General features: G+C 37.7%; 5 protein-coding genes, 2 long non-coding RNA genes and 1 pseudogene across 9 annotated transcripts; 5 read left to right on the forward strand and 3 right to left on the reverse strand.

Moving 5' to 3' along the window:
• The first annotated feature begins 19,981 nt into the window (after positions 1–19,981).
• LOC130986349 (ethylene-responsive transcription factor ERF118-like) lies at positions 19,982–22,581 on the forward strand. Its single transcript, XM_057909741.1, has 3 exons — positions 19,982–20,136; positions 20,658–20,883; positions 21,046–22,581. The coding sequence occupies exon 3, from the start codon at positions 21,276–21,278 to the stop codon at positions 22,293–22,295; it is 1,020 nt and encodes a 339-aa protein (XP_057765724.1). The 5' UTR covers positions 19,982–20,136; positions 20,658–20,883; positions 21,046–21,275; the 3' UTR covers positions 22,296–22,581.
• Positions 22,582–30,352: 7,771 nt separating this feature from the next.
• Positions 30,353–32,028, reverse strand: LOC130986355 (tetraketide alpha-pyrone reductase 2). Its single transcript, XM_057909748.1, has 6 exons — positions 31,819–32,028; positions 31,546–31,718; positions 31,249–31,437; positions 31,006–31,168; positions 30,694–30,883; positions 30,353–30,615 (listed from the first exon to the last, which is right to left on the reverse strand). Exons 1-6 carry the CDS (start codon positions 31,922–31,924, stop codon positions 30,474–30,476), a joined length of 963 nt encoding a protein of 320 aa, XP_057765731.1. The 5' UTR covers positions 31,925–32,028; the 3' UTR covers positions 30,353–30,473.
• Positions 32,029–34,050: 2,022 nt separating this feature from the next.
• LOC130986332 (uncharacterized) lies at positions 34,051–38,440 on the forward strand. 2 transcript variants are annotated; one of them, XM_057909722.1, is made up of 6 exons: positions 34,051–34,453; positions 35,160–37,019; positions 37,108–37,404; positions 37,477–37,584; positions 37,655–37,843; positions 37,927–38,440. In XM_057909722.1, the coding sequence occupies exons 2-6, from the start codon at positions 36,099–36,101 to the stop codon at positions 38,359–38,361; spliced, it is 1,950 nt and encodes a 649-aa protein (XP_057765705.1). In that variant the 5' UTR covers positions 34,051–34,453; positions 35,160–36,098; the 3' UTR covers positions 38,362–38,440. The 2 variants fall into 2 exon arrangements, with proteins under 2 accessions (XP_057765705.1, XP_057765706.1); XM_057909723.1 differs by having other exon boundaries at positions 37,120–37,404.
• Positions 38,441–39,266: 826 nt separating this feature from the next.
• On the reverse strand, positions 39,267–40,412 carry LOC131025571 (uncharacterized). The gene is made up of 3 exons (XM_057955369.1): positions 40,167–40,412; positions 39,529–40,040; positions 39,267–39,429 (listed from the first exon to the last, which is right to left on the reverse strand). Exons 1-3 carry the CDS (start codon positions 40,410–40,412, stop codon positions 39,267–39,269), a joined length of 921 nt encoding a protein of 306 aa, XP_057811352.1.
• A 4,641-nt stretch (positions 40,413–45,053) lies between these two features.
• LOC130986384 (uncharacterized) lies at positions 45,054–48,022 on the reverse strand. 2 transcript variants are annotated; one of them, XR_009089241.1, is made up of 6 exons: positions 47,557–48,022; positions 46,982–47,089; positions 46,587–46,686; positions 45,985–46,507; positions 45,463–45,751; positions 45,054–45,220 (listed from the first exon to the last, which is right to left on the reverse strand). It is a non-coding gene; the product is annotated as an uncharacterized LOC130986384 (long non-coding RNA). The 2 variants fall into 2 exon arrangements; XR_009089240.1 differs by having other exon boundaries at positions 46,587–46,697.
• A 7,146-nt stretch (positions 48,023–55,168) lies between these two features.
• Positions 55,169–56,945, forward strand: LOC130986392 (uncharacterized). Its single transcript, XR_009089255.1, has 3 exons — positions 55,169–55,274; positions 56,245–56,422; positions 56,527–56,945. It is a non-coding gene; the product is annotated as an uncharacterized LOC130986392 (long non-coding RNA).
• A 39,894-nt stretch (positions 56,946–96,839) lies between these two features.
• LOC130986338 (3-ketoacyl-CoA synthase 5-like) lies at positions 96,840–98,716 on the forward strand. The gene has a single exon (XM_057909731.1). The coding sequence runs from the start codon at positions 96,990–96,992 to the stop codon at positions 98,547–98,549; it is 1,560 nt and encodes a 519-aa protein (XP_057765714.1). The 5' UTR covers positions 96,840–96,989; the 3' UTR covers positions 98,550–98,716.
• Positions 98,717–104,437: 5,721 nt separating this feature from the next.
• Positions 104,438–106,021, forward strand: LOC130986343 (3-ketoacyl-CoA synthase 6-like; annotated as a pseudogene).
• The last annotated feature ends 3,923 nt before the right edge of the window (positions 106,022–109,944 follow it).

Raw genomic sequence — 109,944 nt, forward strand, 5'->3', positions numbered from 1 at the left:
GAGTATATATAGAAGAGAAAGAAAAAAAAAACAACAAAAACAACAACTGTCGAATGACGGAAAAGAAACCATTTTTTTTTAAGTCAGCTAAGAGCCGTTGCAACCTTGAATTCGAATTTTATTTATTATTTTTAATAGCGCATATTGTGCGTGTGCTCGGAAACAAGGAGATCATGCCTTACCCGAAAAATCGGAAAGGCCTCGCCACAGTGGGCTTACTCGATGAGTGGGTGACTCGAGTAACCCCATCGAGTCACCCACTGTGAATGCTCTCACTATTCTTGTTTGCTAGTATTTTATTTGAATAATAAGTTCGCTATTATATTTTAATCAATTTTATTTGGATAATAAGTTCGCTATTTTAATCATAGTTTCTTCCATTGCGTGTCCTTTTCCTTTCTAAAATATTTTTTATGTGTGATTAATTTTCTAAATAGATGATAGTTCTAGATTCAATTCAGATTAATCGCAGGTTAAAAAAAATGAGATCTAAGTTTAGATTTGTAGTGTGTAACAGCAAACAAAAGGAAATCAAATTTACTTGTATTAAAGAATTCAATTGAAATAATAACATTAAAAAATTTATGTGGTTCGATCGTAAGTATCCACGTCTACGACATGTCACCACAAAAGATTCAAAATCAATGACAAGAAATTACAATTACAAGATTGAGCGAGAAAATGCTCTCAGTCGCATAGATATGCAATTCCCTATCTCTCTATATCTAATTCTACTTTTTCCTCTCAAAGATATGTGCTCTGTGTATATTTTATATTTTTATGTTGTGTTGTGTGTCACTACTATCACTATTTATAGAACTTAAAATAATTACTAGTAACTGCTTCAGTATCAACAAACTCGTCAGTCAACAGATTTAGCACTGTTGAATATTCACCACACCAGCTGACACATTCGTCCATGCTAATTACTTTATTAATTCAGTTGAACATTTTAACTGATCTCCTTCATCTATACAGAAACTAACTTCAGCTTAAATTGATTTTCTTTGAGTTTGCTGTTACACACCACAAATCTAAACTTAGATCTCATTTTTTTGAATATGTGATTAATCTGAATTGAATCCAAAACCTTATTAAAGCAATTTGAATTTGAATCTAACAAAATCTGATCCAAATTGGAGTCAGTGTCATCTTTACCCCACATCACGCTCACCACAAATTCTCGGCAAAATTGCTCCCAAAAGTTGCTTTGACGATTTACTGCATTCACCAAGTTTTCGTATTTCACGATTTCCTACAACTTATTTGTCGGCACGCTCCCAAAACTCTTTGATATTCTGAACGTACTATATGAGATTTAAATTTTGTAAATTGGGATACAAACTAACGAGTTAGTATAAGATCATTCACATTGGGGTTACATGATAGCTTACTTGATGAGGGGGGACCACATTGTGTAAGGAGGCCGCATTGGGGTTATATGATAGACTACTTGATTTTTTTAATTTTGATTTTATGCTTTTCATTTAAATTTAATTGCTCAAATTTAAATAACACATTTTACTAATAATTAAATTTTTATTAAAATAAAAAGCCTAAAAATTACATAAAAAAAAACTTAAAAACATAATTAAAATTACATAAATTAAAATCCTACTCTAGATAAGTCCACAACGCTTGAGCATTTCTTGGACCATGTACTCGTGTCCCCTCCTTTGTGCATCGCTCATATGCGTCGTATCCAAGCTGAGGAGCTGCATATCGAGCTCCTTCTCCTTGAGCTTGTTCTCCTTCTCCTTGAGCAGGAGATCCTTCTCCTTGATCTCGTTCTTCTTGGCGTACTCGACGGTGATTTTTTTCAAGTTCTGGTCGGACCGTTCCAATGCCTCTTTGTATTCCGATGATTGCTCGGAGTTTGCCGCTTTCCCCTTCACCGCTCTCGTCGCCGCCTTCGTCGCCTTGTTCCCCCAATCGGCTGGGAAGACGAGATCTCCTCGCCCAACGCCAAGGTGGTGAAGTCGCCCTCCTCTGTAGTCTTTGTCCTCTTGGAGGAATGCACGTTTCCCTCGAGGTACATCAACTTAAACTTGTGGTTGTGCCGGAGAATTTTCCACGCGTTCCAATAGTTGAAGGAGGCCTTATTTGTGCTCCGACTTTTGAAGAGGATTTGGGCCTTGTCCCGGAGCATATCGTCAGAATGGCCGGAAGGTACCCAAATACTCTCCCAGAGCCGCACATCTTGGGCCACTCGGGTCCAGTGCCCTTGAATTTGGCGGTGTTTGAGGTTGGCACCGATAAGTGGGTTGACGTGGGCGACAACCATCTTCCAGTACGCCTTCCCCTTTTGATTGGTCCTATGGATGGCGTCGTTGGTCTCCTCCGTCCAAATTTGGACGAGGAGGTCCGTCTCCTCAGGGGTGTAGGTATAACGAATAGTCTTTTCTTCTTCCTCCTCCTTCTCCGCCGCCGGTGCCTACTTGTCATGCTTGATCTTGTGGGCGATTTCCTTCCTCCGGCTGCCTTTCTTCGATTTGGCGGCACTATGGGCTGCAGGTGGCGTCTCCTCGCCGGTTGGAGGATCATCCCCCAAGTTACATCCCTCCATATCGGGATGATAGTCGCTGGATAGACCGGGGAACCAATTTAGATCATAGTAATTTGGGTTGTGTGGGTCCATGGAAATTGTAGAAAGAGGAAGAAGATAGAGAGTTGAAGGAAGAAAGTGAGGAAGATGAAGGAGTTGAAGGAAGAAGAAGAAGGAAAAGAATAGATAAAGAGGAGAAAAAAGAAAAAAAAAATTCAAACGATCAAATGGACCGCATTTCAAGCCAGTCAAACTTGCCAAATTTTTAAAATTCGATTTTCTTTTTTAATATGGCGCGTGTATAACACGCGCCGAAATTCAAAGGCTATCGGGCATACACGATAGAACGTGTAGCCCTCGTGTAAGGTGACTCTGCAACGCCTTACACGATCTCACCCTTACTCGAGTAGGGTGGATCGTGTAAGGGCGTTGCGGATGCTCTAAAGTTTTCCTTCTTAGAAAATAAATCTAAGGATTTGAAAAGCTTGTATTCTAATATTCTTTTTCTTATTTAAGAAATTGCGAATTCAGTTATTATAATTAATTTGGACTAGATCACACTAGAATCAGAGCACGGTGGTCCCCAATCCCCACCTTAGAGCCACCCTTGTCCAGTGCATTGGGGCTATAAGTGAAACTATAATCTTCATTTTTATCTAATCTCATTTTTACTCTTTTATTTTAAAATTCAATATTTTATTAAAAATAAAAATTCAACATTACATTAATTAAAATAAAAAAAATTACTACTTTAATTAAAATCGTGATCCATTTATTGAACTAATTTGAAGAGAATAATTTGAAAAAATTGAGAGAATAGATCGAGATGTGAAGAGAGAATTGTGTTGAATGTGAAAATATTTGTGGGAAAACATGTAGTATGTATAGAGAAATGAAAGGGAAAAAAAAATTGCTCATCAATTTTTTTAAAATTAATTGATTTTTTTTTAATTATGAGCATGTATGCAGTGGCGGATCCAGGATTTTTAAATTGGGGGTACAAAAATATAATCTCATAAACATAAATATAAAAGATACTTTAATGTTAAAAATACTATATCTTACCTCCAAAGTCCTCCAAAACTCCTAATATTTCTTTTAGAACAGTTTGTTGTGTAGTCAATAATGCGTGGAATATGCCAATATTTCGTCTCTCTCTGATTTTAACTCTTTTTTATTCCTTCAGAATCGTCTCTCACTTCGTGGCTTTCAAAAAAAATTGTATTTGTGTGTATGTGTTTCTCACATACAGATACAGCGCCGCTTCTTTCTAATTTTTTTTTGCAATCTGTTGCTCTCAATTCACATACAGCGCCGCCCTTTTTGACTTCCAATGGGCCCAAGCCCATTAATATTAGTAACAGATGTATGTGTTTCTCGGTGGGATTGTTTGGATTGGGGGGACAAAATACTTAAAACAATTCTAATACATAATACTACTAGTAAATTTTTTTTTTTTTTTGGGGTACAGCTGTACCCCCATCGCCCCATATAGATCCGCCTCTGCATGTATGACACGCGCATAACACTTTTGCCACCCATGCCCGACACCAATGTTAGTGCCAAGCTCGTGCCAAGGAGGCGCTCCAACGCTCGCCTCCAACGCTCACTCCATTAGCGCCGACTCGATCCGGCACCATCTTCTAGCGGTGGAGATGATCTCATATGCACATTTTTGTAGAAATATAGTTTCCGTGCATTTGTGGGAATTAAACCTATAACATAGGCATAGGACCAAAACAATACTATCATTCTTTTATTTTTATTTTTTTTGTGGGAGGCAAAACAATTCTAATAATTGAGTTGCAACATTTGAGATTGAACTCCATGACATATCAATTACTCCCTCTATCTATTATATCATTTCCATTTTTATCATTTTGTATGTCCACGATATCGTTTTCACTTTCATTTATAGAAATAGAGTCTATAAATTTATACTCATAACAATAGTGAGATTCAAACTCCACTCACAACTATATCACTATTATCAACTATTATCCATCATTTTCCTAAAATACGTATCGTCCACAAAGTAGAAACGATATCGTGGACGGAATGAGTATAATCTTACAAGTTCTTGTTTTCGTAGAAATTGCTTACGTATGAGGGGAAAAAAAACTTGTTATTTCTAACGTTTTCACCTAGTATAAAAACAATCCACATAAATTTTGGAATGAACCTTCTGCTATTGTGGACTGTGAAAAATATTTTTCATAGTTCATGCGTTTTGCACTTAATTGTTTGTTTTTGTTGGAAAAACTTTCTCTAAATTCAAAACTAATACACAATCACAAAGTGCTAAACCTCACCAAAAAAATATAAACCAAAAAATATGAGTTTTATTGATTTGGAATCCAAAAAATAAGTCGACGATAATCCAATACATGATCAATGAAAAAACTATCTGACTATCACACACGTTTCAAATTTTATCTTTTTATTCTAATTTTTTATTTTAGATTTTTTTTGTCATTATATCTAATAAATAATTTACTAAACTATTAAAATTAACAATTTCAATCGATCAAATTAGAAAATTGACAAAATGAAAATGTAGTGTTTGTGAGACTGAAATAAAATATTTTTCTTACGTTCTATTAAAAGTGATATGTATTTTATTTTGGATCGTTCCATTATAAATGATTTATTTAAAAAAAATAATTAATCCTTAAAAAAATATAAAGCCTACTACATTTAATAAATTTATACATTTTTCTTAATTTTCATCGTGAAAAAATTTGATTTACTTATAATGGAGAAGGGGATGGCGTATAAAATATTCGAAGGGCGAATGCATCCTAGATCACGTGTCTCGGAACTTGCTGAGGTGTCAGCTAATATTTTTCTTTGGCGGGAAGAAAGGGTGGGCCCAGGCGGCGGCGTATTTGGCGGGAAGACGAAGCAACCTCCCTTTTTCGGCCCACTCTCTCCTCCACTTCCGTAGCCTACTTGTCCTCCTTTTTCTATTTTTCATTTTCTTATGACCCAAACTTGCTCGTGCTCACTAGTCACTATGCATGCCACCAATAAATCAAATAATGTAATGTATGTATGTACATGCATGCACATGTTAATTATCATTATTCAGTTTTTTTGGGGGTACATAGCTGCTATACGTGGATGTACCGTCGATAAATTATGCTATACTGACTCTGAATTATAATTTTATTATTATTTTCCTTCATTCAAAAAAATTATACTCCTTTCCTTTCAACGAAAGTGGTGCACTTCTGTTCGATATGAGATTTAAAGAGAATAAAATTTGTAGTATAAAAGTGTGTAAAAGTGTGTGGGCCCATATTATTTATAATGTAAAATTATTACAAAAAAAAAGAAATGCACCACTTTTATTGAAACGGCTCAAAAAGAAATACGTACCGCTTTCGTTGGGACGGAGGGAATATTATTTTATTTTTTAAAAACTATTCTTTATACTCCTTTCGTCTCATAAAAGTGTGCATGATTGTTGGTGACACGAATTTTAATAATTATTAGATGAGCGTATTATTAGTGAAAAATGAGACCCACTTTTATCAGTAAAAAGGTGTCCAAAAAAGAAAAAGGCACACTTTTGTTTGACATTCCAAAACAGCACAAAGTGCACACTCTCATGAGACCGAAGAAGTATTTTAAATCCCATATTTAAGATTTACAAAAAATTAATCTCTTACTTTCTCATTTCAATGGACCAAACATCACTAAAAAACATAAATAACTGTCTTATGTGGGACTCATTTTATATTAAAAAAAATACATATTTCAACTATTTTATTAATTTGTGTCTTCCATTCTAATATACTTATAAATTTTGTGGATGGGAAAGGGAAGTATCCAATAATACTACTCCAATAAAGTGTTAAGAGAGTGGGAATGCTCTAAGGAGGTTGTCCTTACCTTAGAGCATCCATTCTCCAATGGATTGGCTCTAAAAGAGACTCTAATTTTTTAATTTTCTTTTTGTTTTATTTTAATTTTTTAATTTTTAAATTCAATATTTCATTAAAATTAAATTTCAGCATTATATTAATTAAAATAATTAAAATCTAGACTAAATCAATAATTACAATAATTAAAACTAATACTCTCTTCGTCCCACTAAGCATGAACACTTATTTTTGGACATGATTTCTAAGAAGAATAGTGATTAAATGGCAAAGTGACAGAGAGTGGTGTTGCCCACAACTTTTTATGAGATAAATGAGTTTTTTGTGTTGAAAGTGGCCATTTGTAATAAGACAACCCAAAATGGAAAAATTGTATATATAATGAGACAGAGGAAGTACATCTAAAATTAAAATAATAAAAAGAATAATTAAAATTCATCGATTTTTAATTTTTGATTTTTAATATTTTAGTGGAAGCATGTATAACACGCACCTCAATTTTCGGCCATTGCACCCAGCTCTTCCTCTCAGCCCTGCTTCCAACCCAGCCGCCCTGCTAGCGCCTGACTGAATTTAGCCACACAGCTCGATCCAACGTTAGAACCCGCCATTGGAGATGTTTTTAGAGATTATCGATTGATTTTTCTTGTACTCTTAAATAGGACCCAAATTTCAAACATTATATAGAGATCATCTTATATTCTTAGAGCATCCGGATGGGCTTACTTGATAGTGGGGGGTCACATTGAGTAAGTAGTGCTGCATTGGGGTTACTTGATAGCCTACTTGATTTTTTTAGTTTTGATTTTTATGCTTTTCATTTAAATTTAATTGCTTAAATTTAAATAACACAATTTATTTCAAATTTAAATTGCATTAAATTAAAAATCCTAAAAATAACAAAAAAAAATTACAAACGGTAAAAAGGGACCGAAAATCGAGATAGTCAAACTTAAAAATAAATTTCAATTTTTTTTTTAAATACGGCACATGTACAACACGCGCCAATTTCAAAGGAGCATCGGGTCATCGGGTATACACAATGCATCGTGTAACCCACGAGTAAAGGAGACCTGCAACGCCTTACATGATCTCCCCTCTACTCGAGTAGAGGGGATCGTGTAAGCCGTTATTGATGCTCTTATATATGTATCTATATATGTATCAGGGCATCTCAAAGAAGAAAATGACAGTTGATCTCATGGGATTTGGTTATTTTGTCAAATAAAGGAAAAAATGTTTTAACTCGAAGCATGTGAAATGTGACCACTTCAACTGCGTTACAGCTTATTTACCTGTTCTCTTACTTGTGAAGTTTGAATATATTTCTTTTTGTTTTTGCGATATTCACTTTAATTTGTAAATAATCTTGCCTTTTAGCTCAATTATGATGAAAGCAAACCACCTACACGGATAGAAACAATTTGAAAAACAATGCTTCAAAATTTTGTACAGAAGAATATATATTGAGATAAGAAGAATAAATGGAAAAGATGGTCTTTTATTATTACCTGAGTTATAAGTGGCTCAAAAATATTTTGACGCGAGAATTAAAGAAAAGATGTAAATTGGTTGAAAATAATAGGGCCTCCTATACTTTTCTAGAGATTAAAATTAAAATGTTACATTTATTAAAACATGTCATTTATCATGCGACAACCCAAAATGAAATACATATCACTTTTAGTTGAAAATATTTTTTTTTTGCTCTTTTTTTCTTCTTCTGAGAATTCTCAGGTGAAATTAGAACCCTCCATTTCACACGGGGTAATACGTACAATGCTCTAATGTCATAGGAAGAACAAAAATGTAATGAGCAAGTCATTTTCTTTTGTAGACGATAGTTGCAAGGAATTGAAGATGGTAGATGCATTTTTTAGCTCAAAATTAGACTTTTCGCACCAAAAACTGGCTAAATATTACTTTCTCCCTTCCACTTCAAATGACCCTAAATTTTTGGGCACAAAAATTAATGAATGTGTGATAAAGGTGTAAAGTGGTGGTGGGACCATCCAAAAAGTAGTGTTAAATATTTCTAAATTTGGGTTGGGTCATTTGAAGTGGGACAACCCAAAATAGAAATATGGTCATTTGAAACGGGACGGAGGGAGTAAGTTTTTTATATGTATGAGCAAATTTTAATTTTAGTATAAGAATTTGGATATTTTTATACATTAACTATATTTTGTATTCTTTGTATCGCATGGAGTATAATACTAATAATAATAAAATCACATTTTCATAGACCATGTATATTCAATTGAGACGCTATGACCATCTCTAATGGGGTGCATTGGCCCGTTCGAGCCGACGCGCAAGAACCGGTGTTGCGCTGGCGCACCCCTTTGGTTCGAAGCAGGCATGAGCAATCGCGTCGGGTGCGATGGCCGAAGTGTGAGGCGCGTGTATAACACGCGCCCCATTAAAAGGAAAAAAAATTAAAATTCGGCTAAAATGATTGAAAATTCAATTTTTATTTTTATTTTTAAATTTGACCATTGCATCCAACGACTTTTTTCTTTAATTTTTTTTATTCACTTCTATAAATACCACTTTTTCATATTCATTCTCTACATCTAACACTACATTCTTTTTCCATTTTTTCATCATCTTCTTTTATCTTTTCATCTTGTTCTCTCTTTTCACTTCCAAATTACTACAAAAATTGGAAGGCCAATTCAACGAGTATATGAAAAATATAGCTCAATGCTCGGGGGTTTCTACTCTTTCCTCAATAATGGGTTTCACGCCTTTCTCTCAAAGCTCGAATATCTTCTCCTCGGATCATCTTTCCACCAACTTAAACACAATACATTTCGTTCAAGACAATATAGTTGAAGTTCCCAATCCGAAGACGTCGAATACCCGCATCGGGTACACCACGGTGGATACAGAGTTTGTTTGTATGTTGTGGGTGAAGGCTACCCACAACTCAATCCAAGGTACAGACCAAAAGGCACTCCATTATTGGGTAGATATCACCCGAATATACAACGACGCTTGGCCTTTCGACACTTCTGTTGACAACGAGCAGATCAAATCCTACTTTCAACTCGTCCAAAAGGACGTCAAGCTGTGGGTGGCATTCTACGAAAAATGTAGAGTCAACTGGGTGAGTGGAACTGATAACACTCACTTTTTCATGATTTTTAATGTTCTTATGGTGTTAATTTTATAGGAAATTGAGTGTTTGGTAGTTATTTTGTGCGTATATTGTTTTATCGTGTGAACTGTGATACTTGCTCGAACCTTGATGGATTTTACAGAAATATGAGCACTGAATTTGGAATTATGGTCTCATGAAAGTTGTAAAGCATCTCGATATGAGTTCGTGGGCGCAAACAGATTGCAAATCAGAGTTCAGACGAGAAAAATATGACTAAAATAAGAAAGACACGCGCAACAGCGGAGTCGCGGCGACCCATCCGGCGACCACCGCCTCAAGAAGACATTTTGGCCTGAGAGCAGCAACCCTGGAAGTGAGCGCCGGTCAGGTCGCCGAACTCGCTATTTTCTCTGCGTTTTTATGGATTATTGGGATTATATCAATATGTTTGAGTTATGTATTGTATTTTTCCCATGTGCCTATATATATGTCATTTTCTTGACCTATTAGACACCTCTTTTCACCCTTTTAATATTTTCTTTAGTTTTTTTACTTAGAACTTCATAGCTTTTATAAATTAAGATTCTAGCTGTTTCTTCAGAATTCATTTTGGATTTTATAAATTTTGTTTATTTCAATTGCTTTTTTTTTTTTTTTTTTTTGATCAGAAAAGGGATTAGATTGAAAAAAGAATCCAAGGTACCAGAGGTACCAAACCAATTACAGCAAAAAAGGAGAAATAGTGCAAGAGAACCAGCTCCTAAAATTGATCTCCACATCAATTGCTCTCTTTTATATTGTGACTTTTGTTTATTTATTTATATATGACTAGTTTTGTTTCTAATTCTAGGGTTTGTACATAGTTGATTGAATATGTGTATTTAATTTATTGAGATCAATTTTCCCTCCAGCTTGTGATTCGTGATTCCTGATGATTGATTTCTTGTGAATTACCTGATCAATAATTTGCATGTCTAACTATTCAGTTTGAGACTTGCATGTGATAATTGTTCAGCTGATTCAGAAATGCATGATATAGTTTTACCTTGAGATTTGAATATGATAGGTGAACTATAGGAAGCTATTTTTTGTGTGCTATTGAGGGTAAATATATTTTCCTTGAGACTTGAATATAATAGGGAAGTTATTAATCTACTTTCATGGTTGTTCGTTAGAGAAGATTATAACTAGGACTGTGATCTTTCATCGGGGCTAAATTAAAATTGGTAATTGGATCAATAGGTTGAATGCATATGTACGTTTCATTAATGATAGTACATTCCCTAGGGCGAGTGTCTGATCACTAATTTCTCAGCAACAAAATACCGCAACTAACACGGTGCAATTGTAGCAAATAATTAGTACCGAGTATCGTATCCACATGGACTGATAACAGAAATAACCCTAACTACTCCCTAAAAAAACTATCACAGTAGATAGGCAAACAGAATATGAAGAAGATTTAACTAAAACTAAATTCAAATAGCAGCAAATAAAATTCAAGAGGAAAATTCAAATAATGAAAACGACTGATCCTAGGGTAGTATATTCATTATCTAAATCCACATAATCAATCTATTAATCCTATTAATCAGTTTAATCCAGTTATGATGAGAGATCACTTAATTAATCAATTACTATCGCTAGAGTAGCAACGATCGTAGATTAGTATATTCTCTATCTCCGCTAAGTCTTAAGAAAATCTACTAACTCCCAAAAGCACATAAGAATAGCTCTCTATGATCCACCTAGCTATCTGCGCTAGGTCTCAAGGTTAAGATCATATCATAAATTTCTGAATCCGCTAAACAGTTATCTCCGCTAGGTCTCAAACCGAATAGCTACACATGCAAATTATTGGCCACATAATCCACAAGAAATCAAACACTAGGAATTATGAATCATAAACTGGAAGATAAATAGATATTAACAAATTAATCACATGAATTCAATTAACTATTTTCAAGCCCTAGAATCAGATGAAGAACTTAGCCAAACATACTAAAATAAAACAAAAACATAATTAAAAAGAACGCAATTGTAAAAGCTGAATTATATAAAATCGGAAATAAAACGATTGTAACAACTTGAATCTTCAATCTTGCAAAAATTTAATCCAAGCCTTCAAAACTGGAAAGCAATAATAATCTAAAGCTATGAAACTGAAAATAATAAAGTTGGGAACCCTAAATAGGTCAAAAGAAGACCTATATATAGTGCCAGGGTAAAAAAATAGAGTTTGAAACACAGAAGAACTCTAAAAATTGGAAAAACTCGAAAATTGGCCCGACTCGGCAACCAACTCAGCGATCCTCCGAGTGGGTAGCCGTTTTCAGCCTCAAAACGTCGATTTCGGAGGTCGCCTCCAGTAGGTCGCCGTTTTTCACCTTCAAAACGTCAATTTCGGTGACCTACACTAGTGGGTCGCCGAAATCGGATTACTGCGCGCGACATTTTTATTTTGATCATATCTTCCTCGTCCGAACTCCAATTTGCAATCTGTTTGCGCTCACGAACTCCTCTCGAGATGAAATACAACTTCTATTTCATACCATATTTCCATATTCGATCTCAAGATTCTTGTAAAATCCATAAAAGTTCGAGCAAGTATTATATTTCACAAGATAAAACAATATACGTACAAAACAACTATCAAACACTCAATTTCTTATAAAAATAACATCATATGAACATTAAACACCATGGAAACATGAGTGTTATTAGTGTCTTTATTATTGATTTTATTTCTTGGATTTATTTGTTCTGTTTTGAGTCTAGTTATTTTCTGTGTCATACTTTTTTGTTGTTTGGATTTTGTAGTAGTATTTATTAGGATTATTTGGAGTGTTTCGATTATCAGTACCTGTGAATACGATACTCATTTGCTATTTATACTACGATTATACCGTGTTAGTTGCAGTATTTTTGTTGCTATTAAATTAGTGATCCAGAATGAATGATGAACAAATCACTATACAACTGCCAACCATGGAGTTAGATTCAAACATTTTAGAGCTTGGCAGATTCTGCGCAAATCTCAGCCCTTCGCGTCTACCGGCGAGGATGTGCACTAGTCGAAGAAGTCCAAGGGATCGAAAGGGCAACCACGACTACATCTTCTGAGCTAAGTATTACTACGGGGTCCCAATGCTAGAAAATGGCCAAGCGTGATAAAGGCAAAAAGAAGAAAATTAATGGAGTCCTCAACAGACAAGGCTCAATGCTACGACGCATTGGAACACATTGCTAAAGGAATCGAGATATTTAACACCTCTCATAAGGAAGTCATTAATGCTAAAATAAAAGCCGTCGATGCTAAAAATAAAGTTGTCGCTATGAAAATGAATGCTCTTAATTTCAAAAGTTTCAATGCGGATACTTCGAAAATGTCGTAAGCACAATTTCTATAGCACAATAACATGATCGAAAAAAATCATTAAATGTAGAGGATTGATGTAGCCTAAATTTTAATTAATATAATTTCAAATTTAATTATTTTAATTTTAATTATTGTAATTTTTATTTTAATGAATGTATAGTTGAAGTTAAATTTAAATAAAATATTAAATTTGAAAATAAAAAAATTAAAATAAAATAAAATAAAAATTGAAGATGTTCTAATAGTATTAAATTGTACGCCGAAAGCCGAAACGCGATGACTTGCCTATAAAATCGCATATAGTCATGTGTGTGTTGGTTGTCTAATGGTAAGTAATGCCCAAAATTTAAGATCTTGGATTCGAATCGTCCGTCGAACGATCTTTGAATTTATTTATTTATTTATTTAATTTATAAAAAAAATCGTATATAGTCAAATGTCAAAATTTCACGAAAAAAGTATATGCATAATTTAATTAGATACATAAGTATACACGTACATTACACTGTCACGTGACTTACTGCACCCAGCTTTTAAAATTAAGTGGATTTATGGATGCACGATCACGTGACATAAAAATATCTAACCCGTTATCTTTTTTTTTTTTTTTCACTTTTATTTTAATTTTTATAAATTTGGTATAAATGAGTTTATAAAAATTAACTGTAGGAGTAGATGTGTACCTACGGTAGTGGAAAGGGTACGAATGTTTCGGGGTGACGTGGTGGATTCTCATACGGTCTTTTTCGCAGGAAGCAGGGTCACGTGCTGTGTGCGTGCCAGTGTCATTTATTTTTTATTTAAATTTTGAGATGGAGAAAATGTAGTATTTAGTAGTATTAATTTTAGGGACATTTGCAAAAATGCCCACATCTTTATAAAAACTTGTAAAATTGCCCACTTTCATAAACAAAAGTGGGCAATTTTACAAGTTTTTATAAGAAGGGGGCATTTTTCCCTATTAACACTTAATTTTATGGGGATTTTATTTTATTTTTTTGGTGTCGAAAATCCGACTGAAGAGTCGATCGATGGTTTAAATACTTAAATTCATGAGGGTGTCGTTTTGTTTGGTGGTCTTTGAATAATGAAACGTACCCACTAAAATATGGACTTTTATCTTATCAATGTTGTAGACATGCAATGTAGTACTACATAAATAATTACAAATTTCTTATATAAATAATATTAACTTATAAAACAATTATCAATATAAAAAAATAATATTAAGAGAAAAATTATAAATTATACTAAACATTACATTAAAAGTATTGTATGATAAATGGAATAATAAACCACAATTTAATCAAAATAAATACGAACAAACATGAAAAGATAGCGTAAAAATTCTGAAACTTTGATCAAATACGGTAATGCACAGTTGCACACCACCAAAAAGATCATATATATGTAAATTACTATACTTTTATCAAATTCAAATTTGCGTGTTACGCCAATTGGGGTCTTAGACTTCATAATTTAAGGATTTTTATGAATAATTTTTCTTTCATGATATGAGTATATTTTTAATACAAATCACATCATCAAATAATAATAATAATAATAATAATAATAATAATAATAATAATACATGTACTCTCTCCGTCCCCACGAATCGTGACACGCTTTCCTTTTTGGACCGTCCCACAAATCTTGATGCATTTTCAAATAAGGTAATAATTATTACCTTCTCTATCCTACTTTATCACTTTTATTACATTCTCTCTCCTACTTTATCACTTTTATACTTTATTAACTACACACTTAAAATACTAATCTACAACTCCTTAATTCTCGTACCGAAACCAAACGTGTCAAGATTCGTAGGACGGAGGGAGTATATTTTATGATTTTAGTATCAAGTATATAAAATATCAATATTTAAAAATTTGAAATAATCTTCAAAACAATAATAATATAATTATATTGTATAAAAATTGCCAAGTATAAAATATAAATATTTAATAATTAAAATTAAACTTCCATAGATTTGGAAGAGTAAAATCCATCTAAACTATCAAAACACAAATTGTAAAGGTAAACAATTAAGACAAAACAATAAAATTCAAATTCTTCAGTTTTGTTTATATATTTTAGAATTAGTAGGAAGTATAAATTTAAGATATCAAACTCAATTGATGTGTACCGTCTCAATAATTTTTTGCATTCAAAATTATTCTCCACGTACTCAAAAAGTAGTCATAATTTTTTTTTTGGGACGTGACGTTCACAAAAAATAGTCTCATTTCATTTATGAATACTAGTATACAATATATTACCCTCAATATATCAACTTATTTATCTATTTAACACATAGTAGACCCTTTTTATTTGGGTTAATTGCACCAAAATACATGAACTTTAGTCACTTTTCATTATGCACATAAACTTTGAAATTTACATTTTCAATCATGAACTTTGCAAGTATTTCAATTTAAAAATGTCACCCTCTTCATCAAGCGGCGATGAGCGACGTGCTCAAGAATTCTCCAATCTCGTGCAACAATTTTATCAAATTATTGCAGATATTGGTGATCCGGAGATGGAAACCCGTCGTCCTTGAAGAAGGTTGGCAGAGAAGGCGTACATTCATCGGGACCGTAAAGTCGAAGCACAGCGTTTGCACGCGGATTATTTTGTAGAAAATCCGATCTACCCTGACAACATTTTCGATGCCAATTTTGTATGCGTCGTGCATTGTTTTTGCGCATCGTCGACATCGTGCAGTCCGATACATGCTTCCAACAACGCACGAATGTACTTGGCAAACCCAGCTTCACACCGTTGCAGAAATGCACGGTTGCTAGTCGTATGCTAGCTAATAGTTGGGCAGCTGACCATTACGACGAGTATCTACGGATTGCCGAGTTCACCTCGTTGGAGTGCTTGCGCTGATTCTGTCGAGTCATTGTCCAACTCTTCGGCGCGGAATACATAAGGAGATCGACTTCCGCCGACTGCCAAAGGCTTCTAGCACTGCACGAGGCGAGGCACGACTTCTCGGGAATGCTAGGGAGCCTCGATTGCATGCATTGGGCGTGGAAGAATTGTCCAACGGCATGGCAAGGCGCATACACTCGAGGCGATCAGGGGAAACCAACCATCATCCTCGAAGCTGTCGCAGCTTAAGATCTATGGATTTGGCATTCTTTTTTGGGGACTCCTAGTTCGAACAACGACATCAACGTGCTCAACTCTTTGACTTTGTTCAACGATCGCCTACAAGGAAGGGTTGTGCCGATCACATATCAAGTCAACAACTCCTACTACACGAGTGAGTACTACTTGATTGACGACATCTTCCCCAATTGGCCTATTTTCGTGAAGAGTCCTACACATCCGACGGACGCGAAGAATAAGAGGTTCAAAGTGATGCAGGAAGCGGCTCGCAAGGATATCGAACAAGCATTCGGCATGCTTCAAGCTTGTTGGGCAATCATCAAAGGGCCAGCGCGTCTTTGGAGCAATGAGGAGATGAGCGACATCATGTTCACGTGCATCATTTTGCACAATATGATGATCGAAAATGAAGGTGAGCATGCAACGCAATGGGAATAAGAGGTCGTCGACGAAGCTTCGAGTAGCGCCGCCGCATCTCATCCTCGCGTCGGTGCTCCGCCGAAATTTCGCGCATTTGTGGCACGACAAGCATCCTTGAAAGACGCGGAGATGCATGCTCGCCTCACTTTGGATTTGAAGGAGCACAGTTGGTCTTGTTTTGGTCCGATTGAGCCCTAGGAAATTATTGTAATTTTCATTTTATTATCGTATTTTAATTAAGTCTTTAATTTTATTTTAATTATTGTAAATTTGTAATGTCGTATTTTAATTAAGTCTGTAATTTTAATTTTAATGAAAATTTAGAATTTTAAAATTAAAATGTAGAATTGAGGATTTTATGAAAATGAAGATCTAAGACACAGCCTAAGACACAAGGGCTGTGTCTTAGGTGGGGACCACCACCTAAGACATAGCCTAAGACACTTGTATTGGAGATGCTCTTAGAATATTATAACAACGAATTGTAACTTAGTTGATAAGACGTTTTCTCTCCAACGAAGAGGTCGGGGGTTCGAGTCACTAAGAGGGAAAATGGGGAAACATTGTGGATCCTGATTAAAAAAAAAAAAACTATTAGAACATTATAAAAAGTTTATTTAAGTGTGTGTGCCTTGATCTAGTGGTAGCGTGGTTAGCTTTTAAAGGCCTTAAGCTCTAATTCACTATTACGTGATCTTTAAAATTATTTGTTTAACAATAAAAAGCTAATTCAAGTAAGAAAAAAAAAACTAAAATAAAACAAAAAATATTATAGTGGTAAAGTTTACATATTAAAAACTTTCTGAAGCTAACTACATTTTAAGAAACTTCATTGTAAACCACATTGTGGGCAGAACTACAATCTTCACTATCATCACCACATATCAAAATTTTCAAATTTCGACAATTTGTGACTTTCGATATAGCATATACAATTGATCATGACTGAAGACGGAATTTTTTATATATCGATCCACGTGCGAAAGACCGAGCTTGACTTTTATTCATAGTCATTGCAAAAGAAACAACTAATAGAAATTATTGATGTTGGAATTTGAAAGGCATCTTTGTGTCTAAAGGCATTGTATTAAACCGATATTAGTCTATACAAAAAATGTGACTTCTATACCTTAGGTAACCTACACCCTTCATTGTCGCCATCGAGCCCTAGCTTTCCCATCATAATCGCCATTGCTGCACCCCACATGGGTGGAAATCGTCCCAGACTCATCGTCGTATTGCCATGTTGTCGATCTTGAACTCTAGTTGTTGTGCCTTTCCTGGCCAAGGATCGCCGCGCCCGTCGTTGCTGGGGCAATTTGGGGAGGGGGGAGGGGGGAGGACGAAGGCGACGCTAGGGATTTGGGAGAAGGGGTGAGGGGAAGAAGACCGCAAAATTATTTTAAAATATTAATTATATATATAACTATTCATCTACTAAATAAAAAATACACATATATACACTAAACGCGAACCCCTTAAATCTGGTGCCAAAAGAAACGCCTCACTTATGGTGGGACGGAGGGAGTATTTATTTTTTTTGATAAAATAAAAATATAAATCATAATATTATTAGAACATTTGAATATAAATTATCGGCGACAACTTATACATAAAACGAGCATGGAAAACCAGTAAGTGGTATTTAACTTCGATATTGCATGCATATAAGTTCATAAATAGTTGACCACGAGTGGTGTACATGTAGTGTGACTGAGGCTGAGCATGAGTCGTGTGCAGCAATAAAGAACGATAAAAAACGTGACTTATACTAAAAAGGCTTCCAACTTTTAAATGAATAAGCTACCTTATTCGTATGATACTCAAGGGGTGCTATACATTTGAGGAAGACTAAGAAAAAAATGGGTCTTATATATAGAGGCATGAATAGTGAATGAAGCAGATCTATTCAAAGTGACTCCAAATGAATGATTCTCGTTTTTAAATTTTAAGAGTACAAACATATTGAACTAGTGTTTGACCTTTTCTATTTCCAGTAGAAGTACATTTAACCGAAATAGTAATAATGATTTTTATAAGTTGTGGAATTACACACACATAGTATACAATATATCAAATGGTATCTTGTCTCAGTTAATCTTTTTGCAGGAAACATGACTCATTTATTTATAATTTCCGAGATTGGCAGGAGGCCAAGATCCAAGACACTCAGTATAAATTAAATAAAATCTAGCGTTGTTAAAGACCAACGACTATTGACGGACATGATACACAGAGGTGGCCGACTACTTCAGATGAAATAATTAATTTACTAAGATATGAAGTGAAGTGAAATTAATTAATTAACATAATTAATTAATGTAGCGGGATTTTGGTGTCTATTCTTCACCCTTAGACCAAAATAAGATTTTGACAAAAGAATTGAAAAAAAAGAGAAAGAAATAGAAGACGACACTGAATAAGACGGGTGAACCAACCTTCTATTATAATTAATTAAACAAAAACACTTGATCGTCAAACTATAGTGCATGTGCAATTTGGATCTAATTTCACAAAGTTTATAATTGTTTTGAATAAATTTATTATTGAATACATAAACACTTTGATTTTATCTTGTAGACAATATCAATGTTTTTTTTATTTATAATATATACAAAATTATTGATACTTTATTTAAGTTATTAACCACTCTATCGGTAGAGTAACACGGACAATCTATATCTCTTAAACATGAAAAGATTATACATCCCATAATCTAAAATAACATTAATAGTTAATTAATATTGATCAAACATTTATTTATAAAAATAAATGTTAACAGTCTCTCGATATTGTTGTTATTAGGGATACCGTATCCCGTAAAATGTAGTAATTCCGAAACAATAACATTTTATATTTCTTATTATTTCCATCGCCTACAAATACAATTTGTTTTATTAATGCTTTACAGTTACTGAGATTTTATTTCATGAAGATTTTAAACATGAATTGTTTTTTTAGAGGAAATATTAATTTATTACTTGCCGTAATTTTATTGAAAACGTATAAATCAAGAGGCTGAATTTGGGAATAAGATACGTAAATCCTTAATAACAATAATATTTTCCGGGCAAATATTATACATTTATATAGAAGATTTAATTTTCCAAATGGACTAACTTGATTGCCAAGTATGAGAGTGGCGCAACCGTAATTTCTCCCAATCAACGGCCCTAAAAAACAAGCAAAATGGAAATGAGCTGTCATTCACCGGTAGAAGTCAGAAACGCTTACGTTGCCGAATCGCTGCATTGCTAGTGACTCACTCAACCCACTCTCCTGTAACTGCGCGTGCGAAGAAATAGTCAATTCATTGGGCCGTGAGATCCACGCGGGAAGAGAGAGAGTGCGGTCAATTGACCGATGGAATAGGAAATCTCTTACCAACCATGGCATGGTGAGTATGATCATGGTATGTGGATACACATGCCAACGCATCATGTATACCCAATTAAATACCCATATACGAAAATCTCTACTTACATCTATATATACATATACACACACCCACTCCATTTTGACCGCATAGAAAACAGTGAATTTTTGACAGACACCCCCACTCGTAACAGCAGAGGAAAAGTGAAAAAGTTTTTCACACAGCGAGAGGGGAGAAAAGGACCCCAGACGACAGAGGGTGAAAAGCGACATAATTTGAGATACAAGAAATAAAACAAAGCAGGTAGGCAAATACGTATGCCTGTAATGTTATTTTATTTCATTTTATTTTTGATTGTTTCGATTTGTTTTAGATTTTCGATGTAAACACACGATGTTTTTTTCCGGTCTTTGTTTTCATATTTCTTGTTCTTTTTCATTTTCCCTTGAGATTTGCGTTCTCTGGGTCGGTCAGTCAATTGATGGTTGGTGTTGCTGTGAAATAAAAGCGATTATAATAACCAAATTAAAAAATTCCATTTCTCTCCTCATGGTCCACTCTTTGCACTCTATATTTACAGACACTGGCATCCCTCACAGAGGAGGTTCCTCTTCAAATTGTTGTTTCTGCAAAACCTTTCGATAAATACCATAAAAATTTCATCCTTGTCCCGTTCTAACCTGTACGAGTAATCTTAACCATTGATTCTTAATCCCTTTTCCTCACTCATCACTGTTTTCCAGTGTTATCTTCACTTACTCTATTTATAGGTGTGTACCTGATAGAATTTTTTCCTCTCGTTTTTGGTGCTCCTTTTTCTGAAGCGTTGAGAAGAAAAGGCGAGAGCTTTTGAGATACGGCGGCTCGGACAAGAGATTTTATGTCGGCAAGTTTTGATTTGGGTGTTGTGTCTGGGGCTCCGTTGAAGCTCTGTTTCTCATCACTTCCTTCGATTTCTGCTCGTTGCATGCGCAAAGCCCTCTGCTGTTCTATTCAGCAGAGCGACCTCTCTTTCTTCCCGACTGTTTCGATGCGTTTGAGGCCCAAACGGTAACAAAATCAAACCCTTTTTTATTTTAATTTCTTAAACCCTCGTTTGATTTAGAGTTTTTCTAATTCGTGGATTAATTATTTTTATGGTCTGATCTGTAACGATTTTGTTCGAAGTTCATAACGTTGTTTATGGCTCTTGGGGTTGTTTTTGTGTTGCAGGACTTGTACCGGAGTTGTGTGTTTTGGGGGTTTTCACATAAATCGGTTAATAAATCGATTTACGTGAGGAGTCCAACGCAGCGGCTCCTTTTGCTCAAGTGATTCGATCTTGAATTAGAGATTTCTTTGCGGGATTTTTGTTTGATTGGTTTATTATTTTGGGAGGATTCATTTTTGTGGGTTAATTCTTTTTTTGAGGGGTTTTTGATTTGTTTTGACTGAGAGAGAAGATGATAGCGGAGCCTCGGAAACCAGTTTTGTTCAACAGGGAAGCTTGCTTGAACAGAAAAGGGAAAGTTCGGCCCGAACCCGTTAAGCCAATGAGAAAAATCCGGATAATTTATAATGACCCGGATGCTACCGACTCCTCCGACGATGAGAGAGAGGAGGAGAGAGAGAGGAGAGTGAAACGCCTCGTTCATGAGGTTCATTTTCCTCTCGTGAAGCCTGCTGCAGCGGCGGCGGCTTCCAAGGTTCTGGAATCCGAGAGCTCGGACAACAGCGAGGGAAGCTCCAAGAAGAAGAGGGCTTTTTCGGCGACGGAGAGCAGCCGGCAGAATCCCGTTAACGGTAAATACAGAGGCGTGCGGCAGCGCAAGTGGGGGAAATGGGCTGCTGAGATACGGGATCCGTTTCAGCACAAACGGGTTTGGTTGGGAACCTTTGATTCGGCGGAGGAAGCTTCCAGAGCTTACGAGATAAAGCGGCTGGAATTCGAGGCTTTGAGCAACGGTGCTGACTTGTCGTCGGAGAGGAGCTCGGGCTGTGAGAATGGCAAGACTGTGAGTTCGGCGGTCGTTTTCGAGTATGACGAGAAGAAGATTCGGAAGGACGATGTTGTGGTTTGTGCGTCCGAGGACTCCAGTGGCAGCAGCAATACGTCAGCGGTGGAGCTCGATTCCACCACTTCTTGGGTTCTTGATTGCAAGTGTGAGGATGCTGTTGTGGAGGAGAGACAAGATAAATGTGGGTTGATGGGTTTGGATCAAATTGATTTGGACATGGAGCTCCAATCCCTTGTCGCCGGCGATGGATTCGTCCCTTCTTTCGACGATCTCATCGACGAGGATTTGGATGAATTCCCCATATTTGGGTTTGATGTGGGTGATGAGGGCACTGCGTTGCCGGACTTCGATTTTGATTTCGACTTTGAAGAGGCTTGCGGCGGCGCCCTGACGTGGATGGATGAGCCGTCGCCGATGAACGGAATTAATGGAGGGTCGGCTTCTTTCAATATAGCATGCCTATAAGTTTTGCAGTTGATAGGATTTTATTTAGTATTAGTAGTATGACTATGTTTACTTTTGTGAAATGGCGTTTCTAGAACTGGATAATTCAGTTCGGAAATGTTGTTGTCATAAGTTTGCTGGTGAGAGATTTTGTTTTGAGAGTTTTTTTGTGTAGAGAGTTGGGAGTTTCCTTTGGTTTTTTCTTGTGCTTTTTGAGCCGTCCAAAGGGCTTCGGACTCGAGAGTAAAATCATGTTATTGCAGTTTCATTACTTAGTAGATGAAGATCACCATCCTTGTCTCTCTTACTTGACTCTCTCTTTATGATTTTATGAAGATTTGAAAACATCAAATATCGTTTTCCATGCGATTACATTTATTGCTCTAGTCCAAATTGCACCACGGATTCAAATCATGTGTCTCTGTTTCATCAATATATTGTAGTTGAGTTTGAAAGTTACATTTTCCTAATGCTATGATTCCATTGCTTATCCCTCCTCATCTCCGCTTTGTCCTCTTGCTGCTTATTAGATAATTGCATTTTATTTTAAAGTTTCTTATTTCTATTGCTACACTCGGACTTAATTTAGTTGATACAATTCGTTTCCGCTCCTATCATTCAACCAAATATTATAACCTAAAGTTGTTAGAATGATTTTAGAGTACACAATTATTATTGGGTTGACGACATATAATGATTTATTTAGGTGAAAATTATTTTGATTGTTTGCTAAGCGATTGTACGTGTTTGCGTGGGCCATTTTTGTGTTGATAGTGTAGGCTTTTTCAATTTTACCAACGCCAAGCAAATGATATCTGTAATTTGAGGCCTTTAAGAGATGTAACCATGTCTCTCATTGCTAGCTGTATGCCGCCTGTGCCCTATTGTTGCTACAAAATTCCTATTTTTCGTCGAAAAATAGTCATCACACTATTTATTAGTACTATATATTACCATTTTATTAATAATGTAAGTTTTATCTGATAAAAAAATAAAAAAAAATAATGTAAGTTTTATATACTTGGTGCTATCACTTCTAGCTAGGATATATAATGTTTTTTTTTTTTTTTTTGCGAAAGATAATTAGATTAATGTAGATAACGAACTTCTAGGAAAATATGTGAAAGTGTTTCATATATATACATGTATATAATTTGGGTAACCTCATCTTAGATAATAAATTGTCCAAGTATATATCGAATATTGCATTTAGATACTTCAGAAAAATATTTCTATCGTATGTCTCGTATCTATACATTCCAGACATGTTATGCACATATATACATTAGTAGTATTATTTCATATATTTATCATATATATTTCAATGATATATAACACAATTTGAATCAAATACTAATTTTTTGTTTTGGCTTGTACAATAATTTTCGTTGGAGCCAGGTCATTTCTTCTTGGCTTGTACCATTTGTTTCATGTCTTAAATTAAATGGTGTCCACTGCTATGAATGGGGTGGTTGGTGGAATTTTTTGCCCTGCTTTAATGTGTTCGTTAGTTGCTTCTTGGTTGGAGCAATAAAAGTTTATGTTTTGTTAGATTTTCCGATTTATTGCTCCGATATATATACATAAAAGAATACTGTCATAATATGATACAGCATATAAAATGAAGCAGATGAAAATCGGGTCCTCTATTATTAGTATATTAATAAAATGGGATATGCAATATTTTATTGTGGGCATGGTAAAGTTGCTATAATTGTGAAAATTATTATTGCGTTTAAATGTTGAGAATAACACATGCAATGCAGGCAGAGAGTGGGGTTTGGGAGCAAATTATAAAAGTGAATTATTGTAATGGTGGACTGTGTCACCGCCCACCCAATAATTTCATAATGCCTCATTACTTTCTTTCTACCTTTACATTTATTGTCATTTTATTCGGTTGCGTATTTTTTAAAGCATATAATGTTGACAATAGTATTCGAGACATAGGTTCACATTCTCTTTTAGCCTTTTGATTGTTTTGTACACACATATATCTAATATGATTTTTGTATTGTGATAAAATATTATAGTAGTATGACTTAAGTCGCTATTTATGCACATATATAACCATACACTATAGTTACATTACAGTATGATACTTCCCCCCTATTTTCCCTATATTAATTTTTAATTTAAAAGTTAGAGACCTCGAAAAGTAAGTATGAAATTTATTAGCGCGATCGTAGGCTGACTTTCTCTTGGTTGGCCTAACATCATTGTCGGTCCGTTATTTTGAATTATTTTTCCAAATATATTTTCTTTCTTGTCTTGAGTAAAGTGGAAGAATCATTTCTTTTTAATTTCTTGTTGACCAGCTCTTGATTTTCTTTGATTTTTATTATAAACATAGTATTGTGGGCCAACTTTAAAAAAGTATTTCCTTGGATACTCGCTTTGAGTTTCAGAGGAATCTATACGTACACCATGCATGGCCTATATGTATATGCTTCGAGTGCTTGAAAATCGTACGGCAAAGTCATTTTTTTTTTCTATCTGCAACTTGCGAATATGGTTCAATAGATTTAAGGTTTGTTGAATCGAGAAAGTGCATATGGAGATGCGTTTAAAATAAATAGTTTTGTGATTCGAACTCTAAATAAATTTAAATATATTGATAGTACGAACTCTAGTTACTATGAGGAAGATAAATTATAATGTTGAATTTAGAAAAAAATAAAATAAAAACTAAATGATTTGTAAAGTGCAAAGTAGTCCTCTAGTTTAAATGGATTAAATCACGTTTAGAGAGTTTGGGCTAATTTTGGATTATTACAAATTGAGCCCTATTGTTGATTGTTTGTAGAAAACTAAGCCCATACTTGTGTCTATTTCTTTTTAGCTTGGATATATTTTCGATAAGTGGCCCAAAGCCAGGAAGATCGATTGGGCCTCTTCTAATTCCTAAACAGATAGCGGCTGAATAGAAGTTAGTCTACATATATAGGGTGATTTCATACTGCCTATTTTGTCACAGCCCAAAACCATTTATGTCATTTATAATTTTTATTTAAAAATAAATAAATTATTATTTAATTTTCAAGCTAGAAAATCTACATGCATATTCACTTATTTATTTATATATATATAATAAATAATTGTTATAATTTATTTCCCTTTTTAATATTAAATCAAGATTTCAAATTGAAGGGCTTTAAAATACATTTTTCGAAGCCTTTATTGTGCTTCAAACTTATCTTGTTTTAATTATAATTATATAATTTTGGATAAGTCTAAAGTATTTAGATATTTTCGTTAATATTAAATAAATGTGTTATCTTTGACATGAAGTTTTATTTTTATATTTTCGTTTGTTTTTTTGCTCTGCTTCTGACGAGTACTCTTTTTTCTTACTACGATTGCTCTCACGTAGAAAGGTTTTAACAGGCTCGTCCCATAGTTGGCTTCTCTGTGCCTTCATGGGTTTGCTCTTCCTTTTTTCGTTTTTTATAAATTGCCGCTTTTAATTAATTTGTTACACCGCCTAATTTCATAGCTTTATAAAAATCCCATTTTTCCTACCATCATAGAGAATACTAATTTCCCCAAAACATTTTAAATCGAGTATCCCCAGCTCAAATTTTATCTAGCAAAATTCCTAAGGTATTATCCTTTTTACAAATTCATTTCATATATATATATATATAAAGGCCGGAGGCGCGTGGAGGGTCGAATGGCGAATCAAATGTTTTGAATTTAGCTATACTTAAAGATGTTATGTTGATTTAAGTATTTTAAATAAAATATTTATTTCTTTATTTCCATATTAAATATTTATACATTAAATCTTTATTTATAGTCATGACTTTTTCGCGTGCGTATTCATGTAAATTTAAGTTGGATTTGGGTGTCACATGTTTTCTCAAAGTTATTATTTATTTTTAAAAAGGGTTTATAGTGAAAAAGAGAAACAATGTCTATATGACTATATATATATGGAATTACTATTAATGGGCTGCAAGTATGGTCCCAGAGAACCGATAACTTTGCAATTAAGAATTTTTCTATATGCTTCATCCGTCCCACGAATCTTGACACGTATTTTTGTTTGGGCCGTCCCACGAATCTTAACATATTTTCAAATAAGGTAATAATAATTATTACCTCTTCTCTCCTACTTTATCACTTTTATTACCTTCTATATGCTACTTTATCACTTTTATACTTTATTACCCACACAATTAAAACACTAATCTACAATTTCTTAATTCCCGAGCTAAAATCAAATGTATCAAGATTCGTGGGACGGAGGGAGTATAACATACCAAGATTTTTTTTGAGAATAATAATAATAATAATAATAATAATAATAATAATAATAATAATAATAATAATAATTATTATTATTATTATTATAATAATTAAAATAATTTTCTCCATTTGTCCTATTACAAATGTCCCACTTTTCATAATGAGATGTCTCATTACAAATGTCTCATTCATTTTTTGGCAGAATATTTTATTTTTATACCTAATATTTAAATAATTTTCACAAACACACTTTATCTGCTAATTATATATTTCTTAATCTTCGTGTCCAAAAGTAATGAAACATTTGTAATGGGACGGACAGATTATTATTTACCAGAAAAAAGTGAATTCCATTATTCTAGATTGTTAAAGTTTACAACCTACTGCATAAATGAGGTCATTCGTGAAGGAAATTCCTTGCTATAATTTATCTTGTGATTTATTATGTGAGTTGAATATGAGATTTGAATGTAATTTCACTTCAGAGTACGTTTTTTATATTTGTGATAACAAAAAATGAAGAAATTGTCTTCGCGGAGAGAGTACACAACATTTCTATTTCTATTTTATTTTTATTTTTTTATTTTTTTTGAGTCGGAGTACACAACAAATTTAATGAGTTAGAGCATTGGCAACGGGGGTACTCGATGCCTTACTCGAACTCGAGTATTGCACTCGAGTAGGCGTTGCAAGTGAGTGCTACTCGAGTGCTACTTGAGTTATGGAATATGCTCGATAATTTTTTTTTAATTATCTTCTCATCTTTAAAAATTTCTCTCTCCTCTTTAAAAACTAAAAAAATCAAGTAGGCTATCAAGGAACCCCAATGCAGCACTACCTACTCAATAACACAATCACTATCAAGTAGGCTATCAAGTAGACTATCAAGGAACCCCATTGCGGATGCTCTTACAATCCAATAGTGTTCTTTCCTCCTCCTATGGAGTCATGCATTATTGGCTAGTTAATTTGTGATTTAATTATTGACATATCTAAATAAATAAATTTAAAAATAATTTATATATAAATAATTGTTTATACTAAAATTGTCTCAAAATTCGCGGGACGGAGGGAATATCATATAGATTAAATAATAATTTAAAATAATTTTTCGTCGAAATTCGATTTGTGCAGAAAACTAAAAATGTAAAATGGCGTAATTTGTTACAAATTGTAAAATTAGCCTTACTTGAAACAATTCAAAACTGGAATTGAATTTGCAATAATGACCAAAATAAATACTCCCTCCGTCCGCCAAAAGTGTACCATTTTTACTATATTTGGCGTCCGCAAAGAGTATACCACTTTCCTTTTTTGGAAATGGTCCCACCATCCACTTTAATATTTTATCCTTACAAACACTCTTTATTTACAAAAAAACCACTCCAAATTCAGTTTCAACCACACATCTCATAAAGTGGTGGGACCCTTTCTCCACTACATCAAAATCATTACCAATTTTATTAAATCCCGTGCCTAGCCAAAGTGGTACACTTTTGGCGGACGGAGGGAGTAGTATTTAATTTGCAAGTATCTCTTATATATATTCCTATTCCTTTTTAAGTCAAATTCCCAAGCTGTAGGTGTATTATATAGTAATCAATTTTGGGAATCGGGTGGCTGCTCCAATGGTACTCCAATGGTAGGTGTATTGGATCTCCAATGGTACTCTAAAATGGGATTTGGATTACCAAAACCTCTCCAATGGTCCAATGGTGTTCCAAACTCAAATTCAAAATGAATTTGGGGCCACCATATCAACAGTACTACATTAAATTTGGTGTTGCATTATTCACTACATCAAAACACTTTATAGACTTTTAAAAATTGCAAACTAACCCCTCTTCTTGGTGGATATTGAGAAGTCGTTGGATTGAGCTCTTGTGTTACAGACGCAGACGTTAATGAAGAAAGAAAGGGAGAAAACCCGTGCTGAAGAAGACGCTCTGTGTTCAAAAAAAAAAAAAAAAGACGGCTTTCTTTCAATTTTGTAGTGCTCCGCATTTAATTATAATTTAGGGCTATGATTAATATATGAAATTATTGGGCTCCTACAACTTGGGCTCAATAACTTGGTTGAGAATGAAATATATAAAAAAAATAAAAAATTGTAGTAAATCTTATAGCTTTCAAAATAAATTTATTTTGTTTTGTTAATTTAGTGTTTAATTATTTATTTAAAGTTTTAATTTGCAACAATAAAAAAGATTTATTTTTAAATACATGACATATTAAAATGTATAATACAAGAACATTTAAAACAATATTAATAATATAAATATCACATGACATAAAAACAACATAATTAAAATTAGACAACATAATTTGAAAATTATGCAGACGCAAATAAATAAACTACACGAGAAATACGAAATTAATCTAATAATTCTAATCCAATAATCTGGTAGACCGGAACCAGATCCTCCAATATTATTGAAATATGAAGAATATATTTCAGCTTCAAAAGGATTTGGTTGACATTGTTGTTGAGCTCTTTTCTGTAAAATGCGTCTTATTTAATAATAATAATAAAAAAAATTAATTTCCGTATAGTATTTATTTTAATATGAAATTATTAATTAAAAAATTGGGGCAAATGTATAATTTGAAAGAAATATATAGGTATGATTGGAAGTATAAAAAGTAAGTGGAAAGAGAATATTTAAAGAATATTCTTTTGGATTTTACTTTAGTGTAAATGGTTGGAGAAGAATTACTGTTGGAAGTGACATATACTGTAAAATGAGTTTGGATTTGGTGTACATGGTTGGAGATATTCTTACATATCTATCGAAAAACACAAATTCTTCTGTGCACCCGGGTGCACGGTGCACCCGATTGTACAGTGTCATTTTGATAACCTGATAATGTCATTTAATGTTAGTGTTATTTCGTGACAATGTTATTTATATAACATGATATGTCATTTGTAAAACAAAATAGTGTTAGTGTCATTTTAAGATAGTATTAATGTTAATATCATTTAATGTAAGTATTAGTGTCATTTTGCACCCGGATGCATGGTGCACTCGGGTGCACAAGAGACCACCTCATCGAAAAATTGTCATAATAGATATATATAGCTACGATTGCGTGGCTTTCTTAGCACCCAAAAGTATTAATAAGACAACATTTGAATTTTGATTTTTTGAACAGCTATCCTGAAACAGCCTAAATCTATATCTATATTAATAGGAAAAGAGCCTAAGAGGGTGTTTGGCTGAGCTTATAGGCTCCTCAAAACAGCTTATATGCTGTTTAAGAGCTTATAAGCTCTTTCAAAGTGTTCGGCAAAATAAGCTCATAAATAGCTTATAAGCTCCAAGAGCTTATAAGTTCCCAAAAAAATAAGTTTCTCTACCCCAACTTATTTTTTTATAATCTCATGTGCAACAATCTTTTTATAAATATTTTTCAATTATAATTTATTATTTTCATCATATATCATTCAAGTTTATTTTTCATCGATTTTTTCTCTCTAAAAAAATATTTTCTCTCTCTAGCAAATTTTTTTTCTCTCTAGCTTATAAGTTCAATTATCCAAACACTTTGACAACTTATAAGCTCTTAAAAATTACATTTTATAAGCTCTTGAAACATCTTATAAGTTCCAAGAGCTTATAAGCTCTTTAAAATAAGCTTAGCCAAACACCCTCTAAGTCATCTTAAGGCACAACTTGTGGATAACCTATTTTATCCCTATTACATATTACTATAAGAATATATTAATTCATTAGATATTACACTAAATCTATATGATATATATCTATAGCTATTGATAAGGTTTATAGATAAATATATTCATTCAATAAATTATTTAATAAAAGTAATGAATGAATAAATATTTTAAAATAATAAATTATCAAATAAAATAACATTAATTATACGTACAATGTACGTTCTTTCTGCTAGTATATAAAAATAAGAGTAATTTTAATGTTTTGTTTTTCAAAGAAATCCTTTTTCTTGGAAACTTGTAATGCAGTCATCAAACATTTGGTCTAGTGCTTTCAAAGGAGGAAGCCCCAGCTCAATAATCTTGCTACAGTCCATACTATGTGGATTATCATCCCCATTCTGACTGCTACACCTGAAAAAAAAAATCGAAATAAAATATCTCCTATCAACTAAATCATCCCAAATAAACTCCATATTCTATTACACTTACTTATTTTCGTAAGGGTAATTAGGGTATTTGGCCCTCAACATTTGAATGATTTCTGACCAGTGTGCCACTGTGCTTGAACATATAAATCTGCCTGATGCTTCACTTTTTTCCATGGCTAAAATATGTGCATTCACAACATCATATATGTGCACGAAACCTACTCTCGTGTTCGGAAATTCGCCCCTTACACCTATCAAACAAAGTGCATTAACTAATAAAATTTCCAAAAAAAAAAAAGAATAGGACATTTAATTTGGAGAAATTAATGTGTATATATATATATATGTATGTATATGATGGTCTAATTCTAACCTTTAACAAGAGCCAATGTAAGTAGCAGTGTACTAGTTGGCTGAGGAGCAAGCAAAGGGCCAATTACAAACGATGGATTCACCACTACTAAATCTAATCCATTTTCATGAGCAAAATTCCACGCCTCTTTTTCTGCTACAGTTTTTGCATAACCATACCACAGCTGCAAACAACATTCCTTCAAATTATTTAGCAAATTATTCACTTAATTGGTAAAAATAAAAGATTTAATTATAATATTACGCTGCGTCTCTTGCAATATTCGGGATCACTCCAATGAGATTCATTGAGTGGCGACGCTTCTTCTGCGTCGAATCTGTATCTGATCGAAGAACAAGAAGAGGTCAAGACAACCCTTTTCACACTGCTAGCTTTCTTGCAGGATCTTAGCACGTTTAAGGTTCCATTTATGCATGGATCGATCAAATTTTCCTGCAAAAGATATGAGTTCGTAAATATTTTAGTGTATATAAATGATGCAAGAATTTGAGCAGTAACAGAATCTATCTGCAGCTATATATTTTATATGCATGCACTTGCCTTTACATTGTCATCGTAGGGCACGAGCACCGGAGACGCCACGTGGAACACGCCGTCAACTCCCTCCACGGCGGCGTCGAAGCTCCCTTCCTCCACCAAATCAGCTCTCATGATCTTGAGCCTTTCTTTAGCTCCATTCAGCTGCAGGAGATACCCTACTTTCTCTATGTTTTCTATGTAAGAGAAAATGTAAAATGTAAGATAAGCAAACAAATTTTATAAAAAAATAAAATCAAGAATCATATGATAGTTTGGGAATTAATGAATTTGGACCTGGATCTCGAGCAGTAGTCCTTACTATATGACCCTTTTCCAGCAGAGATTTGATCAAGTAAGCTGCAATGAGTCCAGTTCCTCCAGTTACACAGTACTCCGGCATCTTCACCTCAATCTTGTACAAGACATTATAATTAACGTAGGATTTATAGTAGTTTATGTTGTTTATTAAATGAAATAAAGAAATTGATTATTGTAAGAGAGCACAATTATCATGTCAAAAGCTAGTAGATATAGTGGCAAGTTTGGTGTGAAGTTGGTCACACGTCAAAAGCACAATTATATCATGCTCAGTGAACCCTTATTTGGGCCGCCGCCTAGAGCCCACCAAGAGCCCTATCTCAACCAAACTTCTTCTAGGGTTTGGCTATATATTGGTGATAAAGAGGATTCGAATTTGGCTGCTGCTTTGACTATTATTCTATTTCATATTGAGAGTAATTTCGTGCAAGGGCAGAGAGCATACATTACTTGTGAGTGTGTTCTAGTTTGTGATTTATTTCTTGTATAAGCGTGGGTCGTGAGTTTGTTCTTTTGATTGTTCATTACTCCAGCATGTTGGAGTAATATTATTGATTGGGTGTGAGTGTAGCATTCAAGCTTAGGGAGTGAGTTGTTAATTTACTCTCAATTATTCATCTTGGTGGAGGTTTGAGAAGATATAGAGGCTAGGGAGAACGATTCTTCGCGTGTAAGTCATTTGTATATCTTATCATCACTAGTGGATAATTTACCCTGGGCGTGGCCCCCCAGACGTAGGTGTTTTATCATCGAACTGGGTTACCAACTTTGGTGTTCTTGTGTTCTTCATATTTCTGCACGAGTTTCTGTTTAAGTCTCTCTGTGAGTCATAACTTCTGCGTGTTGCTGCTTCAGTCTCTCTACATGTTATAACTTTCTGTGTGTGCGAGATATATGTGTTTGGATAGACAAAACTTTCATATAGATTATGAGTATTATGCATGTTGAAGTGATTGTCACCGATAGACGTTAGATCTAACACATGTCTTACCATTTTTTGTTTATGATCAATTTTATATCTTTGTATATGTGTTCTTAGTTTCATTTAGAAAGGCCATCCTCATCTAATTCTAATTATACACACACGCGCGCGCACACACACATATAATACTCTCTCCGTCTATAAACTGAGTATACATATTTTCTTTTTCGTCCGTCCACGAAATGAGTACCCATTTTTTTTTGCAAATGTACCCCACACAACCATTTAATTAATACCCTCAAAAAGTGGGACCCTTAAGGGTTGGAATTAAATCTACCCACATCAATAAAACATCTTACAAAACTACCCACTTTGAAAGTCAAAACCGAAAAGTACACTTGATGGTGATGGCTTGCTTGGTTTTTTGTAAAAGTTCTTACACTTTTCTTACACAAGTACAATTGTGTAAGAAAATGTGTAAGATAGGTAGTTAAAAATGCACAAAACCAGATAAATGTGCAATTATTGTAAGATGATTGACGTATAATGCCCTAAGTTTGAAAATAATGAAGGTAAGTTTGTGTATAATAAAACAGTAATACGAGGATGTAAAAAATTGAACTTTAAGTATATTTGGAAACAAAAAAAAATTCTGAACCTAATGTATACATTATCCGCCAGTAAAAAATAGCCGCTCGCAATAGCCGCCGGATTTTTATCCCGGCGGCTTTTGCGAGCGGCTATTTTTTACTGGCGGATAATGTATACATTAGGTTCAGAATTTTTTTTGGTTTCCAAATATACTTAAAGTACAATTTTTTACATCCTCCTATTACTTTTTTATTATACACAAACTTACCTTAATTTTGTATTTCTTTTTTTAAAATATATTCTATGAAGTAGAAATACATAATAGGCTTGTATTTAGACAAATTTGGATTATAGTGGTGTAATAAGTCTCGAATTTTTTATTTTATTTTATTTAACATGAATTAATATAGCCTAACACATAAAATAATAGAAAATGTTGGATAAAAAAATATATAATCATATATTATGAAACAGTAAAATATTAGAGAGCCTACTACATACTTATCCGCCAGTAATTCATATCCGCTAGAATTAGCCGCGTGAAAGAAACCCTAAGCGGCTACTTCTAGCGGATACTTTTTACTGGCGGATAATAGTACCATGTCATTTATAACTGGTTTTTATATCACAATATATATAAATTTTATTTATTAGAGTTCATATTAATGGTTGTTGTATTTTTTTCAATTTTGAAGAGCTAAAGCTAATTCAATTGTGATTGGACAATTCAACCGGCAAGGGTGAAGCTTTATAGGGTGAGAATCTATAGGCTTTGCAGCAAATTAACTCACGGGCGGCTAGAATTGAGCGGGCACTGCTTTTTGTGGGATTTGTTTGAAAAAATTGAAGATTTGATAAGAGAGATAAATTGGGTAGGGCCCATTTACACAATATTTTATGTTAAATTAGGGTATTGGGGTAGAGAAGCAGCCGCACTTGAGAGAAGGAAAAAATCAGCCGCTGGTCATTTTGAATTAGAGAAGGAAAAAAAGAGTTCTTGAGAGAGGGAAGACATATACGCCATTTTTGGGGGACAATTCACGGTTATTGCTCGTCTTCTTCAAATCCATTCACGCCATGGCTTCTTCTTCAAACCAAGTAAGTATACTACATTTTAAGAATCTATATGTTTTGTATATGTTTCGAATTTTGTATATTTTTAAGTAAGTATATGTTTTGTATGTTTCGAATTTTTATATGTTTTGTATATGGGTGAATTTTTATGTTAGAATCAATATGTTAGAATTTATATGTTTTTATGTTAGAATTTATATGTTTCGAATTTTTATATGTTTTGTATAGTATTGAATTTTGATTTAGATAAAGTATTTGTTAGATTTATTTATATGTTTCGTATATGTTAGATATAGTGTAGTTGAGTGTTGTTACAAGTTTGAGTATAGTTTCAGTGTTGTTAGAATTTTTATTTAGTTGAAGCATATTTAATATATTTAATCGTCTATTTAGATCATTAGGTTAATTTTACTGTATTACGCATAAAATAATAACGTTTTTTGGGTTATTCAGAATTTAAAAATTGATAACATACTAATAAAAACATATAGAACCATAATTACCTAATATCCGTCAGTAATTAATTTTTTTAAGAAGTAGCCGCCGGGTTTGAAAAAACCCGGCGGCTACTTCTTAAAAAAATTGATTACTGGCGGATACTTGTTTATTGTGGTTCTATATTTTTTTATTTATGTTTCTAGTAATTTAATAGTTAATTATGCATTATTATTAGTTGATGTTTGTTAATTCATTATGTTTTGTAAATTGAGTTATTTTTTGTATTGAATAGGTCCGTTATTCGAGGCCCAAGCAAATCAATCGTCCAACAGTTGAGATCAGTACGTACAACAATATTAGTTACCTATCGACAGTAGTCCAGAGACTAAACGAAATTGGCGGTTTTGCACTGGAGAATACGTTCAGGCAGGGGTGCTTTGGGATGATGTTGGATTGGCAGCCGGGCCAGAAGTGCAATGCTGCATTGCACCATATTGTCTCTCGTCATCTTCAGATCACGGCCTTCAATGAGGATGATGAGATCTCCTTCTACATCAACGAGAGGAAGGTTGAGTTTACTCCGAGAGATTTCGCTCTCGTGACAGGATTGTCCTTTGGGGATGATCCTTTTGACCCCGAGGCTGAGCACGATCTGAGCGAGGCTCGGACATTTAGACAATTTTGCCGCTCTAAGCAGGTGTCAGTGCGGGACCTGGCGGATATATATTTCGACACCGCCAATCCAGTGGTTGACCCCGACGGCGGGTTGTACCTCCGTGTGGCCCACTTGTTGGTGCTACACGCATTTGTATTAGGAGTGGACGTGCGACGACCCGTGCAGTCCTGGACTTGGAAGCTGGTGGATGATTTGACGGCCTTTTCCAGATTTCCTTGGGGATCGTGCGCGTATAGGAGCTTGAACTACAGGTTGAAGCACAACACAATCAAAAAGGATTGTAAAAAGTATCACTTCTACGGTCCTTCTTGGGCCTATTCATTTGGGGTCTTGAAAAAATTCCCGAATTGGGCCCAGCCATAGCCATATGCAATGCGGGGGTTTACCCTAGATTTCGGAGGTGGACGTTCGTGAAGACCAAGTTCGATGGGTTACAGAGTTTATTTGAGTCTCCGGTAATAATTTAGTTGTTTATTTGTTAATATTATTTTATTTTATGAATATTAATGTTTAACTACATTTTTTTTTTGTTTCTAAGAGAACGGGATATGGGAGATGATCCCCGATGAGTACGAGGCCACGACATCTTACTGGCTATCGGTGGCAGGTGTCAATGCCGGGATAGGGGTTCGAGTACCAGAGCCGGGAGTCTTTGGTCATAGGCAGCCTCGGGCGCGCTACACTGGTGGGGACCACAACGAGGATGCTCCTGAGCATCAACCTCGGCGTCGCAGTATGAGACAGGATACTGGCAAGCGCCCGAGGGGACAACTAGTGGACACCTCATCGAGCAGCAGCCATCACGATCAGAGCATTGGGGGCGATCACCCCGTTGATTCTGGTCGAAGGTCTCACAGTCACAGAGCCCCGAGGCCTAGGCACGAGGATGCTCCTGCACCATCACAGTGGAGCGAGGAGGATTGGCAGCGCATGCAGCACATGATGCGCGAGAGTGAGGGACGGATAGCGAGGAACGTGGAGGACAGCCTGTTCAGGAGGATTAAGAATTGGTTCGAGGACAAGTTGGATGCTATGCGTTGCCGATGCTCGCATAGCACTGATGTTCACGTGCCCAGACCTGCTCCACGATCTCACTCTGACAGGAGACGCGAGCCCCAGCCCGAGCCCGACTCCGATCCAGCGCAGCCTACATCCTCAGAGGCCCCATCGCATCACCGATCCCCTGCACATGAGTCTCCTGCACGAGAGGTGGGACAGACTACTGGTGATGCCATGCACACCCCGCAGTGGCAGCATGATCCGTTTGGTGGCCCGACTAGTTTTGGGCATGTGCAGACTCCGCACATGGGTGTCCACCACATGCCCACATTCGAGGCGTCCAGTTCTTATGGTGGGCCACGCTACTCGTGGGCTGAGCCGGGCACGAGTTCAGCATACCCTTTTGAGCCGGCCCGTTCTTCGGCTCCGATCCTGACTCAAGATGAGATGCACGAGTATTGGAAGCAGTTTAGAGGGGTATGTTGTCGTTACATTAAATTTACAAGTCATTTAATTTAAATTATGTCAACATTGTTTAACTTGCGTTGTTTTAAGTGAATTATAGGGAGTTTCTGAGGCAGTTTCTAAGGCAGTAGCTGCTGTTCCCCTCAGTATTTGTGCACCAGAGGTTCCACGCAGAAGCCACCGAGAACGGAACCCGTCGGCTGCACTTCGATCACCGTACGTGCACAGCGCCGTGCCGAGACCCGTCGACTCACAGTATGTCGACGGGTTTGAGCGTATGATGGAAGCTGGCCGCCGTGGACACTACCAGACGGTGTCGGTGGCAGAGAGCGAACACCCTCTCCCGTATAACTTTTGGACCACTATGCAAAACACGAGGACCGACCTCTCGTCCAATGTTGGTTAATTTATGAATCAGTTGTTATCATGTAAGTCTGGTCACTTATTACTAACATTTAAGTACGTGCAGGCTGTTGATATGTACATGATGACGATGAGATCGAGGTTGATGAGGGGTGATGACTTGATAGACGGTGTTGATGCGAGGACCACTATCATATTGGATACAGAATTATTCGTAAGCATTTAATTAAATATTATGTTGTTATAATCAAATATGCTTTTAATATAATGTTTAATTGCTGCAGAAATATTTCGATGATGAATTCGCGGAGTTGCTAAAAGCGTGGCGCAGTATGTTTCCCTCGAGGGCAGAAGGACGGCTTGCCAGGTCCGACGCAGTTTTTACTTCGTGGGAATCGCATCCCAAGAAGATGTATCTGGTGCATGGGCATGGGGTATCTTCGACTCATGGCTCTTGGATGCATGCCACAACGGTACACATATATATCTACAGTATAAATATGTTGGAGTAGTTCATTTTTTATTTCCTCTTCACCAATTGCATTTGCGTGTGCAGCTCATTTTGCCTATACATGTGTGTGGACGTTACATTACATGCCGAGTGGATTTGCTGAGGGGTATTTGCGACATCTTCGATTCGCAGTTGTTCAAGACCCTGGCGCAGAAGCGCTACGATGTGATCGCCGCTCTATATCCGCTGCAGTGCCTGTTGGGTAGGCTGCTTGACGTGTCCAAGTGGTTCGAAAGGACAGAGATTGTCCAAAACCCGTTGGAAAACCTTGAATGGCGAAGGTTGAAAATCCAATATGCCGATGAGAATGAGCAGTTTCAGCAGCCAGATCAATGCAGCTCCGGTGTTTATGCGTGCATGTATGTGGAGCGTCTGATATCAGGCTCGCCGAGCCTTGCGTGGGGTAATGGGCACGCCGCCGACTATAGGCGCAAGATAGGCAGTAGCATCTATGAGTTTTGCATCCCCGCATCGCAATAGATTATGTATTTCTACATTTAAATGATAATTATGCAAATGACGTTTTGATTAGAGGTTGGAGTATCTGTTTGAGTATTTTGTCTATGCGTTTCCACTTGCATCCTAGATAAAATTATGAAATAAGATGATTTACTGAAGTAGCCGCCAGTAAATCATTATCCGCGATCAGTAGCCGCTTGAAAAAATGTCAGCGGCTACTGACGGCGGGTAATGAATTTCTAGCGGCTACTTGTAAATTTCATCTTATTTGATAGTTTAATGCATAACCAAGCTATCTCTGGGTATTTTATGCTATTAACTAAACTTTTATATAAAACATTGTTCACTTCTCCAAAGTCTCATTCATAATTTCAACTCATAATTGTTAAGACATGTCCATGTTGTTCATTACTAAAGGCGTGTGTTTTCTGTTTCAAATATTTCAAATCAGGCTGCACAAAAGCTTCTAAAACATCAAAAAACTGCTAAAATTCTAAGTATCCGCCAGTAAATAAATATCCGCGCCCAGTAGCCGCAGATGTTTTTGTTGGGCGGCTACTAGTGCTAAACACTGAATTACTGGCGGATAATGAGAAATCCATGGTTTTTGCTAGTTCATCGATATTATGCAAGTGACATAGCTTCAAAATTTATTCAATCAGTATCCAATACTCCCAACTTCAGAACATCAATTACTGGAATGAAAAAACATCAATATCCATCGAAATTTAATATAAAAAGAAATTAAACTACTGCTCCCAGCCCGTACCCTTGCATGCTCTACGTGTGTGGCCAGGCGAGCCACATAGACTACAGGTTTTGGGTGCTCGTTTTCCCAGACTACTTGATGCATCCGCTGTAGTAGTCCTCTGAGTCGGCCTCTCACCAGCTGAAGGAATTCTAGATTCTCTTGGTCGACCAGCTTGTCACCGAGAAAGGTTTGGCAAAACAATATCAGTTGCAACTTCAAACGGAATTTCCCAGTGCTCTAAGGGAGGCAAGTGATTTACTGGACCGGAGTATGTTTGAACCAGTGAACTCCGCAGGTAGTAAGCTTCCACGTAATCTTCCACTGGCTCTTTCGCCTCACTGCGAAAAGAATGATTATATTTACTAGGCATCTAATAACTGTAATTTTATAATAAAATAGATTTAGCATACGTAATGGCTGCGATCGCATGAGAACACGGCATGCCGTCCAGGTCGAATTCATTGCATTCGCAGCTCTTCGCTTGAAGGTCAACCATGAAGCGACGATCACCAGCACGAACCCTGTATTTTCTCTCGGAGGTCCTCTTCGCAGTGTAACGACGACTCTTTGAGATCTCCGCACTTATCTTCTGTGTTGCCTCTGGAGTAAGAAGATCATCGCTCTCTTCCGCAGACGCAAGTCTGTCATTGAACCACTGCTCCAGAACCATCCTGATTGCCTCCAGCATGGAGCATATAGGAAGGCGTCTGGCCCACAACAAACGGGCATTCAAAGCCTCGGCAGCATTAGATGTAAGAAAACTATAACGGGTCACCGGACTTTGTGATCGTGCCCACTTCTCAGGGCCTACGCGCATCAACTTCCCGTACGCCGCCGGCTTCAATTGAGCCATAGCCGACATTGCAAGTGAAAATTCTGAGTCCGTGTAGGCGTATGCAGCCTGGCGAAAAAGCTCAACAACAGCTTGCCCGTAGCCCTTAATTTTGTTCTGCAAGTGGTAGTAGCAAAGACCGTGAGTAGCATTTGGTAACTCGCTCTTCACAGCATTAGCAATGGAGACATGCGCATCAGAGACAACTAGTAAGTTGTCGGGCTGACCAAAAGTTTGTCTCACATTTGAGAGGAACCACTTCCATGACTCATCATTCTCGATCGGCCCGACACCAAATGCTAACGGAAAAACTTGCTCGTTTGCGTCTTTTGTCACGGCGACGAACAAAATACCATTGTTCTTCCCCTTCAAGTGTGTGCCGTCGACCACAATCACTGGTCGAAGCGAAAAGAAGAAAGGTGTGATGGAAGCCGCAAGAGCAAGAAACAGATGTTTGAACCGGTTGTTTTCGTCTACTTCCAAATCCATCACGGTGCCTGGATTCGCTTGACTTAGGGCATACAAATATTTGGGCAGAAGAAGGAACGAATCATCAATTCGACCGTATATCTTCTCTAAGCTGAGATTTCTTGCACGCTGCGCGACATCATATTTGATTCTGACGCCAAATTCACGTAACAACTCCGCCATAATAGATTTCGGCTTAATGACCTCTCCGTCATCGCGTATTCTTTTTTCCACATAAGCTGCAACCACATTCGAATGTGCCTTTATTCGTTTCAAAATGCCCAATTCCCCTTGGCAAGAGTGCTCTTTAAACTTATGCACTCCCCACATCCCTCCGCCGTGACAAGATGCACGCACATCGAACTTGCACTTATCAGAGTGCTTGCACTTGTAATAGAGGTGTCCCTGATCTGAGCGTACAACTTTTGCCTCAGCCCCTTGCTTCATATTCCAAAAGCCAACAGCAAGGACCAATTCTTCTTTACTGTTGTAAAAAGAGTTCTTCTCCAAATCAGCAACTCTGGACAGCTCACTCTCGCGAGCAACGAGCGAAGTTGTGGCGTCCACTGGAATCAACGGAACTATCCAATTAGATAGATCACCGGTCGAGTCCGTTGGATTTCCGTGACGGGTTCTACTTTGTCGGATCCAACCTGCTCGCTCGGTCGCCGTGAACTCTATCAGATCATCGTCTAATAAATCCCCAGAGGCGGCAGAATCTGTGCCCGACTCGTTCGTTGGATCGTATTCTTCGTCTTCTTAATCAGAATCGTCATCAGGTTCTTCGGCTTCGTCTTCAGGTTGCACGGCTTCATCCGTCCGCACCTGGTTGAAACTCCCGCATATTTCATTCAGATTCCATGCGGATTCGTCCAACGGTGCCCATCCCATGAAAAGTACTGTGTTGGAGGCGCGCTCTCGCGAGCATGATACGACGTCTCATACTGACTAGATTGTGCTTCATCATCTCCGTATCCCGAAGCCTGGGCAAAATCAAAAGTAGGGATGTACGCTTCTTCGACCGGGTCGTTGTTGTGCTCAACGTACACCATGGGATATTCGGCAGTTTCCAACAAGCCTTGCACATCATCGTCGTCACTTATTACGCATTTCGTCTCCCTTCCAAATCGATTGGTCGCCAAATAATACAATTGATAGTTCGGGCTCAACGAATGCGTTGTCAGCACATTGTTGATGCTGTATATCAGGCTCGCAACTGTTTCATTTAAGAGGGGAAGGACCTCCGTAGCCCCGCCAACATAGTGTATACCATCGACGACTCCGTTGTATCTCACATATATGTATCTCACGAATTCCATCTATAAAACCACATAAAGTATAGTATTAAAATACGCTTAAAAAGTTTAAAACATCACAATAAGCTCGAAAAATGAAGTATCCGCCAGAATATTGTTATCCGTCACCAGTAGCCGCTGACCTTGTGGGGTCGGCGGCTAATGAAATTCTGGCGGATACTTCGTTTTTTTTGTTCAAAACATTCAATTATATTAGAAACAGGTTTAATATTTCCCTAACATGCTTTTAAAGTTCAGATAATAAAGAAATTCATTAAAATAACGTAAAACATGCTCTCAACGTTAAAAACAACATACGATTAAACACGCAAACTATAATTTATACAAACAATACAGGAGAATCACCTTTTCGGGCTGAAATTCAACACAAATTGCCTGCTCTCGCACAAAACCACTCAAATTTTTAGGGTATGCCTGAATTTCTGAAATTCAAGGTGAGTATTTCAATTTGTGTTTTGGTCATTCACAAATGCAGCCTTATAAGGACTAAACTTGATTCCTTACAAAAAGTTCACGTGAAGTGTAGTGTTCATTCAATACGGCTTCAATCTATTATTGCATGTCACCTCACACATGCATAAAATTAGCATTAATGCCTCACTACAACCAAAATTTTTGCAGAGTCACCTTCTCAGTATGTACTTTTAATATTTTACTAAAAAATTAACAAAAAAAAAACAACAAATACAAAAGAGGAATGCGTATGTTATATTTAAACATTCATAACAAGCTGAAAAATTAAAAATTATACATATTTTGACATAAAATAATATTTTCTGCCTCACAGACCCAGTATCCGCCAGAAAATCGTACAAAGGACCCAGTAGCCGCCCTACCTTTTTTGTTAGCGGCTACTGATAAAGAAAATAATTTTATGGCGGATACTGTACTTTTTGGCTATAGAATATTATTTCATTTCCGAATATATGAATTTCCAAATAATTGGTATATAATTTCTTATTATTTTATGTGCAAGTCTATTATTTTATGTGTAGTCAAATCATGCATAAAGTGAGTGTTATTACCCCCACTATAATCCAAATTTTGGCAGATTCACTATCTCTCATATTTCCCATCCATGTGTACTTCTTGTACTGTAAATATTTCACTATCTCTCATATTTTCCCTTGTAAAATTAAATAAAAATCTAAAAATAACGGTGCATATGTAACAATAAAAAATCACGAAGGATAAAAATTCACAATCATGTTAATTATGAACAATTTTTTTTTTTGAAGCGAATAACACAAGTATCCGCCAGTAATTAGTAGCCGCCGGTCACAAACTTCAGCGGCTACTGCGGCCGGCTACGAATTACTGGCGGATACATGGTTCACTGGTTTCAAAAAAAAAAAATTCTTAAGAATTGACATATTCATGATTTTTTTGGCCTTCGTATTAATGTTTGTAACACACAAGCGTCCCCTAATTTATTCAAAATTTGCAAATCTATTTAATCTTATAATGCATGAAAGTGACGTGAGTTGACATTTTCTCACATTTTGTACCAATTTTAACTGTTTTCTTACACAACTCTTACACAATTTCCATCATCATCAACTTTTACACAAAAAACCAAGCAACCCATCACCATCAAACTTGCTTTTCGGTCTTTGACTTTGAAAGTGGGTAGTTTTGCAAGACATTTTATTGATGTGGGTAGATTCCCCTATTAACACCTTATTCTATCCACACTACACTCAATACATTTCTTCAAACCCGTGCCGTCCACAAATGAGAACTCATTTCGTGGACGGAGAGAGTATACATATATACATGTGAGTTCAAATAAAAATCACTTTTTATTGTAAGAACGTAAAACCAATCTTGTCCATCTATTTTGAGATTATATATATCTTATAATTTAAGGAGGGTTAAATAAGTCATTTTATAATTCAATTAATATGCAGTACCATTATTAACGAGTTTCAATTTATTTATGTTATCACGTTCATTTCTTCAAATAATATATATGATGGATGAAATTAGTCAATCATTTCTTCGAATTCGATATTTTTTCTGAATCCGATGTTATTGAACGAGCAACGTATCGTTTATTAATATCTTTTTTTCCGCTTTATTTTATGATGGATTAATTCTGGTAAATTTGCATTACAATGCATATTAGTTTATATAAAATTAGTGCTGTAAAATTTTTGATATATAGGATTTGATATCAATATTCTCCTTCCATTAACTTTTATGAAGTTCGTTTCTTTTTTATTAAAACATTTATTCACTTTAGGTTTATTTATTTATTTATTTATTTTATTTTAATATATATTTCATGCAATTAAGTTTTATAGATTAACTAAAATTAAAAAAATAATTAAAAGATTCAGAATATAACAAATGCAACTTAAATATACACTGTGTGCAACTTTTTTCATTTTTTCTATATTTATTAATAATAGAAAGTAACATGCATCTAATATAGGTTTTTATTATATATTTTCTTTAAGCATTTTTTTATAGTAGTGTGCATAAAGAAATTATGTATATTGTACATATTAAAACTATTTCTGTACATTTTACAGCAGAGATGCACTGTTACTTTGCTATCATTTAAATAGCTTTTAATTGAATTAGTGTAAAACATGAAAAATAAATCCTTTGGCCCTTTACTTTTGACGAGGGTTAACACTTGTGCTTAAGAATCCTTACAACACACGATAAACATATTTTGGGAAAATACCTAAATAAGTATGATACACGTCATAATATCACAGAGGCAACCCACTAACTAGAGGTGATTCAGCTGGTACTTCACAGAACTAAAGTTTCTCACTACATGATCTTAGGGTATCTCATCGAAGCATGTAAGCATGAGTGAGACTTGGGAAATGTTATACTTTACCACTTGAGAAAAACTCATGATTTATTTTATTTGTGCTGGGATTTATGCAATTATAATTACGTCTTGTAAGCTGCACAACTTCTGCATACACTACAACAAAATTCACCTATTAGGACTTTCATGAGAGTCCTATTATATGGTATAATAGGACTTTCACTACTATAGGACTTTCCTTAGGAGAGTCCTATTTGCGCTAGTCACTATATGTGTAAAAGGACACTCACCATAATAGGACACTCAAGAAAGTCCTATGACATGAAGCTTGCAAACTCATTTAGGACGATCAGGAGTGTCCTAATACAGTTTAATGAAGCTTGCAAACTCATTTAGGATGATCAGGAGTGTCCTAATACAGTTTATCTTATGCTATTATATAACATCCAATTTTGCCTACAATTCGTATTACATTCTACAAGTTGATTTATTACCAAAAAAAGCTGCATGTATTTATAAATGTTGCAAATTTCAATAAAGTTTCACAGATGCATGGAAATGTAACTAATAATTCAATAAAACTAAGATATACTACAAGATTTACGTTCAAATCCAATACATTACATCATGTGTCCAAGTAACAAAGTTTCACGAATCACGATACAATCCTTGTAGAACTCTTCACCCAAAGTATCCAACTCAACAATGGCTTCCTCTAAAGCCTGCATAATATGAATAAGTTACATAAGTTCCAAGCAAAAGATGATTTTCCAACAAGATCAAGAACTAATTAAGCCAATTAATTTAATAATATGCCTACATGCTTTAGACAAGAATTTTCAGAACATGACATCAACTTGAATGTCCATGCAATAATTACTTACAAGTTTTTCATCAAGTAAAGGATAACAAACAGCAAATGAACTGAGCATATGGCGCCCTAGTTACAGAGGATGGAAGATACCTGAGAGTAAAAGCGTTTGAAGTCCAAGAAAAGATGTCTTTTTCTCAATATAATCTGCATGGTCATACAGAGACACTTATAATTCCTCCACAAGATAAAAATCAAAGCAATTCTAAATAGCAATTAACAGAGCAATCAAATCACTCAATCTGCTTGTTCCCCTTTTATACAGCCAATGGCCCAATACAAATGTACAAAGAACATATTGGCACCAGTGAGTAAGAGCTGAACAAGCTGTAATTTGGCCTTCTCTCTCCACAACTATAAAATAATCCAATGCTTGGAGTAGCTGCAGCAGACAGAAACAAGGTGAATCATACAAAGATATTATGAAACAAAAGTCAAAATAACATAAAGACATATCACATCAATCGTTCACTGCACTACCACTATCATTGCCGAAATGAACCAATCATATCTATTTTGTTTCAAATCCAGCAAATTCATTTTCGTACCAGATTTAACATACAATGCTTAGCCAATCAAAGAAGTGCAAGTAAGTTAAGCAACTGCTAGACTTACTTTGAAGCTGAATCAAGAAGTGTATCTTGCAAATTTATAAGTTCTTTCATGTCTTCCAATCTCCTATTCTAGCGCAAATCTGCTCTCTGTATTAAAGAAATGAATAAATAACAGCCAAGTAGTGCATTGAGAAAATAAGTAGAGATGATACTAGGAAAAGAAAGAAACGAAGAGGCAAAGAAAGAATAAAGCAAGTAATTAAACAGTACAAAAGGGACACACTAAAATTTAGTTTGGGATAATGGTTATCATAATTGAATAAAGCAATACAACTGGAGTGAGATAACAGAGAATTATTTAAAGTTATTTAAGTGCTATCTTAATTTATTCAGTTTCTAGGTTTACTTTTATATAATTAAGGGTCATTATGATTTTAGTTTTAGAGTTTAGCGGCAGAGTAAAGGAACTACTGAAATAAAAGATTTACTGATACATTCACTGCAGGAACCGATCTGTTACATACACCCAACCCAGAACAAGGAGCATCCAGCAGAATTTTATCACCTTTCAAGCAATTGCTATCCTGAAAATTTGAACACAAAAATAAAAATGATTAACATTTCCTTTAAAAATAGTTTTACTTAAGTAAGAATTTCCCTTACAAGCGCATGAAGATCAGCATGAATGGTATAGATAACTTGATCAAGTTCATGCAGCTTGGCGTCTCTTTGAGGATTCTCAATCGGCCTTTGTTTACATCAACTGCACTTAAGCTACCCGATAAGAATGTCAAGATAACATCACTACTGAAAGATATAGTTCTTACCATGATCAAACTTGTATTATATTTTGCAATGATAATATGATCATTAGTTTTGCAAAAAAATTGTTCGTAGCATTAGTCCTAAGATCTAGACAAATTGGTACAATTAAATGATTGTCCTAAATTATAAATAGACATAGTAAGCAGTCATGTTAATAAAATCTACAAATTTCTTTTATGTTCTGAAACCATTTTTCTTTAACAAATCAGTTACCACATTCTCCAGCATTGTACCTTGGCCCTTTAGACATGAGGCCATGAAAAGAGTCTTTCCGCCCGGAGCTGAACAACAGCTAATAATGTTATCACCAAGTTTTGGATCCACAACTGTAACCACCAATCCTGCGCCAAAATTTACAACTCTTACATATATTGTGGTCATGAGCCAAATAGGGCAGAAGATCAAAGACAAAGTTGAACAAAAAAAATTGAAGACTAACTCAAGCATATAGGTGATACCTATGTATAATACCAAGTGCACCGAGAATATTATTGAACCAAAGTAAATAAAGATGCAAAAAGATCTAGATAAAAAAAAATTAAATATTTAATATTTTTCTATAAATTAAAATTAACGAAGATTTTAGCATTTGTGCTTTTCTATGAATAATCTACTAAGAAGGAAAGGCAACAAATATACTATTCAAACAACTATATCATCATCACCTTTCAAATAGCCACGAGTAGCATATAATAATTGTATCCAATTCTAAACTAAATGCAATGGAACAACTTTATGAGTATGTTAAGTGGAAAGATGTACATCACATATAGAAGAAATCGAAAAACAAAAAAGAAATGCACCATACCAAAGCAATAGAAAGAGTCATCGGTCCCCGCTAGAGGATTGATCGAGCTGTAACTGTTAATGGTGAACCACGATCTTCTCAATTAAGGAGACGGCGGCTGTGAGCAATAGCTACGATGTTGAGGTCGCCGGGAAAGAGTACCAAGAGAGAGAGTGCAGTAGTCTCAATGAGAGAGACGACAACATCGGTGGTTACAGCACGATGGGGCAAGCAATAACAGATGTCTGGCAACAATGATGATGTTGAGGTCGTTAGGGAGGAGTAGCTAGAGAGAAAGGGAGCGGTGGTGGCCTGGCTCTCGATGGTGAACGGCGGAGGTTTTGATCGATCGAATTTGTGATGGGGATTTTGGTCGCCGGAGCGGTTGCAGGGTTAAGCGGCAGACGAGGGTTTTCAATTTGGGGGTGAATTGATTTTGAGTAGGTTTCACTTGTGGGGGTGAGAAACCGCATAGTGTTTATTTGGGTAGGTTTGATTTGTTTTAATTTTTTCTTAGAAATTTCTTTTTAGATCAGAAAAAAGAAATATTTTTAATTCTATATTTATCAATGAAACAAGGATATAGACTACAAAATGAAGGTCTTGGTAGTCTATACGTGCAAATTCACACTTCATATAAGGCATTTATAACCGATAGTCCCATTACAATGATAATAGGACTCTTACCATGTAAGTGTCCCAATACAAACGTCCCCATAACCTTATTTTGCCGTAGTTATATATGTGCCTAGATTTGACATATGAATTTACTAGTACGAAGCTGCACAACTTCTGCATATGTGCCTAAGTTTGAAATATGAATTGACTGAGTATACGAAGCTGCACACCTTCTGCATATGTGCTAGGGGTGAAAATATAATTTGAATATCTTACTTTGTGACTATAGTCATGCCAGCGTTGTCACTAGTATCGCAAGTAGGGACACCAATCAAAAGCATACACATAACATGTTTATTTTAATCATGCACATGTTACTAAGGGGGGAGTAGGGTATATGTCACTATTTGTATTCTTCTTGAAAATTTACAGCGCATGAACAATGGTTTATAGCGCTGGAAAACTTGCTTTGGCAGAGATTAAGCCTTAAGTGGCAACTCAGCTGCGGATGCGGATATGTGAGCCTAGGTGGCAACTCAGCCGCAGATGCGGATATTTGAGCCTTAAGTGGCAACTCAGCCGCGTTGCGGAGGGATGAGCCCTAAGTGGCAACTCAACCGTGTTGCGGAGGGAAATACCTTAAATGGTAGCTTAGTTGCGTTTGCGGATGGGCCATAACATCGGCACATGGGCCATAACATCGGCACAGGGAATGTAAACCATTTGGAAAATTCCACAAGTAAATCATGTGGAATCGGGGTCTTCTCAGCGCAGTCAGTGCAGTTATCTCAGCGCAGTTAGTGCAGTCAGGGCAGCTATCTCAACGTAGTCAGTGCAGCTATCTCAGCGTAGTTAGTGCAGTTATCTCAGCGCAGTTAGTGCAGCTATCTCAGCGCAGTCAGGGTAGCTATCTCAGTTATCTCAGCCTGCGCAGCTATCTCAGCTATCTCAGTTATCTCAGCCTGTGCAGCTTTCTCAGCTATATCAGTTATCTCGGCCTGTGCAGCTATCTCAGTTATCTCAGCTTGCGCAGCTATCTCAGTTATCTCAGTCATCGCATATTGTTTGGGTCATCCTCAGCACAGGTCATCTAAGTCATCCCCGGCGCAGGTTATCTATATTATTCTCAGCACATGTTATTTAAGCTCCTGTCATTTTTAATGATGCTCAAAGAACCAAAAGGAAAAATTCCTATTTTTTTATCTTAGTTCATTCGCAGGGCTGAAATATTTTCTCTATTTTTCAAAAATTGACAGTTCTTATCTAATAAGTTGCAGGGAATCATGTATGTTTAGTTGACTAGGGATAGCAGCACATTGCTGACTTTACACCATGCACCACTGATTGAGCACAAAGAGGATACCGTTCAACCAGACTAGGGAGGAAGTAGCTGATGAGGGCTAAAATACTCATCAGCGTTGTGCTTAACAATACATGAATGTTTTGCCTAAATTATTATTATTATTAAATAAAGCTAACCAGTGCAGGTTTAATCGAAGACTTGAGATAATAAAAGGAACTCGAAGCACTTGCGCAGTAAAGAGAACTCGGAGCACCTGCGCAGTCAAGAGATAACGGAGCTCTCAGCGCTGTAGACTCAAGTCAGAAGCTAAAGTTAATGTACTAAGGGGCTTTAGGCCCAATTATCTAGGGGATGGGCTTAAAGGCCTTAGGGTTCCTTTCCATGCCTATAAATAGAAGCTTAGTAGTGAGTTAACGGGCTATCTTATATTTCATTCATCATTTGTAACATGTAAAGACTCTCGAAGTATAGTAAAAAACCCCGAAGAACTCCCGTGGATGTAGGTCTTGATGACCGAACCACATAAAATCTGTGTCTCATTTATTGTTTTAGTTTAGAGTGAGGTTTTATGTTTTATCAACTTTTATGTAATCAATGGTCCTTATTAATTTTTAGTTTTCATTTTAAAGGGGGATTTTTATGTTAATCCAACCTTATATATATAGAGAGAGTTAGGTTATAGTGAGATTGTTATTTTTCGTGAGATATGAAAATAATGAATAAGACAATATTATATTAAAGAAGCAGAGGATGTTCGGCACTGGTACCCTTGCACGGAGTCTCGTGGGTGGTACATCACAGACTATCCATTCACAGCACGTTGATGCTCGATTTGAAGAGCTACAACAGCAGCTTCAAGAGGAGCGTGAGCATAGACTCCGATTGGAGGAATCACTTCGAGTAACTACTGAGATGTTTCAGCAGTTCATGAGGTCCCAGCAGTCGAGGAGTAGTGGCTCAGGAGGTTCAGACTTACAAGGCGACAATCCTTAGCCTTGATGTAGTTTATTTAGTACCTTTTTGATACGTTATTATGATATTTAGCTTTGATGCAGTTTATTTCGTAACCTTTGATACATTATTATGATATTTAGCTTTGATGTAGTTTATTTCGTAACTTTTGATACATTATTATGATATTTACATATGGACATATTGTTGGACATTGAACAATGTTGAATGAAATTAAAATTATGTTTAGATTATGAAATGATGTTATTGTGGTTGGATTTATTGATAAACAGATTGTCGTCACCAGGTATGTCAAAAATAAAAATTAAATATTAATAAAAAATAAAAAATTACCGAGGGAAATCTTCCTCGATATTTTAATAAAAAGTGTTCGAAAATTACCGATGGAAATATTCGTCGGTGAATTGAGACAACATTACCGAGTGATTATCGAGGGATTTTCCCTCGGTAAAATTAATACACAGCCGACACTTGACCTGACGTAAAAGTTAGCGATGGATAATTCCCTCGGTAATAATTTTACCGACATTGAATTTAACGACGGGCTCTTTTAATTGGTGATCTCTCGGTAAACAATATTACCGAGGGAAATTTCACTCGGTAAAAAATTAATTTTTTGTTGTGACTATATTCGAAAAATCGGTAAAATTTTCGCGCCCTCCAAGATTAGAAGCCAGTTAAAATTTTCCTCCTCTAGGTAAATATCAACCATAATTAAGATACTACATTCCCTTACAGATCAATATAAGATCTAACCATATATGAGGGATCTCATTTGAACCATTCCCTACATATATATATATATATATATATATATATATATATATATATATATATATATGTATATAGGGTTACCTTCTATGGAGACCACTCCCCTAGATAGAGAACAAAGATCAAATCATGTGCGTCGATCTTGCTTAATCTAACGATTCATATAATTTTCTAATTTGATTTTTCATGTAATTAAATATTGGTTGATTAAATCCACTGAAATCTAGAATCACGTTGAATAAATCCCGAAAATTTCGAAACTTCCTGTTCTGGGACCTGATCTGTCAATGAACATAATATGTGAACATTATTATGTTGATTTATTTTCCTACGAAAATATCGACGAATATTAGTATGTTCATTTATTTTTTTTACAAAAATATCGACGAACATTAGTATGTTCATTTATTTTTTACTAACATATCAACGAACATTAGTATGTTCTACGAACACTAGGTTCTGTGGATGCATTATTTCACGTAACAGACTCTTCATCAAATTAATATTCCATAAATAAAAGATTTGATTGCCTATATCTATGACAATTAACGAAAATATCAAATCTTCACCAGATGAATCATCACCCTTAGATATACCAAGATCGACGCACAGGATTTGGTCTTCGTTCTTTGAATTTTTGATGGTCTCCATAGAACTCTATCATATATATATATATAGGAACACATTTTTTTGTATAAAATAGGAACCATTTTCAGCCTTTAGATCATTAAGATCTACGGTTAATTCATCACCTTGTTGGATGAATTCAGGTCCTGAGTTCGAATCCCAAAGGTAGCGAAAAATTTATTTTTCGCAATTCATACCTTTATGCAGTGAATTCATACGTGTTCAACATAAAATTCATATATATATTCTACATAGAATTAATACATTTACATACGATTTTTTTAAATTTAAATCTCAACCTTTAGATTTTGAGTAGATCAATAGTGTATATCTATTTCTATTTTATACTCTAAAAGCTATTTGTAGCCTAGTCCTCCCCTATATACCTATATATATATATATATATATATATATATATATAGGGTCAAGTTAAACAAAGAATAACCCTATGTATAGAGAATAGAGAATAAATCTCATCCCTAAAAAATGATGGATCGTAAGGCTCAGATTTAATCATGCTGAATTTTTTAATTACCATATTAAGCGTTCGAAATTATATTTTAATTGACATTAGGGTAATTGGGTAAAATTGCAAATAGTAAAAACAGTAGGTCCGACATTTACTCCTCACAACCGTGTCATACCAGTTTGCTCTAGGGCTGGAAAAATATACCGAAAACTCGGTATACCGGCCATACCGTACCGTAAAATACCGCAAAATACCGAATTTAAGGTATACCGGGTTTTTTGGTAAGGTATGATACCGTACCGAAGATTTACGGTAAGGTAAAGGTATGAATTTTCCAAATACCGGGGTATACCGATACCGCGGTATATACCGAAAAAATCAATAAATACCGTATTAAAGGTATATACCAGAATATGGTATGATACCGTATTACTGGTATACCGAATATTACTGCATATACCGGTGATGCGGTATCATACCTTATTCTGGTATACCTTAATATTCCGTATATATCGGTAATAAGGTACAATACCTTATTCTGATATACCGCAGTTGTCCGTATATATTGGTATACCGAAAATCGCGGTATTTATCGTATCAAAATCTATAGTTTTAAAATATATAATATTTATTTTTATGTCTATATTTTTAAAAATATTTATAAATTTTATAAAATGATGTATATAATCTATATTATGTGAATATATACAATTGTACATGAATTTATAAATATCATCAAATGATACAAAAATAAATAAAATATAGTATATAGTATAAGTCGTACAATAAAATAAAATTGTTTAATTTGATATTATAGTATAGTTATAATATATAACTAAAATTATTGTTTTACAATAGATTATACATCTAACTTATAATACTCCCTCCGTCCCGTTAAAGTTGGCTACGTTTGTTTCAGCACGGAGATTAAGAAATGGAGTGTTATGTTTTAATTGAATGGGGCCCATCAAAATTATTGAGTTAATTAAAATAATTTCTTCCTCCTTTCACTTTCTTCTTCATCCACTGCCACCCACCTCCGGCGAAGTCGCCGGCATCAGCCACCCCCTCCTCCAGCGAAGTCGCCGCCACCTCGTCTCTCTCTGTCCCCCTCGTCTCCCTCATCAGCCACCCCCTCTGTCCCTCAAATCTGCCAACAACCACCACCACCGTCGCCAACAACCACCACCGCCGCCAACCCCTTCAAAATCCACTCAAAAATCAGAAATCAAAAACCAAATCTTGCCCCCAAACACTGTGAAGGCGAATAGAGGGAGAGAGAGAGAGAGGACGAAAGGCGGCGGCGGCCGGAGAGGCGAGAGGCGGCGGCGCAGGCGAACTAGAAATCAAAAACCAAATCTGTTAGATCTAAAAGAGAATAGAGGGAGAGAGGGAGGACGACGACCTCGCCCAAATCGGCGCAGGCGAGCCCTAGCCCCCAAATCGGCGCACGATCTCACGCATTTGGGCGGCGAGCTTCGAATCCCCCAAATCGCCCAAGGATGCGACGGTGAGAGGGAGGGAGAGAGAGATCACGAGATCTGTAACGCGAGAGAGAGGGAGAGAGGCGGCGACGGCCGAATGGGCGAAAGGCGGCGGCGGCGGCGATGGGGGTGGCATCCCGCCGGAGAAGAAGAAGAGAGAGGCGGCTGCTCTCTGCTCTCTATGTGTGTGTTTGTGTGTGTGTGTTTATTTTAAACATAATTGAGGGTTTAATTAGTAACTTAATTAATGATCTAATTAAGTTAAATTATTTCCATTTTTAGAAAGTGGCCAACTTTAGTGGGACGCCCAAAAAGGAAATGTGGCCAACTTTAATGGGACGGAGGAAGTAGTTACATATATAATAGCATAGTTATAATATTAGTATTATATTATAAATAATATTACGTCTAACATATAAATTATATGTAACTTATAACATCTATATAATTCACTATATATTACATGAATGCATACAAGTATGCGAATATAAATATCATCAAATGATATAAAAGTGAATAAAATATAATATAGTATGTAAGTTATATAATTTAATATAACTGAATTATTTATATTGATATCATAACACAGTTATAATATAATATTCTATATTATATAACTAAGATTATTGTTCTACAATAAATTATACATCTGACGTGTAACATCTATGTATATAATAGCATAGCTATAATTAATATTGATATTATATTATAACTTAGATTACATCTAACTTATAAATCTCATATAACTTATAACATCTGTATAGTATATAGTATATACTATATAACTTATATATTTATAAATATCATCAAATGATACAAAAACAAATAAAATATAGTATATAGTACAAGTTATACAATAAAATAAAATTATTTATTTTGATATTATAGTATAGTTATAATATATAACTAAAATTATTATTTTACAATAAATTATACATCTAACTTATAATAGTTACATATATAATAGCATAGTTATAATATTAGTATTATATTATAAATAATATTACTTCTAACATATAAATTATATGTAACTTATAACATTTATATAATTTATTATATATTACATGAATGCATACAAGTATGCGAATATAAAGTACGGTATACCAATTGAATTTTTTCGATTTTGATAATACCGATTATTTTGGTATACCGTTAAAGTGCGGTATACCGTGAAAGTACGGTATACCGAAATTCGGTAAGGTATACCGAAATAAAGGTACGGTAAAGGTTTTGTATATTCTCCATACCGTACTTAAGGTATACCGAACTAAGGTATACCGTAGGTAAAGGTAAGGTAAAGGTATGAATTTTCTTCATACCGGAGGTAAAGGTAAGGTATAAGGTATGGTCGATTTAATAAGGTATACCGTACCGTGCCACCCCTAGTTTGCTCCTACCCAAGTGGAAATTCGAACGGCCGGCGTCTATTTCCTTTCGTCTCCAACGATTGCCACAATAGCTAGGGTTTCTCTATAGCAGATTTCGACGCCGCCAGGTAAGGTTTCATTTCAAGTTCTTTTTTTTTCCTATCCCGCCGACGACTTGTTCAAAAATACTGAGGGAATTGTGATTTTCGAACATTGTTCTGTTTATGGTTTATTTTGCTGAAATCGAACGGGTATATCTATGTTTTTGCGAATTTTTTTGGCTATCCATGTAATGTTTTAGGGATTTTTTGTTCGAATATAAAAGGTTTTGGATTTTATGTTTTAAACAATTGAATATCGAAAAACTTTCGCTGAATATCGAAACACTTTTGTGAAAAATTGAAGTCTTTCGCAGTGAGATGTTGGCTATCCATGTAATGTTTTAGGGATTTTTTGTTCAAATATAAAAGGTTTTGGATTTTATGTTTTGAACAATTGAATTTCGCTGAATATCGAAAAACTTTTGTGAAAAATTGAAGTCTTTCTGAAATGGTCTGTTCGTTTAATGTTGTAAAATATAGTTCTTTTTAATTTGTCGAAGCTTGGTGTTATCGGTGGAATCAAGCATATGGTGGTGTTCATTTATTTGTGTGCATCTGTTCTCTTTTCTGAAATGGTCTGTTCGTTTAATGTTATAAAATATAGTTTGAAATTACTTTGTCAAAGCTTGCTGTTATCGGTGGAATCAAGCATGGGCTGGTGTTCGTTTATTTGTGTGCATCTGTTCATTTTTCTTATGTGGTCTGTTCATTTAATGTTATAAAATATAGTTTAATGTTAATTTGTCAAAGCTTGTTGTTATCGATGGAATCAAGCATAGGGTAGTGTTCGTTTAATTGTGTGCCTCTGTTCATTTTTCTGATATGGTCTGTTCATTTAATGTTATAAAATATACTTTGAAAATACTTTGTGAAAGCTTGCTATTATCGATGGAATCAAGCATATGGTGGTGTTCTTTTAATTGTGTGCCTCTGTTCACTTTCCTGATATGGCCTGTTCGTTTAATGTTATAACATATATGAAAATACTTTGTGAAAGGTTGATGTTATCGGTGGTATCGTTGCTGAAAACAATGGAGAAAATGGTGAAGGCATCGGTAGCGTAGTGGACGTTGCTGCAACAGCTGAAGTGACTGAGGATGTAGTTTTTAAAGAAATCAACCATTACATTTAGAATATAATATCATAAAAATCAAAAAACTATCACGATGGATAAGGTAAATTACTAGGTTACTGTCAAATTCGTTATAAATATGTTTGTGTTAAAATAAACTTATATTTTAAACCTAGTTTAATGCATTTTAATATTTTTTTTTCCAAGGATGTTGTGATCGATGGAAGCGTCCCTGCTGCACGCTCAGGGATGGAAGCGTCCCTGCTGGATGATGTAGATGAACAGGGAGACATTGCTTGTGACATGACCGTTGCAAAGAAAATGAAAAGTGCGGCCGCTGACGATGGTGGTTCAGCAAAGGACGATGAGGTATTTGGTTACTATAAATACATATCATGACGGCAACATAAGTAAAATTCAGTAAAAACGTGGGCGTATTATCTCAACTACAGAGAGGAGACCATCAAGGCAAAATCTGTGGCTAATTCGAAAATACATATTGTCAAGTTGAAGTGGGCGGACAAACGAAATACATTGGACACAACTATTTATCTTATGCGATGTTTGGAGACCTTCATGGGAGATATTTCATCAAATTGGAAGTGTGACATGTACAACGCAGGTGCACGCCAATTATCTCTGGTGGACGTCGCCAACCACCAAATAATTCCTGCGGAATTACCAAAATAAATTAGTATAATGGTAAGCAGGGTCGATCCCACAGAGAGCAGTTAAAAATCATTCAAATCTCTAAATCTATAAAAACGGTGATGCCACCACGCCTTAAAATTGAGGAGAATTAATTAAAACTAAGAATGCAATAAATTGAATAAAAACTACTCTTGAAATAAATCAATAAAAAGGTAACTCGGCTCGAATAAATCCACACTAATTTAAAGCTCTGATCATCGACGCAATAATTAATTAATCCCTATTAACCAACCAGGTATAGGATACCGTGAAACGCAACGGACGTACCCCAATTCCTACTTACTGTGTCGATTAACAGCTGGAGACGCCAGACCTGCTTATTTCCCTTATTAAAATATAACCTAGCTGGAGACGCCAGACCTAGATTTAATATTCTAATAGCATTAAGATGAAGGAACCCAGTTTATATCAATTATCCTAGATACGCTAGTAATAATTAATATACCAATTAATTCCTACTACGAACATGGTAGTTTTATCACTAATCAGCCATATTCCAACAATTACGGATTGGATGTGCTAATTGACTGTAATCCAATTAAACTTAAGTTGGCCAGACTTAAATAAAATCGAAATTATCTTTAAACCCTAAGAATTAATCGGAATCAATAGGAATCAATTTTAAACCAATTAGGTCTCACAGATCATTAAATTAGAGTTTCATTATTCTCGCCGAATTAAAAGATTTAGCTACTCATGCTTAAAATAAAAACAATCAAATAAATAAAAATAAACATGAAGAAAAAAATCGAACAAGCTATGAAATAAATTGCAAGAATTAAATCAACACTTGAACCGATCTAGAGAACTCGTCTGCTCCTTTCTCCAATCCAGCCGCAAGTTGAACCAATAAAACAAGAATTAAAGCTAAAAGTAACTATGGAATCAAAATACTAAAAACTATGGAATCGAAATTGCATGAAAACAAAAGTTGCATGGGAATGAAAAAGTCAACTGCTATTCTAATTATCAAAGTTTGCGGCTGTAAAATTGTGTATGTAAAAGTGAATGTCTTCTAATCCTCTTCAAAGTGAAACTATAACTAAAGGTATCCCCCAAGTCATAAATTGCGGCTGCTTATCAAAACAAGAGTCCTAACTAAATCAAAACACTTAGGGGATCAAAACTTAAGTGGCCGAATACCCTAATATTTATGGGTTTCGGCCCTTCCCAAAACTAAAGCCCAAAAAAATAATTAAAAGAGTATTTGGCTTAAATAAATTACAAGATAAATATTTCCAAAGCCCAAATCTCTAAATCTCTCCACAAATTCATCAACTTCTTCATCAAATTCTCGACTTTAAATATTTCCTCCATCCATGAGCATCCATCTCCAATCCATTTAATTCCTGCGCCAAAATGTCACAAACCATGTAAAATCATATAAAATCATGGCGAAACACACACTAAACTAAGTAGCCAAAATACACACATCAAATCCCCTCACACTTAGATCATACTTGTCCTCAAGTATGACGTGAAAGAAGAATTTAATGGTGAAAATTAGCCACTAGAGACAACTTCCCTTCTCGACATGACACTAAAGACTTAAAACGAAACAAAGAAAAACAGACGCAGCAACCAACTGGGAAGAAAATAGAAAAGAACAAGGACACTAACAACTCAACAGAAAACGACAGCCAAGTAATCATCAAAACACTAGTAACGTAACATACTGCCAAATCGAACCATGCAACTCACAATCGATTCTCAACTCTCAAATCAAGAAAAGGAAATGTCAAACAAGTGTTTTCATTGTCTATCTAGTCCAAATCAAGCAACAACAAGTTCCTCTCAAGATTCCCTCTTCTCTCAAATATTTATTTTGGAAATTCACACACAAGAAGGAAAATCCACTTAGTCGTGATATGTCATGGTCACACAGTAATTCAAGGAGGTCTTTTCTCATTTAGTTGTAATGGGGCTAAGGACTATCAATGATGTAGGCAAGATCCTAGGGGTCCTAAGCTCAAACATTGAAGATCAAGTATTGTGCATATTAAAACCGAATCACATCCAAAAATACTAAGCATATGAGGAACAAACACTAACTCATCCTTGGGCAACAAGATCATCTCAATCAACTGCATGCTCAACTAATTCAACTTGGTGCATTTTTTTCTTTTTCTTTTTTTCAGCACCTTTTATTCACATATTTCAAACCACATACAGAGATTTATTTCACAATTCAGCTCAATACACAAAGAATTAGCCCATCCATCAACAACAGTCACTGACTTAGCCAAACAGATCGTCCCTCCACGGTTCAGAACAGTTTTCAGCATGGATTCTGTTTGGGCAGACAGATACAACTTCCTCTAGAATTCAAATAGGATGTAATTCAAATTCAAACATGCACAATAGGGTCAAAGAGAGAGTCCAAAATAGGCCTTGGCTTAATAATTTAGTGACTCATAAGAAAGAACATAGTCAAGGCTTCAAAGGGCTCACTAGGGGTGAATGTTCAGGTAGGAATTCAAAAGCAGGCCAAATGGCTACCCTAGTGCCTTCTATCATGCATCACCAATGACTCACAACATATCACAACTTCATGAATAACAAACCACTCAAAAAGAAAAATAGTAGAGAGTGCTCTACTCTAATAAGCTCAATTCTCACTTATATGTGGTTTTTTACTCGTTGTTACTCTTATTTGTCATTCCAAATTTCATCCAATAAAAACACAAAATTTTCAATCTCAAAATCCCAAATCTCAAGTATCAAATCTCAAGTTCATCACACAATTCAATCCGGCAGCATGCTTATCACTAATAATTCAACAATCACAAAGCTCACAACACACAAAACGATATAACAAACGGACTTAACAGAACACAACTCAAAGACGCCCCCCTCACACTTAGATTTTGCTTGCCCTCAAGCAAACAAAACAAAACATAAGCAAAGGAGCAAACGAGACACACAACTAAAAAGATAAAGACAACACAAAAACACGAAACAAAATAAGAAAAGGAAGGAAATCACCGTGTGCGCTGCCGCCTCATCTCCTGTCGAATGGTGGCGCTCAAGTTCGCAATGCTCTCCTGTAGGATTGCCACGTTCCCATCGATCTCTTTTTTTTTTTTTATATATATATAACTGAAACATAACAAAAATTAAAATTAAGGAAGGAACTAAGAAACTATAAAAAAAAAACTGAACGAAATCGAAAAAAAAAAAAAAAAAACAAAGCGGAAAACTGAAAGGGAAAGAAAGCCGGGTTGCCTCCTGATAAGCGCCATTATTTAACGTCGTTGGCTCGACTGCTCAAGTCCTCAAAACGTGCCCGAAAGCAGCAGCGAAACAGACTCCGCTGGAACCAAAGAAGAGGCATCATAGTACGGCTTCAAACGTTGTCCGTTCACGGTGAATATCTTAGCCGTGTCTAAACTGCGAATCTCAAACGCCCCGTTTGGGCAAATAGATTGTATTACGAAGGGGCCAATCCACTTCGTCTTCAATTTTCCGGTCATCAACCGCAGCTTTGACTGGAAAAAAAGTACCTTTTGGCCGACTGTAAATGTCTTTCCTTGCAAGTTCTTGTCGTTCCACATCTTGGTGCTATCCTTATACCACATCGCGACGTCATAAGCTTCAAGACGAAGCTTATCCACACACTTATCTTTTAAGTCGGGTGGTTCCACATCAAAATGCAGAATTCTGTCGCGTGGCTTCCGTTTGGGCAAACAGTCCGTATGTCCAGAACCTGCGAGTTTCGGGTGGGCATGAAGAGACTTGGTAGATTCTTTGACTTCTTCATTGTTCATCCCACGAGCATCAAGACCAGTTGCTCTTTTGATCAAGGTCGGTTCCAACTTGTCCTGCACAGATTTAGTCTCAAGATGTTCTTGGACAGAAGGGTCAGTAATGTTAGTGGCACAAACAGTTTTAACAAGGGGACTTTTCATGGTATCATCAATGTTGAAAGTAAACTTTTCTCCATGATAATCCAAACAAATGGTACCACTATAAACATCAATGACTGCCCTAGTGGTCCTTAAGAAAGGACGACCTAGCAGAACACCGACTGACTCTTTCGACTGCATACCACTCATTTTCACCACATAAAAGTCAGCAGGATAAACAAAATCATGCACCTTTACAAGAACATTCTCTAGAAGACCCTCAGGATGAACACGTGACCCATCAGCCAACTGAATCACCACCTTAGTAGCCACCAACTTCACACCAATTAGGTTATTATAAACAGCTAAGGGCATGACATTAATAGAAGCTCCTAGATCACACATAGCATGCTCAATCTTAGTATCACCGATGAAACATGGCAGAGAAAACATACCTGGATCCTTGCATTTGGGTGGCAACTCTTTTCGTATCACTGCTGACACGTTCTCGCCCATCACAATCTTTCCAGATTTCTTAGACTTTCCATCGATGAAGTCCTTCAAAAACTTGCTCAGATGAGGGAGTTTGAGTGCTTGGAGGAAAGGAAGATTAATCTCCAACTTTCCAAATATCTTCATGAAGTCATTGATCTCTTCCTCAGGCTTCTTCCTTGCTAACCTTCTTGGGAAAGGTACTGGTGGCACAAACTTAGGATCGCGGAGGCTCAGTATTGGTTCCTCCTTGGTCGAATCATCTTCAACACTTTCTCGTTCTGCCTCCCTTTCTTTCTGCACAGCTTCGGACTCATCGTCCTGTTTGGGCAAACGAGACATATTTCCAGATTGACCTCCAGTGAGCACTGGTTCTTCAGAATCGTTCTGTTTGGGCAAACAGTTGCTCTCGCTAGATTCGCCTTCTCGAACTTTTTCCACTTTCTTGATTGGTGGTTCATCCAATTCTTTGACACTTCTCAAGGTGATCCAGTTCACACTTTCCTGAGGATTCACTTGGACTTGCGATGGTAATTTTCCTTGATGGCCCTTGAGTTGATTCACGGATGTTGCGAGCTGAGACACTTGACGAGCCAACCCATCTATCTGCACCTTTTGCTCTGCATGAGACTGTTGAAGCTGCTGCACATTGCCTTGCAAAAATTGTTGGTTGCCAATCAATTCTGCCATCATCTCCTCAAGAGATTTGCCTTGCTTCTCGGGAGGATGTTGCTGAGTTTGTGGAGCTTGATACCCCGTCCTTTGATGTGGAGGGCGGTAGTTTTGTTGCTGTGGCTGCTGCATCGTTGGTGGCTGCTTCGGCTCGGGATCTCTCCATCGAAAATTTGGATGGTTTCTCCATGGCGCATTGTGATTGTTTGAGTACTGGTCCCGTTTGGGCAAATGGGGCAGTGGTGCGTCGCAGCTGTAAAAATTGTGGGGAGAATTCGCGTGGGCTTGATATTCTCCCTCATCTCCTGTGCATTGCAGGCTGGTGTGGCCTGGATTACCACATGCTCCACATGGCTTTTCTGGTGGTTGTCCAGCCATTGCGACTTTCTCCACCATAGTTCTCAACATTCTCTCCAATTTTCCCATCCTTGCTTCGAACTTCTCCTCAAAATCTGATGAACTAGCTTGAGCAGCTTTCTTGAGCAGTTGGATGCGCGGCTCCTCATACTCCCTCGTAGCTTCCACCAAGTGTTGAATTAGTCTTTTGGCTTCACTCACTGTGTTTTGGGAAAATCCCCCTCCACTTGCTGAGTTCACCAAATTCTTAGTGTCAACGGTCATCCCTTGGTAGAAATACTGCAACAAGTCACCCTCAGAAAACTTGTGATTTGGGCAACTATCCACCAATCTCCTAAATCTGGTCCAGTAGGCGCTTAACGACTCATCATACTCCTGCTTTGCACCACTGATCTCCTTCTTTAGCGCGTTCGTCTTGGTGGGAGGAAAAAAATGCTCCAGGAATAGCCTTTTCATCTCCGCCCATGTAGTGATAGAATAAGGTGGGAGACTCGCAAACCAAGAGTTCGCCTGTCACGACCGGCCTTAATTAATGATAATTAAGCCGGGAAAACCATGACTGGGGAAAGGAAATTAAGAAGCGGGTTCAGAAAAGGGCGCATAAATGAATACTCAAAGAACTTGAATGAGCGTGACATATTCCTTGAAAGGAAAGGGCATAGTTAGAGGCTTGACTAAAACATAATCAGCGTTTGCAGCGGAAGGCGTCACTGAAACAATCAGTGTTTACAGCGGAAAGCATAACTGAGATACATGTATGAAGACATGTATCCTTTCTGAGCCTACTTTAAGTTCGACAAAAGCTCCACTCAGCAACACTTCATCGCCCATCACAGCTCAACCTGCACAAGCATAAACAACGTAGGGCTAAGTACAAGAGTACTTAGTGGGCAGTTGCCAAAACTAAAGCATAATCTTAACATCATCAACAAAACACAACTTCGCATAAGAGGCATAAGTTCTTTCAAATCCTTTGCTCATTAAACATTTCCAAAATCATAAATAGCATAAGGGCATTCCTCATCATCAACAATCATAAACAAGCATCGTGTCGTGGAGAAGACCTTCCCCAACGAACACGGGCATCGCGCCGTGAGGAGGGGGCCTCCCTCAGCGGTCACGGCATCGTACTATTGAGGGAGGCCTCCCCCAATAGACGCTAGCATCGTACCGTCGAGGGTGGTTTCCCCCAACGGACGCTGTAACACTGGCATACTGGCATCGCGCCGCGAGGAAGGCCTCCCTCAGCGGACACGGGCATCGCGCCGTGAGGAAGGCCCTCCTCAGCGGACACGGCATCGTACTGTTGAGGGAGGCCTCCCCCAACAGACGCAAGCATCAAACACAAGCATAAACTTATTAGCGTAAAACATTCAAGCGTAAATAATCGCAACTCACATAAGGCGTAAATAGCATAAACAGCATAGCATAAGTCATTTAGCGTGAAGCATAATAAAGCTTAACTCATTTAGGCATAATAAAGCATAAAACTTGCATAGTTCTTTAATAGCATTTTATCTTACGCGTAAGAAATTGTCCACCTGATAGCAGGGTTTTGCTAAGGTACTGTGACTCCTTGAGTAGTTCTTACTCTCGCGCTTGACCTTAATCACGAGAATATAAAATAAGACATTGGCTCGAGGAAAATTCTCAATTAATGAGAAAGCCTAATTTAACTATGCATGAATCTTGTATGCATGAACTTAACATTTCCGAACGATACTCGGGGAATCCTACTATTAATCCTTGTTAATAGATTTAACTAACTTCCGTCTAACGCGGACGAATAGAGCTGTGATTCTTCCTTTCCCATCGGATTATTCTAATTGTAAAATAAATCTCGCCTTTGTACCCGATCGAAAAAGGACTATCTCGGCTTTAAACGAGGTGTGACCTCGTAGAAACTATCGGGCTTTTCGATAGAAACATAATTACTAATGTAACCTTGAATAATTAATCGGCTCAAAAGAGAGTAGCCAATTAATTAAGTAAACCAGTGGCTTTAATGAAATAAACAATGATAGCTCGCTTTAAATCTGAAGTCCAAAACAATAATTAATAAACTGGGCGGCTCATTTACTGAATAAGAATTGGCCCACCCACTGATAAATAATTGGGCTCCATCAAAATAAATACTGCATGGCTTATGGCTTAACTAAAGAAGTAACTTCAGCCCAAGTGAAGGTGGCCCAATTAAACATGAATGAGTCCAGATGAAATAAAATTCAGCCCAAAAATCTGGCCCAATACAAATAAAAGGGGCAAGCCCAAAACTCTTTCTCTTTCAAAAACTTTCGGTCCAATCACTGTGTATATATATATATATATATATATCAGCCCAAAAATAAAGATAAAGGCCCAATTCGAATTTAGCTGTGAAGCCCAAGCCATTAAAATTCAAGCCCGAAAATTAAAAAGGCAAAGCCCAAATTCCTTTCTTCCACAACCACTCTCGGTCTCTCTCTCTAATCTCAAACTCAAGGCCGCTCGTCCTTCTTCTTCAAAGCTTACGCTCGGCCATCTCTCAAAATCGATCGGCCCTTCCTCTTCCTCGGCTGAGAACCGCTCGGCCTCCTCCTCTCCGATCGTTCAGCCGCCATCTACTCCGTCCTGCGTCGGCTGCCGACGCGTCTGGTCCTAACGCCGCCCTATTTCCTTTTTTTTTTCACGCGACGACCCAATCGAGTCCTGAATCCTGGAATCTTCGCCGCCGACGACTCCTTGTCTGAATCCGGCGAGCGACCGCTGCCTGGGAATGGCGCCATCCATCTCTTGTATCCACATCTCCTTCCGTCGTTGAGCCCTAGTTCTCAGAAAAGGGAAAAACGCAACTATCGAGCGACCGTTGCTGCTGCGCACGAGTCTCAGCTCGTCGCCGGGCAGCTGCTGTTTAGCCCTATTTTGTGATGATTTTACGGGTCTTGTTGTTGTGCATTCGAGCATGCCTCGTGTTTTTTTTATCTATCCTTCACTTGCTCGATGTTATTTGGGTGTATTACTGTTGTGTGCAGGAATCGGGAGCAGCCTCGCGTTTTGGCGTTGTTTGGAGCAGTTTCGGAGGCAGAGCTCACGGCCGCCGCCGTTCCACGGCGGCCGCCGTCCACGGCGCCGCCGTATCACGGCGGCCGCCGTCGAGACGGCGGTCGCGGCCTCGCGGCGCGGGCCGTGCAATTCTTGGAGATAATCCGCGAAGGGCCATCACGGCGGCGCCGCCCCTGTGCAATTCCGGCAGTTACGAAAATTGCTATAAAATCCGATTTTGAGGGTTTCATTGACTTCCGACCCCAGCAGCCTCCACCTGCGATTTTATGCTTTTTCCCTTAGTTTAGATAGATAGAAACATCTTAGATACTTGTGGATTCCGCTAGATCGTTGTTTTCTTTGAATCGATTGTAAGTTCTCCATTTTGATTAGTTAATCTTTACAAGCTTTCTTGTTATTGCATTGCCTAGATAATTGAGCACTTAGATAATGATATTTGATTTATGCTTTTGGTGTTTTCATCGCCTCGTTAATTGTTCCTTTATGCGCCTAGATAAGTATTGCTTTACGTTTTTGGGGTATTTATCGCTTCTAGATTAATTAGCTTGGAACCCTAGTTATTATGCTTGATCTATTGCTTCATATTTATTTCTCGCCTAGATAATTTTACTGCTTTCTTTCTATTACGCGCTAGTTAATCAGAGAGAGTGTCAGACCCAGCTTCTGATTAGAGTGTTTAGGTTTCCTTTCCTGTTTCCTGTGAGTAGCACGATCGAAGCCCTGCTAAGCCTTCCTTGAGAGACGACTTGAGTCACCTTACCGCCCTAGGACGACCTCGTATAAATTCGAGTCCATCCGCTAGGTGTTTTTTGATGAGTCAAATTTTGGCGCCGTTGCCGGGGAAGGCTTTAGGCATTTGATTGTGTTGCATTTGTTTTCAGTGTTTATTTTGCTTCCTTCTTTTGACTTGGTTATTTTCTCCCTCCGGTGCGTTTGATTTGGTTTGCTAGTGTTGTGTATGCAAGGTCGCCGCAGCTTGAAGAGAAAGCTAGTACCTTACTTTGACAACATTCACCGACCTCGTGAAGTCCTTTCTAGCCTGGAGGAGGAGTCCGAGTCCAGTTCGAGAAACTTTGTGGAATCGCAGTATCCAGAGGAAGATTGTGAAGAGGATTATCCCAGTCTCGACCAAGAAGTCATGGCGGAGCAGAATGTACAGTATATGGGGGATTTTTCCAGGCCTGTTATCGGGAACACTAGCACGTCGGCGATAGTGCTTCCCACGGCAGTCCGAAATTATAATCTGAAGCCGAACGACTCAAGCCTGCTGCCGCTATTTTATGGGATGCCGAGTGAGGATGCTCTACAATTCATCCGGGACTTCTGCACGCAAGTACAGACCTTCCCACTGTTGCAGCTCACCGAGGATCAGTTGAGACTCAAGTGCTTACCCTATGCACTCAAAGACCGGGCGAGGACGTGGTTGTTGTCCCTGCCGCCAAACTCCATAACCACGTGGAGCAAGGCATGTGAGAAGTTCATGCTCAGATTTTACCCTAATCACAAGACACAGGAGATTAGGACTCAAATAATGAACTTCATGCAAAGAGCCGACGAGCCTCTCCACGAAGCTTGGGAGAGATTCCAAGAGCTCCTCCGCCAGTGCCCGCAGCACCAGTTAGCACCCGTCATGTTGATGCAGTTCTTCTATGACGGATTGATTCAGACGGCACAGTTTATGGTGGACAGTACAGCAGGGGGCAACATTGCCCGGAAGACAGCCGATGAGCTCAAGGAGATCTTCGAAACACTTGCCGCGAGTTCTCAACAGAAATCAGTTAGAGGAAGGAGGGTTGAAGCCAATGCAGTAGCTCCAAATAATGAGCTTCAGAAGCAGGTAGCGGACCTGATGAGGCAAGTACAACACCTCACGATGAACCAGGTTGAGGCTCCACCAGTTCGCGCACCATCAGCAGAAGGTTGTGGCATATGCGGCGAATTTGGCCATGGAATTAACGCGTGCCATCGAATGGGCGAATTCCCACCTGAAGGACAAGCAGAAGTCTATGCTGCTCAGGGCTATCCGGGAAGGCCTCAATTTGAACAGAGGCCCAACTTTAATCAAGGGCAACAAGGCTCCAACTCGGGTTGGAGAAATGAGCAGAATTCAGGATGGAGGAACCAAGCTCCTGGCCAAGGGTCGGGATCAAACCAAGGCAATCAGTTCCCCCAACCTTCACAGCAAATGGGGTATCAGAACCAGCAGCAGTTCTACCCATCTCAACAACAGCCCTCATTCCCTCAGCAGCAGCATTACCCTCAACCATATCAGCAACAGCAACCACCGCAACAACTCTACCCACCTCAGCAGCACCAACCTCCAGGCCCCTTATTTGAAGATCAGATGCAAGCTTTCATGCAAGCTAGCAAACAGGCGATGGAGGCTCAGAGTGCTACCATCAAGCGCCTCGAGACTACAGTTGGGCAACTAACAGGAGCCTTGAGTCAGCTGCAGCAAGAACAGCCAACTGGGAAGTTCCCAAACCAGGACCAACAGCCGCATCAAGCTCATGCCGTGGCGGTAATCAAGGAGAATGCCCCAATAACCACGGGGAAATGGAGAAGCAAAGCCGTGCAAGCAATCAAGGCTACCCAATGCCCCAGTGAGCCACTGCCACCTGTCACTGTTGCACCAGAACAACCACCACCCAAGCAAGGAGATCCAGGTAGTTTTATTTTCGATATTAGCTTAGGTGGGGTTGAAAAGGCTTTAGGAATGCTTGATTTGGGCGCGGCAGTCAATTTGATGCCGCTTGATATTTTTGAGGAATTGGGAAATAAAGAGCTGAAATGCACTAACATTAAGATAGAGCTAGCTGACGGCTCCATTAGCAGCCCATGAGGCCTTGTTGAGGATGTTGAGGTGGTTGTGAGGGGGATTAGAGTCTTGGCTGATTTTGTTGTCCTGGATGTGGGAAAAGGGATTAGAGGCGAGAATGGGCATCTCGTGCTACTTGGCCGACCCTTTATGGCTACCACCCGTACTCGCATCGATATGGGTACAGGAACTGTCAGTATGGTAGGGGCGGGTAGAACGGTAACTTTCTCTGTTTTCGATAAAAAACCTACTACTCCCACTTCCTTAATTCAAATCTGCTCTTATGTTGAAACATTTAATGCCTTGGATGAGGATTGTATTGTGCAGGAATTCCTTAATAAGTTACAGGAGGAGGACGAGATTGAGGAGGAATTCCTTGCCAACTTGCAGGATGAGGCTGACATTGAGCAGGAATCTCTGGATAAGCTGCACGAGGAAGATGACATAGAGCAAGGCTTCCTGTCTGCCTTGCTACTGGAAGAGAAGCTTGATGAGGTTGTGTCACTTGATCTCCTGGGATGGGTGGATAGAGGACCATCTCATGATATGAGCATGGAACGCTCATTTGGAGGATCCGCAGCTGCAATTCAAGAAGTTATGTTTACAAGGGCGTTAAGGCAGCTAGAGCTTCAATCGGATTTTGGTTAAGCGGTTCTCCTAGTCGGGCTGGCGACTTTAAAACTAGCGCTGCATGGGAGGCAACCCATGTTTCTTACTTTTTCTTGTTTTCGTTTATCTTTCATTTTTGCTTGTGTTTGAGTTCCTTTGTTTCTGTTGTTTGGTGCAGGTTGTTGCGTTGGAGACTGCCTGTTCTAGGGTTGCGAGTTGGGCAGACATCGTGGGACACTACAGACTCACCACTGGATCGGTATTTAGGGAAGTTTCCTCTTTCACCCCTCTTTTTGTTTGCACTGAGGACAGTGCCAGATTTTAAGTGTGTGGGGGGGGGTGTTTGTTGGTAGTTGTAAATCCTGTGGGTGTCTTCTTGTTGTGTTCTTGGGCTTTATTGTGTTGGGGCGAATGGTCCCCTTCTCTTGTTTTCTTGCCTGTTTTTAAGAACATCGCATGATTGATGGTAGTTCACTGGCGATTCTGGATTGTGTCTGTTTGGTTTGTTGTCCTTGTCTTCTTGTTTGATTTGTTCCCAATGAAGTGTAATCAGTTTAAGGTTTTGGTGCAACACCCTGATGAGCAACTCTTGACGTGATTTGTCTGGTAGATGCTAAGGGGAGTGTTTTCAGTGCAATTTCCTAATGTCTGTCTCTGTTTTGAATTGTTTGGTTGGTTGTTGAGTTTCTGATAGTCTGGGTCTCTGCTCCTCTAGTGTTTTCATTATGAGCATGGGAAACCACACGAGAACATTTTGGATCACCTCCAAAAGTGCAATCTCGTGAATTATGGCCCATCTATTAAGAGCGAAAATAACTTGACCCCAAAAAAATGAGAAGTGTATTGTAAAAAAGTGAAAGAATATGAAAAGGAATGAGATATGATTGTAAAGGAAATTGCATTAGGAAATTCACCCTTAGCGGAGAATTGGGTCTGATCGGATTGAGTTGTATCACCTTGTTGTTGCACTTTAAACCTTAGCTTTGAACACTTGATTGGGGGGCATTGATATCTTGAAGGGCTTGGATTGGTTTGTGTTTGCTTGGTGAGAAGAATCGCTTGTGGATTTCCTTTCGATGTTGTGATTGTTGCTTGAGGACAAGCAAGGATTTAAGTGTGGGGGGGTTGTTTAGCCCTATTTTGTGATGATTTTACGGGTCTTGTTGTTGTGCATTCGAGCATGCCTCGTGTCTTTTTGATCTATCCTTCACTTGCTCGATGTTATTTGGGTGTATTACTGTTGTGTGCAGGAATCGGGAGCAGCCGCGCGTTTTGGCATTGTTTGGAGCAGTTTCGGAGGCAGAGCTCACGGCCGCCGCCGTTCCACGGCGCCGCCGTATCACGGCGGCCGCCGTCGAGACGGCGGCCGCGGCCTCGCGGCGCGGGCCGTGCAATTCTTGGAGGTAATCCGCGAAGGGCCATCACGGCGGCGCCGTCCCACGGCGGCCGCCGCCCCTGTGCAATTCCGGCAGTTACGAAAATTGCTATAAAATCCGATTTTGAGGGTTTCATTGACTTCCGACCCCAGCAGCCTCCACCTGCGATTTTATGTTTTTTCCCTTAGTTTAGATAGATAGAAACATCTTAGATACTTGTGGATTCCGCTTGATCGTTGTTTTCTTTGAATCGATTGTAAGTTCTCCATTTTGATTAGTTAATCTTTACAAGCTTTCTTGTTATTGCATTGCCTATATAATTGAGCACTTAGATAATGATATTTGATTTATGCTTTTGGTGTTTTCATCGCCTCGTTAATTGTTCCTTTATGCGCCTAGATAAGTATTGCTTTACGTTTTTGGGGTATTTATCGCTTCTAGATTAATTAGCTTGGAACCCTAGTTATTATGCTTGATCTATTGCTTCATATTTATTTCTCGCCTAGATAATTTTACTGCTTTCTTTCTATTACGCGCTAGTTAATCGGAGAGAGTGTCAGACCCAGCTTCTGATTAGAGTGTTTAGGTTTCCTTTCCTGTTTCCTGTGAGTAGCACGATCGAAGCCCTGCTAAGCCTGATAACACTCATATTTCCATGGTTTTTAATGTTCATATGATGTTAATTTTATAGGAAATTGAGTGTTGGATGATTGTTTTGTGCTTAATTTGCTTTATCTTGTGAAACATGATTTTTACTCGAACTTTGAAGGAATTTGCAGATTTATTGAGTTCGAATTTGGAACAATTTCCTGAAATAGAAGTTGTAGATCGTCTCGATAAGAGTTCGTGAGCGCAAACGGATCATAAATCGGAGTTCGGACGAGAAAGTTATGGCTGAAACAAAAACGTCGCGCGCAGCAGTCAAAATTCGGCGACCTAAACGGCGACCGCCGAGTTGGTCACCGAAATTCCTGTGTCAAATTTGCACTACGAGCGTTAAATTCGGCGGGCGCCGAATTTGGCCGATTTTCAGACCAAAAACGGCGACCAATTCGGCGATCGCCGAGTTTGGTCGCCGATATGGGCGGTTTTGCGAGATTTTCCGATTTTTAGAGTTCTTCTGGGTTTCAAACACTGTATTTTACCCTGACACTATAAATAGGTCTTCTTTTGACCTATTTTGGGTTCCTTTTTCAGTTCCCAACTTTTATTTTTCAATTTCATAGCTTTAGAATTTATTTCTTTCCAGTTTTTACTGCTTGGATTGGATTTCCACAAGATTAAAGATTCAAGTCGCTACAATAGTTTTCATTCAGTTTTTATTTAATTTAGTTTTTTACAATTGCGTTCAATTTAATTATGTTTATGTTTGATTTTATTATGTCTGGCTAGTCTTTTCATCTGAACCTAGGGTTTGTATATAGCTGAATGATTATGTGTTTTTGATTTATTGATATCAATTTGCCCTCCAACTTATGATTCATGATTCCTGGTGCTTAATCTCTTGTGAATTATCTGATCAATGATTTACATGTCTAGCTGTTCAGTTTGAGTCTTGAATGCGATAATTGTTCAGCCGATTCAGGAATGCATGATATAGTGTTAGCCTTGAGTCTTGAATGCGATAGGTGAAGCTATAGGAAGCTATTCTTTATGTGCTATTGGGAGTTAATTTATTCCTTGGAGTCTTGAATGTGAAAAGGGATTAATTAATCTACGTTCATAGGTGGTCGTTAGAGACGCTTGTGGATAGTATAGTGATCTTTCATCAGGGTTGGATTAAAATTGGTAATTGAATCAATAGGTTGAATGCATGAAGTTGATTGGTGAAAATACATCCCTAGGGTCAGAGTTTTCCTTTTATTTGAGTTAATTATCATAGTTTATATGCTCTAGTTAATCTTAGTTCAATATTCACCTTCATAATCGTTTTACTTGCATACTGTGAGAGTCTGTGTAGGAGATAGATAGAGTGATTTCGTTTTACAGTCTCTGTGGATACGATACTCGATTGCTGTTTATACTACGATTACACCGTGTTAGTTGCGGTATTTTTGTTGCTAATAAAATAGTGATCAACTTTTTGGCGCCGTTGCCGGGGACTGTTTAGATTTTGCTTTAATATTTCCAATAGGACTTTATAGTACTGCAAGTTTTTTTTTGTTTTTATTTTTCTTTTCTGATCTTTTTGCTGTTTCTGTAGGTTGCATATGAACACACGATCTCACGGAAATCCTCTCTTTGAGTTTGACCCTGAAATCAATAAAACCTTGCGCAACCTAAAGAAGCAGAACGATCAAGTTGAGACAGAAACGATGGCTACTCCAGAACAAATCCAAATTCGAGCTTTGCAAGAGCAGTTGAAGAAGCTGCTTGATGCACAGGAGACAAGAGAGGCTCAGAAACAACCGGCCATCAATGAAGCGTTCATACCACAGTATGTGTACCAGGAGCCCCCACGAGTGAACGTTAACAACTTTGAGCTGAAAACGGGTTTGATCACGATGGTCCAACAGAGCCAATATGGTGGACAAGCGATTGAAGACCCTAATGCGCACCTGGCGCATTTCCTGGAGCTGTGTAGCACGGTGAAGATGAATGGTGTCCCTGATGACATTATCCGTCTTCGTCTTTTTCCCTTCTCACTGCGGGATAAGGCGAAGTCGTGGTATCATACGCTGCAGCTGGGAGAGAATATCGTGTGGGAGGATTTGGCTCATGCATTCCTACGCAAGTTTCATCCACCTGGCCTTACGTTGAAGTTGAAGATGGACATCATGCAGTTTCAACAGTTCGATGGAGAAAAGCTAGCGGAGACTTGGGAGCGGTATCAGGAGAAGCTCAGAAAGTGCCCAAGCCACGGATTTGATGAAGGCACGCTCATTATCATGTTCTACAATGCTTGTGGAGAGCGTACAAGAATGCATTTGGACACAGCTGCAGGAGGTTCTCTGCTTCAGAAAGGCAGTTCAGAGGCTTGGAACATCATAGAGAGTATGGCTGCTACAAGCTACCAATGGCCAGTAGAAAGAGTACAATTGAAGAGGGTGGCAGCTGCTTCCAGTTCTGATCCTATGGCAGCAATGGTTACTCAACAGGCAGCGATGGCTACACAGCTGGCAGAGCTGACTACAAAAATTGGTGCGTTGAATGTTGGACGTCATGAGCAAGTTGTGATAGACCCGTCAAGATGGAAGATGTCAATTTTGTGAATGGCAGAAATTATGGGAATTTCCAGCAAGGACAACCAGGAATGTATGGCAGAAATCAACAATTTCAACAGGGTCAGCAGCAGTTCCAGCCAGGAGCACGCCCGCATCCTAACCTTTCTTACGGCAATCCGAACAATGCTTTGCAGCCTCCACCTGGATTTTCTGTGTTTAGCGGAGGAGTTATCAATGAGCCAAAGAAAGATTCGATGGAAGACATGATGAAGCAGGTGTTGGGAAAGATAGGTGGTTTGGAAACGAATGTAGGTGCGTGGAAGACCAACATGGAGACCCAAGTGAGTCAAATAGGAAATCATGTTTCATCATTGTCTAAACAAGTGCAGATGTTGGAGACTCAAGTTGGTCAGATGGCCAACCAAGCAGCTGCGCAGCACACACCAGGAAAGTTTCCTAGCAACACTCAGTTCAATCCGAAGAGCCAACATCAACAGCCTCAGCAAAATCAGCAATGTCATTCCATACGGGTGGTTGATAATTCAGTTGAGGATGAAGAGCAGCGGGATCATACAGAGCAGCGGGACGGCAAGAATGGAAAGGAAAAAAATGTAGAGATTATGGAGGAGGATGACCTGGAGACGATTGTGTGCGATTCGCCGCCTACTTCTAAGGTATCGTCGAATACCTCTGCTGTTAAGAAGCCTATTCCTACTCCTACGTTTCCCAGGCCAAAGTACAAGCCTGTAGCACCCTTCCCGAATAGCTTGGCAAAGCCGAAGATGGATGATAAGTTTTTGGAGACATTTAAGAAGTTGGCTGTGAATATTCCTTCCGTGGAGATCTTGAGAAACAAGCCAAATGAGGTGCAAATTGTGAAGGCTGTGATGGAAAAGAAGAGAGCATTCAATGAATTTGAGGAGGTGCTCGCAGTGAAGGAGTATCAGTTGGCTCCAAAGAGAAAAGATCCGGGCAGCTTCAATATTCCTGTGAAGATTGGAAAGTCACTGTTTGAGGAAGTGATGTGTGACACCGGAGCAAGCATAAATGTCATGCCTCTCAAAGTGTATGGGAAGTTGCAACTGGGGGATTTGAAGCCAACTAACAAGACAATTCAGCTTATTGATAAGTCTTGCTCTAAACCTCTAGGAGTAGCGGAAGATGTGCTTGTGAAAGTGAGTGATTTTTTCTTCCCAGTCGACTTTGTAGTGTTGGATATTCCGGAGGATCCAAAGATGCCTTTGCTGTTAGGAAGACCTTTCCTTGCCACATGTGGAGCAAAGCTAGATATGCAAAGGGGGACGATGACATTGGGAGCCTATGGGGAAACTGTGATTTTCAAGAAACCTCCACCAAAGAAAGTTCCCCAGAATGAAGTGATTAATTTGGCTGACAGTTTTCTAGCAAATTTGGAGGATGAAGAGGTTGAGAAGAATGAGCTGCCCAAGTATAAAGCCAAGAAAAAAACTCCAAAGCCAAAAGAAGTTCTGAATTTTGAGATGTGTTTGTTTTTGGAGCATGATGGAGGGTCTTTGAAAACCCATACCCCCAAGAAGAAGAAAGTGAAATTTCGGATTTTTTGGAACAAGAATGAGAAGGGGGCAATGCTTGTGGAGGATGTCCGAGCCAAGAGAAGTGTTTTGGTGGAGATGGCACCCAAGAGTAGAAAAGCTTTCCAATGGTTAGAGTGTTGTTTCCGACCTCCATGAGTTTTTGAGGTATCGTCGAGCTCTAGACGTTAAATTAAGCACTTGTTGGGAGATAACCCAACCGTTTTTGTTTTGTTTTTCTTTCTTTTAGTTTCGTTTTGTTTCTTTTTGTTTTGTTGTTTTGTTTGGGGTTTTAGTGCAGTGTTGAGCCTGGAAGATGAGAGAACTCGCGCTTTGTTCATACCACCACCATGGAGCATGTTTTTCTGTGAGTAGTGAGACACATATCATCATCCCTCCAAACTTATTTTCGAACTTATGTTCTGTAATAAGTTTGGGGGAGGGGGGTGAGAGTAGATATGTGTATCACTTTTATCTTTTTGTTAGCTTTATTGTTTTATCCTGCTTGGTTGGTGGTGTGTGATTGTTTTTTAGATGATTATTGCTCCATTAGATTTTTTGGTGAGATGCCAATGATGATTTCTGTGAAAAAAATATTGAATTTGATTTTCTTTGATGATTTAAGTATAATTGGAACTAATTTGCATAATTCTGGAGTGATTTTGACCTTGACTTTTAGACGTTGAATAAACCTGTGAGATTTTGAGCCATAACTGTTTATCATACACAGTTTATTCTTTGTTGTGAGTTTTGTCATGCATGTGGTGATCTTCTAGAACTTGCCATGGTTTCTGTGTCGAGGTTGCTGTTGTGCCCAGGATTATGAGATGATTTTAGGCCATCTTTTGTTAGCCACAATTTTTCCCAAACACTATCCTTGAAAAATTTATCCTTTGTTATCCACTTTGAGCCTATCTAGCTTTTATTTTTTAGCTGGATGATAGGGGGTGATGAAGTATATGGGAATCTTTGTGTGGTGAATATTCATAGTGGGTTGTGAAAAAGAAGGGATGATATTGAGCTACTATTTACTCTTATAAGCTCTAGAAAAGTTGTGAAAAAAAAAGAAAAAAAAAGAGAGAGAAAAGAAAAAGAAAAGAAAAAAAAAAGTGTGAAGTCGAGTGTATATTGAGAAATTTGTTTAAAAATCGACTTTGTGTGTTGGAAATAAATGGAGAGCATAAAAGAGTATTTAGCTTTGTTTTGTGATGATTAAATCCCTTGAGTTGTGTTGATTATGGTGATATAGTTGGGTGGAAGATGGAATTTATTCCATGCTTGATTAGTGAAGCTATAAGGTTGGTGTTCTTGATCTAATTGAGTCACTTAGCCTATATTTCCCTACCTTAACCAATGTCCCTACATTATAACCCAAAGAAAAAGACCTTTTTGATCTTAGTCCTGGCACACTTTTAGCGATGGAGATTGTAGACGATTGGCAAGCTTATGGTAAGTGATCTATATTGCATTGAATTCGATGAGAGTATACACGTCCCGTTCCATCAAATTGAGAGTTGAGTGATACACATACCTTGTGAGATTCAATTGTTTGGAATGTCAAGGTTGATTTTGCTATAGGTTGTGTTTATTGGTGAATTTTGTGCTTAATTGTTGAGGATTTGAGAATTCTATCATTCTTTATCTTTCGGAGGCATTGATGAGCTAGATTTCTTACCCATTCGTGTTATTGATTTTATTCTTCCCATTATTCGAGGACGAACAATGGCTTAAGTTTGGGGGAGTTGATAACACTCATATTTCCATGGTTTTTAATGTTCATATGATGTTAATTTTATAGGAAATTGAGTGTTGGATGATTGTTTTGTGCTTAATTTGCTTTATCTTGTGAAACATGATTCTTACTCGAACTTTGAAGGACTTTGCAGATTTATTGAGTTCGAATTTGGAACAATGTCCTGAAATAGAAGTTGTAGATCGTCTCGATAAGAGTTCGTGAGCGCAAACGGATCATAAATCGGAGTTCGGACGAGAAAGTTATGGCTGAAACAAAAACGTCGCGCGCAGCAGTCAAAATTCGGCGACCTAAACGGCGACCGCCGAGTTGGTCGCCGAAATTCCTGTGTCAAATTTGCACTACGAGCGTTAAATTCGGCGGGCGCCGAATTTGGCCGATTTTCAGACCAAAAACGGCGACCAATTCGGCGATCGCCGAGTTTGGTCGCCGATATGGGCGGTTTTGCGAGATTTTCCGATTTTTAGAGTTCTTCTGGGTTTCAAACACTGTATTTTACCCTGACACTATAAATAGGTCTTCTTTTGACCTATTTTGGGTTCCTTTTTCAGTTCCCAACTTTTATTTTTCAATTTCATAGCTTTAGAATTTATTTCTTTCCAGTTTTTACTGCTTGGATTGGATTTCCACAAGATTGAAGATTCAAGTCGCTACAATAGTTTTCATTCAGTTTTTATTTAATTTAGTTTTTTACAATTGCGTTCAATTTAATTATGTTTATGTTTGATTTTATTATGTCTGGCTAGTCTTTTCATCTGAACCTAGGGTTTGTATATAGCTGATTGATTATGTGTTTTTGATTTATTGATATCAATTTGCCCTCCAACTTATGATTCATGATTCCTGGTGCTTAATCTCTTGTGAATTATCTGATCAATGATTTACATGTCTAGCTGTTCAGTTTGAGTCTTGAATGCGATAATTGTTCAGCCGATTCAGGAATGCATGATATAGTGTTAGCCTTGAGTCTTGAATGCGATAGGTGAAGCTATAGGAAGCTATTCTTTATGTGCTATTGGGAGTTAATTTATTCCTTGGAGTCTTGAATGTGAAAAGGGATTAATTAATCTACGTTCATAGGTGGTCGTTAGAGACGCTTGTGGATAGTATAGTGATCTTTCATCAGGGTTGGATTAAAATTGGTAATTGAATCAATAGGTTGAATGCATGAAGTTGATTGGTGAAAATACATCCCTAGGGTCAGAGTTTTCCTTTTATTTGAGTTAATTATCATAGTTTATATGCTCTAGTTAATCTTAGTTCAATATTCACCTTCATAATCGTTTTCCTTGCATACTGTGAGAGTCTGTGTAGGAGATAGATAGAGTGATTTCGTTTTACAGTCTCTGTGGATACGATACTCGATTGCTGTTTATACTACGATTACACCGTGTTAGTTGCGGTATTTTTGTTGCTAATAAAATAGTGATCAACTTTTTGGCGCCGTTGCCGGGGACTGTTTAGATTTTGCTTTAATATTTCCAATAGGACTTTATAGTACTGCAAGTTTTTTTTTGTTTTTATTTTTCTTTTCTGATCTTTTTGCTGTTTCTGTAGGTTGCATATGAACACACGATCTCACGGAAATCCTCTCTTTGAGTTTGACCCTGAAATCAATAAAACCTTGCGCAACCTAAAGAAGCAGAACGATCAAGTTGAGACAGAAACGATGGCTACTCCAGAACAAATCCAAATTCGAGCTTTGCAAGAGCAGTTGAAGAAGCTGCTTGATGCACAGGAGACAAGAGAGGCTCAGAAACAACCGGCCATCAATGAAGCGTTCATACCACAGTATGTGTACCAGGAGCCCCCAAGAGTGAACGTTAACAACTTTGAGCTGAAAACGGGTTTGATCACGATGGTCCAACAGAGCCAATATGGTGGACAAGCGATTGAAGACCCTAATGCGCACCTGGCGCATTTCCTGGAGCTGTGTAGCACGGTGAAGATGAATGGTGTCCCTGATGACATTATCCGTCTTCGTCTTTTTCCCTTCTCACTGCGGGATAAGGCGAAGTCGTGGTATCATACGCTGCAGCTGGGAGAGAATATCGTGTGGGAGGATTTGGCTCATGCATTCCTACGCAAGTTTCATCCACCTGGCCTTACGTTGAAGTTGAAGATGGACATCATGCAGTTTCAACAGTTCGATGGAGAAAAGCTAGCGGAGACTTGGGAGCGGTATCAGGAGAAGCTCAGAAAGTGCCCAAGCCACGGATTTGATGAAGGCACGCTCATTATCATGTTCTACAATGCTTGTGGAGAGCGTACAAGAATGCATTTGGACACAGCTGCAGGAGGTTCTCTGCTTCAGAAAGGTAGTTCAGAGGCTTGGAACATCATAGAGAGTATGGCTGCTACAAGCTACCAATGGCCAGTAGAAAGAGTACAATTGAAGAGGGTGGCAGCTGCTTCCAGTTCTGATCCTATGGCAGCAATGGTTACTCAACAGGCAGCGATGGCTACACAGCTGGCAGAGCTGACTACAAAAATTGGTGCGTTGAATGTTGGACGTCATGAGCAAGTTGTGATAGACCCGTCAAGCATGGAAGATGTCAATTTTGTGAATGGCAGAAATTATGGGAATTTCCAGCAAGGACAACCAGGAATGTATGGCAGAAATCAACAATTTCAACAGGGTCAGCAGCAGTTCCAGCCAGGAGCACGCCCGCGTCCTAACCTTTCTTACGGCAATCCGAACAATGCTTTGCAGCCTCCACCTGGATTTTCTGTGTTTAGCGGAGGAGTTATCAATGAGCCAAAGAAAGATTCGATGGAAGACATGATGAAGCAGGTGTTGGGAAAGATAGGTGGTTTGGAAACGAATGTAGGTGCGTGGAAGACCAACATGGAGACCCAAGTGAGTCAAATAGGAAATCATGTTTCATCATTGTCTAAACAAGTGCAGATGTTGGAGACTCAAGTTGGTCAGATGGCCAACCAAGCAGCTGCGCAGCACACACCAGGAAAGTTTCCTAGCAACACTCAGTTCAATCCGAAGAGCCAACATCAACAGCCTCAGCAAAATCAGCAATGTCATTCCATACGGGTGGTTGATAATTCAGTTGAGGATGAAGAGCAGCGGGATCATACAGAGCAGCGGGACGACAAGAATGGAAAGGAAAAAAATGTAGAGATTATGGAGGAGGATGACCTGGAGACGATTGTGTGCGATTCGCCGCCTACTTCTAAGGTATCGTCGAATACCTCTGCTGTTAAGAAGCCTATTCCTACTCCTACGTTTCCCAGGCCAGAGTACAAGCCTGTAGCACCCTTCCCGAATAGCTTGGCAAAGCCGAAGATGGATGACAAGTTTTTGGAGACATTTAAGAAGTTGGCTGTGAATATTCCTTCCGTGGAGATCTTGAGAAACAAGCCAAATGAGGTGCAAATTGTGAAGGCTGTGATGGAAAAGAAGAGAGCATTCAATGAATTTGAGGAGGTGCTCGCAGTGAAGGAGTATCAGTTGGCTCCAAAGAGAGAAGATCCGGGCAGCTTCAATATTTCTGTGAAGATTGGAAATTCACTGTTTGAGGAAGTGATGTGTGACACCGGAGCAAGCATAAATGTCATGCCTCTCAAAGTGTATGGGAAGTTGCAACTGGGGGATTTGAAGCCAACTAACAAGACAATTCAGCTTATTGATAAGTCTTGCTCTAAACCTCTAGGAGTAGCGGAAGATGTGCTTGTGAAAGTGAGTGATTTTTTCTTCCCAGTCGACTTTGTAGTGTTGGATATTCCGGAGGATCCAAAGATGCCTTTGCTGTTAGGAAGACCTTTCCTTGCCACATGTGGAGCAAAGCTAGATATGCAAAGGGGGACGATGACATTGGGAGCCTATGGGGAAACTGTGATTTTCAAGAAACCTCCACCAAAGAAAGTTCCCCAGAATGAAGTGATTAATTTGGCTGACAGTTTTCTAGCAAATTTGGAGGATGAAGAGGTTGAGAAGAATGAGCTGCCCAAGTATAAAGCCAAGAAAAAAACTCCAAAGCCAAAAGAAGTTCTGAATTTTGAGATGTGTTTGTTTTTGGAGCATGATGGGGGGTCTTTGAAAACCCATACCCCCAAGAAGAAGAAAGTGAAATTTCGGATTTTTTGGAACAAGAATGAGAAGGGGGCAATGCTTGTGGAGGATGTCCAAGCCAAGAGAAGTGTTTTGGTGGAGATGGCACCCAAGAGTAGAAAAGCTTTCCAATGGTTAGAGTGTTGTTTCCGACCTCCATGAGTTTTTGAGGTATCGTCGAGCTCTAGACGTTAAATTAAGCACTTGTTGGGAGATAACCCAACCGTTTTTGTTTTGTTTTTCTTTCTTTTAGTTTCATTTTGTTTCTTTTTGTTTTGTTGTTTTGTTTGGGGTTTTAGTGCAGTGTTGAGCCTGGAAGATGAGAGAACTCGCGCTTTGTTCATACCACCACCATGGAGCATGTTTTTCTGTGAGTAGTGAGACACATATCATCATCCCTCCAAACTTATTTTCGAACTTATGTTCTGTAATAAGTTTGGGGGAGGGGGGTGAGAGTAGATATGTGTATCACTTTTATCTTTTTGTTAGCTTTATTGTTTTATCCTGCTTGGTTGGTGGTGTGTGATTGTTTTTTAGATGATTATTGCTCCATTAGATTTTTTCGTGAGATGCCAATGATGATTTCTGTGAAAAAAATATTGAATTTGATTTTCTTTGATGATTTAAGTATAATTGGAACTAATTTGCATAATTCTGGAGTGATTTTGACCTTGACTTTTAGACGTTGAATAAACCTGTGAGATTTTGAGCCATAACTGTTTATCATACACAGTTTATTCTTTGTTGTGAGTTTTGTCATGCATGTGGTGATCTTCTAGAACTTGCCATGGTTTCTGTGTCGAGGTTGCTGTTGTGCCCAGGATTATGAGATGATTTTAGGCCATCTTTTGTTAGCCACAATTTTTCCCAAACACTATCCTTGAAAAATTTATCCTTTGTTATCCACTTTGAGCCTATCTAGCTTTTATTTTTTAGCTGGATGATAGGGGGTGATGAAGTATATGGGAATCTTTGTGTGGTGAATATTCATAGTGGGTTGTGAAAAAGAAGGGATGATATTGAGCTACTATTTACTCTTATAAGCTCTAGAAAAGTTGTGAAAAAAAAAGAAAAAAAAAGAGAGAGAAAAGAAAAAGAAAAGAAAAAAAAAGTGTGAAGTCGAGTGTATATTGAGAAATTTGTTTAAAAATCGACTTTGTGTGTTGGAAATAAATGGAGAGCATAAAAGAGTATTTAGCTTTGTTTTGTGATGATTAAATCCCTTGAGTTGTGTTGATTATGGTGATATAGTTGGGTGGAAGATGGAATTTATTCCATGCTTGATTAGTGAAGCTATAAGGTTGGTGTTCTTGATCTAATTGAGTCACTTAGCCTATATTTCCCTACCTTAACCAATGTCCCTACATTATAACCCAAAGAAAAAGACCTTTTTGATCTTAGTCCTGGCACACTTTTAGCGATGGAGATTGTAGACGATTGGCAAGCTTATGGTAAGTGATCTATATTGCATTGAATTCGATGAGAGTATACACGTCCCGTTCCATCAAATTGAGAGTTGAGTGATACACATACCTTGTGAGATTCAATTGTTTGGAATGTCAAGGTTGATTTTGCTATAGGTTGTGTTTATTGGTGAATTTTGTGCTTAATTGTTGAGGATTTGAGAATTCTATCATTCTTTATCTTTCGGAGGCATTGATGAGCTAGATTTCTTACCCATTCGTGTTATTGATTTTATTCTTCCCATTATTCGAGGACGAACAATGGCTTAAGTTTGGGGGAGTTGATAACACTCATATTTCCATGGTTTTTAATGTTCATATGATGTTAATTTTATAGGAAATTGAGTGTTGGATGATTGTTTTGTGCTTAATTTGCTTTATCTTGTGAAACATGATTCTTACTCGAACTTTGAAGGAATTTGCAGATTTATTGAGTTCGCATTTGGAACAATATCCTGAAATAGAAGTTGTAGATCGTCTCGATAAGAGTTCGTGAGCGCAAACGGATCATAAATCGGAGTTCGGACGAGAAAGTTATGGCTGAAACAAAAACGTCGCGCGCAGCAGTCAAAATTCGGCGACCTAAACGGCGACCGCCGAGTTGGTCGCCGAAATTCCTGTTTCAAATTTGCACTACGAGCGTTAAATTCGGCGGGCGCCGAATTTGGCCGATTTTCAGACCAAAAACGGCGACCAATTCGGCGATCGCCGAGTTTGGTCGCCGATATGGGCGGTTTTGCGAGATTTTCCGATTTTTAGAGTTCTTCTGGGTTTCAAACACTGTATTTTACCCTGACACTATAAATAGGTCTTCTTTTGACCTATTTTGGGTTCCTTTTTCAGTTCCCAACTTTTATTTTTCAATTTCATAGCTTTAGAATTTATTTCTTTCCAGTTTTTACTGCTTGGATTGGATTTCCACAAGATTGAAGATTCAAGTCGCTACAATAGTTTTCATTCAGTTTTTATTTAATTTAGTTTTTTACAATTGCGTTCAATTTAATTATGTTTATGTTTGATTTTATTATGTCTGGCTAGTCTTTTCATCTGAACCTAGGGTTTGTATATAGCTGATTGATTATGTGTTTTTGATTTATTGATATCAATTTGCCCTCCAACTTATGATTCATGATTCCTGGTGCTTAATCTCTTGTGAATTATCTGATCAATGATTTACATGTCTAGCTGTTCAGTTTGAGTCTTGAATGCGATAATTGTTCAGCCGATTCAGGAATGCATGATATAGTGTTAGCCTTGAGTCTTGAATGCGATAGGTGAAGCTATAGGAAGCTATTCTTTATGTGCTATTGGGAGTTAATTTATTCCTTGGAGTCTTGAATGTGAAAAGGGATTAATTAATCTACGTTCATAGGTGGTCGTTAGAGACGCTTGTGGATAGTATAGTGATCTTTCATCAGGGTTGGATTAAAATTGGTAATTGAATCAATAGGTTGAATGCATGAAGTTGATTGGTGAAAATACATCCCTAGGGTCAGAGTTTTCCTTTTATTTGAGTTAATTATCATAGTTTATATGCTCTAGTTAATCTTAGTTCAATATTCACCTTCATAATCGTTTTACTTGCATACTGTGAGAGTCTGTGTAGGAGATAGATAGAGTGATTTCGTTTTACAGTCTCTGTGGATACGATACTCGATTGCTGTTTATACTACGATTACACCGTGTTAGTTGCGGTATTTTTGTTGCTAATAAAATAGTGATCAAAGCCTTCCTTGAGAGACGACTTGAGTCACCTTACCGCCCTAGGACGACCTCGTATAAATTCGAGTCCATCCGCTAGGTGTTTTTGGATGAGTCAGCTGCTGTTCGGGGCTCTGATGAGGTTGGGCGAGTTCGCCCTGTCCCGACCGTCGTCGTCATCATCGGCAGTCAGCCCTTCTTCTCAAAGCTAAGTCTTTTTCTCACTCAATTCTAATTTAATCGATACTTAATCGGACTAGGCAAAGTGCCAATATTCTTGTTTTGCATAAACTCAAATTATGCTCGCTTAAAGCTCATACTTGAACTGTCACTTGCTCATGATCGCATAGTTGGGGTGTTTACTAAGTTCAAGATGCTTATAAGATTGTCTATCCTTGTGAAACTACTCTACTCATGATCATGCTTTGATATGAATGCTCACTGGTATGAAAAATAGGATAGCATGATTACCTTGAATATGTTTGAACTGATTGCTTGCTGTTGGGGTTGAAATAAATGTATAATAACTTGAAGTTGCTTGGCTTAATTGTTGTACCGTTTTTAGCTGGGGAAATAACTGAAATGAGCATTGGTCCTTCTGTTATTGCAGGTGAACTTAATCAAAGGAGAAGAAAGCATTGAAGCCAAGCCTTACCTTGAGAGCTTCGGCTGAAACGAACTGGAACTGATCTCGGAACTTTTGGATGAAAATGAGATGAGAGTGAATATTGCATTTGTTGGGTGTTTGGCATTAATAGGAAGATGAGCATCGCATACTTGAGTATGCTAACAAAGTGTGCAGAGATAGGGTGGCTGGAGGTTGAGACTTGGGGGAACATGGCAGCCATGGAAGGTGACTAAAAAGATGGGGAGCATAGCTGGTGGGCAGCTTCTTTTGCAGGGGAAAGAGGGAGTACAATCGCTAGTGGGGAAAGTGTGCAGTGGCTATTCTCTCTGCAGCACACACTCCTCCCCTTTTTGACTTTTCTTTCTCTTTTCTATCTACTAACTTTATTGACTTGTGTGCTCTACTTGAGCTAGTGGCAACAAAGTGGGCCACGCGGTGTCTACAACTTTTGTGATAAACGATTTTTCCCAAGCTGGGAACTAACTTGTAATCGTGAACTGTAATAAAATACTGGCTTCGATTCTCTAATCATCGCGTTTCTGTATCTGTTTGATATTTGCTTCCTTGCTTCAAATATTGAAAAACTGTAATATGGCTTAAATTAAATCCGTGGATTTAATCTGCTTTGCAGTCGGAATAATTCCTCGACTTCTAGTAGCATTAATAAAATATAACTGCTTTTGTTTCTCGATTAATAAATAACATGACTTCGCTAAGTCAGTTATAACTTGAAAATACTAATTATTGAATAGCTCAATAATCCTCGTCGCGTTTTCTCATACGTTATAAAAGCATAAGGCTAAAAATAATACTTCGTCTCTGATAAAAAAAATCAGGACCATAAACTAGATTCATAATAACTGGCAACTGGGTTCTATTTACTGAAAGATGCGATATTAATTATCGTGTTACCATATTTAAATAACATAAAAGAGCGGGTTACTACATCGCCTCTGCTGTCATAGTGAAGGGAAAAGCAGCTAATCTGAAGTGTTCCTCCGTTACACCAGTAGGGCGCTTCTGTACCTTGCAGATCTTGATGAATTCGCTCAGGAAATTATATGGATCTTCTCCTTTCTTCCCGTAGTACTTTGGAAGAACATTAAGCAACCCAAGCTTAATCTCTATAGCAATAGCAGCCGCCGGCATCCGGATCGGAGTTGGGGGGTCATCAGCTTCGTGGCTGGAGAGATCGCACAGTCTCGGATCGTCCGCCATGTCACTCTCAGTACTTGCAATCGAAATCGAGTCGGTTTCTTCTTCAAAGTCTGATTCTGTCTCTGAGTCGTGGTCTGTATGGGCAAACCGAACCTCGTCAGCAGCTACAGCACCGGGCTTCTCCTCGACTAACTGCTCCGTTCGATCCGATAGGTCGGACTGTGAACCCAGCAGATCCAGTAGTTTCCTCGCCTTCGCCTCCTTCCTTAGCTTCTTCGCGATCTTCTCAATTTCACTATCGTAGAGGAGGTTCGACTTGGATGATCTGCTCATAAACAAGGAAAAAAAAAAACGAAAAATAGACAAAGGGAAAAGAATTAATTAACACCGCTCCCCGGCAACGGCGCCAATTTGGTGGACGTCGCCAACCACCAAATAATTCCTGCGGAATTACCAAAATAAATTAGTATAATGGTAAGCAGGGTCGATCCCACAGAGAGCAGTTAAAAATCATTCAAATCCCTAAATCTATAAAAACGGTGATGCCACCACGCCTTAAAATTGAGGAGAATTAATTAAAACTAAGAATGCAATAAATCGAATAAAAACTACTCTTGAAATAAATCAATAAAAAGGTAACTCGGCTCGAATAAATCCACACTAATTTAAAGCTCTGATCATCGACGCAATAATTAATTAATCCCTATTAACCAACCAGTTATAGGATACCATGAAACGCAACGGACGTACCCCAATTCCTACTTACTGTGTCGATAAAGAGCTGGAGACGCCAGACCTGCTTATTTCCCTTATTAAAATATAACCTAGCTGGAGACGCCAGACCTAGATTTAATATTCTAATAGCATTAAGATGAAAGAACCCAGTTTATATCAATTATCCTAGATACGCTAGTAATAATTAATATACCAATTAATTCCTACTACGAACATGGTAGTTTTATCACTAATCAGCCCTATTCCAACAATTACGGATTGGATGTGCTAATTGACTGTAATCCAATTAAACTTAAGTTGGCCAGACTTAAATAAAATCGAAATTATCTTTAAACCCTAAGAATTAATCGGAATCAATAGGAATCAATTTTAAACCAATTAGGTCTCACAGATCATTAAATTAGAGTTTCATTATTCTCGCCGAATTAAAAGATTTAGCTACTCATGCTTAAAATAAAAACAATCAAATAAATAAAAATAAACATGAAGAAAAAAATCGAACAAGCTATGAAATAAATTGCAAGAATTAAATCAACACTTGAACCGATCTAGAGAACTCGTCTGCTCCTTTCTCCAATCCAGCCGCAAGTTGAACCAATAAAACAAGAATTAAAGCTAAAAGTAACTATGGAATCAAAATACTAAAAACTATGGAATCGAAATTGCATGAAAACAAAAGTTGCATGGGAATGAAAAAGTCAACTGCTATTCTAATTATCAAAGTTTGCGGCTGTAAAATTGTGTATGTAAAAGTGAATGTCTTCTAATCCTCTTCAAAGTGAAACTATAACTAAAGGTATCCCCCAAGTCATAAATTGCGGCTGCTTATCAAAACAAGAGTCCTAACTAAATCAAAACACTTAGGGAATCAAAACTTAAGTGGCCGAATACCCTAATATTTATGGGTTTCGGCCCTTCCCAAAACTAAAGCCCAAAAAAATAATTAAAAGAGTATTTGGCTTAAATAAATTACAAGATAAATATTTCCAAAGCCCAAATCTCTAAATCTCTCCACAAATTCATCAACTTCTTCATCAAATTCTCGACTTTAAATATTTCCTCCATCCACGAGCATCCATCTCCAATCCATTTAATTCCTGCGCCAAAATGTCACAAACCATGTAAAATCATATAAAATCATGGCGAAATACACACTAAACTAAGTAGCCAAAATACACACATCAATCTCGAATGCGCGTGAGGTATTGCTCGTCCATAATATCATGGAATGGGAATGATAAGAAAAAAGAGATTCAGGAGACTGCTGCGAAAGAATATCATGAGATTTGTCTTGATCCATCTGTTAACATAAATTCATTATTGGTCGGTTGAGTTAGCTTCATTTTTACGGGAGTTTAATTACGGACATATTTTAATTATCAGTTTTCCAACATTGATCGTTTTTTCTTAGAGATGTTATGCTCTTAGATTGATTTGAAATATTATGGACTTAAGATAAATTATCTGGCTTTTTTTTACTATCTAAATTGTTTTGATTAATTTATGGTAATTGTGTCTAATTCGATGAGTTAAATTTATTGATTTGCTATACAACATGATTTTAAACCAGAAAGTAAATTGTCTTTGGCTAACTAAAGGAGCGTGTATCGTATCAAAATAAAATAAACCGTAATGATGGTACATACGATTTTTGGCTAACTAAAATGAACAGACTATCTATAATGTTTGAACGAACAATATATAAATAATGAACATAGCAAATATTTCGCCAAACAATGACTAAAATGAACAGTATACATATAATGTTTGAACGACCTATATAAAAATATTGAACATAGAAAATATTTCGCCAAAAAATGAATATATTTTTTCCATGCGTGAATTTAATAGACAATGATGTTAACTAAATAAACTATACGAATAAATATTATGAAAAAACCCAACAAGATGATATCAAATAAAAAAGTTCACCATAGTTCTTGAAAATTAAATAGCTAAAGGTTCACAATAATAAGAAAAAATAAACGTTTAATCAACTAAAATTAAATAATCAATGAGAAGTCTTTTTTGTTGGGCAATTCCTCGAATCATGATGCCCCATCTTATTGCATTTCTTGCAATTACGCATTGGCTTCTGAGCAAGAACCATGGCCTTCTCTTAATTTGCATAGTTTCGCATAGTCTTTGTAGAACTGACATGCTTCGCCTAAATTTGCAAATATCTGCCCCTCAAACGGTTTGCTTTTAGCATCGCATTCCGGAAATACAAGTTCCTTTGTTTCATCTTCTAAATACGCCGGATATTCTTCAAAACAACAATAAAAATTTGTTTTATTAGGGTTAATGGCATGTAAATTACCAAACTATTTTTAAATTCTGGTATAAATTCTGAACTTAAAAGTGTCTCATGTAAATAGTTGAACTATTAATTTAATCTAATTTTGTAACTCCGGTCAATTTCCGGCAGGGATATTTTGGGTAATTTGCACACATGACTTGTTTATGTTGAGTTGGAAGTCGGATGTGACGATGTGGCATCCACCTGGATGCCACATCACTGATACGGCGTCGTTCAGTCCTAGAGACTGTTGATGAACCGAAAAGTCCCGCCTTTTCCTTCATTTTCATTCATTTGCAATATTTTTCATCTTCACTTCACTTTAATCAATACTCTCACTTTTGCCAGCGATTCCCAGCCTCTATCCTTTTTATCCTCACTTTCAGTCGTCAATTTTGTCGTATTTCACAGGCGACACTCGGTCCCAGTTCTTAACCCTTGTTTCGAAGCAAGAACGTGGGGGTCTGTCGATTTGTGGTCCCAAGCAGCAGACTACATTCACAAAAACAAAATCGAAACATTTACTTACATCATTATATGAAAGAAATTAAATACAGAGTTAACTTCAACTAACCCCTCGACGGCTGCAGCAGTAGAATCGCCGCATAGGGTTGAGAGGGGTGTGAGAAGTTCTCAACGACGCAATGCCGTGTTTGCACAGTTTGGGCAGCCCAGCGGAGCTACCCGAACGCGAATTGTATGGTGAGTTGAACCCCAACTCAGACGAGCTTGAGCTCGAAAAGGATTCTCCGGTCTCGCTATTCCACCATTTGCTCATGGTTGCGTCGAATTAATTTAGGGCAAGAAGTGTGGAAATGTGGAATTAGGTTTTAAGGTTCTAATTTATAAAAAATTCAGTCTTTAGCCCAAACGACGACGTATAGACATTAATTTAAACGACTGTGTTTAAATGTTTGTCCGGTGAATCCAGGTAGGATTTCCAGTCATCCACGTCACTAATTTTCAATCGGCAAATGACCGGAGTTACAAAATTAGATTAAATTAATAGTTCAGCTATTTACATGATACCCTTTTAAGTTCAGAATTTATACCAGAATTTGAAAATAGTTTGGTAATTTACATGCCATTAACCCTTTTATTTAAAATACCCACGCAAAATCTAAATGGTAAGCCATTAAAACTAAAGTTTGATGAAGTGTTAATGCTAGTTTAATAAAATAACAGTAAACTGGAAAAAAGTAGCGAAATATGAATTCCACTTTAAAAAGCAAAAAAAAACATATGAGAATTCAGAACAGAATTGAGAAATGAATAAACATCATCAAAAAACGAACAGACAACTCAAAGAAACCGAACAGGGAATAACGCACAATAAGAGATGTTGAAATAATGGTGTAGATAGACTATTCATGTACAGAACTTAACAAAATTATTCCTACAGAACTTAAAGCTTCTCAAGACTTTCATATTTTCGGTATAATGGTGTAGATGGGAAAGAAGTGGTATCTAGAGAAAATTATTCCTACAGAAGACTTTCAAAATTATTCCAAACGTATCTAGAGAAAAATTCCAACATTACCTAGATCCTCCATGAAAACAGACTCCATGGCCGCCGACTTCAATCTTCACAAGACTTACAGATTTTCGGTATAATGAGAAGAAAAGGTTTTACAGTAGAAGATTTTCGGTATAATGAGAAGTATAACAGATTTTACAGAAGAAGAATTTACGGTAGACTTAAGAGATTAGAATAGATATTGAGAATCAAATCTTACCAAATAAAAATAGATAAATTAAGATTTGTTTCCCTTAAAACATGCTGGCCGAAAATCTCACAGGACAATATTAACCTTTTCGGTTATAATAATAGAAAATATATAGAAAAAAATGACCATTAGATTTGTTCGATTGGATGATCCAGATTAATTATCCTTTCTCTAAATACTTATCATTCTCTGTTTAACCTTTCTATATATATATATATATATATATATATAGGGAGAGGTTCAAATAAGAACCACTAAATAAAATTAGAACGGAGAACCATTTTAAGCCATTCGATCATCAAGATCTACGGTGGATGCATCATCTTGGTGGATGAATGCAGATCCTGGGTTCGAATCCTGAAGGGAGCAAAATTTTTATTATTTTCGGATGCATTAAATTTAATAGCGAATGCATTAATTTATATAGCAGATGCATTGATTTTAATGGTTCTTATATTCTCACGATAAGTGTGGTTCTCATTATAACCACACCCTATATATATATATATATATATATATATATATATATATATATATGTTGGGAACTTAATGAAATATCCTAATCCTAGTTTTGATGATACCAAAATCAATAGGTTTCAATTGTAATAGACTAGAACTGTTCGAAGTCAAGTGTTAGAGTTCTTTTTCTAGTTTAGTTGTTGTTCTGAAGACTGAAGACTGAAGATGCCGAATGAAGTAACGAATAAGGCAAAGTTAAATATTTGACTTATCAGTCGAAGGATCAGTTTCGACTGATTACTTAATGCGTGCCACGTGGATTCAGCGGGCTGATACTAAAGTCAAGTATCAGTTAAATATTCTTCCTCGAACTGAACCTCCAACGTTCAAAGGAAGCCACGCACTCCAGAAGTACAGCCGCATTAAATTCAGAGATCTCAGGATCGTCCTTTCTCTGCAGAGGCCATTCCTTTTGGTGATTACCTTTTCAGAGATGTCGCATCTCCTGCTCTTCAAAGTAGCCGTTCTCACCAAACAAGGAACCTTGAAGATTGAAGCCCCAGACCAAGTTCAAATTACTCTATAACAGAAGAAATCTTGAAGACCGTCTCCGCCAACGGATCTATTTAAGACGTCTCCAATAAATAGCGCTCGAGGATCACTTCAATCTTCACCGATTCAACAACATAAGCTGAAACACTGCCAAATTTATTACTCAGCTAAACCAAACCTATCCAAAGTTTGAATCGAAGAAGAGAATCACAAAGCCAAAAATCAGTCACTGCTGATTACATATATTCTCTTAGACCTTAGGCAAATATTGTTTATCCAAAGCCTAGGTTAAACTAACTGCAAAGAACTTGTTCTTTGTAGTTTAGTTGGCAAGTTTTCAAACCTCTCTTCAACCTACCGAATTGAGTGTTTGTGTCGAAAATGAGTTCAGGAAGGTGTTCTGTCTCCGTGAGGTCTTAGTGCCCAGTGTGTGCTAGGAGTGAGAAATCCAACAAGGTGTGTTGGTACTGAAGATTGGATCTTCAGTCGTTTAGGTTTGTGTGCACCCACAAACACACCTTCAGGTTTGCTGTGCACCCGTGAGCACGAGCATCGGTTTGCAGTGCACCCGTAAGCATTTGCCCAGTGAAGTTGTCGGTCTGATCAACCGACCGTGGATGTAGGAAGTGTTTTCCGAACCACGTAAAAATCTCTGTGTTATTTACAACTTTCAGTTCTTACTTTCTTACTTGTGTTCTTACCTTCTTAAACTGAAAACTGATTAATAGCAAAGAGAAACCTAAAGACTGACAACTTGCTTAACTCATAGGCTATTACGAAACAAAAGTTTTCTGTTGCGTGTGTTATCAGTCTAACTGATCTATCTTCTGATAGTTAGTAAGATTCATAACATATCTCTGTTTATCAAACTCGACTGAAGCCTTACGTGTATCAGTTAAGGTCTTCAATTTAACTGATAACTTCTTACTGAAGAGTATTCAGTATCAATCATCAATCCTGTTTTGGTCAAAACTCTTTTCAGTAAACAGGTAGAGTCAGTTTGTGTTTGAAGTTTCGTTTTGATTCATTTCGAACAAAAATAGCCTATAGGTGTATCCCCCTCCATACACCTATTCAAGACCCTCCGGACCTAATAATATATATGTATAGAGTTATGTTCAATTGAGAATTTGATTTTTCATTTAGGGATTGGTTATTATAAGAACTGGATTTATCGTGATAATGTAAGAACAATGCCTTAAGGGCCAGTTTGATAGCTAGTTGAGATAAAGATGAATAAATAAAACCTAGTTAAAATATTATAGATTGAGTAATATTAGTAATATATTTTAGTGTTTAATAGATCAAGATTAAAATCTTGATAACATGAATGAGTTGTTTGATAGTTTAAATTAAAATTTAGATTAAATAGTGAAATTACTATTTTAACCTTATATTAAATTAATTGAAAATTTTAAATAAAAAAATGAAACACTATTTTGTTGGGTCTTCATCTCCAACCTCCCGATTCAACTACAAATTTTTTTTTGGTCTTCATCTCCAACCTCCCCCCACCTCCACCTAATCGACGCTGCCTCCCTCTCTCCAGCGCCGCTCGCCCCACCGCCAAAAGAATTGGCACAACGCTGCCTCCCCCCCCAACCCCTCTTTCAAAAAATTCACATTTTCTGTCTAACACCTCCCATCCCCAAAAACCCCACCTAATCGGCGCCTCCTCCCTATCTCCAGAGCCTCCCGCCCCACCGCCAAAAGAATCGGCACAGCACTGCCTCCCTCCCTCTAGTGCGTAGTGCCGCCTCTCCTCCAATCCCCTTCGAAAAATTCACGTTTCCCGTCTAACACCTCCCATCCCCAACAACCTCACCAGCTCAGTGCAACCTACCTCCTTCCCTCCAGTGCCGCCTCGCCCCTCCCCACCCCCAAATTCTTGTTTCCCGTCTTCACAAGAAAACCACCATCACTACCCCAATTGTCGATCTCAATATGACGAGAATCAATTCTATCAATCAAATCCCCACAAACTAAATTCACGAAACCAATTCACAAATTTTCATGATTTGTTTTAATCAATTCACAAATATTCACAAAACCAATTCTCGATTTCTTTTTGGGCATTTTTGCGGTGGGGGTGGAGGTTTGTGGCAGCGACAATGACTCTACTTCAATTTCCAGCGAAATCCGTGGCTGGTACCACCGCCTTCTTGAATCCCAACGAAGGCGGTCATGATTCCGGTAAGCAAAGAGCTGCCGCCTCACTCCTGGTACCTTACCTTCAAGATTTCTGTCGGGTTACTGGTGTAGGAGGCCATGGTTATTTTTGTCTTTCAAAATTTAATCTATAATACTATTGAAGTATAGAAACGGTAATTGGGGGTGGGGGAGGGTTGTATTTTCTAAGGTGAATAGTGTTTTTGGAGCGGGCTTGGCCTTTAATGTGGGTCTGGAATATTATTTGTCATGCCTATCAAACATAGAGAAATGGTGAGAAATATAGTGTATCTCACTTAATAACTCCTATCAAACATTGCCTAAAGGTACAAAGTTACTATATTTGTAGTGAAAACTTATTGCACTGGAAAAAAATAAAATTTTCATCATTTATAGGATTCTAAGATTCAAATCCAAATGTAAATAGACAATGATAACCAAGCCCTGGTGGAGGCTTTGAAGAAAATAGAGAATTGCACAAGTTCAGAGTCTGGATTAATTATTGAGGAGATCATTTATATAATTAATCACGCGAGACATGTTGAGTTCACCTTTCAACGATGTGAGCTTAACTTTGCAGCCATGACATGTTGAGTTCACCTTTCAACGATGTGAGCTTAACTTTGCAGCACACTACATGGCTAGGGCCCCAATGCTTTGAATTCTGATATGGTACCACATCAAATTTGCTGCCGCTTGTAATTCTTATTTGGTGAAATTAAGTCTGTTATGTAGGCGCCAAAAAAATAAAAAAAATAAAAAAATGACACTGTTGTGGATATCTTGCCCCGCCGTCGATTCACCGTTCTCACACTCTGAAGCCTTAGTTTTGAAACTTTCCCGAAGCTCTGCTGCACTCGAATTTCTTGCGTAGACCACGCACACGTTAGCTCACTGATCGTTCGAGCTAGACGTGCTCTTTTAATTTCCTGCGCAAAAGAAAAGAACCAAGAGAGAGAGAGAGAGAGAGAGTTAGTAATTGCAGCTGTAACAGGGAGCTAAAATAAGAGTTGATAGGGGAGAGAGGGCAGCAAGGTGGCTGCCCGAAAACAGAGCAACAACGGCTTTCCGGGAACGATGCAGGGGCAGGTGACAGAGACGACGCAGGGGCGACTTTCTCCTCGGCTCAGATCTCAGTCTCTCTCAAACCCAAATGTAGTCCTCCTCCGGCAACTCCACTGCCAAGTCACCCTCAACCTGACTCCGGCTAACCCATGCAGAGATAGCTCAGATTGGACGAAGAAGACACACAAGCACTAAGCTTGTTCACACTTCGACCAAGGCACAAAGATGACAAGAGGTATGGTGAAGTCACAAGCAAAGCTTCTCTCTTTCACACAGAAGCGCAGAGAGAAGGGAGAAGGGAACAAGGAGGAAGGAGGCGGCTAGGGTTCCAAAATCATCTCCTGGAGTGCAGCAGGTAAGGCTGCATTTTAACCAAGGGAGATGGGCTGCCAAATATGAGCTAAGTGATGGTAATGGGCTGTCAGGAATGGGCCTTGGTTTGGGCCAACAATTTCAACAGACACAATAGAAGATCACCCTGCAGGGAAATCTTCTAAGTGGCTGTTCTAGAAACTAGATATCGTTATAACTTGTTACAGTAATGTTTTTGGATAAGGCTATAGATAAATTTTTAGCAAGTGTATGATTTAGTTGGCAGATGATGAGAAGTAATTCTTGAATTTAAGTTGGTCAATATTGGACGAAATTTGGTCAATGCCAGCTTGCTGTACGATATGTTAGCTTTCCGCTAGCTACTAGTCTTCTCATAATAAAGATAGGAAGTAATTAAAAGAGAAGTAATAATACATTACCCGCTCCCTCCTGCAAAATATGGTGTGGTTTGAAATATATCTATTTTAATAAATGACTGGAAGATATATAAAGTAAAAAAAATAAATTTATTAGGTAATTAATCAATAATTTGTGAGATAATTTTTTTTATATAAATATTGAGTATAAATGAGGTTAAAAAAATAAGAACATATATATCAAAATAAAAACATCATAATTATTTTTAAAATCACACTTTTTGTGAATGGAGAAAAATATAAGTATATAAAGTTATTCTTTTATTCAAATATCATATAATATTACTGTCTTTTGAGACAGAAATGTAGTACTAATTTTTAATTTTTGAACAAAACGCATAAAACCCAAAATGAAGCAAAAAAGATCCAACGAACAGCGGCCCATGGAAATGCAAATACAAAGCATACAAGAAAATGTAAAATACATTGGAAGAAAACAACTGGTTTCGTGTTAAAAATCACAGCATTCATTACCTTATCGCCATAATTTATTTTCATACGGTTCAAAAGTCAGAACCAATTTATTAAAAGTTTCATCAATTTGAATAAGCCTAGAAACACGATATCTTCGATGATGTGATTGGATAGTTTATAAGCGTTCCATTTTGGTATATGAATATGTACAGTGAAAGAAAATGGTCAAATGCATCTTGGAGTTTGTATAATGTAGTTGGATATTTCCTCACTATTTTTGTTCAATTTATTATTCTGATTTAAACAATTAATATGATCGTCAACTCCGCAGAAGATGCGCTCCAAATCAAGGTCTGGTCGAAATCACTTCGATACATATATATAGTCCACTTTTTTTAGTGTCCTATTATCAAATTTTGTTAGTTCTCTTTTTCTTCAATTTTCACTTCTATAGTACGCTTTAGTGATACTTTATAATCATTAATTAGGATTCGTTAGTTCAATTATAATTTATAATCATTTTTATACATTACAATTTTTTAATTAGTAGTAGTTGATTCATAACTAATTAGGGGACACATTTTTTTAATTTTAAAATAAATATTCATCAAGGTTAATTATACATTACAATTTTTATTCAAACAATAAATTTTATTAATGTAATAAAACACGAAAAGACACATAAAACTGGGGGAATTCCCTTAATTAAGACGATGGTCGATGGTCTTCATTTTTCTTTAAGAAGCAAAAAATTCCCCAAATGATAAACTATACGAAAAAGACAAATTAGACTAGGCAAGTTTTGTAGGACGGAAGTCCCCACTAGTCACTACGCAAATGGAGTGTAAACGCTACAGTTTGTTTACAATCACGTGAATAAAACCAAACAAAGCTAACCAATTTGAAGTAAAAAAACAAATGAAACTAAGAAGCGAAGCGTATTCACCAAGTGAAAACCGAGAATATTTATTCCAACAAACAAATCGACCATAAATACCCAACCAAACTCGAAATAACAAAGAATAAGTATTCTTTAGTAGCCGAACTAACAAAATTGATATAATCCTTTGATGAATCGGTGCAAGAATCTCTATAAATGTCCACATCCTCCACAACACCACAACACAACACAACACAACAACACAAGCCCTTCTCCGGCGCCATGGCCGAGCCTCCGCTGCCGGACTTCTCCCAGTCGGTGAAGCTGAAATACGTGAAACTAGGGTACCAATACCTGGTGAACAACTTCGTGGTGTTCCTCCTCCTCCCCGTGATTGTGGCCCTAAGCTTGGAAGTCCTCCGCAGCAGCCCTCAAGACCTAATCCAGCTATGGAACTCCATGCATTTCACCTCTCTCCACATCATCTGCTCCTTCTTCCTCATCATCTACACCGTCACCTTCTTCCTGGTGTCGCGCCCCCGCCCCATCTACCTGGTCGACTACGCCCTCTTCAAGCCGCCGCGCAGCTTCCGCGTCTCCTTCGGCGGCTTCATGGAGCACGCCAGGATCGTCCTCGCCGACGAGCCCAAGAGCGTCCACTTCCAGATGAAGATCCTCCAACGCTCCGGCCTCGGAGAGGAGACATGCATACCGCCGGCGATGCATTTCATCCCCCCGCGCCCCACCATGCAGCTCGCTCGAGAGGAGGCCGAGCTCGTCATCTTCTCCGCCATGGACTCCCTCTTCCACAAGACTGGCCTCAAGCCCAAAGACGTCGACATTTTGGTGCTCAACTGCAGTCTCTTCTCTCCCACGCCGTCCCTCACCGCCATGGTCATCAACAAGTACAAGATGAGGAGCAACATCAAGAGCTTCAACCTCTCCGGGATGGGCTGCAGCGCCGGTTTGATCTCCGTCGATCTCGCCAAAGATCTCCTCCAACGCTACCCCAACTCCAACGCCGTCGTCATCAGCACCGAGATCCTCACCCCCAACAGCTACCTTGGCAAGGAGAGAGCCATGCTCCTCCCCAACTGCTTGTTCAGAATGGGCGGCGCCGCCATCCTCTTGTCCAACCGCCGCGCCGACCGCCGCCGCGCCAAGTACCGCCTGGCGCACGTGGTCAGAACTCATAAAGGCGGCGACGACCGCGCCTACGGATGCGTAGCGCAGGAGGAGGATCCCGAAGGCCACATCGGAATCAAGCTCAACATCGACCTCATGACCATCGCCGGAGAAGCTCTCAAATCCAACATCACCACCATAGGACCTCTCGTTCTCCCCGCATCGGAGCAGCTGCTCTTCGCATTCTCTCTCATCGGAAGGAAATTCTTCAACTCGAAATCCAAGCCGTACATTCCCGATTTCAAGCAAGCGTTCGAACACTTCTGCATCCACGCCGGCGGAAGGGCGGTGATCGACGAGCTGCAGAAGAGCCTCCGCCTCACCCACGAGCAAGTGGAGGCGTCGAGGATGACGCTGCATAGGTTTGGGAACACTTCGTCTTCATCGTTGTGGTACGAACTGAGCTACATTGAATCCAAAGGGAGGATGAAGAAAGGGGACAGGGTGTGGCAGATCGCATTTGGGAGTGGATTTAAGTGCAACAGCGCCGTCTGGAAGTGCAACCGGACCATCAAGTCGCCGGTCGACGGGCCCTGGGCTGATTGCATTGATAAATATCCCGTTCACATTCCAGAAGTGATCAAGCTTTAGTTAAGATTCTTATGTTTTCATTAATTAAGAAATTAATTATATTTTGTACTACTCGAGAAAATAATTTGTCTCCTTGTGCTGATTAGCTAGTCTGGTTATTCAATTTGTTTTTCGGTTTATTGATGTACTATCATTTTCCCAATTACATGGTACTAAGATTTTAATTATGATGGGAAACTATGCTACTATCACAAATAGTAAATTGCAATGAGAGTCTTTTAAATGTTGTAGTCTGACTAGTTGATGGAGTTTTAATGGATAAGTAACTACGACAACCTAACACGCTGCGGCCTGTGTCAGTATCAACTACAACTACTTGATATTTTTATCCGATTATATTATAAGAAAGTGTTAATTACTAATATATACCACCTCGTTTCATACAAGCTGCAGCGAGGTTCCCCAACTAGTCTTTTTCCTACTCGTGATTTAGTTTAATTAGACGTATACATGAATTAATTAAATGAAGGGGTGAGTTAGAGAAAGTGGAGTGTGGAGGAGGGCATTAAACGAGCATTAGATGCAGTGAGTAGTGAGTAGCTCCACCACTGCCTCCTTCATAACTATACGTCTCTGTCATCTCCGACTCACTCACCTCTATCTGCCGACACCATATTTAAAGCACTGCATATGCATGCTATGCTCTCTCTTATTTTGTCCATAAATTTAATTGCGCTCCCGTTTTTCCATTATAATGCCATGTTATCTATGTGTACCATCGTCTTCATATATACAGAAATGCAATCTTTATATATATACTAATAATGTATTTTTTGTGTATGATATATGATTGTGTTCTTGGTTAAATCCTAAATGAGTGAAAAGATTTATATGACTCATATAGATGTTGTGTGTTTGACCATATATGTACTTCGTATATAGTAATATGGCAGTTTCTCAAGAGATAAATGGTGTCGGTCTAAAAAAATTGAAATTCTATAAAAATGTTCGATATCTTAATAATTGAAAGTCATATTATATACATAGCTGCAGCGATATATAAAAGTCTCGGAAAATGTCACAAGTATGGAAGTTATTTCATCAATTGTTTCATGAAATTGGAAAGTCTACTATTTTAGCAAAAAGCTGGTATGTTAATCACAATATATGTGGGTCTTGATGGCAAAGGCTCAAACCGAAATAGAAGGGAAGAAAAGAGAGGAGAATTTGAATGTACAATTATTCACTTCTGGCCATTGTAAAATAAAATATTTAAATTATCGTTATAGAATTAGTTTGTGCATGTATGGTTCTTGCCTTCATTCTTGTGTTTTGTGGAAAATTTCTCATTTATAACTAAAAACTCAACAATATTTTATTAAGAAATTGTTTTTAGCTGTGGTGTGATCTGTTACATAAAATAAAATAGAAAGATAGGCTGTTGAAAAGAAATCTTAACATTAATTTATTTTATCATGCTATTCAAAAGGTTACGTACAAAAATTGATAATAGATACATTTAATGAGCTGGAAGTTGGTGGGTGTGTTAATGATATAAATTCAAAGTCAGCTGTACAATGGGCCTATCATAAGTGATTGGGTCGAGGATTAAATCCATAGATGGGCCGAAATGTAAATCCATAAGGTTAATTCTATTCGTTGCCACTTAAAATTATAATAAGAAATATTATAAAAGGGTTATTGCCGTAAAATACATCAAGTTTGTCAATTTTCTGGTTTATATCATCAATTTTTTTTTTTGTCAGAAAATACATGAATTTGTAATTTGTTCTGAATTGTCCCACCATTTATAATTTCGCCCAAATTAATCTGAGGTGGTAGTCGGATTGCCAACGTGACAGCCGGAACTGCCAACGTGGCTGTCGAAATTGCCAAATCACACGTACACACACTTTTCTCTCTCTCTCTCTCTCTCACACACACACACACATACACAAACACACCCACTGCGCCTCACACACACACACGCACAGCCCCACCCCCTTCTTCATCGCCGCCGCCATCGCCTCTCATCCCATAGCCACTCCCTGTCTCTCTCTCTCTCTCTCTCTCTCTCGACCGACAAGCAGTAGGAACGATGGCAAAGCCACCGCCACCGTCGAGCCGCCTACAGTCGCTGCGTCTCCCTCTCTTTTTTGCCGCCGTTCCCCGGAGACAGCAGCAGCGCCTCTGCCTTCTTCTTCCACTGACAGCAGCACCTCCCCCCTCTCTCTCGACCGACGACAAGAGAAAATTCTCGACAACAGTAGATAAGCCTCAATTATCCACATCAAACCCATTTTGGGCGAAATTAAACCCCAAATTGAAATAAATAAACAACAGCAGTAGGAGAAAAATATAACCTGGAAAACAAGGTGATATGCAGCAGCTATTCTCTTTCTTGTCTTGCATTACTACTTCCTCATTTCTCTCCAGTTTTCCCACCGAGTCGTCACTGGAAATTTTGGGGAAAGGGGTGGCTGGATTTAGGGATCTAGGGTTTGAGAGCCTAGGGCTCGGCGGCGACGGCTCTACCGTCGTTTCGACCGAAGTAGGGAAGAGACGAGTGAGGGAGAGGGAGATGTGCAGCGGCGGTCGTCTCTTCGCCGGCGGCTGCTGCTGTGGTTGTGTATGTGTGTGCAGAGGAGAGAGAGAGAGAGAGAGAGAGAGAGAGAGAGAGATGGGTGGTTATGGGATGAGAGGGCGGCGACGACGCTACCGTCGCCGGAGAAGGAAGAAGGGGTGGGGCTGTGCGTGTGTGTGTGTGAGGCGCAGTGGGTGTGTTTGTGTGTGTGTGTGTGTGTGTGTGTGTGTGTGAGAGAGAGAGAGAGAGAGAGAGAGAGAGATAGAGAGAGAGAGAAGTGTGTGATTTGGCAATTCCGGCAGCCACCTTGACAATTCCGACTGTCACGTTGGCAATTCGACTGCCACCTCAGATTAATTTGGGCGAAATTATAAATGGTGGGACAATTCAGAACAAATTACAAATTCATGTATTTTTTGGCAAAAAAAAAGGTGATGATATAAACCAGAAAATTGACAAACTTGATGTATTTAACGGCAATAACCCCTATTATAAATTTAGTATTTTATTCTAGGGATATTTACTGTAAAATACACGAACTTTCAATAAATTTTAGTTTTTCCCACGACCTTTAAATTTTTTTTAAAAAAATACACCACCTTTCGATTTATCCTGATTTTTTCCATGGTGATTATTTATGATGAAATTAAAGTTGATGTGACATAGTAATGCCAACATGAAAAATAACCTAAGTGAAAATCATTCTCTATGAATTGAGGTAGCATAGTAAAATTGATGTATCTGTGAATTGAAAATCCCTCATATTTAGGTATCACAAAATTTAACTAAAGCGTCCTAAAATAAGCTTTTTCGGGGTATTTCATAGCCGTGAGAGAAATTAGAAAAAAAATTGAAAAATGATGTAGTCTCTCCGTCCCATGAATCTTAACACATATTCCTTTTTGGGTCGTCCCACGAATCTTGACACATTTCTAAATAAGGTAATAATTATTACATTCTCTCTCCTACTTTATTACTTTTATTACATTCTCTCTCATACTTTTATCACTTTTATACTCCCTCCGTCCCAATAATGTTGTCCCCTTTCTTTTGGGTACAGAGATTAAGGAGTGTGAAATTAGTGTTGTAAACTAGAAGGCCCCACATTTTAAGAAGAAATTAAGTATAGCTTAATTATCCTTGTTTCTTCCTCATCTAGGCGGGGCCACACCTGCGCCGCCTCCTTCGCCGATGTCGGCACGGCCACCAGCCGCATCGCCGCCTCTCTCCATCCGTCCACCATTCACCCTCTGTCTCCCTCACTCTCTGACTCGACCCCAGATGCATGATCCCACCGAATCAGACATCGCCTCCCGTCTCCCTTTTTTCTCCCTTCGAGAAGCCACTGCCACCCCTATCTCTCATCCCCTATCTCTCTAGCCGAATCTGAAAACCTCTCCCTCTCTTGCTTCGATTCTGAATGGCAAAAAAGTCGCCTTAAATCGGAGCCCTAACACCCCAAATCTCTCATGCCCGAAATTCGGCGACCGCACGACCAGAAGGCCGCCGCCGCCGCTGAGCCTCAAATCTCCAGTCTACTTTTTCCCTTCGTTCGAGCCCACCAAAGATAAAACACACCATAGAGAAACACCACCACAGATTCAAAGAGATCCACAAATAACAACAACAAAAATAAAAAAATAGAATCTTTTAATTGTTGAGAGAAACAAATGAGAAGGATGAAGAAAAAAAGCCCTAATTTCTGAAAAAAAAAAATAGAGGAGGAGAGGGTGGAAGCGGGAGGGCGGCGGCAGCACAAAGGGCGAAGGTAGGAGGGCGGCGGCTATGGCACAAGAGGAGTGACAGGCGGGCGAAGCAGTGTCAGGTGAGAGATGCTGGCGTCGCCGGAAAGAGGAGCCGCGTCGGGGGCTGAATTCTTAGGGGAGAGCTAGGGCTCGAAATTTGCAGAAGTGGGTAGCTAAATTGAGAATTTGAGAAGGGTGACAGGAGAGAAAGAACCAGACAAGGAGAAAAGGGGGCACAACTCACCGGATTCAGGCGCGGCTGACGCCGCCGAAGAGGGACGGTGACGAAATTTTATGGAAGAAAGAGGCGACTAAACTTCTTCTCTTCCTGTCGTGCTAGTGTGTGTGAGAAATAGAGAGGGTGAGAGAGACGAGAGAGTAGGATGAGTGGATTAATTAGGATGATGTTTAATTAACTAATCAAACCTTAAATTTTGCCTAAAAAGGAAATGGGACAAGATTATTGAGACAAACCAAAAAGGAAAGTGGGACAAGATTATTGGAACGGAGGGAGTACTTTATTAACTACACACTTAAAATACTAATCTACAATTCCTTAATTTCCGTGCCGAAACCAAACGTGTCAAGATTCGTGGGACGGAGGTAGTAATTTTTTTTCCAAATTTTAAAAATCATGAAATTTTCTTTTATTAAAAATTCGTGTCTTTTACAGAAAATATCCCTTTATCCTATGACCATAATTAACAACCTATTAAATACTTAATAAATAACTTAAGTCTATACATAATCCGTTTTAATCATTATAGCCTCTCGTTTTTCTTACCACCATAGACTATGGTTCTTGATGAAATACATGTTTTCGTAGCCATATATAACATTTCTCTTTCAAGAAAGCAATATCGTATATGGTTGGAATGTTGCTATCACAAAATGTTAGCAGAAGATCATTAGGCGTCCGTGCAAATATTTTAAAAAAGCATATTTTATACAGGTCGGCTTAAAGAGCATATTCACGTTTGATGAATGGAAAGGGAAAAATTGGTAAACTCGAGAATTTGATATAATTTGGAGTTTGAGGAATGATTCGAAAAGGAATTTAGTGGCTAAATTTACTATAAAATAATATTTTTTATAACATATATATGAATTATACATAACTTTTATTTACAAAAATAAAAAATTATATACCCTAATTTTAGATTTATCAACCCTAACAATGAACTACAAATGAAATTACTGGAAAAAAAATGATTATACAGTCTAAGAACCCAAGTCAATAATCATAAAATAAAATTAAAGCATATAAAATAAAAATTGAGAAAAAAATGCAAAAAAATATTATGAAAAATTGAAAGTGAAACACAAAATATGAGTGAATCTGAAATGATATAATACTGACGAAGTAGTAGTATATAATGACATATGGTGTGACTGTTTTTAAAATGAAGATACCAAAAATTACAATTCAGAAAACAAAAGAAAAATTGTTTACACGAAAGTTGTTATGAAAAATCAAAATCGGATATTTAAATTCAATAAAGGTTTACGCGAAAGTTGTTATATAAAATCAAAATCAGATATTTAAATTCAATAATGAAGCGATGCTACCGTGGAAAAGTGGATCTTTTATCATGTATAAATGTATACAATCTCTACGATGTTGAATCAATAACTAACAGAATCACAACTTCGATGGCTGAGCCACTGCCAGAGTTAATGTCTCAGTCATCAAAGTTTAGATACCTCAAATTACAAGGGTACCAATACCTGGTAAACAACTTCCTCGTCTTCCTCCTCGTACCAACATTAATAGCTCTTTTCATGGAAACACTAGAAATCATAGAGTTGTATGATTCCATGTATTTCACCTCACTCCACGTTTTCTGCTCGCTCTTCCTCATCATCTACTTTCTAACCTTGTTCGTGATGTGGCGACTGCGGCCAATCTACCTCGTTGATTATGCACTCTTCAAGCCTCCAAATAGATCATGTGAGGATGGGGTGGCTGTTTCGGAGCCCAAGAGCGTGGATTTCCAGATGAAGATTCTAGAACGTTCGGGACTCGGCGAGGAGACGTGTTTGCCGCCAGCCTTGCATTACATTCCTCCGACGGCAAGCATGGAGCCAAGTTCGTCATCTTCTCTTGCATGGATTCTCTTCTCGACCCAAAAAATATCGACATTTTGGTGGTGAACTCTGTTCTCTCCGACGCCGTCGCTCACAGCCATGGGGGTTAACAAGTACAAATTGAGGAGTGACATCAAGAGCTTCAATCTGTCCGGGATGGGTTGCAGTGCCGGTTTGATCTCCGTTGATCTTCTCCAACAATACCCTTATTCCAATGCTGTTGTCATAAGCACTGCCCCCAACTGCTATTGGGGGAAAGAAAGGGCGATGCTCCTCACCAACTGCTTGTTCAGAATGGGCGGCGCCGCCCTCCTCCTCTTATCCAACCGCCGCACGGATCGCCGTCGGGCTAAGTACCACCTGGCACACGTGGTGATCAGAACCCATAGAGGAGCAGATGACAAGTCATATAAGTGTGCATCGCAGGAAGAAGATTCCCAAGGGTACATTGGAATAAAGCTGAACATCGATCTCACGGCCGTCGCCGGCGAGGCTCTGAAATCAAACATAACTACGATCGGGCCGCTTGTTCTTCCGGCATCAGAAAAAATTCTATTCATCCTCTCTGTCGCCGGAAGAAAAATCATCAATTCCAAGTGGAAGCTATATATGCCGGATTTCAAGCAAGCATTCGAACACTACTGCATCCACGCCGGCGGAAGGGCGGTGATCGACGAGCTGCAAAAGAGGCTCCGCCTCACCAACGAGCAAGTGGAGGCGTCGAGGATGACGCTGCATAGGTTCGGAAACACTTCTTCTTCATCGTTGTGGTACGAATTGAGCTACATTGAATCTAAAGGTAGGATGAAGAAAGGGGATAGGGTGTGGCAGATCACATTTGGGAGTGGATTTAAGTGCAACAGCGCCGTTTGGAAGTGCAACCGGACCCTCAAGTCGCCGGTCGATGGCCCTTGGGCTGACTGCATTCATAAATATCCTATATATATTCCAGAAGTGCAACTTAATTGAATACAATAATGGGCCTAAATACAATAATGCGCAAAGGGCTTAATCTAAATTGCAAACTTATAAATATTAGCTGTGAGTATATAAACATTAATATTGCTTTTTTGCTTTTGTTTTGTTGTAAGAAATGAAATTATCGCACAAGAATATGTCAGAAGAGAATGTAATTTAATGTGTTTGAAAATAGCTAGTGTGTACCTCATTGAAATTCGATGGGTATCAGTATAATTTATAAGAGAAAACACGTGAAATATTTTCATAATATATTTATAAATCATGGATATTGTTCTATAATAAATGTTAACATGACACGTCAGACTTTATTATTAAACCAGTCTATTTTTAATGTCAAACTAAAATGAAAAATATATTAAAGAGGACTTTCATACGCCCTAATATGACTTAGCGAAATAAATATTCAAAAATTACGAAATGAACTTAAAAAATAAGCGCTATAGTGTATGAATTATGTGACAAAAATAAAGACAGATAACAATGCTCATTACAACACTAAACACTGCTAGTCCTCTTCCTCTTTTTGTTTGGAATAACTGTCTTTGAATTCTTCACGTAGGCATAATATTTCTATTATACTAAGAGTTTGGAGATGAATTCTTTGAAGTCCAAGGTTTCGTGTAGCCCGTGCCTTCCTGGTACAATCGTGGCAATGTCTTCCATTACTTTCTTTGTCATCCATCTTATCATCCTGGGTGCTGTGATACTCACTTGTTCAACGAAATATAGTGGATCATGTGTGCATCTTTCAATTTTCATTTTCTTCCATATATCTCAAAATAAAAGTAATTGCATTTCTACTCCAGAAGTATAATCTCATTTCTGCCCTTGAAACCTACTCACAAATTCTGATGCACAGATAGAAACCCAACTCACTACGTTCCATTTGGAACACTCTCCCCTATAATTTTTATAATTTTTATAGTTCTGAAAAATTATGTAGATTTCCACATACGATCTTAAACAAAGTGATTGATAATGTGAGTAAACATCCACGCAACGTGGCTTATTTCACATCTATTTTTCATGAGCTTGTCAAGTTGAGACTTCTAAATAAAATATTGAATCCATTTAAGTAGTGGGAGTTATGCAGTAAACGTTTACACTTCGTGGCTTACTCGTATAAATTTTCACAAGTACTTTAGAGGATGGAATTCGATTAGATGAGTATGAAACTAAATTGAAAGCGGCATGATCCTAATGAGTATATCAATTTCGAGAATTTAACTTTCAAAGTTAGATTGTGGGTATTTCTTAGATAATATTTTTTATGATTTTTAAAATGATTTAGACCTCCACAAGCGGTTTCTAGACAAAGTAATCGACAATATGAGTAAACGTCCACACAGCGTGGCTTACTTCACTTTTTTTTTCATAAGTTTGTCAAGTAGAGACTTCTAAACAAAATATTTAATTCATTGAAGTGGTTGGAGTAATGCGGTAAACGTATATATTGCGTGTCTTACTCGTATAATTTTTCACAAGTACTTTAGAGGATGAAATTAAATAAATAACTGAGAAATTAAGTTGAAGCGGCATGGTCCTAGTGAGTATGTCAATTTTGAGAATTTAATGTTCAAGGTTAGATTGTGGTTATTGCTTCGATATCTTGTTGATCAGAACTCCCCGATGAGTCATTTCTTAAATATGATATGGTCTAGTTAAGATCCAACCATTAGTTTCAATTTGTCAAAAGGTTAAGTTGACATGGATTGAAATTAAACAACTAGTCTGGTTTCATGTGAAAACATCCACACTGTGTGGCTTACACATGAGATTCCTTGGGCAGTTGGAGGTTCCATCAATATTATTTTATCAAAATATTTCAATATTGTTGTTACGAATTATGTGCTTTTATGCTCTTTTATTTAGATATGTCCATATCTCCATTCATTTTTATTCTTGCACAAAGTCTTTAAACCGGTCCATATAATAGAAACATAATTTGGAGTTTATCTTCATCGCAAAATAACACAAGTTTCGTGCTTCATACTACTTCACGTTCTATCTGTTCGAACGATGAGTCAATTGATGGAAAATGAAATTTCATAAAAGGTGGCATAAGTGATGAAACAAGAATCAACACAATAAATAAAACGATAAAGAATACGAAGATTTACGTGGTTTGATCGAATGATCTACGTCCACAGGAGGTCGCCGGAGAATTCTACTATTGTTGAGAGAGTTTAGATTTACAAGTTTTCTACTGATGAAAAGAGAATGAATTGAAATAGAAAAATAAATAAATCATATTTATAGTTTACAAAGAAACCCTAGCTTTAAATGTCCATCAGGACAAATGGGCCCAAGCCTTATTACATTAGCTTTTGTCTTGGAGCTGAGCTGTTAAATAAAAACCAGCTGAGTATGGCAGAGCTGAGCTACCAAGTGTGGAGTAGAGTTGAGGTAGAGCTGAGCTTAAATGAGTTAACCAGTAGAGCTGACCGATAGAGCTGAGCTTAAATGAGCTATCAGAGCTGACCAGTAGAGTTGACTCGTCAAGGGCGACCTCGGTAGAGCTGACATCAGGGGTAACGCAAGTGTCTTGACTTTCTTATTTAATAATTTCCCTTTATCAAGTTTGACTCTTTGCTCTCATTCATATATTGTATTCATTAAACTTGGCCCAAAAAGATGTACATAATATTGTCTTCTTCAGCTACTCCCCCTAGTCTGGTGGATATACAGAACATGTGAACGTATGTCTAACAGACTAAAAATAGTCCTCGAACCTGCAAAAATGCAACTTATAACCAAGTACCATGTTAGAAATCAATGTTTATCGCTGATTTTCGTAAGCAATAAGTCAACAAAGATAAAAATTTTGAACTCTGTAAATCAACAAAGATAAGGATCTTCAAGTTTAAGGCAAGGCTGAGCTAAGCTGAGGAAGGCATAGCTGGGCTGAGTTGTGCAAAGACATAGTTGGGCTGCCGAGTCAGAGATAGAACTGAGGTGTGCAAGGCATAGGTGAGCTGCCAAGATTGAGGCATGAGGCAAGGCTAACTTGCCATAATATTTTATTGATCTCGTGAGAAGGCCCGACATAGATACTTGTCAAATCTAAATGACATGCTCTGTTATTGGGTGCGTGAGAAGACCATCACGTGAGAAGATCGATACTTGATTGAGAATATCCTTTAAGAGTCACCGGTTGGATGATTTAGAGCTGAGCATATCACATGGGGATAACTTTAAGATTCACCATTGAGGTTATCTAGAGATGGAGTCACCATTGGGTAATCCAGAGACGGAGTTACCATTGGGCAATCCAGAGATGGCATCACCATTGAAAATATTACCTTCCCTTTGAAAGTATTATAGTCCCTCGCGGTCAGCCCTGTCAAATGACTTTTCGCTTGTTGTTGGAGCTTTTACAGCCTTGACTTTGTTTTTATTCCTGTAAAATAAAGTGTGGGGATGGTGTACACCCTACTCCCCCTAGTGACATATGCATGATGTAAATAGATATGTTGTTCGTGGGTGCTTGTTTGTGACAAATATGCCAGAGCTGATTGTCTAGAAATCATGAATCCATTTGCATGAATATATCAGAGGTGAAAGATCCAATAAATTAGATTGCAGTATGGCAGCGCTGCCCGGAAATCACAGATGAAAACTTAACAGCCATGTAATGCCACCGCTGGGAGGAGCAATTTTTTTTTTCTTGAGAAAATGTTGAGTTCCAAATTCGTGCGATACTTGATTTTATAATCCAACAATAACTTGGCAATTCCCCAAACATATATGGAACGAGATTTGCAAAGACAAACTACAATTTTTTTTATTTTTTATGACGAGGCAGTGCTGCCTTTGAAGACAAATTTATTTATTATCATTGTTTTAAGAGTAAAGAAATTAAGTGATTGTATCCAAAAGTACAAATCATAAATATGTTTATGCACAAAGTTTTAATGGAACCTCGAAAATACTCCTCTAAATGGAATATCACTTAGCAAAAGGTGGCCCACATAAATTCATGGTTAGGCTTCAATGACAGCCATGGCCTTGATCCAGAGCTAAGAGACTATAATATTCCTTGGTTTCATGTGAGGGT

Source organism: Salvia miltiorrhiza, chromosome 5 (genome assembly GCF_028751815.1).
Source record: "Salvia miltiorrhiza cultivar Shanhuang (shh) chromosome 5, IMPLAD_Smil_shh, whole genome shotgun sequence".
Classification (NCBI taxonomy): domain Eukaryota; kingdom Viridiplantae; phylum Streptophyta; class Magnoliopsida; order Lamiales; family Lamiaceae; genus Salvia; species Salvia miltiorrhiza.

What these genes read in the sequence shown, in the direction of transcription:
- LOC130986349 (XM_057909741.1), top strand. Translation starts at nt 21,276, where the DNA reads ATGATAGCGGAGCCTCGGAAACCAGTTTTGTTCAACAGGGAAGCTTGC.
- LOC130986355 (XM_057909748.1), bottom strand. Translation starts at nt 31,924, where the DNA reads ATGCCGGAGTACTGTGTAACTGGAGGAACTGGACTCATTGCAGCTTAC. An exon ending in GACTACTGCTCGAGATCCAG is followed by an intron (nt 31,719 to 31,818) that starts GTCCAAATTCAT and finishes TCTCTTACATAG; the next exon opens with AAAACATAGAGAAAGTAGGG. An exon ending in AATTACCCTTACGAAAATAA is followed by an intron (nt 30,616 to 30,693) that starts GTAAGTGTAATA and finishes TTTTTTTTTCAG; the next exon opens with GTGTAGCAGTCAGAATGGGG.
- LOC130986332 (XM_057909722.1), top strand. Translation starts at nt 36,099, where the DNA reads ATGATCCCCGATGAGTACGAGGCCACGACATCTTACTGGCTATCGGTG. An exon ending in GGACCGACCTCTCGTCCAAT is followed by an intron (nt 37,405 to 37,476) that starts GTTGGTTAATTT and finishes AAGTACGTGCAG; the next exon opens with GCTGTTGATATGTACATGAT. An exon ending in TATTGGATACAGAATTATTC is followed by an intron (nt 37,585 to 37,654) that starts GTAAGCATTTAA and finishes TAATTGCTGCAG; the next exon opens with AAATATTTCGATGATGAATT.
- LOC131025571 (XM_057955369.1), bottom strand. Translation starts at nt 40,412, where the DNA reads ATGGATTTGGAAGTAGACGAAAACAACCGGTTCAAACATCTGTTTCTT. An exon ending in GGAAGTGGTTCCTCTCAAAT is followed by an intron (nt 40,041 to 40,166) that starts GTGAGACAAACT and finishes TACCACTTGCAG; the next exon opens with AACAAAATTAAGGGCTACGG. An exon ending in TTCGACCTGGACGGCATGCC is followed by an intron (nt 39,430 to 39,528) that starts GTGTTCTCATGC and finishes TTCTTTTCGCAG; the next exon opens with TGAGGCGAAAGAGCCAGTGG.
- LOC130986338 (XM_057909731.1), top strand. Translation starts at nt 96,990, where the DNA reads ATGTCCACATCCTCCACAACACCACAACACAACACAACACAACAACAC.